The sequence below is a fragment of the Acomys minous genome, assembly GCF_964271855.1.
Source record: "Acomys minous genome assembly, chromosome: 10".
Lineage (NCBI taxonomy): Eukaryota > Metazoa > Chordata > Mammalia > Rodentia > Muridae > Acomys > Acomys minous.
The window spans coordinates 47,156,486-47,278,802 of record NC_140491.1 but is presented as its reverse complement, the minus strand read 5'-3'; the positions used below and the strand labels follow the sequence as shown (position 1 = coordinate 47,278,802).

Genomic DNA, 122,317 nt, shown 5'->3' with positions numbered 1-122,317 from the left:
GGACTCACTTTGTAGACCAGGCTGGCCTCGAACTCACATCGATCCACCAGCCTCTGCCTCCCAAGTGCTGGGATTAAAGGCGTTCACCACCATGCCCAGCTTAAAAAACTGTTTTGAGATAGGATCTCAACTATGTTTTTCTTTCTTTTTTTTTTCTTTTCTTTTTTTTCTTTCTTTTTTCTCGAGACAGGGTTTCTCTGTGTATTCTTGACTGTCCTGGACTAGTTTTTGTAGATCAGGCTGGCCTCAAACTCACAGCCATCCACCTGTCTCTGCCTCCCAGCCTCGACTATGTTTTTCAAGCTGACCAGAACCAACTGTCCCTGGGGTGGCAGGGTGGAAGTGGCAGGCTTGGACGGGAATATTTCAATCCTGTTTCCACCTCTGGACCCTCCCTGTGTCATCCAGGGATTCTCCTAGCTGACTGAGGCAGCACTTTTGAAAGGGCCTCAGGGTCCCCTGCCCTGACCCTACAACTCAGGAGTCCCAGTAGGGCCAGGGAGATAGAGGAAGGGGCAACGGATAGGCCCTGTGCTCTCAGAGGGGAATGGCCTCTACCTGACAACCCCTCCCCGCCCCCCGCCCTTCACCCACTCCCACCACCCCCACCAGCCTAAGGGCACAGGCTGTACCTTGGAGGCGGCCTTCCCCATGTCTCGGGAGTTTGGTACAAGAGACAGAGCTCTCTCCATTTCCCCAACCCTGCTCTACTTCCACTGGACCCCACCCTAGCCCCAAAGGCACCAGGGCTCAAGGGTCTAAGGGAGTCAAAGACAAAGGCCATGTCATGTCTTGGCCCACAGCTACACACAGCATCCATTGAGTGTCTGCATTGAGTTGGACTGAGGTATTAGTCCTTTCTGTGATGCTCTCTGACTGTCCCTCAGTTTCTGGCCCGGCTGGACTTTAGTCACGTACCGGAAATACGAGACTTCCACCGGAGCCTCAGCCTCCAGCCAGTGGGCCCAGACCTCATAGCAGCCAACGTGTGACAGACAACATACCCAGACAGACCCTGACACAGCCACAATTGGGTTAGCATCAGGCCAAGCCACTCCCCATGTCCCCAGAGTCTCCTGTTGCCTGGGGTACAGTGACAGTGACTGTACCTCCTTTAGTTCCTATCACAGTGGCCTTTGCTTTTCATGTGGATCATCAGTGTATTCGTTATGTTCTGTTGCTGTGGAAAGAAAAACACAGCACTAACTGACGGTATCTTGCGGAGGAAAGGTTTTATGCGGTTTATACTTCAACAGCATAGTCCATCACTGAGGGAAGTCAGGACAGGAATGGAAGCAGAGACCGTGGAGGAACACTGGCCTCTTGTTTACTTAAACAATCCAGGGCCATGTGCCCAGGGGTGCCACTGCCCACAGTGGGCTGGACCCTCCCGTATCAGCAATCAATCAATAAAATGCCTTACAGCCGGGAGGTGGTGGGGCACGCTTGTAATCCCAGCACTCGGGAGGCAGAGGCAGGCAGATCTCTGTGAGTTCAAGGCCAGCCTGGTCTACATAGCGAGTCTAAGACAACTAAGGATACACAGAGAAACCCTGTCTTGAAAAACCAAAAAGATAAAATAAAATAAAATGCCTTACAGACTTGCCCATAAAATAACGCATCAGTTGAATTCCCTCTTTCCAGGTGACCCCAGTTTTGTGTCAACACAATCAGCCCCAGGGATCTTTTCAGGGCCTCTCTTTCTTTCTTTCTTACTTTCTTTCTTTCTTTCTTTCTTTTTTGTTATTGTTTTGTTTTGTTTTGAGACAGGGTTTCTCTGTGTAGCCAAGGTGAATTGCTGAGGCAGGCCTAGCAAATGCTCTACCGTACCCCAGAAACTGTATCTGCAATGACTTAACCATTGGGGTCACCAACCATATCAGTATTAGCTGCCCTTTATTGTCCGAGGACTAGAAGGGCTCCAGTTGGACGATATTTTGGAGACGGGGATGCGTTAGCCCAGAGATGTAAGTAGTTGAGAGAAACAGGCAGTGTGGGCCACTCCTGCCTTCCTGGCATGCAGGCAAGAGAGATGAAAAAAACCAAGAATAGAAGAGGCTTGGGATCAATACTAAGTTCTGCTTCGGGGGTGCAGAGGCTACGAGCCTCTCAGACACCCACTCCCACAGGATCAGGTGAAAACAAGGTCTTCCAGAGCATCACAGGATAAGCACGGGAGGAGGGTGGGACTACAGCTAGGAAGGTCACAGGAGGCAGCAAGGGCCATGTGGGTCTCTGACGATGCAGCACCGAGGAGGCAGCCTGAGTAAGAACTAGGTAAAAACACAACGAGAAGCAAATAGAGCCTGAGAGGACAGAGGCAAAGGTGTATCTGGAAAGTCTGTCAAGGAGGTTCAGGACAGTCATGCCAGTGGGGCAGTAGGCCACAGCCAGGTGGGGTGCTGGTCAAGGAGGGCATGGTGCCAGGAAGTAGGGTGTCACCATCTCCCTCAGGAATGACTTTGGTATATTATAGATGGGCTTTTTCCATGGTAGCCTCACTCCCTACAAATAGCCATAAGCCTGGGCAAAATTCGGGAAGCCATTGTTTCAGGCAGGAGACAGCAGCAATAGAAAGATGTGAGTCCCTGACAGACTCATCCTCACAGCCACCCTGCCTCCTCTCAAGGACAGTTTGCATTCCCGTTGTGAGCAGCGTGGAGAAATCCCACACCATTCTACGCCGTCTCCACTGTGCTGTGAGCCATCCCTTTGTTTAGTGTATCACGCTGTGTACATTGCCCGTCCTCCCACTCCCAACTTCCTATATGCTTTGGAGCACACAGTATATACGGTTTGCTACTGTGTATGGTCTTTGGCATCTGCCAGGGGTCTTGCAATACGTCTCTTGTGGATGGAGGGATGGTCTTCTGTACAGCATAAAGCTGTAGTGGTTATCGACAATCTCCCCACCCTAGTCCCAGGGGAACATTTTAAATATTTCATCATTAAAGCAGGTTTTATATATATATATATATATATATATATATATAGCTACTCTTTAACAGAACAAGAAAAGTTCCCTTCTATTCCTGGGACATGATCTGAATAATTCTAATCCTTTAAAATGTGTTGAAACTTATGGCTCAGCCATATGATCAATTCGCGTAATGCACCATATGCCCTGGAAAATAATGTGTATTCTGTCATTACTGGGCATGGTGTTCTGAGCGCGCCACGCACGCCAAGTTGTTAACCACGTTACTCAGACTCTTTACCGAGTTTTGTTGTCTGCCTGTTCTCGAGTACGGGAGGTGAGTTAAAATTGTCTGCTGTGGCTGCCAAAGTTTCTATTCCTCACTTGAAGAGTGTCAACTTTATGCTAGGAAGTTACTAAGTTCATGTGAAATTTTAAAGATTTCTGGTAAGTCCACGCCTTCATCACCACGGTATGTGTGATATCTCTAGTTGTCCTTTTTGTGTGTGTGTGTGTGTGTGTGTTATGCCTATTTTATCGAAGGACAGTTCTGTTGTGGTTCATGGTGTGCAGGAAAGGCTTAGTTGGCTCAAGTGCTGGATGTTCCAAGAAAAAACTTGCCCTGAATAAACTCCTGGGAAGCAACTACTGAGCCCAGGGCGTCCTGCTTCCAATGTGCCATTACATGGCTGAGGCTTTTGGCCATGCTGTAGCAGTGTTAGCTTATAAATGTTTTTCTTCCTGAAAACTCACTGAAATTCTAACCTCGTGCCTTGGAATGTGGTGACCACTGAGGAGATGATTAAGGTAAGAATGAAATCAGTATGGTGGACGCTAATCTAGCAGGTGTCTTAGAAGAAATGGAAATTTGGACAGAGGCACGCAGAGAGATGACCATATGTGGGCCCAGGAAGACACATTTCCCATGCCAAGGAGAGGCCCCAGAGAAACCAGTCCTCCCCACGTGTCTGAGACTTCCAGACACCAGGACTATAAGAAACCCTCCTCTGTTGTTTTAAGATGTGTTGTTTAAGATAAGGGTTTCTCTATGGAAGCCCTAAGTCACAAATGTGAACAGACTGCTTATGCAAAGTGTGGTGTTCAGGGATGACCTATGTAAAAGCTGTGGGAAACTTATGGGCTGTATTTTCCATCCTTTTACTTTCAACCCCTGCATCTTTACTAAGACATACCTCTTGTAGCAATGTAGCTTTTTATTTATTTTTTTTTTCCTTTAGAGTATCATGGCCTTTTGCATTGAAATATTTAGTCTGCTTACATTTAGTGTACTCCCTGGTATGCTTTATTTGCTACCCATTATGTAACTGTTCCTCCTCTTATATCATGTGTGCTTTGTATTATTTTTCTTCTTTGTTGCTTGTGTTTAATTAAGCAAATTCTGTTTTTTATTCTCTTCCACATTGGCCTTTGGTTGTGTGTTTTGGCTATTGTATTTAATACCTTACTTATTACTCACTTAACACTACTCACATGCTTTGTAGTAGATACACACCCAGAGACAAGAAGCCTGATGAGCTCTATGTACTCTTTTAAAATGTTTTCCCTAGAAATTTATCTTCATTTTTTAAAAATGTATTTATTTATTATTTATACTGTGCTCTGACTGCATGTATGCCTACAGGCCAGAAGAGGGCATCGGGTCACATTATAGGTGGTTGTGAGCCACCATGTGGTTGCTGGGAGTTGAACTCAAGACCTCTGGAAAAGCGGTCAGGGCTCTTAACCTCTGAGCCATCTCTCCAGCCCCTTCATTTTTGAAAAATATTTTCACTATAGAATTCTAAGAAATTATAGGTTGGCAGTTATTTTCCCCAACGTTCTAAAAATGTTATTGTCTTCTGAGCATGTGTTGAAAAGTCTGCTGTCTACCTTCGGGTGACGTCTCAGGCTCCTTCAAAGCCGGTGTTTACCCTGCTTGAGTGTATTGGTCACCTTCCACTCGGGGACTGAGGGCATTCTTTTGTTTCTAAATCATTTATAATCTAACATCACTTCCTAGCTCTTGTTTTTCTTGTATCTGAGACTACAATTGTGTCTCTTAGAGATTTTCAATATGCTTCAAACATGCCTTACATTCTTCTCTATTACGCGCCTTTATCTTTTTTTTTTTTTTCTCAAAAAACACTTTTATTGATTCTTTGGGTATTTCACCTCGTGCAACCCCATCATGCTCACTTCCCCAGTTTTAGCATGTCTGCCCCTGCAATTTTGTAACCTCCCTCCCCAACAAAAACTTTTTTTAAAAAATCCATTTCTGTTGTTCATATACTTACAGGAGCATGGTTGAGCTCCCAGTGGTCCACCCATGAAAGAATCCTTTCCACCTGCACCCCTGCCTGAAGCCATCGATTTTGGAGAGCTGCACTTCAGCATCCTTTTCACAATTTTTCAGTGCTCTTTTTGATGGCTTCTGTTTTAGGCTGTTACTTTGAGGGGTGGGGTGGGGGTGAGGACAGAAGTCCTCCATGTCCCTCTTTCTCCATTGTGCATCTGTGGTCATCTACATCACTAGCCGAAGTAGCTTCCTTGCTCTCTTTTTAAATATATTTTATTAATTTATTCATATTACATCTCAATTGTTATCCCATCCTTTGTATCCTCCCATTCCTCCCTCCCTCCCATTTTCCCCTTACTCCCCTCCCCTATGACTGTAACTGAGGAGGACCTCCTCCCCTTGTATATGCTCATAGGGTATCAAGTGTCTTCTTGGTAGCCTGCTATCCTTCCTCTGAGTGCCACCAGGCCTCCCCCATCCAGCACAGATCACGAACATGACCCCAAATGCAGTAGGATCACAGACCTAGACAAGACCTTCGGAGGCAGCCTAGACCAATGGCATCAACATGGATTCAGGCGACAGCATGGACCACAGACATCCTCATGGACTTCAGTGGTAACACAGGCCACAGCTGCCGTAGGACCTTGGCCCCAGCACGGACTGGACGTCACCATGGCCTCAGGTGGTAGCACAGGCTACTCACATCAATATGATCCCTAGCAACAATTGTGTCTCTTTTAGAGAATTTCAATATGTCCCTTACATGTCTTATACTCTTTTGTATTATCCATCTTTAAAAAACAAAAACTTTGTACAGCAGCCTTGGTGTTTTCTACTGTCCTATCCTCTGCTTCCCCAAATCCTACCAGTTCATTTCATTAATCATTTCCTGTTCCACCAACACTTAAATCCATCTATTCTAAATACCACTGTTCACACACACACACACACACACACACACACACACACACTATATATATATGTATATATATACATACATATATACATACATATATACACACACATATAATGTATATTTCTACACACACATATAAAATATATTGTTGGCAGAGGTTGTCCTTGTCTTCTTGAGTAGCTACAGTGTGAGGAAGCCCCTGTAATCAAGGTGACACAAGGTACAGCTGTGGCCCTTGTGAGTTTCATTGTGCAATATCACTGATCAAACCTGCTCCTAAGGTGTTGCTCTCCACAGACCCAACTAAGATCCTGGACTTCAATTATTTATGTATTTATTTATTTACTTATTTATCAGTCTTTGTTTTGCTCTCTGTCTAACTGCCCAGGCTGTGCTCAACTGCAACTTGCTTTGTAGGCCAGGGTGGCCTCAAAATCACAGAGATCCCCCTGCATCTGTCTCCTGGGTTCTGGGATTAAAGGCATGCACCCCCATGCCTGGCTCCTAAACTCCCATTTTTATCTCATCAGAGCCATAGGATCATGAAAACTCTACTCAACTTTTCACCGACTTTATTAGGCATAGCCTCTCACCATGTGGACTGCACACATAGGCAAGTGCTTAAGGGAAACCTTCACATTCAGAGCTCCTGGCCCCTTGGGGTCCTGCCTGACTCATCAATGCTACAATTTAACTTTCTCCCTTCCTCATGAAATTCCCAGGCCGGGTGTAGTGGTGCACGCCTTTAATCCCAGCACTTGGGAGGCAGAGGCAGGTGGATCACTGTGAGTTCGAAGCCAGTCTGGTCTATCAAGCGAGTCCAGGACAACCAAGGCTACACAGAGAGACCTTGTCTCGAAAAACAAACAAACAAAACAAAACAAAACAAGAAAGAAAGAAAAAGAAATTTCCACCAGCTGCCTTACCTTGGCAGTGCTGGCCCCGTGCTTGAATTCCTCATGCCTGTCTCTTTTCTTTTTTGGCTTTTAAACTTATAATCTTATTTTTTGAGATTATAGTATGATACTCACCATCACCCCCTTTTTTGTTGTTATTGTTTATAATCTTATTTTTTGAGATTATAGTATAATAACTCACCACCACCCCCTCTTTTGTTTTGTTTGTTTGTTTGTTTTTTAAAGAGAGGGTTTCTCTGTGTAGCCTTGGCTGTCCTGGACTCACCTTGTAAACCAGGCTGGCCTCGAACTCACAGCGATCCGCCTGCCTCTGCCTCCCGAGTGCTGGGATTAAATGCATGCCAGCTCCTTTTCCCTTCTTATTCCTCCCTCCAAACCCTCCCATGTAGTACTCCTTTGTGCTCTCTCTCAAATTCATGGAGTGTGTGTGTGTGTGTGTGTGTGTGTGTGTGTGTGTGTGTGTGTGTGTTCCTAGATATATAAATACAAACTGCTCAGTCCACACAGTGTTACTTGAATGTGTGTTTTCAGGCCTGATCGTTTGTTACTGAGTAACCCGTTGGTGTGCTTGTTCTGAGGAAGACAAGTTCTCCGCTCTCAGCATTCCTTAGCTGCCTGCAGTCTTTGCATCGGGTCGAGTCTCCGGAACTCCCTCCCCCCCCTCCATGGCAGCATGTCTACTGTTGTTCAGATTAATCTGTCCCATAAGTGAAAAACACCCAGCTGGTAAACAGTATGGAGAGCTCACCCCGCCCAGTTCTTGTCTTTGGAAATGTGGCTTCCTAGGTTTCCGGTTGTCAGCAGCTGTCCAATTCATTCAAACAATTGCTTAACCTGGACTTCCTAGCCATTCTCAATCTTTTCCTTGGGGAACATTACTGTAGCCAAGACTTATTTGAGAAGGAGAGAGAGAGTCTCACCATTTAGCCTTGGATGGCCCGGAACTCTATATAGACCAGGCTGGCCTCAAACTCAAAGAGATCCACCTGCCTCTTGAGTTCTGGGATTGAAAGTGTGTGGCAGGAAATGTACTCTTAGGAAAAGATGGATTGTTTGTATGAGTGTTCTGCCTGCATGTTCTGCACTGTGTACATGCCTACTGGCAGTGGAGGCCAGAGGAAAGCATGGATCCCCCGGGACAGAGCTGTGAGATGCTCTGTGGGCGCTGGAAGAGACCAAGATCCTCTGCAGGAGCAGCGGTGTTCTTAGCCACGGGGCCCTCTCTCAGCACCAGGAAATGCATTTTTACAGATGGTGTCAAACAGGATGTTTCTAGAGAGAGCAGAAATGATCACGCAAAAATGGTTCCCCTTGCTGAACGCTTACTACTGGTCAGACTGTGCCACATGGCCACATGAATTATGTCACTTGATTCTGACAACAATCTCACAGGCTAAGTGGTACATCTAGCCCGCTGTAGAGAGGTAAAACAGTAGACTTGGAAAAAATGATTAACTTTTCTCGGCAGTCTGTCCTCTGGAACCAGCATGCATTCATTTTGCTTGTTTGCATTTTATTTTATTTTTTATTTAATATATTTTATTGTCCTTTGAGACAGTGCCTTTCTGTGCAGCCCAGGCTGCCTGAGACCTTCTTCCTCACACTCCTGAGTCCTGGGGCTGGAGATGTGGGCCACCATGCCCATACACGTTGACACTTTAAAACTGAAGATAAAGTATGCATATAACATAAAAATTTCAACTTTAATCAAAGTATACAATTCCAGGGGCATTAAGTACCAGCTTATCACTAACATATTTCCAAAACCATTCGCTGCCCCACACAGAACTCTTTAGCCATGCATCACTATAACCTACCTTATCTGTCTCTGTGAATTTCCTGAATATTGGAATATTCAAGGAGCAGAGCCCTACCTTACGCTCCCTTCAGCCAGGGGATGGAAACCTCAGGTGGCAGTGAACAAGTGAGATACAGATTTCTCAGGGCGTGGGCTTCAGTGAGGCAGCTTGTTTAATTGGGGGGGCGGGGAAAACAAAGGTTATTTAAGCCTTTGGGGAGTGGGTGGAGACTTTTAGGATGTGTGTACATTACTGGCCGGGGCTGAGTTGCTGGGAACCCCTTATTTGCATGGAGAGGAATTCCAGGTGCTTGCTGGGCATGACCTTATAAAGGGAGAATTTTTACCTGGAACCTGACTCAAGGTTGGCAGAGGTACGGGGGTGGGGAGGTGGGGGTGGAGGGGGGGTAGGGAGGTGGGGGGGGTAGGGAGGTGGGGGGGTAAGGATACATATACCAGGACATGTGCATGTAGGAGTGATCCTACCCCTGCTGGTGTCAAGAAGAGATTTTTGGGGTTGGGCATGCCTTGACTTCACTGCTGCTCCCAGCCAGCTCCCCTGGTAGCCTGGTTCCCTGGCCCCAGGATTGTGCAGGTGGAAGTGTAGGTTATTCTTTACCTTCTTGATAATGTATTTTGATGTACTAAAAGTTGTGGTTTTAATGACGATCACTTGATCCATGCCATATAAAGAAGCTACCGTCAAATCCAAAGTGAAGATACTTGTGTTTTCTTCAGAGTTACATGGGGTCAGCTCTTATATTTAGGTCTGGAATATATTTCAGGTTAATTTCTCTGTGTGGTGTGAGATGGGGGGGTCCAACTTTATTCTATGAGACAGGAAAGCTCCAAGAGGCAGATTCTGTGGGGAAGAGGTGCCAGTGGATGCAGAACTCTTTCTGGGGTGAAGAACATCGTCTAAATTTAGGAAGTGGTACGGGCTGCAGAATGCTGTGAGTACCCTAAAGCACAGGATTGTACACGTTAAACAATAGATTTTATGCTATGTGAATTATACCTCAATAAAGCTGTTATTAAAGGGAACAAAGAGAGCAGCTGGTGGCCCAGATGAGGGAGGACACACTGGCACTCCTGCCTTCTGCATCCAGGCGAGAAGACATGCTACACAAAGCCTTTGTGGCTATGGCCAGACTCCCACTGTGCGAGAGCCATGTTCTAGATTAAACAAACATTCCAGACTCTTCCCCCATCACTCTCCAAGGAATAAAAATCTTTCTTTCCTATGTTTCTTCACCCCTGCCTCAGACTCCAGTGAAGCTGCTGGTTTTTTTAATCCTGTCAAATTAATTCGCAAAAAGAAAAATCATAGCAACACCATCAGCACTTGTGTCTTCTTTTGGGAGTGGATGATTTGAGGGAAGGGCAGGAGCACTGGCAGCCCACAGAGTCCTGGCCATAGGCTAAGGCGAGGCATGGGTCTCCCTTCTGTCTCCTTATGGAGAGTCTTATTTCCTCAGGACAGAAAGAGCTGGTTAAGGAGTGCGATGACTCCTGTTCTGACATCATATTTAGCTAGAGCTCGTTTGCTGGCAAACCCATGTTAGGTTACACCTAGGATTTGAATATGTAGATTGGCTGGTTCAATGGGGCTTCTTTGTGGATGGTAGGAATTGAAAGTGTATTGGGGTCCAATGTTCTCTCTCCGTACAGCATAGCATGATTTTCTGACACCAGGAATCACAGAGGACCACCCTGTTTCTGTCCTGGAGGAGTGAGGGGGTGGGAATAGGCGTAGTGTCCTCCTAAGGGCATTGTGGTGGCCTACCTGCACAGAAGATAGCAACAGCAGGCCACGGTGGAGACTGGGGATCTGCATTTGCGTGTGCAGGGATTTCATAAAGTCTGGCTGATGACACTGTTGTGTAGATCCTCTCTGGGCACAGCCTGGGAAGGTCATACCCCTTCTCAGGCCCCTAACCACAGGAGTGACAGCAGCCCCTAAGGTCTGGTGTACCCCTTCCTGATCCCTCACACAGCTCCCTATCCATTCTTCCTGTCCCCTTGTCCAGCTGCTCAGCTAGAGGGGCCAGAAATCCTCTTTCCAGGCCTCAGGGTAGACACCGCTGACAGAAGTAGAGGGGACAAAGGCACTTTCTCTGAAAGTCCTTTTCCCTGGTGGTGTCCAGAGCCCCATGATGCCTGTCCCACTATTAAGGTCTTCGAAGCTCTCAGAAGGGTCATCACAGTGTCATACTGCTCACGTTCCCCTGCCCCTGCCCCCCGACCCCCCGCCGCCAACCCTGTGACCAGTTCCCTATGTGCTGTGTCTCTTTATAAACTATCTGAAGCACAGCCTCCTTCCCAGATTTCCAGACCATTGAAGGTAGCTCTGCTGGCCCAAGACTAGTCCTTTCCCATAGGCCAGACTTTCCTCTCCATAGCTCAGTGGGATCTGTGCTTTTGTTTCTCATGTCTGTCTGTCTGGAATTAGGGGTGGGAGAGCTGATAATAACCAGGCTATACCCCATAAAGCAACAGCCAAATGCCTGCCTTCTTGCGCCTCCTCCAGGGCCCATAGCTAGCAGGCGCAAAGTCTGGTTCCCAGGAAAAGCTGTTCAGCCAAACTTAGCACAGAATAGCAATTCAGGAGCTCAACTCTACCTAGCAACAAGATTAGCAGCTTATTTTGCAAGCTGGTATTTTTATCCTAGGATGGGAACGGCTGAGAGCGGCTACCTCCTGCTCCTCTCAGTGCTCCTCCTGCTCCTCTCAGTGCTCCTCCCTCCAGTTCCATCCAGGGACCTTGTTCCCTGCAAATCCCTCCCGGCTCCATGGCCATCTGTGTCCTCCCTTCTCGCTAGAGCACTTTTTGACGCCCCTCCCGAGGTTTGGCTCAGAAGGAAGCATCTACCGTGGGTCCATAAGGAAACAGAGTCCAGGGCTCAGAGGCGCTGTTGACCTTTCCTCCTGTCCCCACTGCCCTGCCTTCCCTTTTCCTACCCCTCCCTCCCTGTCCCCAGCATTTGTACCTGCCATGACTTCCAAAAGCCCCTGGCACTCTGTAGCCTCCCAGACAGGGTGCTCTGTAAATGGGGCTCCCTCTCCCCATGCAGCACACAGTGGGCTCCTGGCATCTCGTGTTTTCTGGTCCATGACCTCTGCTTGTACACTCAGCCTGCCCTCTCAACAACCTTCACAATGACAAGATCTTTTGGCAGCCTAAAGCCCAGGAGCTTTCCGTGTGGACTGCCACCCACAACTACCCTCTTGGGGGAGAAAAAGATATCCTGATGAAATGGCGAAATGTGGCAGAACTGGACATCCAGTGTGAGGAGGAGACAGTGCAGACTCACTTTCTCCACATCTTTTCTCCCTTGACATCATTCACCGCGCACGCGCGGGGGGAACCCTGAGAGCTGGAAAGAAGGGGAAAGACCGGCTGCAACCTTGGGTCTTAAGCGCTCCACTGTGGCAAGTCTCCTGGCTTGTAGCCGCAGCTCCCACATGCTCAGGTGAGGCATAGACCTGCACTGCAAAAGCTCTGCAGGAATAGACAGAGAATAAGCAAACCACAGGAAAAGCTACATCTCGTCAAAGGACTAGGAGAGAGAGTCCACCAGAGCTAGGACTCTGTGGTCCACGAGGGCGCTGAAGGGAGGGGAGAATCAATACATCTCTCCTCCAAGTGCCACGAGAGCCCAGGCCCACTGGAAGGACCGTGTACTGGCCAGCAGCACACCACGACAGTGATGCAGGGTCTCTGAAACTTCCATGCCAGTGAAACTGTGTCTCACAAAAGCAGTGCAGACGCTTCCCCAGGTGATACCTCAAAAGGAAAGTGACCTGCTAAAATGACCTAAACAGGAGTGGGCGGTCCCCTGTCCTATCTCCCCCCCCCACCCCACCCCATGTAGCCATCAAAGATCACTCACAACACCAGGACCTGGGAGAGCTACAAGAGAAGCCATCAACTGATGCCCACGCTGGGAGGTTTCAGCACTAGATATCTCAGGGACTTGAAAGCAAATATCATTAACATGCCCTGATAAACAATTATGGGTTATTTTAAATTAAGTGTGATTGATTGATTGATTAGGTTTCGTTTCGTTGGTTTGGCTTGAGACCGGGTCTTCCTATGTAGTCCTTGAACTCACTAGGTAGACTAAGATGATCTGAGATTCCACAGAGATCTGCCTGCCTCTGCCTTCCAAGTGTTGGGATTAAAGGTGTTAAGACACCACACCTGGCTTTTGTAAGCTTATTGGTTTTATATGTACGTCTCTGTGTGAGGTATTTGCATGTGTACACAGGTGCACTAGGAAACTAGATTCCCTGAGCTGGCGGTACAGGTGGTTGGGCACCAGCTGTGCTGCGATCAGAACACCGGAAGAGCATGCTCTTAACTGCTGAGCCATCTCTCCAGTCCCTGAGTTATTCTAAATGAAAAGAACCAAGTGAAAATTACAGAACTGAAAAGGCCTTGCTGCATGGACTCACAAGCACACACTGGTGACAACAGAGTCGGCAGCCCTCAAGGCAGGCCAATGGGGTTTACTCATCAAAACCAAGAACATAGACTGGAAAAGAAATGAACAAGGCCCCAGGAATATGTGGGAAAAGCAGAGTTTACATTCTCATCACTGGAGGTCATGGAGAGGGAAGCGTGTAGGGATAAAGGCATCCAAAGCATGATGCTGGAGAGCATTCCAATTGTTACAAAGAAATCAGAGTCTTTAGAAGTGGATCGAATGCCAAATAACTCAAACCAACTCAACTCAAATCACATTATTAAACTTCTAAACACCCAAGGCAGCTGGGCATAGTGGCACACACCTTTAATACCAGCACTTGGGGGGGCAGAGGCATCAGATCTCTGTGATTTTGAGGCCACCCTGATCTACAAAATGAGTCCAGGACAGCCAAGGCTACACAGAGAAACCCCATCTTGAAAAAACCAACCAAACAACAACAAAAACAAAACAAAACAAAACAAAAAAAACAAAACCCAAGACAAAGGAAAGAAGTTATAGCAGCCCAAAAGAAGGTGAAATATTATCCAAAGAGGAACACTAGCCCCCACGACAGGAAGTCTCCCAGGAATCCATGGCAATCAGAAACTGAAGAGTTTTTCAAGTGCTAGAAAGGAAAAAGAAAAAAAAAAAGAAACCACACAACAATAAAACCTCTTACCTGAATACTCTATAACCCAGCAAAACCAGTTCAGAAGGATGGAGAAAACACGTCCCCGGATGATGACGAAGAAAAGGAAGAATTGGTTGCTAGCATCCTAACCTCAAAGGATAAATGTCCCAGACAAGCAAAAGGTGACCAGAAAAAGGCTAGTACCTTCTACAAGAAAAGGGGAGCAGTGGAAAGAATGCTGGGAGTGAAGAGATGGCCTAGCAGTTGAAAGTACTTGCTGTTTCCCCAAAGGACCCAAATTTACATTCCCAGCACCCTTGTCAGGCAGCTCAAGTACCTAAGACAAGGGGATTTTATGCCATCATGTGGCCTCCGTGAGTGCCTGAATACTTGGACTCTCACATGTAGGCAAACAAACAAACAAATAGATAAATAAATAAAATATTTTTTAACCTAAAGAATAAAAGTAAGGTAAGCAAAGCAGACTGTTCAATTCATGGATTTCTCTAGTCACATTCAATGGCTAAAACAAAAACGGCAATACCATCTGATGTGGTTCTTTGGTGTAGAAGGAATCCTCTGACAATTAAATCTAAGAGGGAAAAGGAACGTTGACGGACTTAAGGTTCAGACACAGTAAACACGATGAGGCGTGGGCACCAGCACTCTAAGTCACTGGTGTCTGTTTACGGTCATGCCAAGAGCAACCGCTAAGTCAGCTATAGAAAGCTCGCTGCTCTTGCACAGGACCTGGATTCAGCTCCCGTCTTACAACTTAGCAGCCTTACAACTGCTTCTAACTCCATTTCCAGAGGATCTAATGCCCTTTTTCTAGTTTCCATGGGCTCCAGGTATGCACATAGAATACATAGTATGTAAACACTTAAACACATAAAGTAAAAATAAATAAGTCTTCCATGGCGTATGTGTGTGTGCATGCACATGTGCATGTGTTTATGAGAGATTTCCATCACTGTGGTGTGACAAACTACCCAAGCATGTCCACCTAAAGCAGGAAGGATTTCTTTTGACCCAAGGTTTCAATTTCAGCTCACCTGGCTTCACTGTATCTGGGACATAGTGAAGCGACATCTTGGTGAGTTGTACTCAGCACAATCAAGCTGCTCAGTTCATGGAGCCATGAAGAGAGAAGCGAGAGAGGGAGACAGAGACAAGGAGAGAGGAGAGCTGCGAAGGAACCTAAGATGCAGCCTTCAACTGCATGGCCTAAAGCCTCTCCTCAGGCTGCAGGACTGTGCTGCCCCTGCACACGGGGTTCCCAGCACCTACAGGGCAGCTCCCACCTGCCTGTGGCTCTGGCTCCAAGGGATCTGATGTGCACCTCTGCCCTCCAAGGGCACCTGGGTCCACGTGTACATAGCCACCACTTACACATAAACCCATATTTTAAAAAGCCCTCTCCTTTTAGTTAGTCTTTTCTTCTGCTTCTATCACCTCCCAGTGGCTCGTTATGACAGTGAATGGATCCACTGACGTAACCAGAGCCTTCATGATCCAACCACATCAAAACTTCTGAAAACACCACTGCCCTGGGGACCACACTTTCACTGCTCGACATCTTGGGCTCAGCAAATAAGAAGAAGTGACCTAGAAGTGACAGACTGATAACTTCCCTCTCAGTTGTAGAGACGTGAAGTAAATGTGCTCTCACCTTCCTTTTCAACATAGTGTTTGAAGTTCTAGCCGTTGCAACAGGAGATCCTAGAACTGGGGGAGGCAGGGGTTCAGAAAGGTCACAGGATCGAAAACCAATACATGCAAGTTTGTTTCACTTCTATAAACTAACAGAAAACACACACACACATACCACATGCATACATACACACACACACACACACACACACACACACACACACACACACACACGCACACACTAACTAATCTAACCCAAGCATCTCGACACACCTCTGGGGATTTTCCTTGATTGGATCCCTTGAGGTCGGGAGAGCTTTGTAAGCCTGGCCCACACCTTCTGGTGGCAGCCTATATAAAACAACACGGGAGAAGGAAGCTTCTGTTCTTGCCTGCTTGCCCTGCCTTTTGAGTTCATCTATCCTGCTGCTGAGGCAGCAGGTTTTAGAACCTGCTTTTTTGGGATCCCAGCACATACTGAAGATCACCTGAGCCACCTAGCCTCACGGACTGAACAACTATGGATTCTTGGCCTTTCCCTCAGGAGACAGCAATTGTTGGACTAGCAAGACCACAACCTGTAAGCTTCTCTGTGAGGTATCCTCTTAAAATCTATAGATTCTTTCTATCAGTTGTTTCTCTAGAGACCTCTGACATACATTACAAACATACAATAAAACAAATGCAGATTATGTGAAGTTATAAAAAATGATTATTATCCTGGTTGAGTTTGTCAACTTGACACAAGTTAGAGTTAGATGAGAAGAGTGACCCTCAATCAAGAAAATGCTTCCTTAAGATTGGCCGGTAGGGTATTTTCTTAGTGATTGACATGGGAAGGTCCAGCCCACTGTGGGTGGTGCCACCTCAGACAGGTGGTCCTAGACGGTATAAGAAAGCAGGCTAAGCAAGCTATGGGGAGCAAGCCACTAAGCCGCAGCCTTCCATGGCCTCTGCATCAGCTCCTGCCTTCGGGTTTTCTTGCTTTGAGTTCCTGTCCTGACTTCCCTCATAAGCTGTAATATGAAATTAATCCTTTCCTCACCAAGTTGCTTTGGGTCACGGTATTTTATCACAGCAAGAAAAGCCCTAAAAACAATAATGAAACAAACCATTGATTTGAACACTTGGAAACATACATGAGTTGGAAGACTCAATATCAGAAAGGAGGTCAAATCTTTCAAATTCACAGGTTTACTCTAATTCACATATTCAAATCTCAACAAGATGCTGGGTATGTCAACCCTGCATGTAGGAGGCTGTCAGATTATGAGTCTGACAACGTATGACCCCATGGCAAGAGTCCACCTGGAAAACACAACCCTCAACAGGGCTCTTTGTAGACACACAAATCTGCTCTAAATTCTAAAATTTATGTAGAAGGAGCTTACAATAAGCAAGGGAGACATGAAGAAATGGTTGAATATGTTGAAACTTACAAAGCAGCTACAGAATTAAAATGGCAGAACTGGTGGAAAGGTAGACACACAGATGAGTAAAAGTGAGTAATTCTCAGGAACAGAACGTCATATGTCTACTGCCCCTTCTCCTCCTCTTGGTTGAGTTTTCACTATGTCTGAGAAGATTCTCTTGGACCCAAGTGATCACGTGAGCCTGCCGTTCCAGATTCCCCAGGAACCAGCCATGGGCACTCACTAGCACTCTGGGACAAGAGGGTAGGTTGGTCATGGGGAAAGGTGTCAATTGTAACATAACAGCCAGTTACCTGAAAGACTGGAAACCGTTCCCCACAAGGACTGCAAGTAAGAGACAGAGCATGCTCTAGAAAACCATAATGTATACAAATATAGGTGGGAGAAGGGGACGTGTCATGACCTATACAAGTCATGGCTGGAGGGGTGGGGCTTTCGGGCCTCAGACCTGTCCCAGTTCATGTCCATTTTGAGAGTTCCTTTCCTTTTTCCTTCCTTCCTTATTTGTGTGTGTGTGTGTGTGTGTGTGTGTGTGTGTGTGTGTGTGTAAGGTTTTCCTATGTAGCTGTGGCTGTTCCAGAACTCAGTGAGTAGATCATGCAGGCTTCAAATGCATAAGAGATCCACCTGCCTCTGCCAACTGAGTGCTGGATTAAAGGTGTGCACTACCATACCCAAACCTTTTCTTAAATTATTTCATCTCTATCACTATCCATACCTCCTTGGTCCAATTCTTTGTTCTGGAACATAAAGTCCTGGGAATCTCAGCGGGTGTCCCTCTGGACTCTGATCCATTCCTATTACAAAACCTCACATGTCAACTTTTTTTAAAATTACATTTATTTGTACGTATGTATATGCATGCACGTATGCACATGTAGAGGTCAGAGAACAGCTTGTCAAGAGTCATTATCTCCTCGACCACGTGGGTTCTGGGACTCAGTGCCAGGCTGGCAGGTTTGGTGGCAAGTACCTTTACTTACTAAGCTGTCTTGCCAGCCTCAGTTCACTCTGAAAAGGATCAAAGCGATGCAACAGAGGGAAGGCCATACTTTTAACAAATATTGCTGAAACAGGAGATGTTATGAAAACAATGAAAGGTCTGCAAAACAAAATTGTCACATTTTATATAAAATTGACTCAAAATGGACTTCAGGAGGATTGAAAGATGGCTCGGCAGGTAAGAGCACTGGCTGCTCTTCCGGAGGACCCGGGTTCAATTCCCAGCACCCACATGACAGCTCATAACTGCAGTTCTGGGGGATCTAACACACTTTCACACAGACATGCACTCAGGCAAAACACCAATGCACATAAAATAAAAATAAATTTAAAAATAAAAAAGGACTTTGAACTTAAATGCAAACTATAACAAAAGATCAAGAAAAATGTAGGAGAATTCTTTGAGCTCTAGGATAAGGAAACGATTTTTTTTTTTTTTTAGACCTGACACCAGAAGCCTGATTCATAAATGGAAATTTTGAAACCCTGGATCTCATCAGCATTAAAAACTTCAGCTCTAAGCAAGACTATGTAAAAGGATGAATTGCTAACTACTATGATGTTTTAGGGTATATATTTGGACTTCTTACAGATTCTAGGCATGCGGATTCCAAAAATCCTTGGAACCTTGGAGTGATAGCATCTTTTGTGTGCTAATGAGATGACTTCGAGGCTGTTGTGTCCTAGGTAACTGAAGGATGGTTGGTTATGGCCGCTACAAAGTTCAAGGCAGGACTAGAGGACTCAACTGCCCGTTCCACCATCCTCCAGGACAAGGAAGGGATGAAAGTGAGGCTGACCACCAGTGAGCCTTCATCAAACCCCACTTGGACAACTGTGCCAGTTTCAGGAGGCTCTGGACAGTTAAAGCCTGTGACACTCTTGGGTTGTGGCTCTAGGAAGGCCCCACCTATTAATTCTTCCTCTGGATATTCTGTTAATATCTGTAGAGCACACGTGGTTTGCCTCAGCTCTATAAGCTGCCCAAGCATTTACCGGAACCTCAGCAGCGAGTCCTAGGAACCCAGTTTATAGCCAGTATAAGTGAGACACCAAGCCTGTGATTGTAACAGAAGAAGAGTAACCATGGAGACCAAGCCCTTAATCTGTGTGATCCAACACTATGGCCAGGTAGACAGCATGAGAACTGAGTCAAATTGTGAGATACGAGCTTGTGTCAGTTGCTGTACACTTTTTGGAGACATAGAAGTCTTGCACATTGATTGTCGTGACATAAAAGCAAACATTATATAATATATGTATTAATTATTCATATATATATGAATTCATGTTAAAATATTAACTTGCATAGCCAGTAAATGACTTTTATCTAAAATATATAAAAATTTACATAATCTGACATTTATTTTTAAAACTGGATTCAAATAGAACTCAGCCAAGACTCAACTGAATTTTCACTATATGTGGCAAAAAGCACGTAAGATGCTCAATGTTCAAAATCACTAACCACTGGAGGCACACAAATTAAGTCAGGAGATGCCTTCTCATGTCCATTAGAAGGGACAAAAAAAATCTTACTGGGATCAGACACAGTGGCATGCCTTTAATCCCAGAACTCAGAGGTAGGCACATCTCTGTGAGTTCCAGGCCAGTCTGGTCTATACAGTAGACTTTGTTTTAAACAACAACAACGAAACAATCCCATTCAAACCTGTATCATTTCCCTTTACTACTGTAGCAAACTGTAAGAAAGTTAGTCTTATGGCAGAACGAAGTATTCCACAACCTAGGAGGCCGGAAGTCCTGAGTTTATGATCCACCTTCCATGTACTGTGGAAGCGCAGGTAGCCATGGCGTGCCTTTCTGACTTTTCTATGGAACTCTTCCACATTTATGGAGCCAGGTGATTATTTTGGGGCCCACCCAAGAATGCAGAATAACCTGTTGTTTGGGATCAACTGTATGGAAACCTAAATTCTACCTGCAACCTTGGTTCCTCTGCGCTCCACCCCAGCACAGGTTCTGTGCACCGGGACAGGACTGTGTGGAGCCATCACGCTGTTTATCACAGCACCAGACGGTCTGGGCACAGATGCAGAGAAACTGACGGTCTGATGTTGCTGGTGGGGATGTAAAACGGCACAGCTGCTCTGCAAACAGTTTGACAGCTTTAATAAAAGTTACACATACACTTAAACATATGACCTAGCAGTTACATTCTGGGGGTATTTATTCCAAAGAAATAAAAAAATGTCTGCTCACCCCAAAGCCTGTATATGAATGTTAATTACAGCTTTATTTGTGATAGGGAAAAAAAGCCCTGCTAACTGTCATTGGCAGCAGAGATGGAGACTCAGCTCCCCTGGCACCCTCAGGCACTTCTGAGTCTTTGGAGACTCAGGTAACACTCGATCCTTGACTTCAGTGCAGAAAAGAACTTCATGGCAAACCAGCACAAGTAGAGCTGAGCTTACTGAAAACAAAAAGGCAACCGCGTGGTGGCGGGAGCCAGAGGCAGGCCCTGACCCTCTGTGAGTTCAAGGCCAGCATATTCTACAGACTGAGTTCTAGCATGGCCAGGGCTACACAGAGAAACCCTGTCTTGAAAACAAAAACAAAACCTAGAAAGGCAGTGAAGAATATGCATACTTTTTAAAGAGGAGTTGCAATGAAAAAATTACTGCATATACATGCATGAACATACATGCATGTGGAGGCAGATGTTGATACATGTATGTATGCACACCATGTATATGCCTTGTACTTGTGGAGGCCAGAAGAGGGCATCGGGCCCCTTGGAGTTGGAGTCACAGATGGTTGTGAGCCACCACATGGGAGCTGGGAGTTGAACTCGGGTCCTTTGGGAAAAAGAGCCAATGTTCTTAACTACTTAGCTATCTTTCCATCTCTCCCTACCTTAATTTTTTGAGACAGCACCTCTAATAGAACCTGAAGCCCTCCACTTGATTTCACTGGCTGGCCTGCAAGCTCCAATGCTTTTCTTGTGTCTGCCTTCCCAGTGCCGGGATTATAGGTGTGTGCTATAACTGGCTTTTAAAGCACATGCCAGGGACTCAAATAGATCTTTGGGCTTGCATGGCAACCACTTCACTGCATTATTGAATGAGCCATATCCCCAACCCCAAGAGTTGCTATGTACTAAAAAGGCTTTTTTTTTTTTTTTTTTTTTTAAGACAAGGTCTCACTATGTATTGTGGACTTGCCTGAACTAGCTACAAGCTGCCTCTGTCTCCTGGGTGCTGGGATTAAAAGCATGAGCTACTATGCTTGGCAAAAGATATTTATTCAAACATAGATTTTCATCAAGGGGGTTAAGAGAAAGAGACATTCAGGGAAAGAATAAAACATACCCAAATGTGGGTATGGGCTTCGCAAGGGACAGCCAGAATTTTGTATCTTGGCAGTGTGTGTGTGTGTGTGTGTGTGTGTGTAATTTTGGTGGCACTCAAGTTATACCAAGAGTTGCTAAGAAATTTATCTCTCCCCAACCCCAGGGTCTATGCAGCCCTGACTGGCCTCAAACATGCTATGTAGAGCAGGCTGGCTTTGAACTCACAGAGATCCACCTGCTTTCCTCTTCTCAGTGCCAGGATTAAAGGCATGGGCCATCATGCCTGGCCCTTCTTTTTTGTATAAGTGGGATTACAGGGTGGCTCTGGAGGTGCCTTGGATTGGATTTAAATATGGCAAAGTAAAACTATGGGCCACTTGGGCTACATGAGGGGTTTAGGGCATCTTTTAATGTAAATGGGTTTCTGGTGAGATTCCTAGAAAACTGCAGGTTTACAAATGGGAAAGAAGGCCTTTAATCCCAGCACGCAGGAGGCAGAGGCAGGCAGATCTCTGTGAGTCCCAGACTAGAGTTCCAGGACAGCCAGGGGCACACAGAGAAACCACCTTGTGAAAACAACCTCCCCCCCCCCCAAAAAAAAACTAGAAAAAGGTGGGGAGGCCTTATGCAAATGTTAAATACGATAGAATTTTTGATTCTCAGCTGGTGAGAGGCCCAAGCAGATTACAGATTTGTTTGTTAGTTTGTTTTGTTTTTGAGGGGTGAAATCTTTTTTTTCCTATGTCTCCATATTTCCCCCTATCTTTCTATGCTGTCTCAGAAACTATACAAGCCAAATGTCCTCCGATGGGTGGATGGTTAAGCTATGGTACATCCACATACTCTGGCATGCTACTCTGCAAGAAAAAGGAATAAACCGCAATACACAGGGCAGCCTGAGTGGGCTTCAGGGAAATTCTGGTGAATGAAAATGGAGCCTCAAGGACCAGGCGTGGTGGCGCACACCTCTAATCCCAGCACTCGGGAGGCAGAGGCAGGGGGATCACTGTGAGTTTGAGGCCAACGTGGTCTATAAAGTGAGTCCAAGACAGCCACGACTACACAGAGAAACCCTGTACGGGGGAAAAAAAAAAAAGAAGGAAATGAAGCTTCAAAAAGATAATAAAGACTGTGTAGTTCCATATAAAGCCACATGAAACAGTGCAACTCTAGTGAAGGATTGATTAGTGCTCTCTAGAGGTTAGGGGCAGGGCACCTATAAAGAAGTACAAAGGAGTCTGGTTATGGCCAAACACTTCCATATTGGTTGTAGCAATGTTCTGTGGAGTCACATGCAGACACACATAGACGTGGTGGAACCTGAATGTAGTCTGTGGCTCTGATCTTGTCTGTTTGCCCTGGGAAGGCTGTAGCACGTGCAGTCATGAAACCCATCTAGGATTATTTTTGGCTGTATAGGAAAGGTAACTATGGGTGAAAGGCAATCATGGTAGGTTATGGCAGCAGGGCCTACGGGACCACTTCATCCTGGCCACCTTTATCCTCATGACCAGCCTTCTGCTAGGCACATCTCTCAGCTGTATCTCAAATCCCAGACACTCCTCCCTAAACAGAGACCAATAACAGGCCAGCCCATTCTCAGTTGGACATTCCAAGTCTTTTTTTTTTTTTTTTTTTTTTTTTTTTGGTTTTTTTGGTGACAGGGTTTCTCTGTGTAACCTTGGTTGTCTTCCTGGATCTCACTCTGTAGTCCAGGCTGGCCTCAAACTCAAGAGATCCGCCTGCCTCTGCCCCCGAAGTGCTGGGATTAAAGGTGTGAGCCACCACACCGGCTTGGACATTCCAAGTCTTATCCTGCAGCTTGCCAGTAGATTCTCCCTGGCTTGGACCGTGTTGTCCCTCCAACTGGAGTCCACCAGTGTAAGACCCCACTTCTATGCAATAATCAGACCAGGTAGACTGGCTGAAGATCCACAGAGGCACCACCCTTGTCCCTGCAGGGGAGCTGTGGTGGGCTGGGGGAAGTGGGTACTGTGGTGGTCAACCCTGCCACTTGCTACAGCTAGCTGCCCCTCCAGTGGGGACCCATTGGCATAACTTGGGTTTTTAACTCTTCCATGTCCCTAGAAAAGGGCCTTCCGTAACATTTCATCTATTACAGTGCCAGCAACAGACTAAAGTGTAATGTTTTAACATGTTCTGGTGGTGGATGGTGGTGACAGCTATGCCACCATGTCAGTGTACTTAATTCCACACGAGGGAATGTTCTCCGTGTCAATGAATTGTACCTTGGTGGACTGGGGCCTTCAAGATGGCTCAGCAGGTATAGATTCTTGCTTGACCGCTTGCGTTCCACCCCTGGGACCCACATGGTAGAATGAGAGAACCAATTTCACATGTATGTTTTTGTTTTGTTTTGTTTTGTTTTCTTCAAGACAAGGTCTCTCTGTGTAGCCTTGGCTGTCCTGGACTTGCTATGTAGAACAGGCTGTCCTTGAACTCACAGCAATCTGCCTGCCTATGCCTCCCGAGTGCTGGGATTAAAGGCGTGCACCACCACCACCCAGCCACATGCATGTACACACACACACACACACACACACACACACACACACACACACACAGAGTTTAATACAAAACATGAAACAATTTTATGTGTATTTTGTCACAATAAAAAATAAAGCACAAGTGCCGGGTGTGGTAGCGCACACCTTTAATCCCAGCACTCAGGAGGCAGAGGCAGGCAGATTGCTGTGAGTTTGAGGCCAGCCTGGTCTACACAGGGAGTCCAGGACAGCCAAGGCTACACAGAGAGACCCTGTCTCAGAAAAAAAAAAAAAAGGCACAAAAGCCTCCTGATGGAGGCGGGGGAGTATGCCAAAGGTGAATGGGGAGGGAAGAAGACTGGTGGTTTGTTTTTCCCAGGTTGGGGCAGGGAACCCTAAAGCAGTATTTGAAGCTTTGTGGTCTACCAAACAGAGAAGCAAAAGTGGGCACAGGGGTAGCAGTTGGACAAATAAGGATGAAAAGAAAAACTTGGACCCTGAGGCATACTAGGTGAGCCCTCTGGTGGGAGAGGCTAGGGGACCATTGGCTTGATCTTCTAATTGTCCTATGGTTTCAATAGGGAGCCACTGGGGCCCCTCAAATGTTCATTCTTTTGTAGTTTAGGTTAGGTACAGGACTAACTCCCTAAGCCCCTGGAGGGACACCTGGCTCTTGACTGTCAGATCATCCAGAAAGTGTATCCCGTCTAGCTGGTGTGGAGGTGATGGAGAAGAATGGGCATGTTGCATCCCAGGTGGCTGCAGGATGTAGATCTGGAGGAGGTGCCTAGTGGCTGGGGTAAACTGTTACTCGTATTATCCCCAGACCTTGTGTGCAAATGGTCCAGGCCTCTAACTCTCCATGTCCTGGGCACAAATGTCCAACCTGGGCATCCTAGGGAGAGAGAGAGAGAGAGAGAACATAACAAGAGGAAACTTGGGGCAGGGAAAGGAGGCAGGGAGGCAATGTGGGCTTTGGGATGCCCAGAGCTGCAGCAAGGGTACCAGGCTCTGTGAGTCTAGCTGGGTTGGGGAGCCTTGTCTGCATCCCACCCCCTTGAGTTTCGCTCCTGCCCACCTGGAGCCCTCGGGAATCTAGATAAACCTGACACAGGACCAGTGCCTTCAAGATACGGTTCCATCCCTCAGAAGGGGCCTAGGAGTCATGCATCTTCAAGTTATAACCTGGGTAGTTTGGGGCTTCAGTGTCTGGCCACCCATATACCCCAGTGCTGTTTGGTGAGCCATGACTGCTTTCATGCCCATTTGCCAGTGGGTCCTGTGTGTTCGCTCACCGAAGGACCACTTAGCACCAGGACTGAAAGGTATGTCATCTCTTAACAAAGAGTCATGACTCTGTGGTCAGATAGGCTGTGGGCAAAGCCTGGGGCTGAGGCCCTGCTGGACCACTGGGCAGCCATCTATTCTGAAGAAGCAGGGCTACTGTGAAGGCACTGATTCTAGGGTGTGGCTGGGTTGGGGTGTTTTGAAGTACCAGCTCTGAGCTCTAATGGGGTTGGAGGGGTTCTCATCCTTCCTAATGAGGTAGCCCTTTAGTTCCTCGTGCTGTGGCGCACCCCAACCATTAAACTATTTTCGCTGCCACTTACCTGTCATTTTGCTATGGTTGTGAATCATAATGTAAACATGCAGGATATCTGATGTGTGACCCCTGTGAAAGGCGGGGGAGGTCGCTGCAACCTACACGCTGAGAACCACTGGGTTAGAGCCTAAGTAACTGAAAACAGCTTTCTCAAGGTAAGGAGCAAGGGAAATGCTGTGGCCATAGCTGAGGTGGCTTTTGTCACTGTGGAACAGACTACCTCTGAAAACCTTAGAGTTTAGAGACGCATGCACACTCTACCACATGTGGCGAAGCGGCCAGGAGACAGGCGGGGGCCTGGCTCTGGACTTCTCAAGGTGTTGGGAAACCATAGGCTAGCAGGTACCAGTCTGTGTGCCCCAACGGGTAAAAGGACACATGGAATTTAAGGGGTGGGGTCTAAAAATTTTTTTTAATGGAGTTAAGGGTGAGGAATAATGAGGAACAGAGCTAGGGGATTTCAGCATAGAGGGGTGAGGTTAACTTTTGTCTATATTGGAGGAGGCTGATACATAAAGTAAAATGGTGGCAGGCAGGCAGGCAGATGGAACAACTACTTTAGGCCCTGTGGCCCAGGTACTCTGCTACCAAAACAAAGTGGACAGGTGTCCTTGGTGCTGCTGGTGGGGTGTGAATCTTTCTTTCCCTGGCTTTATCTACAGTAGGACAATGAGATGGCCATTGTCCAGATGAAGCCTGCGTCACCTCCCTACCCTTACCCTGGGCTTTGGTTGACTGGCCCCTTCTGCCTGATAGACTGAGTAGGCCTGGCAAAGTCAGCTAATGAACTCACCTTGAATTCAACCATGCTCTGCAGAGCCAAGTTTCGAAATGGTATCTTGAAATTAACTAAATCACTTCTCTGCTCTGGTGGCCACTCAGCGCTGCTGGAACCTTCCGATGGCCAAGCTCACAGTCTCTTCTCTAAGGGCCACTGAATATGACTGCTGTCCCATGAGCTGGAGTTTCAAACACAAAGCCACTAGTTCCCACAACTGCTGAGGAGCGCCTATGCTTCCATGCTGGCACCATTGGGTCACGAGATGACCCTAAGCCCAGTTCTCCTTGTGAAGCTTCCACCATGCATCCATAGCTGAGCAGCTTCTCTGCCTGCAGGATGAGCCACCTGAGTCCCAGCTACACCTCTAAGCCCTGCCTTCTATGGCTCTTTCCCACCCTAACCGTGTACAATGCCTCTACCAGGAAGTAGACCCTTCTCAACAAAGGTTTGGGGAGCCACCCATGTCTGGGTTGTCGAGGGTTCAACTGAATGACAACTGTGGCCAAAAGGGAGAAGCTACCTTGTGCTAGTCTTATACCAGGTGATGAGGGTGAACGGAGACAGATGAGGTAACCACAGGCCATTACTTTTAGAGAGTTACTAGGAAATCCCTGAGGCCTTGTCTGGTTCTTTGCAAAACCTAGTATGGAGAAGCGGCAAGAGAAGACTACCTCTCAGTCCAGGCATCTTTAATCTTGACCAATGGGCAAATGCTAACCTACCAGGCAGAAGGCCATGAAGAAATCCAGAGGCTGACCTTGCAGTGATGTCATGAGCCTGGGCTGTGGTGTGACTGTTCCCACTCTGTAGACCATCCCCACAGTCACAAGGTGAGCTGTCCCCGTGATGGGCTCTGCTGCCCCACCCCAGATGGCAGCAAGGAGCCACCAGGCTGCAGGTGGCAAACTATTTTCCCTGGTACAAGTCCTTCTGTATACAAAGTGTGTGTGGGGGGGGTGTCTTAGCCTTGACTGTGAAGAAAAAGACAGTACATCCAACACTGAGAGTTCAGGTGTGTTGGGGCTGTCCTCAATTTGAAGACAAAGCTGTCAATTTTTGAGTCTTAAGAAATAAAATCGGGGCAGGAGAGCTGGTTGCTCTTCAGAGGACTGGCATTCAATTCCTAGCACCCACATGGCAGCTCACAACTGTCTGTAACTCCAGTTCCAAGTGATCTGACTCCTCCACATCAATGCACATAAAAAAAAAAAAAAAAGAAAGAAAGAAAAGTCGTACATGGTGGCACATGCCTCTAACCCCAGCACTTGGGGAGGCAGAGGCAGGCGGATCTCTGAGTTCTAGTCCAGGACAGCCAAGGCTACACAGAGAAACACTGTCTTGAAAAGCCAAAATTAGATAGATAGATAGATAGATAGATAGATAGATAGATAGATAGATAGAAAGAAAGAAAACCAAAAGCTGAGCAGTAGTGGCACAACCCTATAATCTCAGCACTCAGTAGGCAGAGGCACATGGATCTCTGTGAGTTCAAGACCAGCCTAGTCTACAGAGTGAGTTCCAGGGCAGCCAGGGCTACACAGAGAAACCTAGTCTTGAGAACCAAAAACAAAACAACCTCCCCCCCCCCAATGGCGGAGGGGGTGGCGGAGCACACACCCATTATCCCTCCAATCAGAAGGCAGAGATAGGCTGATCTCCTGAGTTTGAGGCCAGCCTAAATACAAGTTCCAGGACAGCCAGAACTACACAGAGAAACCCTATCTTGGAAAGGGGGAAAAAAAAAAAAAAAAAAAAAAAAGCAAAAGCAAAAGAAGAGGAGGAGCAGCAGAAGAAAACAGGCATTTAAACACCACTTAACTGATGGATCTGAAAAGGAAGAATATTACATTTTTTTTCTCTCACCTGAGATAGTAACTATAGAAGCACTAAGCAAGACTAGGAGACACCCCAGGGCTTTCAGACCACATCCATGTAGTATCTTCTGGTGCCCAGTGAACACTCCTGGGCAGTAGCTGTTACAGACATTTAACTCTGGAGACCTTTGGGCGGACCGTAGAGATCAACCTCTCTTGGCCATAGCCAGTCCTCGCTGTGTGAAATGCCCAGCTTTGTACCAGGGAACCGGTGAGCAGGGTCACTAGGCGTCTAACCGAACAGGAGAGCTTCTCGGGGGCTGGCTGGGCTCTTAGTACTAACTCACAGAAGCAGGCCATCCAGTTCCTGGCTTAGCTGGCTGCCAGCTGGCCCGCTAGAGGAGCAGATTTGAGGTGGGGTGAGGGTCTGTTCCCCAAGCACAGTGTTCTGGCCGGTAAGTTCTCTGCACAGCAGCTGACGCCTCCTGGACACATTTCCACACAAAATGCTTGACTGTGCTCACTCCTGTACTCTCGGGGCCAATCACTGAAGTTTTTTTTTTTTTTAAAGGTTATTTCTGGTCCCAGGAATTAGATGGGCAATGCCAGTGTTCTTTATTCATTTAGAAGTTAACTTTCAAGCCCACAGGTCCTGCCTACTGAGAGTAGGGTCAGTGATGGGAAGGAAGTCTGAGATCTAAGTTGATTCAGAGTCAGATACAGGGCTATGTACTGGTGAGAGCTGTGTTCTAAGGGCTTGGGAGCCTAATAACGTGTGTGTGTGTGTGTGTGTGTGTGTGTGTGTGTGTGTGTGTGTGTGTGTGTGTCTGTGTGTGTGTGTGTACTGTCTAGTTTTATGTCAATTAGACACAGCTCTCTAGTCATCACAGAGGAGAGAATCTCAGTTGGAAATATACCTCTATAAGACCTGGCTGTAGACAAGCTTGTAAGGCATTTTCTTAACTCGAGACTGATTGGGGGCGGAGGCTGCCCACGTGGGCGGTGCTATCCTTGGGCTGGTGGTCCTGGGCTCTGTAAGAAAACAGGCTGAATAAGGCATGAGAAGCAAGCCAGTAAGCAGCTCTCCTCTATGGCTTCATCAGCTCCTGCCTCCAGGTTCCTGCCCTGCTTGAGTTCCTGTCTGACTTCCTTCAATGATGCATTATAATGTAGAAATATAACCCAAACAAACAAACCCTTTCCTCCCCAGGTTACTTTTGGTCATGGTGTTTGATCATAGCTATAATAACCCTAAGACAAGGCGGCTTCAGCAGGATGGAGCAGGAATTTGAATGGACCTTTAGGGTAACAACAAAATTCCAGAACCTGTCTGAAATAATCCAACTGATAAATAGCTTATAGGGTTTCTAAAAGTAGTGACAGGCCAGATGAGAATCAACCCAGAGAATTTAGTTTTGGTCTTGACTATGTTCAGGAACTCAGTCAAGGGTAAGTGTCTTAACAGTGAATGGAACAGACAGACTCAGAACTGCTTAAATACAGATTTATTGCAAACCAACACCGAGGAGCCAGAGCAGCTTTGCAGGCTGGATACCCATTCTCCGGGTCTTTGGACACAGGGGACTGAGTCACCCTGCTTTCCTCAGACCTCAGCTGGTGGGACTTAGAGACCAAACTGTGGCTGTCGTGTCTAAAAGAGAAAACAAGGCAATGTCCCAGCTTCAGTGCTGGGCGAGCCAGGGCAGCGCCTCGGGGCGAAGAGCTATCTACTTGACTGGCTGGGCTTGAGCCCCACTGTGATGGAGACGTGTAGACACAGTAGCCACCACCACACCATGCACTACAGCATGCCACAGGGATCAGTCACAGCACAGGCTCCTGCCACATGGCCTACAGCCAATACTATCCCCCAGGCTGCCATTTCTACACAGGCTTGTTTGTTGAAACACGGCAGGGACAAAGGAAAAATGCAACACAAACAAATAAAACCATGCCAAAGGAAGACAAATTGCTGCAGAAGTGAAGCATTGTCCCAACTAAGAAGATGCAGGGCTCTCCCACCTCTTGATTCCTTCTGGAAGACCACCACGGGGTGAGGGTTGAGAGGGAGCCAACTAGGACCACAGAGAAGACTGGAGACACACACACATCATGAGACTTCCTTCATTAGGTGGGACCACTTGCATGGGACAGGGATGTGCACATCCTAGGACCTTGATGGAAACTTCAGAGACAAGAATCAGAGTGACCTGGGGATCTTGTGAATGTGGCTGAGTCTGCCCTCCAAGGGTGACCTCTTCAGAGAGATTTCATCAACCTGGTGACCAATGTCCAATCACAAGTTCAGACTCCAGAGTGGGTATTTGGAGTCCACTGCTCTACCCTCACCACCACAGTGGCTTATCTGGGCCCACAGACTAACTCCCAGTATGGACTCTCAAGAAGAAAAGCAGAGCTCCCTAAAATGACTGCAATGAAACAGCTTCTGTCTACATAGCTGATGGAAAGCTTCTTGCAGTCTGCTCTTCCAACGGCTCCTCCCAGGCATGTGTAAACAGCACTCAGTGCAGGGCCATTCGCAGAGGGCAGGCTGCCTTGGCTTCAGTGGGTCTTAGTTCTTGCTGGTTGTATGGTTGGCTCCCAAAGTACAGAAACCTGTGGTGCGATGTGATGGCCACTCACACTAAGACTGACAGTCAGGCAGACAGAGAGGCCAGGCAGCAACAGGCACAGAGAAAGCCCTGTAAGGGTTGGGACACTTGGATCCCTATCCCTTGGTCAGGTCTTCACACCCTGGCTGGAGGTGGTCCGTGGCCACACAGGCTCTGAGCGCCAGGGAGCAGTCTGGTGGGTAATTTTTCTTCCTGAGGCATCCTTCAAGGTCAAAGCTGCTTAGGAGCGTGGCTGACACCATCTGCCAATGACTACCAAGATGCTGTGATCTCGTCCTCAAGGCATCAATGCAGCACACCAGATGAGGAAGTCTTGTAGGGAGCAGGTAATGGTGGCTCCGCTCAGTCAGCTTCAACAAGAACCGGAGCAAGGCAGCTGCAGCCAGAGGGTAGAGAGGATGCTTGCCGCCACTAGGCCAGAACCCCAGATCTTCTCTCCCAATATCTCCAATAGGCAAACAGACCCCAGTTTCCACTGTTCTGCCCATAAAACTGAGGCGGACCAAGTGTATTCACAGAGAGATGAACAAGACTAAGCACAGGGGCAGAGAGGGAGAGAGAGGAAGAAGAGGTCAACAAGTAAGGGTCTCCTAGCAGCTCCACAGCCACGCCACGTTCGCCCTCATGCAGGTGCCTGGCCCCACAGGCTTCGGCGTCACTTTGAGCCCAGGCACTCCTCATCCCCAATCAGAAGACAAGCAAGCAGAACAGCGCCAAAACAACAGCAAGCAGAGAGAACAGGGAGGAAGGAAATGCTGCCTGCAGTGGCTGGTTGCTGTGGAGACAGAACATGTGCTCCCAGTTTGTTGGGACATGTCCCTCCTGCATTTCAAACACCTTCAACAGAGAGCGCCAGGCAGCAGCTGGCCCTGCACCTTCTCCAGAATAGTCTGAAGGGAGAGAGGCAGCATGGAAGGCCTGCTTCATCATCAAAGGAAAAATGGCTAGGATAATCAGGAGGAGCGGGTCCCTGGCATGCAGGGAGTGAGGGGACAAGGTGTCCACCTCCCCGACGACGAGGGCTTCCTTTACTTCTGGTCATTAAAACTGCACAGCCCCTGGGGAGATGTTGAACATGGCCGGGTCGAATCGCTGGCCTCGGAAGGGAGAACCTTCAGCGTCCCACCCCTTCTTCAGCATCTCATGGACTTTCTACAAACAGAAAATAGAGAGATTAAAGGAGACCACAAAGCACTGCATGCTTTCTCCTAGAACAGGCTGCCTGCAGGCACAGAGACATTCTGCTTCCTCAGGGCTTGAGGCCTTGCCGGCTGGGAGCAACTGGCCAGAGGACTGCAGGCCCTGCTGTAGCTGGTGCCCGAGGAAGGCACCTAGCGACTGCCAATTCCTCTGCAAGGCTGTAAGACCGAATCGCTAGCTCTCCAGCTTCAGCCCCCGGGAAAGCACCAACTGCTCTCTGTGGTTCATCTGCTGTCCCTTTCCCACTAGGTCAGTCCAAATTCCACACAACCCACAGAGCCTACAGGAATCCCCAGGGAGGCGGTTAAGATATGAAGGGGTGGTGCCCAGCCCCTTAGGGACATGACTAAGGGGTGCAGAGGTGTTCTAGCACCTCTTTCCCAAGGAAGGAAGGTTTTGCATCAGACAACACAGGGCTGAGCCAGGATGTGATAACGCAGAGAAGGGTGAAACCTCCAATGTCAGAAAGGCCCCGCTGCCTTTCAGGACATGGTAAGAGCTGGAGGACTGAACTCCTCCCAGCCTCTGGCCGCTGCTGAACAGGCTCTGAAAGTTAGCGGCAGACTGGCGCTGTGTGATATGGGCTGTGCCCCTGGCGGCTGCACCTGGGTCTATGCTCGGGGCTATCCTTCCTGTGAACACCTGCCTTCCTCAGCTGCTACCACAGGCGCACCCAAGGATGAAGGTCTCTCCTTCCTTCCAACGGCGAGAAACCAAAAAGACTAACAAGGCGCACGGCTAGAGACTATGCCCCAGCAGATCCCCTGCTGCAGATGGCCCTGTAGAACAGGTGCAGAGGACAGGTGCTGCTGCCGGATCACGAGGGTGCAGTCTGAGTGCAGACTGAAAGTGGAAAATTCCGAGTGTCAGAAAAGTTATGGGATTATCAGAACTAGGGATTATTAAATAAAACTCAAGCTACACAAGGCAGCAACAAGCGTATCAAAGGCCTCCATCTTTGTCCAAGAGAAGTGTGAAGCTGTGCAGTCTATAACCGATGAGAGAGGAGAGCAGCCAGCTAACCTAGGCAGCAGGCTGCTGAGCCACTCAGCAGAGCCTCAGCCAGCTACAGGGTGAACAAGAACCTGACGGCTGGGTGGAGACCCGCTGTAGCAAGTAAGCCCAGAGTGCAAAAGGCAGGCTGCTAGGCTTGTTCTCACAATTGACGGAGCCCAGGCTGTCAAGATAAATTCTCAGCCCTTTCTCCAGGTAGAGATCAGACCATCATTCTGTGTGCCACCAAATTCACTCACAGGAAATGCTTGCACCTGCCTGTGCAATGTCAGTCACTGTGTGTTCGGAGGAAAGTGCCACAAGGCGGAGGGATCCTAGCCAAACACATCAAAACACAGGCAGAGGAATGGCACCTATGTACTTCCTCATATTCCTTCTAGAAGAACACCTGCTCAAAGAAATCTAACTAGGGAAAAGATGACAAGTATTCCATTTGTTGACTTTGGAAAGAAGTGACCTTATAGCGGCATTACAGAACTCAAAATGACAAAAGAAGTATATTAAAATGCGTTTAAATACAAAGCACTGGTGGCATTAGAAGCACAATTTAAAATTCTGGCAAATTTAGAAGACTTCAAGTTTACACCATAAATGGGCATCAATACAGAGCCCATTGGTAACTGTGACTGCCAATGTGCACGGCAGATGGAGGCTGGCAGAAGAACCTGGCCCCATTTCCATTCTCTCTCTGTTAGTTAGGAGTGGCAATCCTAGAGAAGTGACCTCGGCCACCCACAAAACCCCTACATGTGAGTATCGATTGTGTGCTAACCTGCTATATGAGGAGCAGAAGGCCTCGGACCTACCTTTCTAGTTCTGTTTCTTTGTTTAATGAAAGAAAGCACTAAAATGCTTTATATGGAACCCCAGTGCTGGGCGCTGAAGATGTGTCTCCAAGGCATTTCAGGCCTAGAAAGGAGTGGAGATTTCAGCACTGACACCAAGCAGATAGTGGGACATGCTAGTTAGCACAGCCCTAACAGCTATGCTCACAACTATCCAGAGCCAGAGGCTTCCTTGGCCATTCTGATTAGTTCAGCTCTGGTGAGGGAAGCACACTGGATTCCAATCATGCACTATTAGTCCTAGGCTCCCTGAAGGCCTTGCTGGGGCATCTCGTCTGGGCAAACACACTCGACCCCTCAGTGGTCCTTGCCAGGCCCATGGCGATTCCACAGCAGAATTAGTTTAGACTGAAGACAAAGCTCTTTCCACTGGACCACAGCATCTTCAAGGTTTTCCTTAGGGTCCCTCTTAGCTGGGCTGCTCAATCTCCTCAGTTTCACAGTGTGGGTCATAAACAGCTGTGTGGAAGCTATAGGTCAGCCATGGACAAGTCTTCTATGCAGGTGTAAGGACTTTCTGTTTCTCACTCAGGTTTCTGCAATGTCTTGTGGACAAGGAGGGCGGTCTTCACAGAAAGCAAAACCACAATACCCCCAAAGCCTTGGCTTCGGAGTGAGCCAGCTTCCCAGCAGCAGGTCTCACACAGGATGCTACATTAAGTGCATATGCGCATGGTGCATCCACACGAGGTTTAACCCTATCTTTTGATGCTTTTAGCAGCCTGTTTCAGATTGGCTGGAGGATCCTGGAGGCCAGAACTTGCCGAGAGCTGCCTTGGTTTACTGGGGACAAGCACACTACCCTATTCCCAGTCCTGGATAGCAGGCTAGGAGGCAGCCACCAGAAGAAGGAGCCTAGACCTATAGGGGTGGAAACAAAGCAGCCAGTTCCCGCAGAGGACCACTGCTGAGACTGCAGAACAAGGCTGGACTGTTCTTTGGATAAAATCAGATTAAAGAGACTGGCCTCTTAATTCATTGAAGACAGCTGTGTGCTTGCCCTCACGGATGTAGACTGTCTTCCATTTGTCCTTAAGGAAGGTGACACTAGGCCATGCCAGAGGGCATTAGCACAGGAAGAAAAGAGGGTAGCACAGTGTGGAAACATTGAGTGAAAAGATCAAGGGGGAAGGACACGGAGAGGGGAGAAGGGAGACAGAGAGCATAGAACCTGACATATCATGCAGATTCTGCACTGCTGCTAATTCCCAGGCAGGGGGCACAGAGGCTGCTTTGACTTGTGTCCTGCAAGGAATGCAATACTGGGGACCTTGAGAATCACAGGTGCAGATAACTGTAGGACCTTTGAGATTCTCTTCCGTCTCATTGTTCAAATCTACACAAGACTTCACTGAGGTCTGGCAAATGCACCAAGGCAGTTCAAGCCATGGTCACTATCTATTTCAATATTTCTCTACAACAAAGACTCAGTCATGGCAGCTGGGGAAGGTATGAAGAGCCATCCCTCCTTGGTCTCTCCATTCTGTGGCACAAATTTCTCCGTGGTACCCAGTAACTCCTCCTTTCAACCCTTTAGAGGATGATGGGTGGCATCTGCATTCACTTCTCCAGGCAAAACAGACTCTTCCCTGGCAGTCACCTTATGTATGTATCTCAGTCCTTTTATGGACATAGAAGTGAGCAGATCTGTAAGGTCCTACCCATAAGGCAAGGGTCACAGAAAGGTCTTCTGTCCAGTGGACACTGGCCAACATGACCGATTACACTGTGACCGAGCAGATCTGGCTGTCTCTGCTAAGGTGATGGCTCTAAGCTTCCTCTAAGGGTCCTAAGGACCTCTATATTACGTGGACCTTCTCTCTCCCACACTCAGGGCCAGGGCAGAGAAGGAAAGCCCAGCCCTCGGCTAGAGCTGCTAAGAGGCACAATGCACCCTGAGGCCTCAAAAACTCTACCTCTTCATTGTGAGAAATAGACCACAGCTCGTCAGCCCACCATGCCCACCATAGCTCATGCTTACGACATGTCCAGACAGCCTAGGGGAAGAGGAAGGACACCAGTACTGCCTCTGAAGGCTTCCTGACCTCACTCACAGGGAACACAGCCGTGAGAACAACTACGCTGACCAATGCAGCAACAGAGCATATCAACAACCCTGATCCAAAGTCCAGTGCTACTCTGACAGGAAGGAGGGCACGATCCACACAAACCAGAAAGCAAGGCTCCTTCAGAGACAATAGGGAACACACGTCAACTTTTCTGGGGCCCTGAGGCCCGGCTTTCTGTATGCAGCCTATTCCAGTGGCTGAACTTTCTCTGAACCATTCGTGGTACAAGCACACACGCTTAGGTGCTGTTCAGCTGAGCATCTGACAGTGACAAGAACCTGAGGAACAGCCTTTTCCTCCCTAAGTAGCTACTCTCAGGGTTATTAAGAGAAAGAACAAATGTGTTGCTCTAAGCTACCAGCAGCCTGTCCCTGGGCACTCCATGCGTCAGGCACAGCCTTTTGCTCTCCCAGAAGCCACTGGCCTCATACTCCCCTGTTACAGCGCCAGCACTTCACTTCACTCAGCTACTTATTCGCCGTGCATTAGCCTTTGCAGTGAGAACCTAAGCTGGCCCTGTAGCCTGGCCCTCCCCTCTTCCATCAGCGGGGCTCTCGGGGCTCCAGGGCATAAGGAGCCATCAACATTCAACAGTTCTAGGCTTTGGTGTGTTTAGGGCACGTCGAGAGACACCTCAAGGCTGTGCTACCAGAGCTTGTGGCTCAGGTATGAGACAGGGCTGAACAGCAGTGTGCGTCTGACCTCAGGTAAGGGTTAGGTGACGTGAGCAGTTGGGCTTCCCAGGCAGGACACTGTAGATCTGAAGCAGGGGCCAAGCCAGGACAGTCTATCCTCATGCCCTCTGCCCCACCAGCACGACCCACCCGACTGCTGCTGGGATGAGGAGAGCCGTGGTGCTCATACCAGCTCATGGCTCTGGGGCTTGCCCTGCAGTTTCTGGTGGTAGTCAAAGGTGAGCCTGTCCAGGACTGCCTGCTCCTCCTCATCCACGGTGGCCATGGAACGCTCCTTGTTGATCTTGTCGATGTCGATGGGCTCCTCGCCCTCCAGGATTGCACTCCACCAATACTCGCCAACCTTGCTCAGATTCACCTGGGACAAGCAGGGGGGAAAAAAAACCTGTATCAAGTATGGCAGGAGACAGCCCACGCCGCTGGGAAGAGAAAACTTAGCACTGTGGACAGGGCCTACTAAGGGACTGAGCTTAGGGTCTGCACAGAGGGAAGGTGGCTGTAGCAGTAGGTACATGAAGTCACACACAAGAGCCTCTGAGCCAGAGGTTATGTTGAGGGTGTCTAAGGAGACCTGTATCCTACAGGTCTGTCTTGGTCCTCAGAGGCAGAATGCTGTCTAGCACATGTGCCCACTTCTTAGGCAGGCACTGTTTTCTAAGATCCTCTGATCCAGCAGGACCCGACCCTGGGCCTTCTCCACGCTGCTGTATTCCCACCCTGAAGAGCCCTACTTGGTAGGGCCTTGTTCAACCAAACTCTTCCCTTGGCAATGATCTTTCTGTCTTCCAAGAGCAACACTCAATCTCCTGCTTCCTTTAGGGGAGGTGAGACCTCTGAGACGAAGGGTGCAGCCTAATACAGGACAGAATCCTCCAAGAGTTCCTCCCATGGCTAAGACTCAGGGGCCTCTCCCCTGTCCGCCTCGGTACCTGCAGGAGTCCTCCAGCCCCAGTCCCTGGCTCAGAGAGGCACCCAAGAATAGCTGAACTCAGGCTATAGGACAGTCTAGACGCACTGGGGCCAAGCAAAGCAGCACCCACCCAATACCATGCAGTGCCCTTAGTGTTGGAGTCTGTAAAACTTATCACATGAGTACAGGAACTCAGAAGCCAAGTGGAATTTCAGCAAGAATGGAACAAAGAACATCAGCGGCATCAAAACCATTCCCTGAGGCTACTGGTCACAGGGACAAAAGAAATGGGAGGCATTGGCAGTATCTTTCATGGTCACTGGCTGCACTCATGGGGACACTACTATCAGAGTGGACCAACGTGTAATGTTTGTCCCCCTTGTACGATAACTCTGTGATGGGATAAAACCATTCAGTGCTCACAGAGGGGGTTAAGGGCTGCTAAGCCTGACCTGTAGAACCCTGGGTCAGTTCCCAAGAATACCACCATCTAAGAGGGTCAGCTGACGGTACAAGATATTCAATGGAGGCTTCCAGAAATGGGAGAGATAACACAAAACTTGTAATCATGACATGACATCAGAACCTCAAAGCTTCTGCTCCTCATGACTTAAGTACAAGGGAATAAATCCTGGGACAAGGACCAGAGAGATGGCTCACTGGTTAAGAGCAACGGCTGCTGTTCCAGAGGAGCTGGGTTTCATCCCTAGCCCTCAAAAGTGGTTCCCAACAGCCTGTAACTGAGATCCCACGGGACCTAACACCCTCTTGTGGCCTCTCCAAGCATTGCACACATGTGGTACACAGACACACATGCAAACAAAACACCTATACGCATAAAATAAACGGGGAAAAAAACTCACTTAAAAAAAAAAAATAAGAAAGAGCAGCTGTCCACAGTGGCAGCTCCATCAGTAAATGACTTCTGCTGTTCAGTTCCCAACTTAACCTTAAAACAAAGCGGTTCTACATATTCCAACCCACAGCCCCCAAATAATGTGCAGTTTATGAGGTGGGGACCCCAAACAAGACCCAGAAACCCTAATGTGAGAACTTTGCCCTATGTTTACCAAGCTGGAGGGGTAAAGGACCTTCGAGTAGGAGACACACTTTCTCTACTCCAAAAGTCACTCTGAGGTGCTTACAGAAGAGCTGTAAACTGCAGGAAGAAACGAGCCTGCACTTTATCCACAGTGACCACCTCTGAGGTCTACAGTACTAAGCTATTAGAACTCGCAGGCTCTATCGCATACACAGCATCATGCCTACTTAAGATGAAGACAAACTCTGTAAATCAGGGCTGTATGAGGTGGAGCCTCCTTCAGCTACGAGCCCACCGCTTAGCACTACAGGGAAGAACCAGCAGAAGAATAGCAGATCAGCTACTGCTGCCAGTAGACCTCTATACACTACACAGACCAGACTCCAGTTACCACCAAGTCTACACGGACACTCAGCTCACAGCTCCACAGGTATGGTGAGACATGAAACACAAGACAAGTCACTAGTTTGTCCCACAAGGAAGACTGTATGATAATCATCTGCCAGATGTAAGGGAGAAATCACTTCCAAGTCTATAATGGGGGGATGGATAGGGTTCATCCCATGCCAGATCCACTTGTTTACTTAGCAAACCTAACAAAAATCATGATGAATCCTATCACTTTTATCATTAGAAATATTTTATCTGTATTTAATTTCACAGAAATTCTAATTATAGGAACATGCTTAAATCCTTCCAAAAATTTTCAAAAGTTATTATAGTAGTAAGGACCAAATTAAGGGTGTTGTGCATACCAGAAAAAGTAATCTACTTTTTTTTCAAGACAGGGTTTCTCTGTGTAGCCTTGGTTGTCCTAGACTCACTTTGTAGACCAGGCTGGCCTCAAACTCACAGCAATCCGCCTGCCTCTGCCTCCCAAGTGCTAGGATTACAGGCGTGTGCCACCACGCCTGCTGTAATCTATTAATGAAGTACATTTCAGGCTGTTTGTGCATGTGTGTGGCGCATGCACACGAGTACAAGCGTCTATGCCTGTGGGTACAAATGAAGAGCAGAGGAGGATGTTGGATATTGTCCCCTGTTGCTCTCCACCCTGTGAAGCTAGGCTAGCTGGCCAATGAGCTCCTGGGATCTGTCTCCATTCCTCATTAAAGGCCCAACAACTATGCCTGGTTTTGGCTGTTGTTTGCTAAAACAAACAAAAACCCCCAAACATGGGTACTGAAATTGAAACTCAGGTCCTCATGCTTACCCACTAAGCCATCTCTCAAGCCCTTCCTCCCCCTCCCCCTGCCACATTCTGTTTGTGAGAAAGGGTCTCCTATCTAGTCCAGGCTGGTCTTGAACTCATGGTCTCATGGTTTTTCTGTCTCTGAGAACTAGGATTAAAAGTATGAACCACTACAACCACCAGCTTTAAAAATACCTATAATTGAAACAGTAACATCCCTCAGTGAGGTGTGAATATCAAACATCTAACTGGATGTTACTAGAAGCCGAGGGCTATTGTACCAGACATCATGGTTTCACCCATGCTGCTAACAAGTATCACCCAAATGCAGCACTTATCTATGCAGGTAAAAGATGTCAGCCACCTTGTTTTAAAAACAATTTTTTATTGTGAAATTCACATAAGACCCCCTTTCCCCCAAAAGTGAACAAGTGAATGGCATTTGGTACATCCACAATGGTATGCAAGCAACCACTGCATCCGTATGCCGAAACATTCCCATCACTCTAAAAACAAGCCCTATACCCAGGGGTAGTCACTCTGCATCTTACCATAATAATTTCTCTTAAATGTCTCCCACAGCTCTTGCAGATACTAATGCTTTTGTCTCACTGGCTTTCACACAAATGAAATCTTCTGTTGTTTTGTGTCTGGCTTGTTTCACTTATTGTAAAGGTTTTAAAGCTCATCAGTGCTGTGGCAATGCATCAGAACCTCATTCCTCTCTGCGCTGAGTAACATTCCACTGCATGAACTTGCCACAGTCTATTTGCCCGTTCTCTCTTGATGGACACTTCTCCACCATTTGGCTCTTGTGAATAATGCTGCTATCTGTATTACCAAAGGTAATTACCTAGGAATGGAATTGCTGGGTCACTTGGTATATCTACTTCATGTTTCAAGAAACCACCAGATTATTCCCCATTGGAGCTGTACCACTTCCACATCCTGGCACTGACAAGGAAAGGATCCAGGCCTCTACCTCCTCATGACATTTGTTTTTTGTTTTGTTTGTTTGTTTGTTTGAATTACAACCATTTTCAAGAGTGCAGTAGTTTATCTGCTGTTCCTTTGCTTGACTACATGCAAGCATACATGTTCCAGTGTCTTCCCCAGTGCCCTCCCTCCTGCTAAGGCTCAGGGCAGCAGACAGCACTCAGGGTTCTTAGAAAATGTCTTAGATGTCATTTCCTAAAATTGTGTGAATACGCTTGAGATTGTCTTCTTCTGCTTTGTTTAAGGATGAGCGAGCAGTCATAGATGAAGTAAGGCTGCACTGCTAGCCCATCCTTCACTGGCCTGGCCTCCTTTTCTACAAAGCTTCCTTGAAGCATTTCATGTCCTGTTCTGGCTGGCTCCTTACCCTCACACCCAGGGCCTACTCTTTTCTCTTTGAATAGCTTCATGTCCCAGAAGTCTTAGCTGACAAGTTCTTGGGAGCTCAGGTGAGACACTGGACACCCACCTAGTCTTCCAAACAAACTATGTAATGTGATTAGAATACACAGGTCTCCGGGGATGGGTAGGGTGTTCTCCACGGTGATGACAAGACCAGAGTTGGGTGGGAACAGAGGAGAAAGGCTCACTGAACAGACTTCAAGGTTCCTGCCTAAAGACCACACCCAGGCAAAAGTAGTTCCATGGTTTGCTTAAATTAGCTGTTTTTGTTTTAACATTTTGTTACTTTGTAACAAGTCAGACTTGTGGAGGTGTAGTTTGCACACAGAAAAACTCACCCTGTTGCAGTTTCATCTCAAGCCTCCACTACAACCCACCCACACCCAGGGCCTTCCTCCACGTCAGTCTGCAATGCTCATCTTGCGGTCCAGCTTGTCCATGTCCAGGAAGTCTTCCCCCGCTGAAACCCACGGTGGGTTTGTACATAGACTTCCTTTCTGGAGTTGGTGGGCTACGATGCTTGGCCAGACTCCTCCACGCTGTTGGTGATCGCTACCTGTCCATGGCCATGTAGGGGCTCCTAGGGTTTGGCAGTTAGGCAGGAGGCGGCTGTAAGGATCTGTGTGTTTCCACGTCTTGGGAGTGCAGAGCAGGTCAGAATGTCAAGGCTGGAAGGTGAGCATACTGGCTATGCCCACCACCTGGCTCTGATGGCAGCAGTGAGGATTCAGGGCATCACAGCTCCTCCAAATTGAGCGTGGTGGGCTTCTTAGCAGCCATTCTCTCAGGTATAAACGGCATCTCACTGTAACTTTGACTTATTTCCCTAATGCCACTGAGTTTCCTTGTGGTGTTTACTAGACCACTCATTTCTTATTTGCAAATAACTTCAAATTTACACACAGCTGGAAGTACAGACAGCTACATGGCATTTAGCAGCTGTGTGCCTGCATTGTCCCACTCTGTATGTATGTGTTCACATAAAACACAACAAATAATGTTGTTTTCTCAATCATAAGAGTGAAGAACATCGTCTTGGCCCTTTACCCTGAGTTACTTCCTAAGACTAAGCAAGGCTCCTGAAGTAGCAGCCTGGCCTCAGCTTCCTTGCAGCATAGGACCCTGGTCCTCTCTGCTTTGCTACAGACCCTGTCTAGTGTCGCCTGAGGAACCAGGTGTGCCTGTTTGTTCCCACTTATCCTGGGCCTCCCCACACTGTCATCAATACACAAGTGTCATTCTTCTTAGGACCCTGTGAGGTCCCGTCTCCCCCACAGGCCGGGACACCTGATCTTGCAGCCAGTATCTCCTTACTAAGAGGGCATGGGCACTGCTAAAGTGAGCACCTTCTCTACAAGGAAACTGCTTGCCGCCTCCTGGCCTCCTCCGTTCTCAGTGGCTTAGAAAGTCACTCTGAACCATCCTTCATAGGGTCAGAATTGGGTGGCACCCTACAAGGTCACTGTGACCTCGCCATTTCCTGGATACACTCTCATTTTCAGGCCTTCTTTTATCTACTTGGTCCCAGGACATGATAATTTCCCAAAGGGACCCCAGACTGTCACTGACTTAACAGTGCTCCCAAAATGTCCTCACAGAAACTTCACCCTCAGCGTGAATAAACTTACCTCAGCATCCCCCGATCTGTGCCGATGACTCACCAACATTTATATCCCTTTCCTTCCTTAGTAACGGAACCTCATTTCTATTCAGGGAAGCACTGTGCCCAGTGAGGATGGCTTTACTCCTCGCAGCTGCCCGTGTGATTGAGTTTGGGCCAACGGGAATGTTGTGGGACGTTCCTTCCAGGAAGGCACCTTGGAACAAGGGCAGATAATGGGGTGAGATGACAGCATGGCGGGAGCACCTGCTCAGCTCGACACCCACTGGGGAAGATGTGGGCAGCTTGATTCCTGTGGATATGCTGCAAGCCAGCCCTATACAGGTAGTCTAATTTTCAATGTCAGCTGCCTTTTTGAGCTTAAGAAATTAAAACAAAACTTAAGACACTGCACAGGTCAGACAGGACACAGCCATGGATCTCACCCAGGGAGGCAGAGTACATCTACACTCTATTACTGGGGACAGCACAAGGGCACAAAAGCTGTACCCACTTTTCTTCCTACTCCCCAGGGGAGGGGCTGAGGGCTACCCACTGTTGAGCACTGTCCTGCTTACACTTGGAACAGGCAGCCTTAGGTCACTGCCTTCTGTGAGATCTCCACGCCTCAGCTCTTCCCTATTGGCATCCAGGGACAGGAATGATGCTAAGAATCATGACAAAAACTGGGAACAGGACTCAGCCTAGAGACGGCATTGCACTAAACGTGGAAGGGCTCATACTCCAATCCATACACATCCCAGGTTTGGAGTGCTTGCCAAAATGCTAAAATAACTTTATCTGTAGCTTCCATTCTGGATTAATGATCTGCAAGGACATTTTCACAGGCCAGGAAGTGTTGCTACATCAGAAAAGGCGGCTAGCAACTCAGGCCAACAATGGACCAGTTCACCCTTAAAAGAACAACTGCAGATGTCCAGACAAACTTGCAAGGACAGCTGGGGAGACGTCGAGTGCCGGTGCTAACACAGCCCTGACAGCATTCTAGAACTGCTGAACCCTCCAGGGAGAGCCGCAGTGGCAATCATCCTGGGGTTCCACTCTCTGAGAAATAATAACTTCGGGAAATCATCTCAATATAGGCAGGGAGGTGCAGCTTGCATAAAAATACTCACAGAGCTAAAAAAAAAAAATCATAAATAAACACATTGCAGTAAGTTTTAAACATCTATTTCTTCAGAAAATATTCTAGTGCTATCTAAGCAACATTAAGTAGTTTGTGTGTAAGATGTCAGTACATGAAGACACATATGTAGAATGGCATTCACCATCAGGCAGCTCCAACTACTTTTCCAACAAAGCCATGTCTGAGAGTCCCTGAAGCACAGCAAGCTGCCTGCCTACAGCTACCCACGCAATGCAGAGGGCAGCCAGCTTGCCAGCTCTCCACAGGGAGGAAGAAACGAGGACAATGCACAAGCTCAGTGCCTGGCTTCTGGAACCGAATGAAGAGTCAGGAAAAGTAGCTGGTGCCGTTGCCACGGCTGATTTTACATCTTCGTAACCAGGCAAGGAGCTTGCCTGAGTCAAGAAGTCTCATTTAACATTCTCGAGTGTGGGAGGGAGGGAGGCAAGAACTGTCACACGGTTTTAGCTGCCACCCCTGCCTGCCCTGACTGTCTGGTGTGGGATCCACCGCAAAGGGGAGGAGAAGCAGGACACGTGGAAGATGCTGAGAAGCAAGTGGCATGTCTGCACTCCCTTGCTCGGAGGTGAGAAGGTCAGAACCTCTTACTGCAGAGTCTGGGGGTACCAACAAGCGCTCCGAACACAAGTCCTCTTCATAGATGCTGCAAGAACTCTATGTGAGTATCCCAGGGCTGCTATAACAAAAATAAGACTAGGCCATCCATTTCTTGTACTTCTGGAGACCAGATGTCCAAATCAAGGAGTTGGCATGCTTGTACTCCCCTGCAGGCTTCAAGGAAGGATCCTTTTGGCCTCTTTCAGCTCCTGATGGCTGCTGGCATCCCTTGGATTATGCCCACATCATTCTAGTCTTTGCCTGGTCTTCATGAGGACTTCTCTGTGTCTATGTCTCTTCTTCTGTCTCTATTAAGAGTGTCTTTCACTGAGTTCAGGGGTCACCCAGAAAGTTCAGAATGATCTCGTCCTGAAATTCTTAATTACATTTACAAAGTCCTTTTCTCCAAAAATGGCCATATCCACAGGCCAACTTCCCGGCCTAACAAGCAGCAGTAAGTAGGCAAGTGAACTAAGAGCCAGGTGTTCATCTCAAGAATCATACAAAAGTCACGCACGGCTACAATGATGACCCACAGTCAGGCCCCCAATAGTTAGGTAACCTTTTCTTAATCTTTATGCTAAGTCCACGCAGCCAATGCAAAACAGTAAGTGGGACAAAAACAGGCTCTTCATGAATAAAAACAATCTGCTTAAATAATTTATAGGATTGTCTCATATGTGTAATCAGCAGTAAAAAAATTGGCCCCAACAGATCATCAATAAATAAAGTGAAAACACACCAAACTTTTAGCATCTGTAAGTGGACACATCTCATAATACACAGCACTTTTTTTGGGTGGTGGCAGATCAGCCCTGAACCTCTCATTAAGAAGGGACCCTAAGAACAGGCAAGGACCCAAGCAAATGAGAGAGCCAGGAGAAGTGGTTATAACACCTATAGCTCTCATTGTCAGATGCCCTCCTGTCCACAGGTGATGCTCCCACCCAACAGCAGTACCAGCAACTCTGAGGGACCTCGGGGACTGAGGGTGTGGCAGCTCAGCTCCAAGGGGCTCTCTCTAGAGATGGCGTAACACCCACAGACATGGCGGCATCCCAATGCAGCTGGCTCTGCTTCTTGTCATAAACTCTGCATACAGTAGGCACTTGGGAAAATTAAACTAAAACCCTAACAGCAACTGGTGCAGAGGAACGGCTGGCTGTCTAGCTGTCTCTAGCTAGCCTAACAAGGGTACAGGTACAGTAAATGAATCTTTCCAGCTTAGGGGTGCATTACTCACATCTACCTGACACAAGAGCTTCTCAAAACCACTATGATCATCTCTTTACCCTATTTTTCTCCTCAGCTGGAAAAGGTCACTTTCACCAATACCCTTTAAAGGGGCTAAACCTTTTCAAGAAAGAAAACTCTAGCTAAGCAAGTGAGCTTTGAGGCTCAATTCCACACTTGGGCAAACTATAAGCCCTATCTCAAAGCCTAAAGGTTCGGACTCTGCAAAGAATCAAACAGTATACTGTACTTCATAGAGCACCCAACCCAGCAAAGGTGGTCAAGAAATGTTGGCAATTAGTGTGTCTTGGCTATTAGCTACATCCCATTCCATTTTTTAAATTTTTATACATTTTATTCTCTCTCTCTCTCTCTCTCTCTCTCTCTCTCTCTCTCTCTCTCTCTCTCTCTCTCTCTGTGTGTGTGTGTGTGTGTGTGTGTGTGTGTGTGTGTGTGTGTGTGTATACACATGCATTCATCATGGCACACATACAGAGAGAGATCAAGGGGCAAATTGTGGGTGTCAGTTTTCTCCTTTCACCATGTCAGTGCTAAAGAGCAAATTCAGGTCATCAGGCTTAATGGCAAGCACCCTTACCTACTAAGTCATCTTGCTGGCCCAGTTTTTTGTTTGTTTCCTCTTTTCTTGAGATACTTTCTTGCTATATAGCCCAGGCTGGCCTAAAACTCATGGCAACTCTTCTGCTACAGTCTCTCAAGTATAGAGATTATATGTATGAGTCACTATGTGTGACTCCATCCTATTCCACTTGCATGGACAGCCCCCCACCCCAAAGTAACATGGCTTTGCAATATTTATGAAGTCAGAGTTGGATTTATCAACAAAAGCTCTTAAGTGGTACATTAATAACAATCACATTTTTATAGACATAAAACGAATTACTAGCACACAGATCTATTCCCAGTGGACAGATGGGGTCTGTGAACCCAAAGACCATTCCAATGGGGGAATGCTGCTGGCTTTAGAGTAACAAAGATCACTTGGGAAGGGCTCCCAGAAGGGAGCTGTGCAGGGAGTTGGGATGCTAACTCATCCCATACTCTGTAGAGAGTTTAACCAGCCAGGGCAGAAGACAGGCCTGTCACGGAACTCGCAGTCCTTGAAGGCAGCAGCCCAAGAACCAGGGACCTCTAGGATGGTGGCCAAAGCAGTGCCTACCAAGAACAAGGCTACCAGTCCAGTACTGCCACTGTGTTACTCATGTTCCAGAACTACCTGACCATGCCAAGCTCCACAGAGGCTGAGAGGGCACCTGGAACTTCAACTGGTACACTGAGGAAAGAAGCTGGTACTCACAATCTAGGAAAAAGCTCACTACAGCACTATTAAATACAAGTAAGGGGGAAAGGACCAAGCTGCCAGATTCAAGAAAGCTGAATTAGGGTTCTCCAAAGACAGACAATGAATGAGAGGGGAGATACTATATATACATATAAAATATGTAAAGATATATGATACATATTAAGTTGGCCCACATGATCACAAAGGCCATCTGCAAGTGGCAAAGCTAGGGAAGTCTGAGCCTCAGAGTGAGGGATTCTATGGTGTATAGCCTATGGTGCTGAAGGCCCAAAGGTCACGCATACAAACCCTAAGGCTAAAGGACAAAGAACCTGGAGTCTGATAGCCAAGGCAAAAGGCATGGCTGCTTGGGAGGGGAGAGCCAGAAAGAGGCAAAATGTCTCTCTTCCTCCACGTCCTGTTCAATCTGGGCCTAGCCTGTGGGATGGTTCTGTGCTTCCTCACTCAGATCACTGACACACATGCAAGCCTTCTCTGAACCATCCTTGCAGACACATGCATGTTTTACCAGTTCATTCAGCCCAATCATGCTGACACCCGAAGTCAACCTTCAGGGCAATGGGCGGACTTCACGTAGAACAGTATTATCTTTTCTCTAGTTGTGGAATGCTGCTCTGTGAAGGGATGTGCAAGAGTGAGGAACAGAACAACCACCAGGCAGAAACAGCCTAGAAGAGGCCCAGCCACATCCCTGTGGATTTCATCAGCGCTGGCCATCAGCAAAAGTAGGCCTGGGTGCTAGGAGATTCAGGACACAGGACAGACTAGTTGCAGCCCCGCCTCCAGTAACTCCACTCTGTCACATGGACCTTAGGAAACCGAGGGGGAAATTGGGGCAGGGCAAGGACCTGGCCACGTTTAGGCATATGCCTAGGCAAGAGGGGGCATCGCCACATGAGCTACAATAAGTTCTAGTTTCGGATTTGACAGCCCGATGAGGCAGAAGACACTCCCAATTCCTGCAGGCACTGAGTCCAGTTCACTCAGTCCCTAGCCTGTGCCTTCCTCTGAAACACGAATGTAGCCAAGATAGAGCCACTGTGGGCTTGAGAGCTTTTTTTCTGTATCCACCAGTACTAACCAGGATATCCCAGAAAGGCTGGCCACCACTGAGCACCTCTTGTAGAATCTACCAGATACTTTATTTTATCCATTGCATATATGAAGAATGCCTACAAGGTTTTGTTTTGTTTTGTTTTTTCATCTAGAGACTTACTGGTTTATTATTTTTCATCTCTATTATCTAACTTGTTCCCTCTGTAGGAAGAAAGAGGAAACTAGTCCAAGACATGTTGTGTGACAATTTTCCTCTCAGGGCCAGTATATGGCCAGTCATCACTAATAGAGCTCAGAGCTATCACAGGAGAGTGGGCTGAGGCGCAGACACATCTAGCCAACCATACAGCCCAGTTGTGAGGGATCTGCTGACTGGTAACAAGTGATCTGTTCACTTGGATTCACACTTCACAGCCATACTCTTGAATTTTACCTGTGCCTTGCCAGGTGCTAGGCGAGATGTGTTCGGTGAACTTAGTAAGTCCAGACTGGCATCTAGGCAAACCCACCCTCCATTTCCACTTTAATGTACTTGTTTCTGCCTTTATATGAAGGAAAGTGGGCTCTTGGAAATAACTGGGACCCTGAGGGTGGAGGATACAAAGGGAAGGCTCATGGAGATAGATTTCAAGCAAGAGTGGGGCGCTAACTACTTGAGGGTTTAATTAAGTCGGCTCCAATTACTGTAACTAAAGACCTCACTGCTCATTGGAAAAGACTTGGCCAAGGGGGTGTCACAGCATGTTTGAAACCCACCTGGGAGCTCTGCACACTGGTGACTACACTTACCAGAACACACCTGCCCGGCTCAAGGCTCCAGAGGGAGCATTCGGTGTTGATCTTGTGGGTGAGCTTCCCTTCCATGAGGACGCGCTCTCCATTTTCTTCCAACATGGCCACTCGGATGGAGCCACTGCTAAGGGCCACAGAAACCTGAAAACACAGCAGGAGAAAAATCATCTTGCTTGTAAAGGTGGCAACTGCTGCATTCCAGCTGTGCAGTCACTGTGACACTTGGGCTCGCCAAGCATCTCTGTCAAGAAGCCATTCCAGCCTAGTCAGCATTCCAGGCCACCTGCACTCTATGAGCTCCTTTAGGCAAATGCACCAGAAAGTTTTCCCATTGTTAGTAGAAATGTGAGTATTGTGGTGGAAGCTGCTGACTTTCTACCCAAATCTTTTTCACCTTCTGTAGTTATGGACATTGGCTCTCAGGCTGGAAGGCAAACAAAATAAATAGGCATTGGGTGCTTTCATCTCCCCTGTCACTACCTAGACACTGCAGAAGCCTCCAGAAGGAAATCTCAGTGTTACTCTTATGATGAACTGCCTTTCCATGAAGATCTCTCTGCATTCTCCCCTCGAATGGCCACAGAGACAGCCACAGGCAAGAGCCATATCTCTGATCTCTTAAGACAATTTTGGCTGGCCTCTTCTTTCTCATGGGACTTCAGATCAACCTGCACTGACAGCCCTGTGGACGCTGACTGTTAAAGTCTTTACCTGGATCGTCCTGCTGAATACAGTGTAGGTTCACTGTCCAGCTTATAACTGCCAAAGAAACACAAGCAAATGTGGCAGGGCTCAGCTCATTCCTGATAATTATGACAAATTTTGGACAAATTAATTAACCATGACTTTCTACTTGCAAAGAACACCTGACACAGGTGTTGGTGCTTCCCAAGTACAAGCTCACCTTAACAAACTCCCAGTAGTTTTACACAATATGCTAATTTCCAAATTTGGGCCTGCATGATTCTCACATAACCTAACCAGAGTAACAAAATGAATCCTCAGAGGAGGTAACCGGCAAGGTATACTTCCAGGAGTACCAGCAGAAAGCGCCACTTTGGGAACATCTCTGATTTTCTGAGGCCTGCCCAAAATGACAGTAACAAAGAAAAAAAAGCCCCAAAGACGGAGACAATAGAGGGAAGAACAGAAGAGATGTGAACCCTATCTGTGAAGACAGGAAGAAAGAATGACACATGGCACAGATGCCATAGGCTGGGGGACATCTGGCAGTGGCAGCTAGAGGCTCTGGCTGAAAGAAGCCAGGTACAGAACAGAGGCACATGTGAGAAGCAGTCCGCTTCAGAGGCTGACCATCATTCTGAGGAGCTAGTGTGATAGCCATGCTTTAGGTAAAATACTAATTCTTCAGACACAGAAAACATCAAGGCTTCATACTTCTCAGATGATAAATGGTGAAAAAACAAACAAACAACAACAACAACAACAAAAAACAGACCTTTAACTCAAAGACGACAGAGTTAATCAGGAAAGATGTATTTAAATATTTCCATTTTATAACTTTGCAGAAATCTAAGAAGTTATGAAAACAATTACTGGACCAAAAATTTTAAACTATAAATAAATAAATAAATAAATAAATAAATATCAACAGAAAGGCTAGAAGTAAAATAATTCAGAGATCAAGTTACTAAAACAATAAATATTCCAGAAATTCTAATAAGCTAGTTCTCTAGAATTATAAAACCTATGCCTTTATGTTGAAAAGACTCCCTAAGAGCTGAGCAAAGGAAAACAGGATGACTTATTAGATTCATGTACTCTGATAGCATTGAGTGTTTTAAGATCCTCTGAGTTCTAAAAAGGGAGTGATAAAGTTTACTCACAAAGAACCAGTGTACATAGACATTCAGAATCAATAACAGTGGATATAAGGAAATAGGAGAGAGTCACTGAGATGCTCAACGGGTTAAACAGTCTGCTGTGGAGCCTCATGATCTGAGGTCTATCACAGACACCCACAGGGTGAAAGGAGAGAACAAATCCCTGCAAGTTGTGCTCTGACCTCTACATATCAAGGTATGTGTACATAGATAGATAGATAGATAGATAGATAGATAGATAGATAGACAGATAAAATTATAGCTAGATAGATAATAGATAGATAAAAATTATAATTCAAAAGAAAAAAGAAAAATGCCTTTGGAACACATTAAAACTGTGAAATAAGTAGAAGGTTAAAATAAATTTTAACATTTTAAGACATACAAGATCTCTCTACAATTTGGGGGGTGGGGACCTAAATGAGAAAACTAAAAGGAACAACACTCAGCTGGGATGCAAACACAGGTGTGTTAGTCTCCAAGTGCAAAGTACAGCTAACTGGAAACAAGCACTCAAACTAAAGTCACAGAGGAAAAAGGTGGTCAAGAGGAAAACTGATTTCTGGACAACACACTATATGGCTGAATCTCAGTAATTTGGAGGTCATGAGAAAAGTACATTGTTTTTGACAATATAAAAAGAAAAGCAGTAAGAAACCCAAACAAAAACCAAAACAAATTGTAAGAGAAATTCCTAAGTCAAAGGTATGTCAGTAGAAATGGTAAGTAAGGGCTCCTAAAAAGCTTTCTTCCATATATGTTCCCAGGACATGAGAAAATCTGTCAGCATCAAGAGCAGACTTTGGAAACTAGGCAGGGAAAGCTAGAGAAGAAAACCAGCAAGCTCTGTGGCACCCTGCCTTGCCCTAACCACTCCTGCTCCCTGCCCTGGGCAGATCCAGTTCCCAGTGTACTAGCCACCATCACAGGAAGCGCCTTCAAAGCTCTGTTCTCAGAGAACTACCATTATCTAAGCACTGAAGGGTCTTTAGAAGACTCCACCCACAAGGGGTGTGCACCTACACCTGCATGTATGCTTGTTTTCAAAAAGCATTTTCCCAGGGAAGTGTTTGTTAAAAATAATTTCAGGCAACTGTTTTAACTCTGAGGCAATGGATAACAATGGAGGAAACTAAAGAAAAGACTAGGGAATAAAATGTGCAGAAGAGTTTAAAAGCTCTGGCATGCCTGTAATCCGAGCACTCCGGGAGGGAAAGGCAGGCAGATCTAAGTTCAAGGCCAGCCTGGTCTACAAAGTAAGTCCATAACAACCAAGACAACATAGAAACACAGAGAAATCCTGTCTCAAAAACAACAAAACAAAAAGCTCTGACATACTCCGTATGATCCCGACCTTGCAAACAGACAGCAGAAAGCTAAGGCAGAGTCAGTCATTCTGGTGTTTAAGGAAATCTTTGGCAACATTAGCTGACCTCTAAGTTCACTAGCTCTGCATAACAAAAAATAAAGAACTTACAGAATAAGTTCAGGGAATCACTAAACAACTGTATCAACTACCAACAGAAACCACAGAAAGGAGGAGAAGCCTGATTTCCAGAGCAGCCATGCTGTGTTACTTTCAATATGGACCTTTCTTTTTCTTTTTCTTTTGTAGTTTTTTGAGACAGTGTTTCCCTAGCTGACTTGGAACTTGCTCTGGAGACTAAGCTGGCCTTGAACTCACAGAGATCCACCTGTCTCTGCCTCCCAAGTGCTAGGTAAACCACACTGCTTGGCCAATACTGATCTTTCAATACTAAGATTACAAAACTTATTTTTTTAATTTTAAAGTATTTATTTTATGTGCATGAGTGTTTTGGTTGCATGAACATCTGAGTATCACACACATTCTAGAACTGGAGTTTTGGATAGTTGTGAACCACCATATGGTGCCAGGGATTGAACCCAAGTCCTCTGCCAGAACAGATATTCTCAACCACTGAGCCGTCTTTCCAGTTCCTAACAATATGTATTTTAAACAACAACAGCAACAACAAAAACCAAAAACAACAACAACAACAACATCAAAATAAAGCAGAAAGTGTAACCCAAACAGCAATGTGGTCAGATAGAAAACTATACAAATTATTGGAGAAATCTAGTCTGCCAAAAAAGCTGCTGCCCTACTTTAAACAGAGTTTAATAAATTGGTTAAGTCTTCACTGTACTGAAGCTGGGTTTTGAGGAAGAGGCCCCAGAGAGCCTCATTAATAAACATGTAAAGGAAGCACCAGGGCGTGGAGGGCCAGATTTGCCTGGGTACTGAGGCGGTGAAATCTGACAGGTCACACAATAGAGGCAGGCAGAGTACAGAGAAGAGACTGCTTGAGATCTCAAAAGCAAAAACCAAAATTATCTGGCAGATAATCAGGCAACCTAATCAGAAAGCGTGGGTGACAGCCATATTGTTTAATGGAATGCTTCCACTAGTGTCTCATGCCAGGAGTGGAGAAAAAATACTTGGAAGAAGAAAAGTTAGAATTTAAAGTCCTAGTAATGATAAGACACTCCATCTGGTCATTCTGATCTGCTCGAAAATGGCAAGATATTTTTGCTCTGAACACACCCTCAACATACCAACCCCTTGATTGGGACATTATTCCATTTGTCAAGGCCATAAAAACACTCGTGGCACATGGCTGAATCTATCAGCAATTGATGCAAACATAAAGCAGTATGAGAAATCACTCACTGCTGCTGCCCCGGCGCAAAGGGAAAGCAGAAATAAATCCTTTCTGGAAGAACCTCCAGGTAGAGGAACTGTCCATTACTTCAAGAGTTTCCATGGACTGGTGCATGCTGGGAAAGCCACAGCAGGACAAGTGGCTCTTCTGATGCACTGGATGGAGGAAGGAAGAACATCCTGAAGTGCACTGAGAGGCGACAATAAATGAGGAACCAGATGCATCTGTGTGTCATCTCCAGAGGAGGAGGAAAGTAAGCAAGTGTTGAGAATTGCACTGACATTAAAGAACACGTGTTTTGGAATATTAATACAATAGGAAAGTCACCCATATGGTCATAAAAGAAAGGGTGGGCCGGCCAGATGGCTCAATGGGTAGAAAAGTCTTGCACATAAGCTTGACAACCTGAGTTCCATCTAAGGACACCACAAGGTAGAGGAAAGAAGTGACTACTAAGAGTTGTCATCTGATCTCCACACATGCACACACTTACACTCATACACACACACAACAATCCTTTCTTTAAAGAGGCAACTTATAATTAAAATGTCCTTCTGAAAGTTCTCAATGAAAGCAAAAACCAAAACCAAAAACATAAACTATGGAAGATCCCTAGGTACTGACACTGTGGCTTGGTGATGGATGATCACTGAAAGCAAATGGTTCTGCTTTTGATACAATGTAAATAGCAGCCCAGGGCCACACCTACATACACATGTCACTAATGTGTATAATACACACTTCATTAATCTCATCACACAGAGATTGTATGATCACAAAGGATGATTACAGTGTAAAGATATTTTAAGAGATCATATTCATATAACTATTACAGTATACTTTTTAAATGCTCATATTTTATTACTACATACTGTTGCTCTCCTACTGTGCCTACTTTATACAATAAACAATCATATGAATGTTGCATAAAGAAAACATCATAAATATAGGTTTTGGTGCCACCTCTGGTTTTAAAGAGTCCTTAGGGCTTTAGAAATAAATCCTGAGGATAAGGGGGAAGGCATGTGTGTTTGTGTGTGTGTGTGTGCATGCTCACATCACAAAATGTTGATCTCTCTATCCAAAGGAAGCTCTTGAAAAAAAGAGCAACAACTTAACAGAAATGGGGAAGCAGGGAGAGAACGAATTTAGAGAAATATAAGTTCACACTGGACTCTAGATGTTACTTTTTAAATTTTGATGCTTGAGACAGGGTCCTCCTACATAGTCCAGCTGGCTGCCTCTGCCCCCAGAGCACTGGCCTTACAGGTATGTGCTTTTCACACTCCACTAGATGCTATGATGATAATTTTTCACCTAACCTTCACAAGGCCCACAAGGCTAAGTCAGAGTATTGTCAACAAGTTTGTTAGAAAGAAGGAGCTCCTGTGAAGCGTAGAGGGTTGGCATGTATGTTTAATACATCTCTACAACTACGCTTTATAGAATTTATTCACAAGGAAATGCATAGAGACAAAACAAGATGTTAAGAAGCATTATTGTTTACAAGAATAGCTGGGCTGAGTGGTGGTGGCAGCTGTGGCGGCTGTGGTGGCGCACACCTTTAATCCCAGCACTCTAGAGGCAGAAGCAGATGGAACTCTGACTTCAAGGCTACGGATCAAGTCCAGGACAGCCAGGGCTACCCAGGGAAAATCTGTCTTGAACAAACAAACAAACAACAAGAAGAAGAGCCGAAAAGACTTCAGTATAGTTTAATAATCATCCTGTTGCTTGAAGTGGGCAAAAGCAGAGGATGGGAGCTCTGAGGGGCAGGGGTAGCCACCGGAGTCAGAAGACTAGGGACAGTGAAGTGGATCAAGAAGGGACACTTGAGGACATGGAGATAAACAAAAGTGACCAGAGCTGCCCTGGTGGCTCCAGAGAGATAATGGGTAGAAGTAGTTAAGGACATGTAAGCAGAACTTACCTGTACTAAAGACGGGAACGCAGAGGTAAGAAGTATATTTATACTTGATTCCGCATGCATATCTCCTAAAGTAGACCCCAACCAGGTACAAGCTCTCACAGCACAAGAGGCACAGAGCCAGGTCATTGTGACCATTTAAGTGTGGTGTATTTTCAAAAGCTAGGCAAATTTAAATGAAGCCTAATAGACTTTTCTGTTATAGAAATTTCTTGCAATAAAGTCTTCCTACTTAAAATTATTTGTTTGGTTTTGAGGCAGGGTCTCTCTATGTAGCCCTACTGTCCTCAGATTCACAGAAATCCACTTGCCTCTGACCCTCGAGTGCTGAGAGTCACTATGCCCCACTATCTTCCTTCATTCTTTTCCCAGATCAATTGTAAGAAGAGAACACAGTGTGTTAAAGCTTTCAGAACAGGTTTCACATCTGCATCAAGCTCAGGAGAAAGTAACAAGTCAGAGCCTGGGAGGGAAAGAGCCACGCAAACCTACTCTGGAGACCAAACAGTTATCCCAAGAGGCTCTTTGTGTGAGGACAGACAATTTAGGCACCCAACAGGACCAGAGTCTCTGGGAGAAAATCAGGAGACAGGTTCAGTTATTCAGTAATATTAAAAAATGACTTTGTGATAAAAATCCCAGTATTTTTCACTCAAAAGAAGTCAAAACAAGGTAACTGGAAGCCTGGCTTCAAGCTTTCTCATGTGAAAATAGAAAAAACAAAAAACTGCACCGTCTAACTCTCAAGGGTACTATGAGCTTATGATCCAGTGCAACAGCAGCACGCTGAGCTGCTGTAAGCTATCATGGGCGCCCCGCTCCTTGTCCCTACTCTGAGTGTTTAGACAAGGAAAGAAGAGAAGTATGGTGAAGAAAAGACCAAATCATGTTCTACTGAGGCACATGGGAAGCTTCACATGAGGGATCTTTGAAATTAGCCAAAAGAACCATAACTTAAAATCTTGTATACAAAATAAGAAACTTTGTATTTTTCCCCTGAAGAAAGAACATAATGCACTGAGCACACACTCCATTCACTCTTCAGTACCCTTAAAAGGACAGTACGCTGTGCTCACACTTATTTCATAAGAACGAAGGTGAGTGAAAACAGCCTCGGAGGCAACTTGAAAGGCCAGCAGTGAACTACACCAGAGAACAGAGGGCCTACACTTTGCTCTAACACTCCCTTCTTTAAGCCTAAGTCTCACACCCACGGAGCACCAAAACAAACAGCGCCTACACAGGGCCTCTTCATCACCAACCAGAACCAACTCTGGCTCAGTCTGTCAAAGCTGCTCAGTCATGGCTACCATCATGATTTTACCTGATAGATGCCAGAGACAAACCAAAAATAAAATACTGCTGACAGGAAGCTGTGACAGGTACATTTAGGGAACAACTGGAAGGGAACCAGTCAAGAAAAAGTGCAACTCTGAGGAAAAGCCCTTAGGCCAGTGGAACCCAGGAGGCACAAAAGAAACTTATTTCAAAGTTTTAAGAGAGGCTTAACAGAAACTGGTAGAAATCACTAAGAAACTAACAGGCCACATTTTTAAAGTTTCAAATAAATATGCATTACGTCTTAGGCATGCTGTTCCTTTATACTTCATCCTTCCTTGTCCTTTAGTCTTTGTCCTACTAGAAGTTTCATTTTTACTTTCATGTCATATATGTGTATACACATGATTTTATGTATGGATATAAAATAAACAGACTGCCTTAACTTGCTCAATCTGATGCAGCTGTCTTAGCTACTGTGACACTGCTGCACAGTACTCCATAACATGCTGACTCAGAGCCTGCAGACAAGCACCCAGAAGAGCTATAGTTGAGTCATACGCAAGACCTATTTCCCCGGTCGGTTGGTTGGCCTTTGGTTTTTGAGAAACCACCATATTGATTCCACAGTGTTAAGACTAGGTTGGATTCCTCTTAGCCATGTGTAAGGGTTCCCCTGTACTCCACATCCTCACCAGCATTGGTTGTTTATTTCTTTTTTTTTTTAAGATGTATTTATTTATCTTCTGAGTATGAGTACTCTATTTGTGTGTACACCTGCACGCCAGAAGAAGGCATCATATCACATCATAGATAGTTGTGAGCCACCATGTGGTTGCTGGGAACTGAACTTAGGACCTCTGGAAGAGCAGTCAGTGCTCTTAACCTCTGAGCCATCTCTCCAGCCCTAGTTGTTTATTTGTTTATTTCTTAGTAACAGTCATTCTGGCTGTGATAAAATGCAATCTCAGTGTAGCTTGATATAGACAAGCTCTCACTATGAAGTTATGGCTGGCTTGGAGCTCACAGGGATTTACCCGCCTCTGCTTCTGAGGTACTAGGATTAAAGGTGTGGTCACCATATGTCTCAATGTAGTTTGGGGTTTTTGTTTGTTTGTTTGTTTTGCATTTTTATGATGATTGGTCAAGAACATGTTTTTCATGTTTATTAGCAATGCACGTTTAGTGCCAGTCTCAGGGACTGTCAGTGACTCAGGCTGTTTCATTAGTCCATTTACTGACTGAATTGTTTGATTTCTTGTTATTTGGTTTTGTTTTGTTTTTAATTCTTTTATATTCCAGATATTAGTCTTCTGTCTGGGGCATAGCTAACAATTGCTTCTCATTCTGTAGGCTGTCTCTTTACCCAATTAACTGCTTCCTTTGCTGTGTAGGAAGCTTTTAGTTACATGAGATCCTATTTGTCAATGCTGGCCTTATTTCCAAGTGAAGAGAGTCCATTCAGAAAGTTCTTCTGTGTCTATTTCCAAAAGTGTCTCCCCTACTTTTTCTTCTAACAGTTTCATAGTTTTAGGTCTTACAGTAAACAGACCAGGGATTTATAAAAGAAGTTTATTTTATTATTAAGCATATCATGGAAAAAGAAAATTTCCTACCATTTAGGGGACAAGGATCTATACAGATAAAGCAACATCAGTAGGTGTCAGAAAAAGGCCAACATTTAAAGTTGGCAGCAGATCTTGAAAGCCCCTCACCCCACCTCAGTGCTTTAAAAAAAAAAAAAAAGTCAAGCCTGCTCTGGTGGGGGTAGCTTTGACTATTGGCTGGGCTGCAATGAGTGTATAATGGTCTCTGCATGGCGGGCCAAAGGACTGAGTCACTGAGATGGGCATTCCACCTGTGCTGACATACTTTGATGACCATTACTGCCTATGCAATAAAAGAGACAAATGCTCGATGTCACCAATCTATCTTGGTAACACCATTTGGGCCATATATACAGAGAGAGAGAGAGAGAGAGAGAGAGAGAGAGAGAGAGAGAGAGAGAGATAATTCCAGAAATTGACATTGGTATCTTCCTCTATTTTGCTCCTAATGAGCCTGGAGCTTGTTGATTCAGCTATGCTTGCTAGCTGGTAAATCCTCAAGATCCTTCTGTTTCTGCCACCCTGGCACTGGAATTATAAGCAAACAATATGGCTTATATCTTTTTATATGTTTGCTGGGGATCCGAACTCAGGCCCACATGCTAACAGAGCAAGCACTTTATCAACTGAGAATTGTATAATTGTTTATAATCTATTGGCACTCTTACCACAAGATGAGATAGAAGTCAACACCTGACTCACTAACTCTCAAAAAGATGTTAGTTAGGCAAGCAACTTGAGCGAGGTAGTCAGCACCTGCCCCAAACCATCCCAAACCAACAGGTGTGAACTGAGCTTGGTGAACTGTCACTATGTGGGTGGGATGTAGGGTGACAGGCAAGCTGTCCCCACTGTCATAGCAAAGTGTTCCACAAAAAAACAAGTATAACTTGACTTCCATGTTACATGTTCCACACAATCCCAGCTTCTAGGAAGCCAGGAACTTACAAAGTAAGAGGTTAAGACCCAGAGAGAAATCTAAGCTTAGAGACAGATATATCTGTCAAAGCATAGCTTTGTCCTTTTTTTTGTTTTGTCATTTTGTTTATGCAGCAATTCATCCACTCAAATAAGTATGTAAAAGCCCAGTTTGGGGCTTTGTAACAAGGGAACCAACACAGGATAATTTAGCAATTCCTCATCTATAAAACACGGGATTGCTTTGTATATTTAAGATTCTCTTGAAGTTTAAAATAAGGAAAGTTTCTGTCATATGCCAAACTTTATTATATGAATTCAAATTCTGTAATATCCTATTTAGATTTGTTACCTGAGATTACTTTAAGCAAATCTTGCTTATTTATAACAATCTATAATAATGATATTTCTTCTAAGGTTTCCTAAACAAACATCTCTTTCCCAAGAAAAAGTTAGTCCTAAACAGAAGTTTCAGAGATCAGCCTAAATTGATAATGTCCCAGCTATACATACCTGGCACAGCTACTGCCCCACGGAAGGACCATAGGACACAAGTCAAGACATTTTTCTTCCTTCACTGTGGCCTAGGTTTGTCTGTGCATACGTGTGGTGTGTGCCCATCCATGTACATGGAGGCCCTAGGAAAAGGTCCAGTGTTCTCCTCTGTCATTCTGCCTTCTTCCTCAGAAACAGGACCGCTCATTAAATGCAGGGTAAGCTGGTGGGCTAGCAAGCCCAAGCAATCCTCCTGTCTCCACCCTCCACCGTATCAGGAATGTGTAACCCTCCTAGCTCCTTTAGAGAGCTCAGGTGCTCCTGCTTGCACAGCCAGTGCTCTCATCCAGTGACTCTTCTCCCCACCCCTAGATTTCTTGGCTTTGTCTCAGGACTGACCAGAACTGCAATCGGTATCATGCGACCTGACACAATTGGGGGTAGGGGGCTAGGGTTACAGGAAGTATTTGTGCCTAAAGAGTGAGCTTTGTTTGTCAACAAGGGAAGAAAATGTGTATAGATATAGATATATACACATCACAGAACTTGTGCCTGAGAAGTAGGACTGTCCTTCCATGAGCACCCTGAGGTGACAGGCCCAGCCAATGAACCTAAGCACTGACAAGGTACATCAGGTAACACCAAACCAATGGACCTCACAGAAATGCTATGTGCTCTGGTGACCTCTAGCCAACATGAGCAAAGAGGCACGTAGACAGGAAAGCTTGTTCTCAACACATATCTATGTGACGCCAGTTTCAGTGTCTAAGAACACCCACACAAATCCACATTCTCTTTTCTCTTCCCCTGACCCAAGACTAAATTTCAGTACTTATTTATGTCCAAAGTACACAAAATCTGTGTGAGCACTGGGCCACATCACAATAAACAGACAAGATAAGGCCTGGAGAGATGGCTCAGTGGTTAAGAGCACTTATTCTTCCAAAGGACCAGGGTTCAATTCCCAGCACCCACATGACAGCTCACAACTGTCTGTGACTCCAAGATCTGACACCCTCACACCAATGCACATAAATTAAAATAAAATTATTTTTTAAAAACAGACAAGACAGTCACCTTAGCCCTCACTGTAAGGTCAGCTAACTGGAGTTTTCTTCGGGAAGCTGAAGGTAGACTCTGCTAAGGTAATGTTAGGAAGGTTAGCTGTCTACAGGGAAGCCCAGAGAAGGGCCATGTCCTTATTGAGAGGCTAGGACATCACTCGAAAGCTTTTCTGCACACTATGGCTGCTCAGACTAGGAACTGGGCTTACTGCTCCCAGGGAAACCTGAAGATCAGGAAGAAAAGGCTCACAGGCAGAGAAGCAGAGGCCAAGGACAGCAAAGGCAACCACCCCCTGGGGTACAAGACCTCATACCCAAAAAACAATCTTAACCCTCTTGCAGTCGTGCCAGCTCCCTGCCTGGAGCTCAGACAGACTGCAGTGAAGCCCTGCCCACAGGCTGTTACCTGCTTCCCCTTCACCACATGCTTGGGCACTGGCACTCTGACCTCCAGGTCAGTGTAGTCTTGCGACCAGGTGTAGTTCTCACGGACAGCACCATTGTAACTGTCAGGATTTTTCTGGAATTGCTCCTGCATCCTGAGGGGGGAGGGAAACAAGAAAAGTGAGATACAGACAAACGAATCAAAGCAGAGAAGTCCCAAAGCATCTTCACATGTGTTAATCCTATGTCCTAAGCACGCGTGTGCACACACACACACACACACACACACACACACACACACACAAACACACACAAGTTTACTTGCTTTCTACGTCTGTTAAAGTCCCCTTTAGGGCAATTTCCTTGTGACACTCCTATGAAGTCTCCCAGGGAATCACAGCTCTGTAAGCAAACAGGCACCTTGGTTAAGAAAACCCCTGGTTAGATGGGCACAGTGGCACACGCCTATAATCCCAGCACTCCGGGAGACAGAAGCAGACAGATCTCTGTGAGTTAGAGGCCAGCCTGGTCTACAAAGTGAGTCCAGGACAGGCAAGGCTACACAGAGAAACCCTGCCTTGAAAACCAAAACAAAAGAAAGCAAATCCCTGGCTCATGAGTACCGGGTGTGCCTGAAGAACTGCTGAGCAGAAGAACTTGCCCTTTTCAAAAAGGCAAAAAACCTCCATCCTGCAGGTGCTTGACTCCAATCCTAACACCAGCACTAAGCCTCTCTTTCCTCCTATTAAGTAACTCAAAGCCACAGGGACTGCATTAAAACTGCACCGCATTAGTAAGAGGTAAGCAATCTACTTAGATTGAGATGGCCCCAAAAACCCAGCCAACCAAATCCTATTACATACTTCCATTACAAACCCAGCACAGGTACACAAAGGCCTAGCCAGGAAGCAGATGTTGAAGATAAAATACAAAATCTGCTATAAAATTCCGCAATGTTAATCATATAAAGGCCTTAAAGATGAGTCTAGACTCAAGTCCACTAAATGAGGTGAGGACCTAATTCAGAGACAAAAGCTTTTGTTGTAGAGGAGTCAGCAGAACATTCCGAAGTTGGGGTGGCTCAGCTGTCTGTAGAGTCTGCTCAGACAGCAGCAGACAAACTGAGGCAGGCAGAGCGCCACACTCTAGGTGTGCACATGCCTCCACTCACTCTAGAAAGCACAGCACTGCAGCTCCCTACATTTGTCTTGACACAGAAACAAGACAGGATTGGGGAGGGGGTGATTAAGAGGGCATGGTCTCATCACTCAAGTTTTAAGATAAGACTATCTTCACCCATGGCATGTGCTCTTGTCTCCATATATTCAAGAGACCTGGCCTCCAACACAGTCTGAGCTCTCTGGGCCAGGTAATGAGAGGCTGGTGAGGGGTGATTTATGTCCTACCAAATGATACCCTTGAGTCTTAACCCCTAAGGCCTCCAAAGTGATTCAGTTACAATCAGGTCATTAAGGTAGGCCCTAGCCCACTATGGCTCTTGTTCTTAAAGTAGAGACTTTGGCTACAGACTTAGCCAGGAAAAAGATATAAAGGCAGCAGCCAGGAGGGCCAGGCAGCGATTAGAATGATGGAATGAGAGCTGTGGGCCAGAAGGATCCTTCCCTACAGCCTTCGGGAGAGAGCCAGGCCACGCCTGATCGCAGTACTTTGATGTGGTAACACACAAAGAGTGGCTAAGGAAGTTAGCTTCAGTCTGAGGCCATATGCAAAACCAGCTCTCAGGACTATGAAGACCAGGCACTGCCCAATCAGCATGGACACAACGGTGAGGTGGGTGCCGCACAGAGAAAACACACAAGAGCTGAAAGCAGAGCACACTTGGCTTGATGACTTGACAACACAGAGTAAAAAGAGGGCACTAAAGCAAAGAAAATGTATACAACAGGTTAAGTGTTTTAGACTAGTGACATGAGAAAAGCTTTTAACACAACAACAACAATTGAACGAGGTAAAAAAAAAAAAGATATTCAAAGGATGCAGAGGTACATGTCTGTAATCCCAGTACTCAGGGAGGCTGAGGCAGGGGGATCTCTGTGAGTTCGAGGTTAGCTGGTCTACAAAGCAAGTCTAGGACACCCAAGGCTGCACAGAGAAGCCCTGTCTCAAAAAACAAAACAACAAGAAAAAAAAGATATACAACTTCAATATATGGCATGGCTTCTAGGAAGAGGAAATGAGTACATATTCATAAGCAGGTTTGATTACTGTGATAAGATCTTTGCTTCCTTAGGCAATATCCAAATTCCCTACAATATGCAAATATTTTAGCTAAGAGAAAAACTACTACTTTAACAAATATGGACTGAAGCAATGATGGACCTGTGGCCCATCCCAGAGCCAATGCAGTAGCCTCGGCGTAGCCCCTAAAGCCCCCTGAAATGAAGGACAGAGAAACCAAGCCGGCAAAAAGTACTGCCCAGCTTCCGAGCATCCACAGGGCTCCCCCACATGAGCCCCAGGAGTAGTACTGGGCTCACACCTGACATGGACACACATGAATATGGTGTGGTATCTCTGAAAAACCAAAACCAAACCAAACCAAACCAAACCAAAAAAAGGGTAGCAGTGGCTGCCTCTACATCTGGGATGCAGGGAGAAAGATCCCTCTCCATTGACAGCCGTATCAATGTCACCAGGTTAAAACAGATGAAACTATGAAACGTGGGCTACAGGGATGGGCTAGTGGTTAAAAGTCCTTACTGCACTTGCAAAAGACCTGGTACCTACATGGCGGTTCATAGCCATTTCTGACTAGTTCTAGGGACTCCATGCTCTCCTGACCTCTGTAGGCACTTATGCATTTACACACACAAAGGCAAACCACTAGTACACATAAAATATTTTATAAGACTATGAAAACATAAATAAATCACTTCCCACATAAAATTAAAACCGAGGTGTCCCCAGCACTTGACAGAGACCCAGGAATAAGCACAAAGACTTCTCAAATGGTGGAAAAGCCTGTATAGAAAAAAGGCCTTGGAGAGCAGCTCTAACAGCAGACCCTCATGTGAACTCCAGTATGGCACGTACGCTCGCTTCTGCAGGGAGAGATAGCTGCCAGTCTCAGCCTGACCCTGTGTCAGGCCCCCAAAGCTACGCATTCCCTTAGGGGTGCTCTATTTTTTGCCTGAGACTTGCTGGTCTATCTTCTCACTATTCCATTCCAGCATAGACCCCAGGTCCCCTTGCATGGGCCTCACAGCCTCTGTCTACAGTAGACAGAAAAATTGTTCCTAAAACAGTCATAGCAGGTTGCTAATTGCTTTTTATAGAACTCTGAATCCACGTTCTCTTTAAATAAAGTTGATTATTTCCAGTCGACAGTATGTAAAAATATGTGTCCTGTCAAGTGCAGGTGGCTCTGGGCGCCACCCAGCAAATCCAAGGCCACCCCTGCAGCTGTGGGCCTGGGGAAGCGGGAGGCAGGGGAGGGGGGGATGAGCACTAGTGCTTCAGCACTGGGTAGGAGTGAGACAGTGAGTCAGCAGCCAAGTCTCACTGCAGCTCCCACTCTGTTCCTGATGAGCACGGGACAAGAAGGCTCTTGAAAAAGTAAGAGAGGACCCAGGCTCCACATCCTGCTGGGTACTATGGACCACAAGCTCTAAGTCTTCTTGAAGGCACAGCAGTTTTGCCTAGGCACCACAAAGTGGGGTCAAGCCAGGAAGCCAGAATCACCTTCAGTAAGTAGGCGTGGCTGGTATTGTCACCAGGAACCATAGTCATCTCATGGAATAGCAGCAAGACTCATGCCTGGGCTGCAGCCCAACTTACCCTGTCAGCCTGAAGTCCTGCCTGCCACACAAAACAAAATGACCTCTCTCCTGCTTGCTGGTTTTCAATGCTAGGGGCTGACTCACCCCCATCCCCACCCCCACCCATGCTAGCCAAACAATCACTAAACTGACCTCAAGCTTCTCCTTCAGTTTGTTTTAAAAAACAAAGGTTCAAAGACAATTTGGGGTTTGGACTAGGTAGTAGCACATATGATAAAAGGTAAGTAAAAGGAGACTAAATCCTTAACCTAAAGGTTTTTGTACCAGCCAGAATCCCAAGCTGGAGCTACATTTATAACTCAATGGGTTCTATGCACTGCCCTCATTTCTTTCCCCAGAAAGTGTGAATGCAGTAGGCATTTGCTTCATGATGGCAGGGAGCTGGAGGACTGGCCACCCAAGGTCAAAGCAGAGCTGGGGCAGATCTCAGTGTTGCCATTTCTCTCCCCTAAGTGTGCTGAGCTCTTCTTTTACACTTCTTGCAATCAATACTGTCCACACTATAAGCATTTACCACGATCCTGCATAATGTGATGCAAAGACCATTGACACTATGTGTGGGTGACAGTGTCTCCCATCCTTAACTGACCTCACCACCTTCCTATGGCCTCCGCTATCCATTGGGTCACCAGAAAAGGGATCATACGTGTGTGCTATGATGTGGAAATCTGTGTCCTTCCAAAATTCATGTGTCCAGATCCAGCCTCACCATGACAGTCAGAAAGTGGGGTTTGTAAAGGCTGGTGAAAGGAATGCAGCCGCATGAATGAGATGACTAATGTCCTTATTAAAAGGCCCTTAAAGAGACCCCTTACTTTGTCACCATGTGAAGACATAAAACACACTGTGTGTGAGGAACATGCCCATCAAACACTGAACCTGCCCACCACTGGATACCAAACTCCCAGCATCTGAAGCTGAGAAATAGATGCCTATTGTTGGGAACCACTGTTAGTATCCTGCTTCAGTCTGCCCACCTGTGACGTCACTGCTTGCCTGCATTGGGGCATGGCCCTGCACAGCACTATATAAAAGAGGGACCCTCCATGTGGCATCTCTCTACTCTCTCTCTCCCCCATACCTGCTCTACCCTCTCACTTTCTGTCTCTCTCCCTCTTCTTCTCTCTTTCTCTGGGGTACTCCTCCCCCCTTTCCTTCTCTCCCCATGCTCACTTAATAAACCTCATATAATATCTGTTGCCTGGCATCTTATTATCTTATCATGTTATTTTCTTTTTATTAATCATAACAACCACCCAGTCTATTGAATAGTTACAGCAGCCTGAAGAGGCTGAGACAGTGCATGCGCACACACTGCACCTATGTGGTATGTGGACAGGTGAGCACATGTGTGGCATGGGCATGCCACGGGTGAGGCAGCCTCTTTTTCTCCCTACCCCCTGTCTAACCTCTTTCCCTTCTCTCTCTCCCTTCAAGCCACTGTGACCATCTGGGCCTCAATAACCTTCTGGGCTCTCTGTGGCTTCAGAAAGGTATTCAGGATTTTCAGTTTAGCCACCGGGAGTCATCATTTCCTTTTCCTTCTACTTCTATAAAGGATGCTTCCTTCTCTTGTCAACTCCTCCCTGGCAGTGCTTAGTGTCAACCTAGGATTTATCAAAGTCCTTCCCAACTGGTGGAAATCCAGGAACTTTTATTCTGGGTTCTTCGCTGTTGACACTTTATAAAATACACGATTAGAAAAATGGTGCACTGCCCCGCTCTAGAGTACGCTGACGGCCTGCTAGGCTCTAAGCCTGTGGTTAGGCCCTTCCCTTGCAGAGGACTGTGTTCCACTCCCAGTGCCCCTAACTGTCTGCAACTCTAGTTCCAGGGACTCTGATGCCCTCCTCTGAACTCCAGTGGTGCACAGACAATTTGTAGGCAAAACATGCATACATATAAAATAAAAATAACCTTTAAAAAAGAAGAAAAAGGCCTGTTCTGGGCTCTTTTTCAGACCTTTCAGAACAACGGGCTGTTCTGAACAGTACAGAAGATGATATTTTCAGTTTTGAATAAGTAAATTTATTAAGTATATAGCAAGTCAAAGTAAAGGGGAAAATGCATGGAATGAATGAATAGATAAGTAGACAGTAAAACATATTCAAACATCTAGCAGAAATTAACTGATAAGTTGTCTTGGGCAAAGCACAGTGAGGCTTTCAAGTAAAAGAGCAAATAAGAACAGAAAAGTTGTTAGCATACTGCCCCCAGTCTGCCTAGCAACCCATGATGTCATCATCTGTCCACCACTAGGATAAAAAGGGCAAACCCACCTCATCTCCCTCTCTTACCTCTCTCCTCTCTTCATCTCTCCTTTCTCCTGCTGTCTCTGTCTCTCTTTCTCTCTAGGGTGCCCTCCCCTTTCCCTGCTCTCCCACACTCCTATAATCAACTTCTCCATTCATATCTGTTGCCTGGCATCTTACTTTTCAAATTTAATACAAGTAACGTCATCACGTTTGGGCTTACAAACATCTAGCAGAAACTCACAGAGGAAGCCCCATTAAAGCAGCCTGATGGGGCTCTCCATCAGGAATTCCATGCAGAGAGTAGTGTCTGCTTGGATGAAGTTTCCAAGGAAGAGAACAGAGAGCAATGCTGGGTGCTCACAACATCCAACAGAAACTGCCTGGGGAAGCTGAGGTGCAGTCGGGGGGTGCTCCTAGCTGAGCTCTCTCTCATGGCTGATCTTCCAGCTTCTCTCTCCAGCACTTTTATATCACGGAATAAATCACAGGCACATTGGTGGAAACAGTTCATCTTCTAGCTATTCAAGAGAATATTTTGCTGATTTCTCTGTCTCCAAGTTAGGGGAGCCAGCAAGTAAAGGTCTTAGAGGATTCTTGACATAAAATACTTGGGTCTGAATCGGAGGGTGGCAACACCATCTCCAAAACCAGTTTCTTCTGTGCAAAAAAAAAAAAAAAAGACAATTTACCAATACATTACATTGGCTGAAAGCCATTAAGTCCCCCACCAAAAACAAAAGCAAAAAAACCCTAAACAAACAAACAAACAAACAAAAACGCTGATATCTTAGTGACAGAGTACAATTCATTCTAAAATCATGAAACTGCTCTGTAGGAACTATAATTAAAAGAAGTCTAAATAATAAGGAAGGTAAAGCAAGAACATCATCATCTTGTGATCAGTGATGAAAACAACACATCTGCAACATTCCTCCAGTGCTATGCAGCGGACGGCTGATGAAGAGTCTGCCAATGGACAGACCAGCTCAGAACACCTGCCAAATGTCTGTGAGTTTACGGGATGTCACGTGCTGCCTGAGAGAGCTCCACTTGGCAGGCAGTCTTGCTTCCAAATACAAAACATTAAATGAATTCCAACTTGCACGTTTCAGAAAAGATGAGAAACAGGAAGACTAAGAGGAAGAGAAGCATGGTCACAAAAACCAGGGACACAGCCAGCCAGTCCAGATCTGGAAATTAAACTGAACAATGCTCCATGTTTCTCTGACAGGCATGCAGGGTGGCATAAAAACAGCAAAGGCAAGTTATGAGACTTAGAGGACCTATCAACAGAATTCAATGGATAATGCTAATGTGAAAAAAACCACAAAAAGACATTTTGAGACAACTGGGTATCAATTTTAAAGAAATTATAAATAGTAAAATATAAAAATCATGATCAATTTAAATTATTATTTTTACCAAAATACTTAATGGATGAAATTGAATGATGTCTGGGATCTGTCCTATCAAAAGCAAATGAACAAATATATGTGAGTTGGCAGGTGATGGGAGGAAGATGTTATAGGACCCATGACACACTGTAAAGCGATGAAGCAGGGCCAAAGTGCCCATTATGCTATTCCTTCCTGTCTATATATCTGAAACTCTGAAGAATTTGTCCTGGGGGAGGGGTAAGAGAGAGAATGAAACTAGAGTGTCAAGGCTGCCCGGTCCTTCTTCATCCTCACTAGCAATGTGTGCAATGCTACAAAGCCCACAGCATCCATGTGTCATACTCTCAGACCATAAAGTCTTACAGATCACAATAAATAAAAGCAGCTTCTCAGGATAACCGTAGTTCAAGTTTACCTGCAGAACAGCTCTTCTACTGGCCACCTGCATCTCCAACAAAATTCTAGTTGCACCTCTGCTGGGTTTGTTTGCCATTTCCTTGTTTTACGCATCTCTATATATTTTGATAACGATTCATTGATGGCTTCACAGTTTATAAACACCTTTTCCTGGTCTGTAAGTTACATTCATACTATAAAATGTGTAAACCAACTTTTCATTTTCTTTTTAATTTATTCATTTTTATTTTATGTGCACTGTATGTCTACGGGTGTCAGATCTTGGAGTTACAGACAGTTGTGAGCTGCCATGTGGGTGCTGGGAATTGAACCCAGGTCCTCTGGAGTTCAGTGCTCCCAACCGCTGAGCCATCTTTCCAGCCCCAACTTTTCATTTTTAAATAATCAAATACATCAATCTTTCCTTTCACAGTAACTCTTCTATCCTCAAAGCACCTTCCTTCCTCAAGGACTAAAAGGAGAGACGGCTCAGTGGTTAAGAGCGCCACCTGTTCTTCCAAAGGTCCTGAGTTCAATTCCCAGCAACCACATGGTAGCTCACAACCATCTATATTGAGATCTGGTGCCCTCTTTTGGCCTGCAGGTATACATGTACACAGAACACTGAATACATAATAAATGAGTCTAAAAAAAATCAGCTTCTGCCTTTGTTGACCTGTGATGTACCATCTTTAGTCTGGCAGACTCGTTTTATAGCTAGAGTTAAAAAAGAAAAAAAAAAAAAAAAGCACTACATGAGGCTATATGTACCTAAAATAAATGAAGCAACATACATGCAGTCACTCATAGTGTACTCATGAATAATTCAATAACTTATATGCAAATTTAGAGAATATAGTTCATATTGTACATCAGTTGGTCAGTCAATATCAGCAAAATTAATAGTTACCAGAAAACTAGTTTAATTAGCTAAAAATAGGAACTTTTATAGTAACATTTTTCTTAAATTATGTTAACAAAGGAAAAAGGCTTTTTACTTTTTAAAATGCATATAAATATATACTTTAAGCATTAGGTAATTTGCTCCTAAATACTCACTCTGGATTATATGTGCATGTAGTCTCTGAGTCAACTTTCTTTTCCTATGCATGCAAAATCAGAAACATTTGGGGGGAAATGTCCCAAATGAGAACCGATCAAGCCAAATTACCATCACTATTCAAGCTTATGGAACACCCCAAGTCTGTTTCTCAGAAACAGCCTCAGGGAGCAGCCTTGCCAGGCCACAGGAGAAGAGGATACAGGTAGTACAGATAAGACTTGATAGGCTGAGGTCAGATGTTAGCGGAGGAGGGCTCCCCTTTCTGAGGCTAGAGGTGAGAGGGTTAGGGGATGAGGGAGGACGGTGGGACCAGGGAAGTGACGAGGGATGGGGCTACAATCAGGATGTAAAGTGAACAAATTTTAAAAATTAAAAATCAAAAAATTAAAAAAGAAAGGAAAGAAATAGCCTCAGAAAAGGGCGAAAACGATGGCTCAGTCAGGATGGGTGTTTGCCTTATGAGCCTGATGACATGAGTCCAATCCTTGGAACCCATATAAGGTTATAAAGAATGGACTCCTGTGCCAAGTGTTCCAGGCTCTTCCCCACTTTTTCTTCTAACCAATTTAGTGTCTCGGGTTTTATGTTGAGGTCTTTGATCCACTTGGACTTGAGTTTTATGCATGGCAACAAATATGGGTCTAATTGCATTTTTTTACACGTAGACATCCAGTTAGACCAACACCATTTGTTGAAGATGCTATCCTTTTTCCATTGAATAGATTTGGCTTCTTTGTCAAAAATCAAGTGACCATAGGTGTGGGGATTCATTCTGGGTCTTTGATTCAATTCCACTGATCAACCAGCCTATTGCTGTGCCAGTACCATGCTGTTTTAATTACTGTTGCTTAGTACAGCTTGAGATCAGGTATGGGGATTCCTCCAGAGGATCTTTTATTGTGCAAGACTGTTTTAGCTATTCTGGGTTTTTTGTTTTTCCATATGAAGTTGAGAATTGACCTTTCAATGTCTTTAAAAAATTGTGTAGGTATTTTGATAGGGATTGTATTGAATCTCTACATTGCTTTTGGTAAGATGGCCATTTTTACTATGTTAATTCTCCCGATCCATGAACAAGGAAGATCATTCCATTTTCTCATGTTATCTTCAATCTCTTTCTTCAGAGTTTTGAATTTTTTTTTCAAATACATCCTTCACTTGCTTGGTTAGAGTAACTCCTATATATTTTATATTGTTTGTAGCTAATGTGAAGGGTGTAGTTTTCCTAATTTCTTGTCATTTGTATATAGGAAGGCTACTGACTTTTTTTAGTTAGTTTTGTATCCAGCCAATTTGCTGAAGGTGTTTATCAGCTGTAGGAGTTCTCTGGTAGAATTTTGGGGGTCACTTATGTACACTATCATATCATCTGCAAATAGGGATAATTTGACTTCCTCCTTTCCCATTTGGATTCCCTTGATCCTTTTGTTGTCTTATTGCTCTATCTCAAAAAACAAAAACAACAAAACAAACAAACAGTAAGAATATGATGCTCTATCACAAACCACCAAACCACTGCCACAGCTCCTGGCATATGCATGTTCTACCTTCCTGCCCTGTTCACTGACTGCTGCCAGTTACCTTTATAGCAAACCAGCACATTGTTATAGCCAGGCGGTGGTGGCACATGCCTTTAATCCCAGCACTTGGGAGGCAGAGGCAGGTGAATCTTTGTGAATTCGAGCCCAGCCTGGTCTACAGAGTGAGTTCTAGGACAGTGAAGGCTACACGGAGGAATCCTGTCTCAAAAAACAAACAAACAAACAAAAAACTGCTGGTTACCCCATTTTCTAATGATAAACCCCATTTTGTGAGCATATATTAGGGTCTTCAAGAGTGGAAGTGCATAATGCACCCATCCTGAGCCTCCACTTTGCTCATGCCCTTCCCCCAGCAATACAGGAAGGCTAAGACTCTTCAACACCATTGATACCTTTCATAGCCTATGCCTTCTGACTTAGTACCTGTCCCATCTCAACCTCCAACAATCTCTCTGTTAAAGTTCCTGCAGCTCTTTAAAAATTTTTTTTAGAAAGCACAAGATTGTCTCTTAAGAGGGGAGGAGAGGCTGCTGCACATGCCCACAATGGGAAGCGCAGCTGAGCAGATCAGTACAGCATGGCAGACACACAGCATGGAGACGGGGCACAGCAGCTCTGAGCTGAAGCCCTAAGACATCATAGAATCCCCAAGAAGAAAGGGTAAAGCCAAAGGAGGGGTTATATAAGTCAGCCTGGAAGCAAGTTACCTCTTAGAAGAATTTCAGATAAAAAGAACAGTGATACCACTTAGTGCTTGCAGACACAACTTGAGTCAAAATGTCAGTCCTGCCACTGGCCAGTAGTCTGACCTTGTACCATTTGTCCCTGGCTCACATGCACCTTGCTCTGCACACTTTCCTGAGGTCTACACCAACCCTGCCACTATCAACCTGGCACAAGAGACTAGACGACTCAGATCTACACAGATGTCCTGACCTCTAGTGTTCTTAGTAATACAATGTCGAGGGCTTTCCCTGCAACCATTTTGGAATTTTGATCAGAGAGTTGCTGTTGAAAGCTCAACTTGGGAGGAAACTGGCCACCTCAAGAGTACAGCTTCTGGTGACAAGGCATCACAGGAACATTCAAGTCAGCTAGTGTAAAACTCTGCAAACAGTACTTTTCCATTTCATTAGTTACAGGCTGCCAGGAAATTTTAGCACTGAGCAGAATTGAAGACAGGCTGGAGAGAGAGTCCTACTATTTATAAAGCCCTAAGTTAGCCAATTTGGTTGTCTTCTGCATATAAACTAGGATAAGATCCTCGGCAGCTTATAGCCACAGGACTGGAATGCTGGTGGGAAAGCCCAAAACCCAGACCACAGGCTTCTTCAAACACCTGGGCTGACGCTGTACTTTGTCTTGTTGGTTCACATTTGATATTGTTGATAAATATGCAAATTAGTAGTTTCTGTACTACTACTACCTTTTCACCTAGTAGGACTAGATACTCCACCATACAGCCAGGCAGTGGTGGCACACACCTTTAATCCCAGCACTCGGGAGGCAGAGGCAGGCGGGTCTCTGAGTTCAAGGCCAGCCTGGTCTATAAAGTGAGTCCAGGATAGCTAAGGCTACACAGAGAGACCCTGTCTCAAAAAAAAAAATTAAAATAAACACCAAACCAAACCAAACCACAAACAAATCATACAATTCAACTAAAAATGAAGTAAGTAAATAAACAATGTTTCTGAAACCAGCCCGATATCTGGCAATATTTATTACGTTGTTTGAGAATTCTTTGTAGTGAATTATGCAGAGTCTTTCACTAAACAGCCAGTAATGAAACAAATGTCAGAGAGTCAGCTTTAACAACAGAGTGTTTACTTATGCTGCTGAGAAAAAGCAATTAGTTCTTGGCTTAGAAAGAGCCTTTAACAAGGAGACAGTTTGCTGTAGGGCTATTCCATTCCCTGAGTACAGACCTGTTGTGAGTGGATCTGAAAGTCCATCTGTTAATGCTCCACATGGGATAACAGTCCAGCAAATTCAACAGCCAGGACCAAAAAACTCCAGAAAAAGATACTGATGGGCCTCTTTAAATGGTGGGACGAAGCAGCCGATTTTTAGTGATAGACGAGGCTGCAGTAAGTGCTTTCTCTAGTGTTTCCACACATTTGCATCTGCTATGATTTTGATATCCCCTCCAAAATTCAGAGATTGGCATTTAATAATCAGTGTGATGGTATAAAAGGTGATTGGGCCATTAAGCGCCTCACTAATAAATGACCCTTTTGAAGCATGTTCCTCCTGTGTGTGGCCCAACTGCCTTTCTGTCCTTTCCACCGTGTGGTAGTAACACAGCTTTTCCTCTCCAAAGAGGCATCAGTGAGGTGCCATGCTGGACGTAGGAAACAGCCCTCACCAAATACCCACCTTATTGGTATCTTGGACTTACAGCTTCCAAAATGGTAAGGAAAGAAATTTGCTCTGTATAAATCACCCACTCTCTGGTAACCACAGCAGCCACTGATAATACTACAGTCACAGAGAAAACTGCTGATAGATGACATCAGTGTGAAGAACTAAGAAGGGGGACAAACCTTCAGGAAAGGACACCTTGGCCTCAGCACACACGTCCCACATGAGACTCACTGAACTCTAATCCACTGCCAAATATCATTTGTTTGCCCCAAAACAAAGGCTCCCAGAGCCTAAAGAAAAGCTCAAAGGGCTGGGAGAGGTGGTTCAGTGATTAAGAGCACTTACTACTCCTGTAGAAGACCTGAATTCAGTTCCCAGCACCCGTACTGGGCAGCACAAAATTGCCTCTAGCTCCAGCTCCAGGTGATCCAACTCCCTCTTCTGGCCTCTAGGAGCACCTGCACTCAATTGCATATACATGCACATAATTTAAAAGTAAAACCTTAAAAGGGAGGGGGAGGAAGAGGGAACGAGAGACAGACTCCAACGTCTGAGCCAAACGCTGTTCCCGAAGGCCACAATGAGACTATCAGGTCCTTGTCTGCATCCACCAGACACAAAAGCAGTGCTCCGCCAGGGTACACTTTGACTCACAAATGCTGAATGGCATCTGGGCTCTACTCTACTAGCCTTAATAACAGGCTTTGCTTGTTTCCTACACTATTCTCCTGACTGTCAGTGCCCATTTCAGGAGCCTAGTTCGAAGAAGATAGAAATTGGTGTTAATTCCTAGTTTGTAGCGCACTGTGTACATGAGCAGCAATAAGACCTCTCAGAGCCTGGAGCCACTTTTCACCAATCTTTAGTCACTCCCTAGGACTGGCGACCTTGCCTACACCAGAGAGACACAGAGAACAAATGCCAACCCAACCAGAGGCTCTCCACAGGGCCCTCAATGCCTTCAAAGGCTCTGGAGAAAAGACTGAGTGTGATAGTAACTGCCTTATGCTTTAATTCATAGCTGTCAAGGCCATTTATTTCCTAATGCTGCTGGCACTAGTAAGCACCTTAGCTTCCTTTATACCAACATAGCCAAACCACAGCAGACAAAACTATCAGGGAGAATGCAAATCCCACTGACACTGAGAACTGTCTTTACAACTAAGATGTAGTCATAGACTGACATATGCTGAGTCCGCATTTTACATGAGGCCAGTCATGCAGACCTAGTATCCACAACCTGCACCACACATCTGAGGCCCTGCTTCTGCTTGTCACTTCTTTCTACCAGCCTTGTGCCAGAATAACAAACAAAAAAGTAATCTGTAGGTCTTTCCCTTAAAAAAAAAAAAAAAAAAGAGTTCACTTTCTTCAGAATATCAAGAAGCCACAAAGTCATGGCTCGGATCTGAGCTTGAAAAGGAGAGAGTGGTAGGACCCTCACAGAGAAGAGAGATCAAAGGTTGATACAATCACCTGAAAACCTTCAGGGTGTAAGGACAATTAAGCTGGAGGACTAAAACAGGGAAGAGAGCCAGACTGTGGCAAAATTGTGTGGCTCTCTTAGGAGTAGATGAGTTCTCCAAGAGGAGCACAGCAAAAAGAAAAAGGCTGATTATACACATACCTCCACAGCACCCACATTCACGGGTGGGAAGACGGCACCCACCTTAGACGGCTAAGGAAGAGGCTGAAAATCATCGCTGGCAGGGAGAGAACTGAGTGCACAGAAGCCAAGCACACGTGTCAACAGGCAGCTGACAGCAGACAATTGGGGAAGAACTAAGAAAAGCCACTGGGGACTGAGGAGATGGCTCGGTTCATAAAGTGCTTGCTGTACAGACATGAGCACCTGAGTTCTGGCTAGCCAGTCTAGCTAAATTATTGAGTTCAATGACAAGTCTGTCTCAAAAAGCAAAGCAAAGGGGCACCTGATATTAACCACAGGCCTGAACATTCATGTGTTCATCTCTCTCCTCCCATCCTCCCTCCCTCCCTCCCTCCCTCCCCGCCCCCTCCTCTCTCAATCTGCCCCGCTCCCATTTTCTCTCACACAAAGAAGCTTGAGCACAGCTTGTGAGAGAATCATTCTTTTTACTTAAAACAAACAAACAAACCCTAACAGAGAGACAGCTGTACCCATATTAGAGTAGGAGACCAAGATGTAGCGCTACTGAAGATGTAAAAGGAGGACATAGGCAAAGTCAGGTGACTAGTGAGCATGAAGGGAACAGGGACAGGAGAAGGCACGGGAGAAGGGAGACTGACCAAACAAAGAGACAAAAACAAGGAGATAGTAAAGGGAACACTTAAAAAGTCAGAAAAATAAATACATATATGGTGCATGGGTTTAAGTCATCTGTGCTTAGCCAAGTATGATCCCTGGTTCAGACCCCTTAATGACCTCTTGAAGAACAATGCTGCCACAGCTGGACACCCACATACAGAAGACATGGACTCCTAGCCACATCCTGAACCACATGCTAAACTAAGTCAAAATGTATCACAGACCTAATAGAAATCAAACTATAAAGTTTTCCATAGAAAATATTTTAGAAAGTACTTGTGCTAGGTAAAGATTAGATGTGGCACCAAAAAAAGAAGAAATTGCTAGTCTAGACACCATCAAAATATACGGTTTGGGCCAGAGTTTGGCTAAGAGGTTAAGGGCTTAGCCAAACTACTGGCTGTCTTCCAAAGGACCCAGGTTTGAGTCCCAGCACCCACACGGCAGCTTACAACCATCTGCCAATCCAGTTCCAGGGGATGTGACACCCTCTTTGGCTTTCATGGGCACCAAGCATACACTTGGTGCACAGACATTCATGAAGGCAAAATACCCATACACATAAAAGAAAATAAATACTAAAGTCTTCTATTTTCTAAAAGCAATGTTGTGGCTGAGGATGTTGCATGTTTCACATGTACAAGGTCTGGGGTTTGATTCTCATCTCCCCTAACCTTAAATTTAAAAAGCAACTTTAAGAGATCAAAAAGACAATTCAAAGACTGAAGAACTATCTGCAAATTACATACTTAATAAAGTATACAGGAATACAGAGAACTCTCAAAACTTACTAAGAAAGTGAACAACTCAATTTTTAAAAATAGGCAAGCGATCTGAACTGACACTTCACCAAAGAAGGCATAAAGAACTGCACCGTCATTGCTTATTAGGGAAATGCAATTTCAAACCACAATGACATGCCACTAGATACCTATGAGAATGCCTAATTTTCTCTTAAAAATTGAATATCAAATGCTGGTTAGGAGGAGGAGCCACTGAAACCCTGCACACACATGTGCAGTAGTATGTGGCAACTGCCACAGATAAAACCCTTTCTTCCTAGATTGTAACAAAGTGTGTGTCCCCTGGAACTTATAGACAAATGTTCCCTGGCAGCTTTATTTGTAACAAGTAAACAACACTATGCTAGTCAAACTTTTACCACTTTAGACAAATACCCAAGAGCAATAATTTAAGAAGAAGATATATTTATTTTGGCTTCTGGTTGCAAAGGATGTATATAGTCCATGGTTGACTGCCTGATTTGTTTCTGGCATGTGGTGAGGTAGAAAAACCTGGCTAAAGGGTATGGTAAGGCACAGCTATTTACCTCACAGCAGCCAAGAAGCAAGTGTGCATCAGAAAGGAACTCTGATATCCCCAAAAGCATTCCCAGAGACCCAGTTCCTCCAGTAAGGCCCCATCTTCCAGTTCCACCACCTACACAGACTATTCACGCTGCCAGTCCATCAATAGATTTATATTTCTCTCATGGAAACATACTGGCAGACATACCCACAAGTGGGCTCCACTACTTTTCTAGGTAGCTTTCAACCTAATTAAGCTGAGAATCAAGATTAGCCATTACAAGAAAGAGGGCATTAAGAATGTAACCGGCTGCTCTTGCCTAGGACCTCAGTTGAGTTCTCACATAACTCCACCTCCACGGACCTGATGCACTTTCCTAGTGTCCACAAGTACCTGCACCTACATGTGCATATGCATACATGAAAACATTTCAATAAAAATAAAGGGGCTGGAGAGACAGCTCAGGGATCGGAGCACTTGCTACTTGCTACTCTCAGGGGAAAAAAGCTGGGTTTGGCTCCCAGCCTCTACATGGTGGCTTATAGCTGTCTATAATTCCAATTCCAAAGAATCCATTGCCGCCTTTTGGCCTCCTCAGCTACCAGGCAGTGTGGCATATAAGCTAACACTCATACAGCAGGAGCTGTGTTTTAGTAGATACATGGAGAAATTAAAGAATTCTGGGAACATCATAGTAATGTGAATTTATGTAATGTCAGTGAAGAGTTCATTTAAGTAAATTCAATAGTAAATCTGATGTGATGCGTATCTTGCCACAATTTTTAAAGGATTTTTATTATACATGTATTTCTGCCTGCATGTATGTTATTTGATAGCACAGGTATGTCTGATGACCTCAAAGATCAGAAAAGGGTATTGGATCCCTTGGAACTGGAGAGTTACAGAAGTTTGTGAGCTACCATGTAGGTGTGGGAAGCAAACCCAGGTCTTCTGCAAGAACAGAAAATGCTCCTAACTACTGAGCCATTTCTTCAACCCTCTTACACTTTTTTAAAAATGTGATGGGGTTGGGGGAGGACAGATGAGGCTCCTCCTTTAGCCTCCCAAGTTCTGGGATTACAGGCACATACCACCACATCTGGCATCAATAATTACTTTGAAATGAATTCTATATGATTCCACCCATATAATTCTAGAAAATATAAACTATGCTTCATAAGAGAGAACAGATCAATAGCAGCCTCAGGATAGGTCTCAAGACTGCCACAAAGGGAACATCAACAAAACATCATGGGCATATTCACAAAACAACTCAAGTTACATTCTAAAGGCATGCAGGTTAGTATATAATTACATCATCAGGTGTGGTGGTACACATCTATAATTCTAACACTTGGGAGGTGAACAGGAGTTCAAGGTTATCCTCAGGTACAAAACAACTGGGCTACTTTAGAGCACATCTAAGAAAGGAGAAGAACAGAAAAGAAGGGAGGAGAGGGAGAAGGGCTCAGTTGAAAAGAAAGTGGACAAAGAGACCGGGCAGGAAGAAGAAAGGAAGCCACAGAGTTATCTTTAATAGCCGACAAGAGCTACCCTAAGAGAAGGAACAAACACTATGTACCTCTGGCACAATCACATCAATAGATCAAAGCATGCTATGGAGGAGAAAAGGCTCAAAGGAAAGTATCACCCATGAGGACAGCAATGCCAACCCTGTGCCATGGGCCAGGAGTAAACAAAAGCCAGGGTCAAGGCAGCCTTACAGGACAGTTAAGAAGCCCCTTGAACAAAGAGAAAGAGCTCCCTGAGGTAAATCACAAGAGCAGGATATACAGAGGGCGAATGCACAGCATTCCACGAGGACAGGAGTCTGCTCCAGGTCAGGACAGCTCCACACACGTGTCTGCCTGGAACAGCACGAACCCTAGGAAGACAACAGAGCCCAGAAGCAGTCGGCAGCGGGCAGGACCTTGAGCTCTTGTTTCTGTCCCTCCTTCTCTTAGATGCTTGTGGGGGAGAACAGCAAGGCTGTAGTATCAGTCATTTGCTAGAAAGATCTGACTTAACACAAGTTAGAAGGAGCCAGGAGGGGCCATTGGAACAAAGGGCTGGCACAGCTACAAAACCAGCCCTCTGGCTACCCAAGGACTAAAATGAGAAAGAAGGCACAAAGGGTTGATGTCACTTGGCCCGTGACTGTTGTGTCAATGCATCACTCCTTTAAAACTGCTTTAAAAGTACTTTTCATCCAGGTGGTAGTGGTGCACACCTTTAATCCCAGCACTTGGGAGGCAGAGGCAGGTTGATCTTCATGAGTTCAAGGCCAGCCTGGTCTACAGATCTGAGCTCCAGACAGCCAGGCTACACGGAAAAACCCTGTTTTGGGGAGAGAAAAAAAAAAAGTACTTGTCGCACTCACTTCCTTTACCTCTGTCACTCTGGGTGTCTCTCAGGAAAACCAGCTGTGACGTTTCGGAGACACTCCATTCCCAGGTGAAAAGCCCACTTACTGTTACGGATGTGCAGCACGGCTCATCGCGTCATGTAATTCAGCTACTACGTACACATCATGTAACAGCTGAAATTAATGCAAGAAATGATTTTCAATAATCACGCCTCGGATAAACGTCATGGGCTACGATACCGCCACTGTGCAAAGCTGCAAGAAACGACTTTCAAAATGAACAACGTCTATAGAATCCTACAGCTCTCACTAATGTTCTAAAGAATCCCTGCCTAGGTGGTGCCCCACCCTTATATTTCTAGCACTCAGGGGCAGAAGCAAGAAGATAGTGAGTTCAAAGCCAGTCAGACACGCACACACATTTTTTTTTTAAGGACTTTAATTCTTGTCCCTAAAACTGTAGCCTTGGAGGACTCTGCATCAGAGATCTGAAGGAGTCTTGAGAAAGCCTGCCACTGACCTCCTCAGGAGTCAAGAGGAGGGTGGGGCAGTGTCAGGGGCAGGCTGAGCTTGATGACTGATTGTTTGCCTAATGGAGAACAGAGCAAACGTTAGATCCTCCTTCAACAAGGTGAGCAAATGAGAGGGCAAGACCTAGAATACAAGGAGAGCAGCTCACTGCTGTGCTCTCTGTAAGGCTCTGGGGAGGACTTTTATTCTTTACATTTAAAAGCATTTAGCAGGCTGAGTGTGGTGGGTGCAATGCAATCCCAGCTGAAAGAAGGCAACATGCTTAAGGCCAGCCTGGGCCCCAGAGTGAGACTGGACTTGTCAACCCCAGGTTCCACACATGTAGAAGAACCAATTCCCACAAGTTGTCCTCATGCATGTCATGACACACACCCATATGTATACAAACACATATACACAGAGAGTAAAAAATATAATTTAAAAAATCTATGGCGCTGGCTCAGTGGTCAAGACCACTGCTACTTTTGCAGAGGACCTGAGTCCAACTCCCAGCACCCATGTCAGGCAGCCCACAACCATCTTTAACTTCAGTGCCAGGAGATCTGATCTGATGCTCTCTACTGACCTTCACAGGCACCCACACACATGCGGCATACACTCCACTTGTACAGACACAAACACACAAAAATATTAGTATTAAAAGGAAAAAAATTAAATATTCCATTATTCATGAGGCTACAGAGATGGCTGGGCAGGTAAAGGCTCTTTCAGCCAAGAGCCAATCAATGATCTTCAATGCCTCGGCCCCACATAGTGGGGGAGAACTGACTCGTATAGGTTATCCTCTGGCCTCCACATACTTGCCATGACACACACATCTCTCTCTCTCTCTCTCTCTCTCTCTCTCTCTCTCTCTCTCTCTCTCACACACACACACACACACACACACACACACACACACACACACACACACTCAATAAAAAGGTTTTCCATGAGATCTATTGATTATCCGGAGCTGAGGGGTTTGAGACGGTATGGAGAATAATAGCCACTCGTGTGTGTGAAGTTCTGGAGTAGCAGAAGTGTTCTGCAATTAGTAAAAGCGAGACTTGCACGCCCTTGTACATATGCCCTAAACAGCACATGGGAAAAGGTAAACATTAAGGCATATGAATTATATCTCAAACATGTTTAATACTGTACATGTGTATGCACTTGTGATGAGGGGTGTGTACATGTCTGTAAATCTGCACATAAAGATATATCCCATGATATGTCACCACTCAAGCAAGACTTTATTTTTCACATATCTGTAATTCATTTGTCATAGTAGCCAAGTATTTTCTAATTCTATACTAAAGAAGCAACAAGCTGGGCCTGTAATCCCAGCACTTGGGGAGGCAGAGGCAAATGGATTTCTTTGAGTTCAAGGCCCGTTTGGTCTACAAGTGAGCCCAGGACAGCCAAAGCTACACAGAGAAACCCTGTCTCAAATAAACAAACAAATAATGCGTGCGCGCACACAAGCAAGTGAGCAAGCAACAAGGGGGTTTGAGAGATGACGGTCACTGAGACCCAGGTTTAGCTCCACGCCTTGTCTCACTATCTCCTCTTAACTCAGTTCCAGAGGACCTGACACTTCTGACCCCCACGCACCACAGTACACAGACATACACAAAATTTCAACACGTCAATTTTTAAAGAAATAAATACATTTTAATTAAAGGAAATTCAACAAGATACTAATACCAATGCAACTTGAATTTTTTTCTATATTTTTCATATTTTCTAAAGCCTATTATTTTTATGACATCATGTAGGTATAAAACTTTCTGGGAAAGACAACATTCTTAAAAGCAATACAAACACTAACTACTTGGCTTTTAATGGAACTCAGCACACATGAGATTCACATATAACTCTCCAGAGTAACTTCCGAAGTAACTGAGTTGGATGGAGCTGGGCGGCAGCGGAGGGAAGCCATCAGCAGCACGCTACAGCTGTTTCTAACAGGCACTACTTAATGAGAGTAAAACTAAATGCGTACTTTTCAAGTTAATATGCTGTCTTAACTTAACCAATTTCTTTTTTTTTTTTCTTTAGTTTATTTGTTTGTTTTTCAAGACAGGGTTTCTCTGTGTGGCTCTGGCTGTCCTGGGCTCACTCTGTAGCCCAGGCTGGCCTTGAACTCACAGACATCTGCCTGCCTCTGCCTCCTGGGTGCTGGGATTCCAAGTGTGCGCCACCACGCCTGGCTCTTCTCAATTAGTTTCTAAGGAACATAATCCACAACTTCACTGGGTCAGAATGAAATGCATCTTAAAGAAGTCAAGAAGAGGGGCCGGTTCAGTGTAGAGCAGCCTATCTAAGATGCACACTGTCCTTGGGTCAATCCCCAGCGGAGAGGGAAGCAAAGGGGAAGAAAAAGAGCTACAGAGTTAAGAGCACTTGTTCCTCTTTCAGACAATGCAAGTTTGATTCCCAGGATTTTCTTCTGGCCTCCTCAGGCACTGCACTCATGTGCATATGCACAGACACACAAACGGATACATAATTAAAAATAAAAAGAAATCATTTTTTAAAAATCAACCTTGAAGGACAGTAGTGTAGATAATGGAATGGTACAATTTAGTCACTGAAGGAAAGAGAAATGTCTCAAATCTAACATAAAGTGAATTATTTAAGAAAGGATAGTCAATCAACTGGAAGAAAAGTAGTGAATAAGAAAATACAAAAAGAAAAAAAAAAAGAAAATACTTAAAGTTTTATTTATATAATACCATAGAAGGGTAATATTGAGGTACGCATCAATTTGATAACAAAGGAAATAGTAACAGTAAATAAACCTTGCATAAAATGTAACTTTCCCTGTAAGTAAAGATACACAAATTAAACCATAAATATCATAACGATTTAAAATTTAAAGGCACTCATTACCTATTATGACCTAGACTTGGCTGACTCAGACAAGATCAGAAGGAAGGCAGTCTGCGATGTGTTTCACTGCATTAACAGGAAGCAGCAGCCAGTTACTGTAAGACCCTCTGCTAAAAAGATGCTGGATTACACCGCAGGCCCTCCCTCAAAACCACCAGCATATTTAACTCTTACCACGCCAACGTGCTCTCCTAGCCAAGAAAAGACATCTTTATCTTTCATCATGGACCACATCTGGACTAAGGGTTTTTAATTTTTTTAATTTTTATTTTATGGGCACAGTTGTTTTGCCCCCATGTATTTCTGTGTGCCATGCTTGATGCCCACAGAGGCCAAAAGAAGGCATTCGTTTCTCACGGAACTAGGATTGCCAGCAGCTGAGAGCAGCCATGTGGGTGCTGGGAACTGAACCTGGGTCCTAGCAGCCCATGCTCTTAGCCATCTCTCCATCCCATATCTGGGGTTTTAAACCACATAGGCCTTTAAATGTATCTATGCCTGTTTTTTTCCAGTAGAAAACAGAACCCACTACCTAGAAGAAGAAATAAGATGATGAAGAGAAACATGAAAGTAAATCAAATGCTTTAGTGTGAGGAGGTGAAGTCAGCAAGTTTAAGTCCCGGACTAACTATCAAATCCAAGGCCTTTCTGAATTCTGCAAATACCGTGAAGCACAGCTCCAAGTAAATTAATTATGTCCTACTCACTTTCTTTGCCAGTATGCTTTTTGCAGAATTACATTAAGAAATTTTGGGTTTCCTCCACTAGAAGATCTTTGAGTCACCTTAAAAGCTTAGTAGGCCTGCACCCTAAGTCTTTTCTACTTCGAATGTTTCAGGTGGCCTACAAAAGACTGAAGAACGGGAATGGACCCAATTCTCCTCACCTCCAATGCTCCTTTCCCTTCTTACACGCCCAAGTCATACATATCACAAGTCTCTTCCCCTTCCTTCCGGCTTCCTGAGACCATGAATTCATAAAAAAGGCAGCACAGGCATTTCCTGGTCCAAGAAGAATGACACCTGAGGGACTGGTGCACTCGCACTGGAGCACAGCTGTTTGCCAAAGCTATACCTGAACTATAAGCCAGCAAGCATCTCCTGCTGTGGTGTGTGACTTCTAGATGCCCAGAGGCCAGAAGAGGGCAGTAGTTTCTCCTGGACTTAGAGTTACTTGACAGCTGAGAGCAGCCATGTGGTGCTGGGAATTGAACCTGGGTCCTGTGGAAGAGCAGCCAGTGCTCTAGAATAGGACCTGCACATCGTCAAAGTTCTTCAGCATACAGATGGAGGGGAAGAAGCATGGGAAACCTCAACTGTAAAATATCTTCTCCTAAAAGAGGAGGAGGCAGCTGGGTGCAGTGGCGCACACCTGTAATCCTAGCACTAGGGGAGGCAGAGACCGGTGGATCACTGTGAGGCCAGCCTGGTCTACAAAGTGAGTCCAGGACAGCCAAGGGTGCACAGAGAGACCCAGTCTCAAAAAAAAAAAAAAAAAAAAAAAAAGACAAAATAAAGAAATAAATAAACAAACAGAGGATCCTGCTTCAATTCCTCTCACGCTTCCTGAAGCTGGAGCTATACTGATATAATTTCCCACCCATGAGGGAATGCTGTGGCAAACCAAGGACTAAAAAGCTCCCAGCCCTGTGTAAAATGGCCACAAACAGGCAAGGCAACCCAGGCACTGCTACTGAGATCACAGAGCTTTTGGAAGGGCTCCAAAGGCAAGGAGAAAGGACTCTACCTCTACCTGTGTAACTGTCCGTAGTTCAACCACAGCAGCCATAGAGGGGAGGAAGCAAAGAAGAGAGACGGCTGGGAGCCAGGCTCTGCCCAAGGGCCATGTGAAAGCTGTCCACAGTTGGGATGGACAGGTGGTAATGGAACAGCATCCAAGTGCCTCGCTCCACGGTAAACAAAATCAGAGCTCAGATGAGTCAGCTGTGCAAGCAGATGGTCCCTGAACACAGGTGGTCTCCCCAAGGAGATGTTCTGTGGTATTCTACAAATATAACACATGAGTACCTATATTAAAACGCAGACAGCTTCCACTGCTCTGACAGGGATTATCAGGAACATAGATACACACTTGCCTCTCATACACATGCAAGGGAGATGTCCACTACCGCCCCACATTTGAGTGTATTTAAAATAACTCAGCTAAAGGGCTAGGCATGTTCAACTTAGAAATGACACCTCATGAGATTTCCTTACAAAGCACCCAGTTTCCAGAGTTCTGGTGCCAGTTACTGGAGAAGGGCAACAATTATGAATGTCATCAGCATCTTTATTTATACAACTACCATAACAAATGGCCACATACATACAATGTGTTCTTTAAAAATCTCCCTAATGAATGTCCCCCCAGAAAGATTCTTAAATGAGAAAACACTAAGGCAGATTTGGTGACTCACACAGCTCTAATCCCAGCGCTTAGTGGGCTAAGGTAGAAGGATCACCAAGATTTGAAGCCAGCTTGGATGGCCCAGTAAACTGTAGGCCAGCCTGGGCTATAGCGTAAGACCCTGTCTCATCTCAGGAAAAGAGAGAAGGGAAGGAGAAGGGAGCAATGACAACACAGTAACCATACTTTCCGGCGTATAAGATAACCCCCAACTTTAACTTTAATCTTTCTAGTTAAAGTATAGAGTTTACAGCCCGAGTCTGCTGCACAGGGTGTGTGCTGGAAGAGGGCTAGTCTTATACCATGAGTATATTCCAAATCATAGTTTAGTTTTTCATTGAATTAAGAAATTATAAAGTAGCCAAGCAGTGGTGGCACATGCCTTTAATCCCAGTACTCAGGAGGCAGAGACAGGGAGACCTCTGTGAGTTTGAGGCCAGCCCGGTCTACAAAGCAAGTTCCAGGACAGCCAAGGCTACACAGAGACCTATCTTGGGAGAAACAAAGAAAAGGGGAAAAAGAAAAGGAAAGGAAAGGAAAGGAAAAGGAAATCCTGAAGTAAATTACTCTAACTTTCAAATACAAATGATAACAGAAAACTTCTTTGACTATGGGGATCTTTGGAGCAGTGCTGGATGACCCAGGCGATGGGGACTTGTGTATTGGCATAGATGCCTCATCCACAGTCACTGAGCAGAGCATGGCTAGAAGCCATCTACCCTCACACATCCCCATCACACGTCACATTCAGTGAGGCAGAAACCCAACTCCTTTTTGCATGGCATTATTGTTGTTGTTGTTGTTGTTGTTTGAATTTTACAAGAATCACAACAATTATACAAATCTGTCTGCCTTTAGCTTTTTACTAAAAACTGATCATCCACGCATGCACCACCACCAGTTTGTCTTTCAAGACTCCACCAGACTTCACATGCAGTTCCTCTCTGAGACCAGCAACTACCTCATTCGGGCACCTGGTATTCATACAGTGAAAAGCAGGCTGGATAGCTCTTGAATCTTCTTTATACATGTGTACACACATTACAATATTGTGCTCTAGAAGTATTAGATAAATAATGCCATTTATTTTTGCTTCAGGGCAAATCTATTTCTTGTAAGGATGAAGCAGTAGCAGGGCAGACATGAAAGCTTAGGGTACAAACTAGCTTTACCTTTTACATAAAGGGAAGCTTGGAGTTCTTCACCTCCCTGGAGATAAACTGTCTGAAACTCAAAACAGGATATTGACGTCAAGAAAAATACTCTACCATGGCAACATGGCTTCTCCCCAGTTTTTCTCTGGGAATCCCACTGCACTCTCCATAGCCCACTCACCCACAAAGGTCTGCTAATGCCTCCAAAAATCTTGGGTTCTTGGTAAGGGCAACGGCTGTGGCAATAACCGAGAGAGCCCTGAGGAATGGGTACAAGATATTATCCAAACTCAAACTGTGCAGAACTCCACCACTCCCTGACGCACAAATGTTCTAAACTAATTATCACTTTCACAGAATTAACAAAGGACTTTAGCAATCATAGATGAACAAGTTCTAGAACCGTGGTTCTTACCTTCCTAACGCTGCGACCTTTAATATGGTTTCTCATGTTGCAATGACCCCCAACGATATAATTATTTCAGTGCTTCTTCGATAACTGTAACTTTGCTATTGTTATGAATCGTAATGTAAATACCTAATGTTCAGGATATCTGATATGCAACCCCCACCCAAGAAGTCATAACCCACAAATTGAGAACTGCTGTCCTAGAAGAAAGTTATAAAATAAGAAGCTTTGGGGACTTGCCCTAAGCACAAAGCCCTTCCCAACCTTGTGCCCTGACACAGACTGAGCCCTTTTTTGGAGCAAGCACAGGAGACAGTCACCAGCTGCCTCTAGTGCAGAAACCCGGCATCCCAGCACCAAGTGGGAATGAAAAAGCCCACAGTCTGCACTTACACAGTTGAGAACACAAGGACACAGGAGTGGACCCCATGCCCTCACAGCACCTGAGCCACAGCCCCATAGTCAAGCAGTTTAAGGCCTCAGCTGACACTTAGGAAGGCACTGCCTAAGAGTCCTCTTGTAAATGTAGTCCCTACACTTTATAATAAATGCTGTTAGGATAACTGAGCAGTCATTTAGAAAAGGATAACGCTCTGCTTGGGTGGTGATGGCTCACACCTTTAATCCCAGCACTCAGGAGGCAGAGGCAGATGGATCTCTATGATTTCTAGGCCAGCCTGGTTAAAAAATAAAAAAAGAACAAGTTGGGCTTGGTGACACACACCTTTAATCTCAGCCCTCCAGAGGCAGAGGCAGACAGAATGCTGTGAGTGCGAGGCCAGCCTGGTCTACAAAGGGAGTCAAGACAGCCAAGGCTACACAGGGAAACCTTGTCTCGAAAAACCAAAAAAGAAAAAAGAAAAGAAAAGGAAAAAAAAGGATAAAGCTCAGCTTACACTCCACAAGAAGAGAATAGAATCAAGTGGGTTAGTTATGTAACTACTAAAACTCCAGCTAGGCAAAGGCCATTTCATAGAATTTTACAGAACTATAGGAAAAGCACAAACACTACAGAAAAAATGAGTCAAAACCTTAACTTTGATTCAAATTTTAAGACACCAAGAGGATTCAGTTTTATAATAAACATGTTAACCGTTAAAGAAAATAAAAAGCATTTGGCTAGAAAAAAAAAAGCAAAAGCAAAGTAATAAGATGAAATGGGGAAAACACTGAAATAAGCACTAAAGATAAAGTCTTAATCCTCTCTTATATACTATAAGCTCTTTTTTTAATATTGCTTATTATGTTTCTTTTTAACATATACATTTATATTATTACACATGAGTAAAATAAACTACACACAGCAGGATGTTTACTTCAAGTTTGCCAAATGCAAATAGCCAAATCACTATGAATGTAACATTTATACTATCAGCTCTTAAAAACTAAGGTAAAAAAGTAGCAGAACTCCAACATTAAAAAAAAAAAAATGAGCAAAAGCTGGGTGCAGTGGCACTCGCCTTTAATCCCAGCACTCGTGAGGCAGAGGCAGGCAGATCTCCTGAGTTCGAGGCCAGCCTGGTCTACAAAGTGAGTTCCAGGACAGCCAGGACTACACAGAGAAACCTGTCTCGAAAAACAAAACAAAACAACAACAACAAAAAATGCCTCCCCACTTGTTTCATTTTTGAGACAGTGCATCCCGTAGCCCAGGTAGGCCTAGAAACTACTGTGTACCCAAGGCTGGCCTTGTGCGGCCCTCTCAGGAATGATAGGTGTGTAGCACCATAGCTAGCTATTACCATAAATGTTGAAACATCAGCACGCACCACCTCCCAGATGGATTCAAATCCAGTCCTAGCTGCACACCCACTCACTGGTCAACTCTGGGAACTGAGCCTCTCATACATGCAAACTGGTACAACTGTCAGAAGGGATCTGGGCAGCACTAACCACTCGCCATCAGCACCACACTCCTGGGAAGTTATCTTTAGGGTATACTCCCCCAAAACTAAGACAACATATAGCTATCACTGCTTTGTAACATATGCGCAGCAAATCACTGGAGCCACGTGTAAGGAGCCCTGCACAGAAGCTGGCTGGGCAGCCATGCACACACAGCAACACTACCTGGAGGCCAATGCTGCAATCACAGGCACAGACCTCCAGAGCCCGTGAGCGAAGGATTTCAGAACCCATGGCTAGCTGAAAAATCAAGTGTAAGAATATAATTTAAGAAGCAGAAAAAATTTTAAAGCATGTGCATATATGGAAGCTTTATTATTTACCTTTAAGGGGGGGCAGAAAATCACCAGAAATCCCTAAAAGTTAAAAAAAAGTGTTCTCTAGATGGTAAGAGGTAGAAAGAACAAAAGGCGCAAACGTGAACTTGCTCTGAGATTCTTTCACGTGTGAATTCTGAAAGTGTTTACATCTTCAAAAAGTAAACAGAGGACAACCAACTCGCCCACAGAGGTTACAGATGACAGGAATGAGGCTGACAGTACCGGAACCTGACGACACGACACTGTCATAGACGGACAATTACCTGGGCACACTCAATGTCACTGCTTCAGTCCCTGCGGGCTGTTCAGCTGTGTCTCGTCCCCTAGCTCCATAAGTAAACAGTTCCCATGGAAGCTGGATGACCACAGCCCATTCACAAAAACCTGCAAAACTCCCATTAACACAGAGTCAGGTTTCCCAAAAATCTATAGTACTTCCTCCTCACAGCACTTCACCCCAAAACCCAAGGAGTCTGGCACCAAAATTTGGTAAGCTGAGGAGATTGAAGCCATCAAAACACAAAATAACACGACGCCACAATGGTTATGTTACACACATCATTTACTTTGGAAATTCAATCATTACTGCAAATATCTACATTGAGGAGGGTGCGTGGGCATGGAGAGAAGTACCTGGAGCCAAGCAGGTACAAGGGTGCACTCAGGCAAGGCATGGTAAACAGAAGGCCCCATCACAGGCACCCCATTTCCAGGGGACATTTTAAATTTTTTGTTCTAATTTTCCTGAAACTTACTCACATTCTCATAATCCTTCGTAGCTAGCCACCACTCCCCACAACTCCATTGGAAAAGAGGTTGCAAGACTAGAGATCAAGGTTACGGGAACCAGCTCATCCCACAAAACTATCCCCACCCGCAGGCCCAGCCTGGGGAAGCAGAACACTATGCAGTCATTCTATAAAATGCAGCCAGTACCTACTAAGACTAGTGAGGAGGAGGAAGAGGAGCAGCAGCCGCAGCCGCAGCCGCAGCAGCTGAGAACACTGGCTAACATCGGTAGAAAAATGAAAAATTCCAATACGAGAGACAAAGGAGCTGCAGGATAGAATCCTTTGGCTCTGTGGAGCTCTGGCAACGGTGAATAGGAAGTTCTGGATGAGCCAAGCAGGGGTGGGGGTGGGGAGAACACAGCAAACTGCTGCTACCCAGGAGCACCAGGTTACAAAGCCCCCAAGAGGAGAGCACATGAGCGGCCCCCAGCTGTGTTCCAGACCCCTGCAGGTCATAGGAAGCCAGCACTGGCCTCCCTGGGAGATGACTCTCTTTAAGCTATGGCGGGCTTGGCCACCTACTGAAGCTTAAGGGAGACCTTCCCTGCAATCAATATACCAGCAATGAAAAAAGTTGTTTGAGGCCTTCTCTAGATCCCAAAGAGCAGACAGTACTGCCACTAGGGCCCCGGCACCCTACCCTAGTTAAGAATGGGTCAATTAGAAACAAACACTATGGAGGAACGGAGGAAGGGAGGGAGGAGTCCTTTCCAATGCTGGCACAGCAGCTCCACCCACATATCAGCGGGGCTTGCTTTCAGAGGCAGAATGTGCCCAGGCAGAATCAGAACTGCTCATTTAACTCTGGGACAGCGGAACACCCACTCTAAAACTCCTACTCGTGGGTGGCCAGGAAGAATCCTTCCTTTCTCCCCTCAACTTGAACTGCACAAGAACTCAAATGCCCTGAGCAGAGCGGGTGGAGCCTGGGCAGGCGGCACTCTCAAGCCTTACCGCCTCAAGACCCTGAAACCAGTGTTTACCCATTCCACATTTGCTGAATCCAAGAAGCAAGCCCAACACAGTTGTGCAACGAACACATGTTTATCAGTGATCTCATATGGTTATAGCTGAACTCACATGGCTGGAAACGAAACAAGGAAAAAGGAAGCAGTGATAAGAAAACAAGAAGATCCAAGAAAACTCAGTGTAAGGTGTAGGAAAAGCTGCCACAGGCCTCAACAGCTCCTTAAAAGTCTGAAAACATGGCCCAGCAACCCAGTTTCTCCCCTGATTGAGAGGAGTGTTCATGGCACACCATCTGCTAGAACATATCTACTATGAAAAAGGAAAGGAAGCAGCAACCTCCATGGACAGATCTCTGATCATCGCTCCTCAGTCTGGGGCAGGCAGGAGGATCGCAAAGGAGGCACTGTAGTCAAAGGAGGTGACAGCTCTATGCATGTTACTACCCTGAAGACCTTCCAGGGAACAAGATATGGGGGGAGAACAGCAATGCTGACATCCCAGTCCTATATACGTGGGTGGGTGTTAAGTTTTACACACAAAAGATGCAAACTGAAAAATACATATCAGAAAAAGCTTACATAAAGAAAGGTAACAGTGAGCTAGACATGGTGGTGCATGCCTGTAATCCCAGCACTCAGGGAGGCAGAGGCAGGCCGATCTCTATGCATCCGAGGCCAGCCTAGTCTATAAAGTAAGTCTAGGACAGCCAGGGTTACACAGAAAAACCCTGTCTCTAAAAACGAAAAACCAAAGGGGGGGGGGGGAGATGATAAGATGAGATGAGACGGATAAACAGTGCCTTCTACAGAAAAACAACAAATGGCAGGTGAAGCCAGTGCAGTTGGGAGGGCCCAGAGGTCTCTGGGTGGCTTCTGTGAAGGTTTCTGCAGAGGATTCGGTACCAGTCTTAGGGGCTGAGTCATGGTCATGGTCGAGGCTCAAGGTAAAGCCAAAGACAAGGAGTGGCTGTCCATCGCCAAGCTGGGCCACCTGGTTAAGGACATGAAGATCAAGTCCTTGGAGATCTACCTGTTCTCTCTGCCCAGGATCACTGACTTCTTCCTGGGTGCATCCCTAAAGGATGCAGTTGTCAAGATCATGCCAGCGCAGAAGCAGGCACAGGCTGGCAAGTGGACCACGCTCAAGGTTTCTGTCACTATTGGGGACTTCAATAGTCACGTTGGTCTTGGTGTTAAGTGCTCCAAGGAGGTAGCCACTGCTATCCGAGGGACCATCATCTTGGCCAAGCTTTCCATCTTCCCTGTGCGGAGAGACTACTGAGGGAAGAAGACTGGCAAGCCACACACTGTTCCATGCAAGGTGACAGGCCACTGTGGCTGTTTTGGTGCGTCTCATCCATTCCTGCCCCCAGAGGCACTGGCATTGCCTCTGCTTCTGTGCCTAAGATACTGACGGCCAGTACTGATGACTGCTACACATCAGCCAGTTTCTGCACTGCCACCCTGGGGAACTTTGCCAAGGCAACCTCCAAGACTTACAGCTACCTGACCCCTGCCCTCTGGAAAGAGACTGTGCTCACCAAGTCTCCTTATCAGGATTCACTGATCATCTTGTGAAAACCCACACCAGTCTCTGTTCAGAGACTCCAGCTGTCACTACCACATAAAGAGTTTTTATACAAGAAAAAGAAAGTGAATTAAATCTGGGGGAAAAAAAATAAAAAGATAACAGAAGTGTAAAGTACAGTGATATTAAGTACAATGTGTTCATGTTTTCAACCAAGTGTTACTATTACATGAGTCAAAAGTTTAAAAATTAACAAATTTATGAAATCAAAAAGGCATACTAGCCTTTATCGTGGAAGAAAGAAAACCACTTTTTAGACCGTGTAGCTGAGCCAGTGTTTAATGCTAGAGCAGTAGCCAGTTTAAGCAGGCACCAGTGCTCACTCCCACTCACTCACTGGCTCACACAGAACAATTTCCAATCCTGCACTCTCTTCATGGCAAGTGCCTGCAAGAGGTGTATCATTTCTTCTTTTACACCCTATTTTTTGCTGTCCTTCTATATTTAGACACATAAATATTCACCACTATGCTACAACTGCCTGCAGGATTCAGTGGAGTAACATGATGGGCAGGCTTGTTGCCACAAGCACTAGGCTGTCCTAACCATCTTTGTATGAGCGCACTCTATGAGGTTTGTACACCAGCTAAATCACCTAACTCTGCATTTCTCAGAACTTACCACACTAGTAAGTAATGTGTGACTAGACTTCAAGCTCTACTCATACCGTATCATTTAAAATCCTTAAAACCCTCTTAAGCACTGTCATTCTATTTTATGACAGAAACCAGGCCCAAGGCTCTCGAGCAAGTAGGTGCTGCCAACAAGGTGGACGGTGTCAGTTTAGTCCCCATCCACACTGTGGAAGGAGAGAACTGATTCCTAAAAGCTGTCCTCTGACTTCTACACATGTTGTGGCACCTACATGTTTATGCATATAAACAAAAACATAATGATGGCTGGGATGTGGTTATCTCCCAAAGCCAGAGAGCCAGTAAGGGCGGCAGGCTTTCAGACTCATACTCTGAACCCACACGAAACGATCATCCAAGGAGGAACAGATGATAGACTCAAGAAGGGAGAAATGAATGTGATGGCTCTGGAGTGTAAAAAAGCAAAACCCTGGAGGTTTAAGAGCTCTGCCTACTCTGCTAGAGAATACAGGTCAGTCCTAGCACCCGAACGGTGGCGCACAGCCGTCTGTAACTCCACTTCCGGGGAATCCGAAGCCCACTCTGGCCTCCATAAGGCGCCAGGAGCACATGTGGTGCAGACATACACATATGTAAATACATAAAATAACATCTTAAAAAGCAACAGAAGCAAACCCACGAAAGAGGCAAAACCAGGCATCTTCCTTGCTTGTCTTTAGAGATGGGAACACACCAGTACCAGGTCCTGGTTTTGAATCTGAGCCTCCAATCAAAGCATCAAGGTCTCGTAAGAAAAAATCTCATGTACTTCAGAGCTGAAGTAGGGAAAGAAGAGAAACCTGCAAAGTCTCACAGTTAAAGAATGTACAAAAGTAGAGCAAGGCACACGTCTGGAACCCAGCCCTCGGGAGGCAGAGGCAATGAGGACCCCGCCTGGAGGTCACAGCCATCCCGGTCTACACAGTCAGTTCCAGTGAGGTCTTATCTCAAGTAACTCAAGAAAGAGTGGGGCTGGAGAAATGGCTCAGCGGTTCAGAGACTCCCTGCTCTGGCAGAAGACTCAGGTTCTATCCCCAACATCCACATGGCTTACAACTGTCAGCAACTCTAGCTCCATAGGATCAGGCAGTATCTTCTGGCCTTCTCAGACACCAGGCGCACACATGGTACACACACAAGCAGACAAAACACACACGTAAGTTTTTTGTTTTTCTTTTTAACTCAAGAAACTCATAACTGGTCAAAGTGGGAGGAATAAGAGTTGTTGGGTCCAGTCCTCAGCCACAAATGGGACATTTACAACCACCCCTCAGGAAAAATTGAAGGTGCCCCCACCCCCCCACCCCCCAAAAAAAGAGTCGTGGAGGTTGAGAAAGGGACCCAATAATGTGGAATGCTGACTTCCAGGCATGACATGGCTATTGCATGCCTTAACACATAGCAGCTGTGACTACTTGCACAAGACTGGCCCCAATAACATCCACCACGGAGGAGGAGAGCTCGTGGGGCCCCATGCACCCTGAGGATTTATAGACCTCAGTAACTGCTGGGAGAAGGAAAGGCATGTTTGTCAATGTAGTAGAGTAGGTGAAATCCATTTGGGTTATGAAAATAAAAAATGAGGGCTGGAGAGATGGCTCAGAGGTTAAGAGTGCCACCCGCTCTTCCAGAGGTCCTGAGTTCAATCCCAGCAACCACATGGTGGCTCACAGCCATCTGTAATGTGATCTAACACCTTCTTCTGCAGATAAAGCACTCATATGCAATAAATAAAATAAATAAATCTTTTAAAAAAAAAAGAAAAAGAAAATATAAAATGAAAAAGGCCAGCAAGATGGCTCACAGTTAGAAGCACTTGTACAAATCTGACAACTTGAATTTAAACCTGACAATTTGTCCTCAGACCCCTACATTGCATACATTCATACAGATACTTAAAAAAATAAATTTAGCCAAGCAGTGGTAGCACACATCTTTAATCCCAGCACTCAGAGGGCAAGGGTAGGTAGATCTCTGTGGGTTTAAGGCCAGTCTGGTCTACAAAGTGAGTCCAGGACAGCCAAGGCTACACAGAGAAAGCCTGTACCTAAAAACAAAAAATAAAGAAAGAAAAGGAATTAGGAATAAAAGATGTGGCGGTAGGAGGACTAGTTAGGAAGAAGGAATCAGCAGACGTGGGAAGGATAGTGGGAAGTGAACATGATCGATATGCACGCCACATGTGTGACAATGTCACAATGAAACCCACTGTTTATAATTACTACATGAAGTAATACACAACAAAAAGAAACCCTGTCCAAAAATCAAAAGCAAAAATCAAAACACTCTTCAGTTTCTGGGGGAAAAGCCTGTTTGACAGGACAAGTCAACTGAAAAGAAGCTAGTAAAGGATTCCAAGTGATGAAACAAATGTCACTGAATATAAATACTAAAAATTTATTTTAAAAATTCATTAACAATGAGACAGGTTAACTCCTGGCAACACCCAGCCTACCTCAAAGAAGATGATGACCATCAAAGAACCTCCTTATGGAAATAGTTTCAAACGTGGCTAGCCAGTCACTGGGCAAAATGTTCTCACTTCTGCAACAGACAGAATTCTGCCTAAAAATGGGCAAGCTTGGATGAAGGCAGAGTTGACAGCCAAACTCTGCCAAGACAGGGTAAGCAAGTCCTCAACAGTTCCTGCCTCACTAATATGTCTGTCAGAGATATTGGGCTAGAAGGCCGAAGATGATGCTCCAACGTCATAGTTTTGGGTGACTGTTCAGGCAGCAGCAAACTGTCTCTGTCATCTTCTCATTTGGAAAGCTATTAACATGCACTCCCTTAATACTCAGGTAATTAATTTTATTCCTTCTCAAGTCTCTAATGAGGTTGAAGAGCAGATAGTTTAGTTTTACAGTTAATCTTAGTTGTTTAGAGATTAAAATGTTTTTAGGTCTAGACAGACTTTTTAATATGATAATGACAAGATATGATAGATACTGATTTACATTCAGAATTTTAGATGCACCAAGATAGGAAAGATGTTTTCTTCAAGGCTGCCAAATACTAACAGCCAAAACACTAGGAATTTATATAATTCCTGATTGTTTCATGGTTCTTCTTGCTGTAGGTAGTTTATTGTATATATGTGTTATAATATAAATGTGCATGTTAAAAAAAATTTTAATAAAATAAAATCAGCTGGGTGGTGGTGGTGTACACCTTTAATCCCAGCACTTGGGAGGCAGAGGCAGGAAGATCGCTGTGAGTTCAAGGCCAGCCTGGTCTACAAAGCAAGTCCAGGATAGTCAAGGCTACACAGAGAAACCCTGTCTAGAAAAGCCAAAAACACCAAAAATAAAATAAAATTAAAAATTTTAAATAAAAAAAAGGTTAATAAATGAGTTGGGTGGTGGTAGTGCATGCCTTTAATCCAGCATTTGGGAGATAGAGGCAGGCAGATCTCTGAGTTGGAGGCCAGGCTGATTTACAGAGCAAGTTCCAGGACAGTCAGGGCTACAAAGAGAAACTCTGTCTCAAAAAAATGAAAAGAAAAAAAGGAAGGGAGGGATGGAGAGAGAGAGACAGAGAGACAGAGAGACAGAGACAGACAGAGGGGGGGGGGCCCTAATTCTTATAGTGTTACACGGACATGACAGTTCATTGACTAGAACTAAGCTCCCACACTAGTTGCCAGCAGACCAGATCAAAATGGAGTAACTCATGGTAACTACCACTTCAGCAAAGTAAAAATTTTCCCCCAAGACAGCGTCTCTCTGTATAACACTGAATGTCCTGGACTCACTCTGTAGACCAGGCTGGCCTTGAACTCACAGAGATCCACTTGCCTCTACCTCCCTGAGTGCTGGGGATTACAGGTGTGTGCCACCATGCCCTGCTCAAACTGAATTTTAGAATGGGCCATTTCTGAAAAAACAAGAGCAGGTGATTGTAGTCAAGCAGAATCAGTATAACAGGGAAGTCTCTCCTGTTTTAAGCATGTTCAACACAGCCAATCCACTTTTCCCGGCCTTTGCTTACCTTAATCATTTTATCTATAAAAACAATTTCCTTCTCAGCTCAAGAAAACATTGGTCTTTTTGTAAAATGAAAAAGTGTTGATTCTAAGATGGCAAATAATCCAAATAGATTTTTAAGTTTATTTTATTTTGTGTCTTGATAAGTATATTAACAAATGTAGACTAGGGCTGGCGAGATGGCTTAATAGTTAAGAGCACTTCTTGCAGAGGACTCTGGTTCAACTCCCAGAACCAATACAGCAATTCACAACCATCTATAACTCCAGCCCAAAAGGATCCAACACCCTCTTCTGACCTCCACAGGTACCAGGCATGTATGGAGTGCAGGAAAACAAAGCATCACAAAAATAAATATTTTTTAATGTAGAATGATGGAAAATATGTCTCAATTTATCAAGCACCGTAGTAATAGCTGATTGAGGCAAAAATAATCACGCTATGATAACTGGGCTTGAGTATGTTGAGAAACAAAACATTTACCTAGTGCAAAGTATCTCCCCACAGGATACTTAGCAACTACAAGGAAAAAGAGCAGAACTAGAGAGGAAGGAAGCGTGATGGCTGCTGCCTCAGCCAAGGGGCCCAGTTGGGAGCAAAGGGATGGGACCACAACATTGCAAGCTGCCTAATATGAGGTATCCAGGGTACTCTTGCCCAAAGTATGAACATGAATATAGTCATAAGGAAGCATCAGAAGAAACTATAATAAAGAATATTCTACCAAAAGAGAGGTAGATCCGTAACAGGAAGGAGAGAAGAAGAGAAGGGGGGGGTGATGAGAGGAAGGGAGAAGGAAAGAAGGAAAGAGGGAAGGAAAGGTAAAAAGAGGGAAAATGAAATTGTCTTTAAAGGCCATGAAAAACACCAACTTTAAAACTATCCTAAGAAAGGGAGGCTGAGGAAACAGTCACAAATACAATATCAATAACAGATTAAACCCTGGTCCAAAAAAAAAAATTTTTTTTTTTATTGAGCAAAATTAAACAAGGTCTATGAATGAGCTAATTTGAAGAAACATGAGGATTCTTGGTATGACTTTTGCAATTCTTTTAAAAAGTTGAATTACCTAAAAAGTCAAGAGTTTGTTGGTTTTTTTTTAAAGCAAATAATTAATGTGGTTATAATATACTAGTCCTTGGTTAGCCAAGAACAATCTGGTACTATTCCAAGGCCTTAAGTACACAAATCACATCCCACACACTCACCCTTATTCTATAGAACCAAACCCATGCCCCATGCTACTGTTTAAGGGACCAGATCGCCATGAGCTCCAAGTCTGATGTTGTATCATGGTTCACAGGGATTGTTCCAGGAACAATCAAAGGGGATTCCTCAAGGTAGAGCTATCCACGCATGAAAGTAAGTAAGTATTAAAGCACCGTTTCTAGTTTCTTCTGCCTGATATGTTAAAACTTATGTCACTCAGCCACGCCTTTAATCCCAGCACTTGAGAGGCAGAGGCAGGAGGACCTCTATAAATTCAATGTCAGCCTGGTTGCTGAGTTGCAAGGTCAGCCAAGGCTACATACTAAGTCCCTGTCTCAGTAGGGAAATAGACAGACAGACAGACAGACAGACAGACAGACAGACAGACAGACTGACTAAAATAAACCCTCTCAGGTCACTCACTCCAAGCTCCTCATAGCAGGGCTCAGAACCCCAACTCTCTAATGTGCTCTGCACAGTTCTAAGCTGCCACACAAGTGTTGACAAGTGTTGTGAAACACCAGGGGAAGGGACAGGGCAGGATCACACCAAGGTAAAACTGGAGCAGCTCACTCCCCAAGGCTCAAAACAAAAGAGGTCTCACGACTCTGAGTTTAAAACACAATTCAGAATTGCCCTAAGAAGACAGAATAATATAGTATGAACAAATGCAAAAATGGAAGAAAAGCAAATAATAACTGTTATTAAATGATGGTGTTCACGATATGTTAAAACTCCAAGGTTGATCATTTTTAACTTAACTTTTAACGCCTGTCACCATTCATTCAACTGTTTACCAAGTGCCAAGTTTGCGCCACGTGCTAGGATCAACAGTGACTAGACAAAATGCCCTTTGGTGGGAAAGTCAGGTGCCAACATAGACACAACCACGGAGACATGGATGCAAGAAAGTGGTGGAGCCAGCCCCAGCCCTGCCCCTCTCAGCTGGCTTCCTGGGCTTCCTGCCTCAATACTCTACCAGGAAAAAAAGAGGATTGGGCACAAAGGGTCCATCCAAAGAAGACGTCCAAAGAAGCCAGCATCTAAGGGACAGGCGTGTGGAAAGCTGGGAGTGTACCTGTCCACCACCTGCCAAGGCACACTTTGAGCCAAGCACAGAACAGAGACAGCACAGGATCCTCAGTGAGCACCTCAGTAAGACGGGGAAACAAGGACAACAAAGGCTAGGATCTGAGGTGCTCCAGTTCCTACAGCCACACTGACCACACGAGTACCACAGGGGACACTCTGCTTACAGGCTTGACTTGGACACACCAACTCAGAGGGGCTGAGCTCCTTCCCTGTTCCCTTGACAGAAGTCTTCAGATCACAAAATCCAGGTTCACCAAGTGCCACCTGTGTGCCAAGTGCTCAGATCTCCTGCAAACAGGTAGACAAAGGGCCTTCCTAGGAGAGACTTCTTCTCTCATCTTCAACCGGCCCGAGTGACCCTGAGGCAGCCAGCCTCCACTGTATCTAAATGTGAATGCTTTAAATACAATAGTCCCTGCTCTTCACAAAGCTCCAAACCCATGTCCACAGCTCATTTTGTAAGGCCAGCTAGACCTCTGGTCAGTTTCAGTTCTTTAAGTCAATAAGGCCACAGCCCGTCCTACTCTCCCACAGAAGCAGCCTTCCTTGTGCTTTAGTGATTGTCAGCTCCATCCTCTCAGTTGCCTGGCAACAAAGCTTGACAGGGAGAAAAATACAGTTATATTTAAAATTCTAAGTGAAAAAAATACATGTAATTTACTACTAAAGACTGTCATTATATAGTAATAAAATATAATTTAGTACTAAGCATAATAAATACTAAACAGCCTATATATCTACGAAACCCAACAAAATTAAGTAAGAGATTATTAGATGCCAAGGAGAGACATGTGTCTCATTTCCAGTTTCTCTACTAGAAAAAAAAATTAAAATTCCACAAGCCTTAAAGACACACTCTATTCTTAGATAGATAGAAAAATATAAAGATAGCAACTCACCCTAATCCAAAATATAGATTGAATATATTCCTATGAATTTTCAATCAAATTTCTATAAAGAAAAATTAGTTTGTATAAAGAAAATCTGGGGGAAATTATTAAACATGAATCCTACCAAGTGTTAAAATGTGTTAGAAATCCATGGTAAGGTAAATAGCTTGGTAATGGCAAACAAAAGAACTATATTGTTTAGTATTTGTAAATAGAGAGACTGGGAACGGAGAAAGGCCCATACCACACACAGAGACAAATCAGAACCTAAGGTAGGTCAACAGTGAATGGCACGTCAAAAATAGGTAAGAGCATCCCAGAAATGAGTTTAAGTCACTCCTAGCAGGCAGAAAGGGATCGGGCTCCCTCATGCAAGCTGGCAGTGAGAGAGCAAACGGGTAGACTCTCTTGGGGGCCAATTTGGCAACATCCATCAAAATTAAAAACCCTTCTGACCCAGTAATTCCTGTTCTGGGAATTCATCCAACTGATACGCATACACATGTTCCAAGAAACTCACACAAGCATATTTACTGCAGCATCATTTGTGACACTAGCATACTGTAAACAGCTTAAATGCACCCCGCTCAGGGACCCATTAGATGATAACTCAAAGGATACAACACTCTATGGCAGTCAAGAAAACCTCAGTCACTGGGAAGCTTCAGAAGATGCACAGGATCTACAAACCACCCAAGCCTATCAAATACACCTCTAGTGAAGGGGCCCGGTCATTTTCATTTCAAGCCCCCAGTGAGGGTCAGGTGGGCGGCGGGGAAGAACCTTGGGGCCACCATTCAATGGAAAGAAAGCCCAGGACTCCACTCCTTAGCAGCTCCCTGAGCACAAGCCACTCTTCTGAACCACGAAATGGGACCGTGACGGCCCTGCCCATGTAATTCTAAGGACCATAAAAATTACATGTGTGCTAAGGAGAGCGTACCTGGCAACAGAAAGCACTAAGTCAGACCTAGCCGCTTATCAAGCCTGAGTGATCACAGCACATTTAGGGGATGTGGCAAAGTCAACAGTCACAGATGTGCTGTGTATACACATGTACTGTGTATAATGGCAAAGTATATACACACATGAGTAAATTTTACAAAAGACGCTATGGACGAACTGCCTCCAGGAAGAACAATTTATTTCCATTACATAGTCTTGTAGCTTTAAAAATGCTACTCTTAATCCAACTCTGACTTAAAGGAAATAGGACAGAGGACATGCTAAACCAGCTCACAGTTAACAATCAGTAAAATTCACAGTGGCAAGCCCAGCAAACAGCCTGTTTTTTCTTTGTTTTTGAAATGGTTCTGTGGAATTAACCCTGGGCCCTGTATACTGATTTCTTTTAACAAGGGTGTTCTGGGGTAAGGGGGGAAAATTGTCAGTTATGAGCCATTGGTGTTTGCAGTGTTATTTATAGTCAGACTCAAACAAACCATATTATAGAACATTATAAGGAAACTGAAAAAACATGAAATACTATGAGGCAGAATTTGATCTTTTGGTTTGTTTTGGTTTGGTTTTTTGAGACAAGGTTTCTCTGTGTAGCCTTGGCTGTCCTGGATTCACTTTGTAGACCAGGCTGGTCTGGAACTCATAGCGATCCACCTGCCTCTGCCTCCTGAGTGCTGGGATTAAAGGTGTGCGCCACCACACCTGCTTAGAATTTGCTTCAAAATAACAGAAGCCAGGGGAGAAGTTCAAATAATGAGGTCGTGGGGAGCCCTACACTCTTATGCCTACTGTGGTTTCTACTCCAAGTTCTATCTAATAAAAGTTTATGAATTATCTATATTGTCTTTACTGCAAAAATGGCATAACTTATTATGAAACAATTCAAATACAAGTTGGTTGTCGCAGCACTTCTCTTAGAAAGCCAGCACTAGCCTTGGGCTCTGTAAGAAGCCAAGAAAGACACTGAACTCTGGACTCTCCTGTCTCCTCCCGGGTGCTAGCATCTGTGCATGTGCCACCACACCTGATTTGCGGCATGCTGAGAGCTGAACCCAGAGCCTTGTACATGCTAGGTAACCAGGTTACCAACTGAACTACATCTCCAGCCTAATATCTTAGCTTTAAAAGCATCTTTCAGGTAGCCTGGTTATAGTGGCTTTTTCTTCACAAAGCAAAGCAAATTCATGTTTAGCCTAGTGAAAGAGAGCCACTTTGATCTTAAAGAACTCTAGCTCTTTCCTCTAATTGTAGGATTTTAAGCAAAACTCTTGGCCATGGTAGATCTTAATTTTTCATCTGAAAAAAAGGAAACAGATCAGTGATTATCACTACTTTTAAAAACACATTTTTTTCCAGGTTAGTGTATCATGCTTCTTCCTCTACCCTCAGATCCTCTATAAGCAGAACAGCAGGTCAATGTCTGATACAGCTTCAATATATATAAAAAAAAAACAACCAAAAACAAAAACATAAATTAGTTTCCTAAAAACAAAGCCTATTAAGTCTCACTATGATAGAAAAATCGAATGAACCGTCAAATAAAAAGTAAAAATGCAACGAACATCATACCTGCAATCCTAGTAGTAAGAAAGCTGAGCAGAAGCTTAGGCCAGTGAGGCTAGATAGCAAGGTCCTAGCTCAAGAGTAAATTAGCAAATGAGCAGGTACTTTCTAGACAGCAAACGTCATCCTGACTGTGATTAATCAGGTTCTCCATAGGCCTCTGATGGCTCAGCTTCCTTTAAACAGCAGCAATTTCAAGGTGAAACAGAGGGAAAGCTGAAGCTCAGTGCCCAGGTGAGCCCCACAAAACACTGAATCTAAGTGACAAGTGGAAAACCCCTTCATTCCCAGTTTTCTATTTGTTCCCTCTCAACACATGCTATGCAGCATCCACCCCTGCCCGAGGGCAAGAGTCACTCCAGGCACATTACACCCATCAGTGTGTAGAAGGAATTCAAAGTGCAAAAAGAACGCTGGAAATTCTCAAGATATACTGTTCAACAAAATAGAAAGACATGTTATAAAAGGTTACAAATATATGTTTTTAAATGTATGAATATGCACACATACATATGGAAAACTACAGAAAATATCCCCAAACCAGAGTAAGGGGTAGTGAGATTTTCTTCTTTTACACACTTTTCTATTTTCCAAATATTGTCTGACTATCATCCAAAAGAAAAAGAAGCTTCTCTCTCTCTCTCTCTCTCTCTCTCTCTCTCTCTCTCTCTCTCTCTCTCTCTCTCTCTCTCCAGGGTCTCTCTGTGTAGCCTTGACTATCCTGGACTCACTTTGTAGACCAGCCTGGCTTCGAACTCACAGCAATCTGCCTGCCTCTGCCTCCAAAGAGCTGGGATTAAAGGCGTGTGCCACCACCGCCCAGCCACAAGTTTCTCTTTTGTAACACAAATGATAACACTAATAATAGGTAGCTGCTCAGTGATCGACCACTCTATCAGGAACAAAGCTAAGCAGGTCTTCAGTATTTTTTCAACACTCACAACCTACAGGATGAACATGGGGTGACTTCTGACCAGGCCACCGTGACTTTTCCAAGGGACTGCCTACAACGAGCACCATAGAAAGGTGTTAGCAGATGGAGAGCTGTATAAAACTAAACCAGCCAGGCGGTGGTGGTGCACGCCTTTAATCCCAGCACTCGGGAGGCAGAGGCAGGCGGATCACTGAGTTCGAGGCCAGCCTGGTCTACAAAGCGAATCCAGGGCAGCCAAGGTAACAGAGAAATCCTGTCTCAAAAAACAAAAACAAAAAACTAAACCAAAGGACCCAGAAAGACTCAGGCACAGGCCTTGCTCTGACAGCCTGCCTAAGGAACATCAATGACAAATGCCACCAAGGCATCAGTGCTACAGAACCAGTGTTCACATTCTCCTGAAATTTCTACTGCTGAAGCCCACACATCAAGGTGAGGCTGACTGCTGCTGGGGTCTCTGGGAGATGATCAGGTCATGAGCACTGAGCACTCACTTTAAGGCTAGCAGATTTATCAACAAGGAGACAAGGAGCTCATTGGTTCCTCTGTAACATGATGACTCAGAAAGAAGACGGAGGTCAGCCAGCCACAGTGCAAATGCTATACAACTAAGAGGTAAAGCAAGATGATCAGGAGGAACTCAAGCCAGACTTGGCTAAATAGTGAGTTTGCAGCCAGCCTGGATGCTGCACGACCCTATTTTCAAAGAAAAAGAAAAGGGGTGGGGGTGGGGGTGATGACAAGACAAACCCTGGCGCCAGAGCCGGATGGCGCACTTAGGGAGCACGCCCCAGCATAAGGAGATTTCTTCCAAATGATGCAGTTCTCTTCCCAAGAAGCACCTAGGCCCCTGCAGCACCTAGGCACAAAGGACACACTGCTAGAACCATGACAACACATTAATACTACTGGCTTTGTTATTAGCATGTTCAACTACGTCCAGTGGCTCATATGCCGTGTTGCTCCCTGATGCTCTCCTCACCCTGCTGCTATTCTACCCCCTGCACAGGCAGGAGAGATGGCTGGTTTGGACACCGACCTATAGTAAGGCCTCCTCAACACAACAGCATGTGATCATGCATCCAAGGGACAAAAAGGCACTTGGTCCCAGCACTCAGGTAATTAATTATCTGCAAGTGATAATAACTGATACTCTGCTTGCTCTATTGTAAGTTTGCAGGTGGGGGTGGTCTTGGTTTTGTCCGTCTGGTTATGGTTTTCTCTTTTGTCTTTTTGGAGATGAGGATTTCACTACATAGCCCAGGTAAGATTGGGTGATATCAGTTAGCCCTAGGTGATAACTGAGATTTTTGGGGTGTTTTTTGTTTTTGTTTTGGGTGGTTTTTTTGTTTGTTTGTTTGTTTTGTTTTGTTTTGGTTTGGTTTGGTTTGGTTTGGTTTTGGTTTTTCGAGGCAGGGTTTCTCTGTGCAGCCTTGGCTGTCCTGGACTGGCTTTGTAGACCAGGCTGGCCTGCCACCACACCCGGCTCTGATACTCTTCTTATTGCCACTTTTCCCCTCTCTTCCTTCCTTTATAAAGGATTGATGGTTTATATAAGAAAAACAGAATTGCCACATGCCATCAAGATCCTTCCAGCAGCATTCCCAGACCCAGCCGTAGCTTTTCCACTGCCTGTAGCAACACCTGCAGGTGGAGAGCCTGAACTGCAGGTGCCCTGACAGCTTGGTTGTGAGGGAAATACAACCTAAATCGGGCTATTGGGATGAAGCCAAAAGGTGAACCACAGCAGGCAACTTAAGGAGCTGCCTATGACTAGCATGAGCGATGCTGTGTGTCTCCTCTTTCCACAGTACCAGTCCTGCTCACAGGTGCTGGTCACTGATCAACTACAACAAAGACACTGAGACAAGAAAAACAAAACACTATGGACAACGCCCAAACTATAATGTGCTTACTTTACAGGCTTGCACAACCAGGGAATTTTTTTGTACCCGAATGAGTGGGAATTAAGTGGGTGTTTCAAGCACCCTAGTTTCTTTTGTTTCTTCTTTTCCTCTTTCCTTAAATGAGGTTTTACTGTGTGGCCCAGGCTGAATGGTCTTAAACTTGAAAGCTCAAGCAGTTTTCCCACAACAGCCTCTCATGTAGTTGGAACTAAGGGATGTGCCACCATAGCAAGCTCAGCACTGGGGAATTCTTTCACTTGACAAATCCCAGCAGTGACAAGAGGGTCAAAACAACTGTAGCTTATTAGTGGGGGAGATAGTAACATCAGAGTGACAGCAAAACTAGATCAAACCAACATTACTTTCAAATATTCCCCCTTAATCACCCAAAAAAATACTGTACGTGTAGTATGTGCAAAAACTCTACATTACTATACATAAGTAACAATGTATACTGCAGCCAGGCATGGTGACACACACCTGTAATCCTAGCATTTGGAAGGTGAAGGCAGGAGGATCCCACAAGGTGGAGGACAACCTGGGCTAAGACCCTGTCTCCAAAGCAAAAACAAAATAACAAAAATTTTAAAATAATTCTTAAGAAAGAAATTAGTAAGTACCCACAAGATGGCTCAGTCGGGTAGGGCACTTCCACTAACCCTGATGACCTGAGTTCAATCCCCGGCACCCAGATGATGTAAGGAGAGAGCTAATGCATGTGCACATGCACATACAAGTAAACATAATTCTGTAAGGAGAGAGCTAATGCATGTGCACATGCACATACAAGTAAACATAATTCTGTAAAGCTATGCTATAAAACTTTAAGGCAGAGCACAGCAAGGTCGTGGGGCGAGGACAGGAGCAAGGAAGGACTGTGCAGTCTGGTAATGGAAGCATCTCTAATGTGGCCATGGTGATTACAAGACTATTGGAGGGAAGTATTAACTATATTCCAGAAGAGAGTTCATTGCACTGTTGGGTAAACTGTGTTTCAAAAGACACAAAATGATGGCTTCTCAGCCTTTTGTCTGTGATGAAGGGTTAAACACACACACAAAAACATCAAGCTTAATAGCCAGGCACACAGTGGTGCACACCTTTGATGCCAGTAAAGAGAGGCAGAGGCAGACAGATCTTTGTAAGTTGAGACCAGCCTGGTCTACATAGCAAGTTCTAATCCGGCCAGGGTTACACAGTGAGAACCTGTCTCAAAAGTTAAACAAACCCAGAAACAACAAAAACTCCAAAAGCCACAGTGTATTATATACACTCGTGAACAACTTGTAAGAAGAGTACATATGTAAACATAAATACCCGATTTATCATCCTGTCCCTCTGTCCCCAGCGCCTATGCCAAGCTTAGTTAAATACGCACGTCACAGGCTTCACTGAGGAGTATCTGTCATACTGTGTAGAACCAGCAGCAGATTTTTGTCTAACAAGGCCATCAGAAACAGCAATCAAATGGGAAGAAAGAGGAATCAAAGCCAAGCATGGTGACACACATATCTGTAATGCTAGCACTTGGGAGGTGGGAAAAAAAAAACAAACAAACAGGAGTTCAAGGTCATCCTGCGCCATAAGGCCTGTCTAATAATTAAAGGAAAAAAAAAAAGAAATTGGTACTCAAAGTCTCAGGTCCTGGGAAACTGACTTTGGAAGGAGAGGTGGTTGGGTGTAGTCTGCTGAAGATTCTTCTTCAATCATTCAAATGACAAAAGACAAATCTTCACGTCTACCATGCATAGCTAACTGGTGGAGGAACTTGGGATCCAGGTGGAACAAGGGAAAGAGCAGCATTTGACATTCCATTTTCCGATGTGCAGAAACACTGCTTCTCAGCTACAGCTATGACAAATTAATGCCTCACCTTGTAATTGACTCACTGGCTAAACTACTGAACGGGGAGATGCTTCAGTCCTAAGCACTGAAGGGATGTCAGGACAGTGGAAGTCTAATGTGAACAGCAAGTAAAAACGCTGGTTTCTGAAGCACATGCAAACTTTCACTCTAAACTTACCACTATGGCAGCATTCTGACAGAGCTGTACACCCAGCTATTACCACTATGGCAGCATTCTGACAGAGCTGTAAGCCTGGCTATTACCACTATGGCAGCATTCTGACAGAGCTGTATGCCTGGCTATTACTACTATGGCAGCATTCTGACAGAGCTGTATGCCTGGCTATTACTACTATGGCAGCATTCTGACAGAGCTGTATGCCTGGCTATTACCACTATGGCAGCATTCTGACAGAGCTGTAAGCCTGGCTATTACCACTATGGCAGCATTCTGACAGAGCTGTATGCCTGGCTATTACCACTATGGCAGCATTCTGACAGAGCTGTAAGCCTGGCTATTACTACTATGGTAGCATTCTGACAGAGCTGTAAGCCTGGCTATTACCACTATGGCAGCATTCTGACAGAGCTGTAAGCCTGGCTATTACCACTATGGTAGCGTTCTGACAGAGCTGTAAGCCAGAGGGCAACTCACTGCTTCAGGAAGTTACTGTGGAGTCCCTACAACAAGGTAGCTATTCTAGTCCATTACTCAAATCAAAACCAAATTTCCTTTTTTGCCCCCAGAAATAATAAAATAAACAAGTAAATAAAACAAAAATCCTCATTTGTATTTCTTTTTTAAAAAGATAAATATAAAGATGAGGAATTGAGGGTATGGCTCAGTCAGTAAAGTGCTTGTGGGAGAAGTGTAAAGACCTAAGCTAGGAGCAGTGGCACACACCTTTGACCCCACCACTTGGGAGGCAGACACAGATGGATCTCTGTGAGGCCAACCTGGTCTACAGAGTGAGTTCCAGGTTAGCCAGAGTAAGCTAGAGTAAGTTTTCCCCTTGTCTTGGGGAAAAAATTTTAAATTTATAATCTGAACTTTACCTCCAGAACCCAAGTCAAAACAAAACAAAATAGGGGGACTGGAGAGATGGCTCAGTGGTTAAGAGCACTGACTGCTCTTCAGGAGAACCAGGGTTCAAGTCCCAGCACCCAGATGACAGCTCACAACTGTCTGTAACTCCAAGATCTGACACCCTCCCACAGACAGACAAGCAGGCAGACATGCAGGCAAAAGACCAATGCACATAAACAAAACAAAAACAAACAAACAAAAAAAGTCAGGTACAATGAAGGTTTAAAACCTAGTCTAAGCTGGGTGTGGTAGTGTACGCCTGTAATCCCAGCACTCAGGAGGCAGAGGCAGGCGGATTGCTGTGAGTTTGAGGCCAACCTGGTCTACAAATCAAGTCCTGGACAGCCAAGGCTAACACAGAGAGGCCGTGTCTCAAAAACAAAAAAACAAAGCAAACAAACAAAAAACCTAGTTCAGGAGAGGCAGGCGGGTGGAACCCTTGAAGTCCACTGTCCACCTAGCCTAAGCCTACTTGGCAAAGTTCCAGGGTAATGAGACCCTATCAGAATAAAAATAAATAAGTAAAAGGAAGGCGCCTGAGCTTCAACATCCAGCGTTGCCTCCTGACCTCCACATGCACTCAGATATACAAAGATAATTAAAACACCCCTTACTCCATCACTCGGTGATAGTCACCATTAATAATGCATTTCTTTTCTAGGCTTCTCAAATTTGGCACTCAGCAGTAAGGTATATATCCTCACTCTCACTTAACATTAATTATACCATGAAATATCTGTATCTGTCTGTCAAGAGTTAAGTCAGAGAAACAGAACTAGCAGCAAATACAGAAAAGATTTCTGGGAAGGCTGGTGAGATGGCTTGCTGAGTAGAGCACTTGCCACCAAATCTGACAACCTGAGTCCAATTCCTGGAGCTCAGACAACAGAATGTCAGAACCCAGCCCCAGAATCTGTCTTTTGGCCTCCACACATGCAACCTTGGCATAAGTCTACCCATACATACAGTAAACAACTGTAGAGCCAGAGGCCAGCCTGGGCTACTTAGAGAGGTCCAGAACAGCCTGGGCTACATAGAGAGTCCCTGTCTTGGATGGATGGATGGACAGATGGACGGACAGATGGACAAGCAGACAAAGAAATGAACACAACTATGGGGGATGTCTAAGCCAGTCCAAAATCCACATGGGCCACTTTAAACTCCCCAGAAACTGAGTGCAGATGCTGTCCACAGCAACTCTACTTCAGGGAAGCTGCCCCTGATTGATCAGGTCCACTCACATAGGACAGCCTCCCTGCTTAAAGTCAACTACTACAGACCCTATCTATGCCTACATCTTCCTTCACGGCAATACTAGCACAAATATTTGATACTAGAAACCACAGCCCTACCTAAATGCAGAAAGAGACCGACTCTCAAAATATCCACACTGGCAATCTTCAAGATCCCTTCATAAACACACAAGCAAGCATGTTTTGTTACACTTGCTAACATTGTAATGTGTTCTTTGCTTTGTTTTTGAGACAGGTCTCACTCTGTAGCCCTGGCTGGCCTCATATTCTTCATTAATACTAGGCTGGACTCAAACTTAAGTGACCTTCCTGACTCTACCTCTAAGTGTTGGGATTATAGGTATATGCACATAGAAAGACTTCTCTGAATACCTGAACTCTACAGCATCGAGAAGATAGCCCCAAAGATCAAGAGTTAAGATAAACTAGCCCTAGCGGGGAGGTGGCAGTCCACACCCCTAATCCAGCACTCACAGAAGCAGAGACAGGCGGACAGCTATGAATTCAAGGCCAGCCTGATCTATAGAGAGAGTTCTAGGATAGCCAGGGTTACAAAGAGAAACCCTGTCTAAAAAATTCAAAAATTGAAAAATAAAATAAAGGCAAGCTAGACCTAGAATAAAAGGTCCTAAAGATAGAGCATTTTGTTTCGTTTTGTTTTGGTATTTCCAGATAGGGTCTGGCTGTCCTGGAACTCACTATGTAGACCAGAAGACCAGGCTAGCCTCGAACTAACAGAGATCCACCTGCCTCTGCTTCCAAGTGCTGAAATTAAAAGTGTGCCGCAACATACACAGCATAAAGGTACATCTTAACCCTATACGTACACGTGTATACACACACACACACACACACACACACACACACACACACACCTTCTCAAAATCATGCTAGCCTGAAGGAAAAAAAAAAGCCAAGAACAAAACCCAACACGCTTTAAAAGGAGAAAAGAAAATAGAGAAAACAACACAACACTCATGTCTACTATCCAATCAAAAGTTACCAGACACATAAAGAAGCAGAAAAATATCCAAAAGTAAGCAATATTCAACAGCAGATTACACTACCAGAAATAAGAAAATTCTTAGGCACTGCATATGATGACACTTTAATCCCAGCACTTAGAAGCCTGAGGGACGAAGATCGGGAATTCAAAGCCACCCTAGACTACATTAAGAACTTGAGGTCAGGGCTGGAGAGATGGCTCAGGGGTTAAGAGCACTGACTGTTCTTCCAGAGGTCCTGAGTTCAATTCCCAGCAGCTACAGATGGCTCACACCATCTATACTGGGATCTGACGCCCTCTTCTGGCGGGCAGGCCACATGCAAGCAGAATGTTGTATACATAATAAATAAATCTTAAAAAAAAAAAAAAGAACCTGAGGTCAGTCTAGGCTACAGGAGAGGAAAAGCCAAAACTATTCTTTTTTTTTTTAACTGAAGAAAAGTTTTTCAAACTGAAAGAAAGTATCACTTTTCCTCTCCACCTTTGGACTCCAAAGCTTTATCACAGCCCTTTTCTTTCAGAATTCCATATTCAAGACCAGCTTCCCTTCTCCATCAACTAGGTTCACCTATCCAACAACTGTTTTTCTCTAAACCCCTTATTAGCTGGGCTCTACTGTCTTGCCACACTATCTTTACAAAACTTATTCGTAGTCAGGGATGGTGGCGCACACCTTTAATCCCAGCACTTGGGAGGCAGAGGCAGGTGGATCGCTGTGAGTTTGAGGCCAGCCTGGTCTACAGAGTGAGTCCAGGACAGCCAAGGCTACACAGAGAAACCCTGTCTCAAAAAACCAAAAAAAAGAAAAGAAAGAGCAAAGCAAACAAACAAAACTTATTCTTGCCTGCTCAGTAATAAGCCATTCCAAGTTGTTTACTTTGCTTCATTAAATGGAAACTAAATCCACTCTCCAAAAACAGGCTAGAGAGTTCAAGGAGTAGAAAGAGCAGAGCAGAAGTTGGAAATAAAAGAAGCAAACCTCTCAAAAAAGTAGATTTATCTGGAAACAAAGCATGATTGCAGCTGACTAGCAGACTGCCACACAAGGAGGTTCCAATTCCTCTCACTGGGACTTCAGGGAAGGACTAGATGCACTCAACTTCTGGACAGTGAGGAAAAGGACACCATGAGACTCGATGCAGACTCTGCCGGACTCTTAGCTCACTCAGGACTCACAACAGTTCTGTAAGATAGGCCTGACGGATCTCATAGAGAAGGGAGCTAGAGAGATGTTCAGTAGATAAGAGCATTGGCTGCTCTTCCAGAGGACCTAGGTTTGAATCCCTGCACCCGTGTGGCAATTCACAATTGTCCAGTTTCCATGGGTACCAGAGAAGCATGTGGTACACACGCAAAGCACCCATACACATAAATTTAATAATAATTATAATAGTAATAAGTAATCATGAGACGTGACAGTGCTTGCCCAGATCTTTTTTTTTTTTTTTTTTAAGACAGGGTCTCTCTGTGTAGCCTTGGCTGTCCTGGACTCACTTTGTAGACCAGGCTGGCCTCGAACTAACAGCACCTCGCCTGCCTCTGTCTCCCAAGTGCTGGGACTAAAGGTGTGCGCCACCATGCCCGGCTTCAGCCGTGATCTCGAAGGGAGAAAAACATTAAGAACCAAGAACTAAGGATGCCCTCAGCAGTGAAGCATTTGCCCAGCACGTGTGACCAAAGAATCAAGATGCTGTGGCTCAGCCTCGCCTACACACAGATGCAGTAAGGGCTTGGGGAGGCAACAAGTGCTTTCACTTTGGCCCTCAAATGGTGAAAAAGTAAAAAGACTGAAACTAAATAAGCTCCCAACTATGCAATTACAGGACTGTTGTGCAGGCTTTAAACAGAAAAAGCTAGAGCCGGAGGCAGTGGCACTGGAGCACAATGACTGAGCCGCTGCAGAGGAGCCAGCAGCACTGAGAAGTGTCTCTAAATGACAACTCATGTGGAATCTGCAGCTCTCATAAGTCAGGTGCTAATTTATAAAGTTTTGTCACAGGAATAAAAAAAAACTGTTCTCCCAGAAATTTTCCAAACAAGTCAACTTTTGTTCTAAAAATGCTTCAGATGCTATTAAAATTACATTTTAGGGGGCTGCCAAGATGGCTTAACAGATAAGTTGCCTACCACCTAGCCTGAAAATGTGGGCAATCCCTGGAACCCACACGACGGGAAGAGAGAGCTGACTCTTGTTCTCTCGACTCCCACACATGCAATGTGGCACATGGCCACCAATACATACCCTAACAAGCATGTACAATAAATAAAGATCACACTTTAGCTGACTCAGAGTCCTCTGAGGTAAGGAATTCACGGCTGAGTTCCTGAAGAAGGTCCCTGAACCACCTGGATGGAAGGCAGTCTGGCACACTAATGAGAATAGGAGGTTAAGACACAGGCCAGCACAAAGAAATGTGAAGACCATGTGAAGACACAAGAAGATGGCTGTCTGCAAGCCGCTGATAGAGGCCTTTGACCATATAATCTTGGGTTTCCAGCCTCCAGAGCTATTAGAAAGTAAATTCTGTTATTTAATCACCGCCCACCAAAATGAAACTGGCATTTTACAAACCACACAAAGCAAAAACCAAACCCAGGCAAACTTAACCACAGCAGAGAAATAGCAGTCAGAGGAGATGCCCGTACCTGGGGAGCTCAGGGGGTTCCTTAGGGCCTTCAGCAGCACTGCAAACTGCTCCTGGTGCCTCTGCCTCCTCCAGGCCATGGGTAACCTTGTGCTTGGGGCCCGGGGGGCCTGGGGGCTCCGCGTTTTCTACTTCCTGAGGCCCACTCAACTCTGCAGTAGCATCGATCTCTACCTCCTGCACTGGGGCTGGCACGGCTTCTTTCTCAGCTGTAGCAGCTGCCGCAGCCCTGGCCTCTTCTTCCTTTTTTCTGATTTTCTCTTCAAGTTCCTTCTTCCGTTTCTCATCGTCCTGGCGAGCCATGTGATCAAAGGCTTTAAAGACCTAAAAATAAAACATCAACCCAACAATAAGTTTATCTGCCCCCCATTTGACCACACATCATAGAAATAGAACAAAACCTACTAAATACAAAATTAAATAGCAGTCAAACAAAGCAAAGTGGTTCTAGAACATCACCAAAAGTCAGTAGGAGTTGTTCTTCTTCGAGAAAATTCCAAAATTAACAAACTCAAAACCAAGTCAAAGCTAACAGTCCTTACAAATCTAGAGGATGCAAAGCTAGGCAGCTTTAGTTGTCATTAGTTTGGGGAAGGGGGTGGGGCTGCAAGACAAGGTTTCTCCGTGTAGCCTCATCTGTCCTGGAACTCGCTGTTTCCCAGGCTGCCCTGGAACTCACATAGACGTATCTGCCTGCCTCTGCCTCCCCACTGCTGGGATGAGAGGCATGAGCCACGGTCGTCATCACTTTTACCAGGCTTGCCGGCAGTGTGAAGAAAGGGCACACTTGGGGTACGGATTCATGGAGGGCAGCACTCAGAGGTAGCTTATCATGGTCTGTCAGCAAAGAGGCAGGGAGAAATTACACGAGATCACAACAAACTTAAAAGGCAGTGTAACCAGAAGAAAATAAACAAAATCTTCAAAGGTTCCAAACTGGAAACAAAGGCCGAACATAATGGCAAACAACTTTAATCCCAGCACCCACAAGGCAGAGAGCTCCAGACTAGCCTGGTATAAATCGTGATTGATACAGTTTCCAGCCCAGCCAGGGGTACATAGTCAGAACCACTCCCCCTGTTTCCAAAAAGCAAAGCCAAAACCAAAAAACTAAACAAAGCACCTACAGACAAAGCCAGAACCATTTCCCCTCTGCAGGTGACCTGAAGGTTTGACCAGCCTCTCTCCAGGATCCACGCTACCAACATGTCTGAGCCCTTTGTGCTCAAACCCGCTCTCTCTCTAACGCCTCGGATCTTCAACTTCACTACAGAGGGTCAGGCAATAAATAACGACTCGCTCCCGTAACTTCAGACTGCTAGCACAGGCTGCTCCGGATCGGGGGCTGATAGTCCTCAGCCTTCCTGAGGCTCCTGTGGCTCTGCATGCTGGCCCTCCCACCTGCCCATCTGCACCGCCCAGCTCTCAGGCCACTCCACAGCTCCAGCGGCCATATGCTCACAGGACTCACCCTAAACACTCAGAGTCCTAGGCTGGAATAGATGTCTGGGATCTTCAGTAAGCCATCTGGGAGGCCAAGGGGTGAACTGACTTGCCTGAAACTTCCAACAAGTTACACAAGGAATAAGAAACAAGCGGCTTCCGGATTCTCCTGATGAAGCCTCACTAAGCAGTGCTTTTCACATGGGCCTCCTACTGACTGTCAGGGTTTCTCTTGTCGTCCTGGCTGTCCTGGACTCACTTTGTAGACCAGGCTGTAAACTGCTTCTTTTCTTAACATTTTCTAATATACAGCGGAACAGAAAAAGGCTTTCACACACTTCATTCCTGCTATAAGACCTTAGAAGGAAAAAGTGAGATGCCTCACACCAGCAGCACTGCATCTGTCAGCTTCCTGTTGCTGCAATAAAACACAACGCGGAGAAGGAAGAGTTCATTTGCCTTAGAGGTTGCAGTCCCTCGGCAGGTGAAGCCAAGGCAGGAACCGGAGCAGAGACAATGGAGAAGTGACACTACTCACTCCCTTAGCCTGCTCTCTTCCACCCCTCAGAAGCACCCGGGGTGGATGGCACTGCCCACAGCAAACCCTCCCACATCAGTTATGAATCAAGAAAATGCCCCACAGACTCGCCTACAGATCAAAGACCTGGACCCAGCACAGCACTAAGCTGCCACTATCTTTGTGTACTAGAAGGAGAATTAATGTTAGGCACATTGTCATCACCCACCAAAAAAAAAAAAAAAAAAGGGTGGCAGTGTTTTCAAAGCTATTCCCAAATGCTTGGGAAGACAGAATTCTTCCCTTTTAACAGCTTGAAGCTCTTGGGTGTTTAAGAATTTTAAAAATCATTTTGATTTTCTTTTAATCCTGGGAAATGATGGAGGAGCGAGTCCCGGTGCTGCTGAAAGCATTTTATAGTAGGGCCTGCAAAACCCATCTTCACAGGCCTAGCTAGGAAACACCTGCGGGTTATTTATTTATTATGTATACAGGTGTTTCACCTGAACACCAGAAGAGGGCACCAGATCTCAGTATAGATGGCTGTGAGCCACCATGTGGTTGCTGGGAATTGAACTCAGTACCTTTGGAAGAGCAGACAGTGCTCTTAACCTCTGAGCCATCTCTCCAGCCCGAACACCTGCGCTTTTATGGACCAGCTTCTCTGGTTGCTACCTCTGAGTTCTGTCACTCAGAAACAGCCTTACATAATGCACAGACAAGTATGTGCATGGCCATGTATGTAAATGAGTAAAACTGTGTGTGTACTGACAGAGCTTTATCAGGGACAATAACATTTTTTATGGATAATAAAATTTGCATTTTTGGAAAAAAACAAAAAACAAAGATCAATCTGATGAAGGCAACTCCTCAATTGAGATTACCCCTTTCTAACATCTCAGTTTCTATCAAGTTGACAAAACAACAACAACAACAACAAAACGGTCCACTCCCCAAAATATCAGTGGGAAGCCCTCAAGTTCTACAAAAACATAGCCAAACCATCTCTGCCTATGTTCCCAGAGACCAGGGTATCACACTTGGCAAGAAGAAGTCACAGGAGGGAACCTTGGGATCACTGAATCAGGAACAGAAAACCAAGCAGATGAGTGGGAATGCTAGAATGCTGTGTGTCCACTGAGCTGGTCCATCTGACTGACATTACAGCACTCCACAACAAAACCCTTTCCGATGCTGAAGCCACGTTACAAGCCTCTTGCCAAAGGCTTCCTGTAAATCAAGGAAGGGAGGGAGAGAAAGGCAGGTCTTTGGGGACTCACTATGATCTATCTAATGGAAATATTCAAGAATATATACATTTTAAAAGTTTCTTGGTTGGCCGGGCATGGTGATGCGCACCTGGGACCTGTAATCCCAGCACTCAGGAGGCAGAGGCAGACGGATCTCTTTGAGTTTGAGGCCAGCCTGGTCTACAGAGTGAGTTCCAGAGTGGCCAGGGCTCAATGGAGAAACATTGTTTCTGAAAAAACTGGAAAGGAAAAAAAACAAGTCTCTTGTTCAATGCTGATGGTTGAGAAGCACCTGGGGGTGGGGAAAGGGGGCGAAGTCAAACAAAACACTCTAACCCTGGGCTTGGCTTCAGAGACTGAGGCTGTTCCCCAGCTCTGCTCTACTTCGGGCTCTTCCCTTCTTCAGCCCTCACCAGTCCCTCCATCTCCTGCAGGATCCAATTCCCCAATTCCAACAGCTTAGAGGCCAGAACTCATCTGCAGTCTCAGACTCAACTTCTCTAAAACTAACACACACACACACACACACATACACACACACACACACACACAAATCCAAGTGATTTGGGACCTTGGAATATCTGAGTTGCCCTTCTCCTTCCTGTGCTCCCGCTCCCTACTCCAGCAACATGCTCACCACGCCGTAACCTCTGACCCTTTCAGAGGGGGCTGTTTTATAAAGTTACAGGATAAATGACGGCATTGCCTCTATCAGCTCATCAGAGGAACCAGGCCCAACAGCTCAGGTTGTGCTAAAGCTAAAATAGGCTGCAATGCACCAGAAAGCCAACTCCTGGGACATACTCTTTCCTGCTCCAAACCTTCCTACAACCAAAACAAAGCTTTTCCCCGACTAGGGGATGGTTAAATGACAGAGCAGAAAGACCTGGAACAGGAGAACTGGAGCACTGAGTCCCAGTTATGAGGGAAGAGCTGAGTGAAGTTCCTGCCCTGTCATTTAACCTTGCTGAACTGAGACGTCCAATTCAGAGAGAGTGTGAAGATCGAGTGGGACGACCTCATTCGGAAGTGACACGCGGCTCCACTCCAGCGGCCTCTGCCACTCTCCGGTTACTCAGACGGCACCTGGGCCGCTAAGGATGAGTTACTACAGACCTCAGCAGTTTCCATTCTGAAACTGAACCTCAGGAGGAACCATCCCACCTGACCGCCATTATGTTCACAGTGCCTAGAACATTCTAGGCTTTGGTTTCTTCCACGGAGAAACTCAGGCAAGTAACACCTGAGAAGCCAAGAGACTTCAGAAGGTAACATACAGCACTTTATAAGTGCTGGAGAATCAGAGTCTAACAGGCAAGTTTGCTGCTCTCCCTCCCACGCCCCCGCAAAGTTCTAATCTCATTAAAATCTAACCTCTCCTACAAAACTTCCTCAATTTCATCCCTGCCGTTCCTACCACTCCCTTCCAAACAGCCCTACCACACAGAGAACCAGCCGAGTCCTCTATTTCCTTCTGTGCTTTATTTTCGGACTGTGTCATGAATAGACGGACCAACTGTTTAAATATCCACACACCGTCAGAGCCTATACTGAAGCTGAGAGTGTTAAATATAGTAATTAAATGTTTGCTTATTACTAACTCAACAATGTCAACAATTCCAGTGCTGGACAGTAAGAGGAAGGCGGACCATAAGGTGGAAAAAATACTAATCTGTCTACCTGGCAAGTTCCAAGCCAACCAGGAGCCACAAAGCAAAACCCTGTCTCAAAGCAATTTTTAAAAAAGGAGTTCAAACAACTTCAGTCAGTAATTAGTAATGCTTCAAAAACAATAAATTTAACCTGGGACGTAGAGATGTAAGCCCAGGTGTAAAGTTCATAATCATTTCAATTGCCCACGACCCTACTAAGTCACTGGCAAGCGGCCCCACCCACCAATCAATAAATCCCAGTCATCCTTGCCACTTCCTGAGCCCGGGAGTTCTGAAATATTCAAGTTTCTGCTGCCGTAAAAGTCCCTCCCCTCCCGCCTGCGCTGTCTGAACACAGCCTAGCAAACCCCTTGCATCCTTCTGGGGGTGCCCACAGGGCGCTCAGAGGCCCTCAACGCTGGCAGCTTCAAACACCTAAGAAGGTCCCTCACAAACCCAGGCTAAGCAGTGCATCCCTGACAAACGATCTGTGCTGCAGATGACGCCTGGCCATGCACACAAAATCAGCTTCGGCACCCCAGGGAGAACCGCAAATCCTGATGGGTTGGGATAAGGAGTGGCGGCTAGTCCCAGGTGAGGGACGCGAGCCGGGGCCACGGCTAGCGCCGGAAGGTAGACAACTGGGGAAAGGACCAGCAGGATCCCAACGACCCTCCCACTCCCCACTCCACCTGCAACACCAGGGCCTGCGCGGCCCCGGGCGGGAAGCCCATACGGTCCGAGGGGTGGCGCAGCAGGCGGTAGAAGTCGGTCTTGCGGTAGAGAAAGCCGAAGAGCACGCGCAGAAAGTCCTGGACATTGCCCACGTGCTGCAGGATGCCCAGGAGGGCCTGGTCATAAAGCTCAGCAGCCCCGGGCTCCATAGCTCTGCTGCCCGAGGGACGCGAACACAGTGGGCACCGCCTCACACCGCCGATTGGCCACTTCCGGCGTGCGCGCCTAACGGCTCCCCCGGACAACGAGGGTACGGAACTTCCGGTCCGGTCCGCGCTGGTCACTACTGGCGGTCACTGATTGTCTTCCTTGCTGCACTGTATCTCCTCCGCCGTGATCCCTGCCTAAAGGAGATTGGTATGTACTCAGTATGGCTCCTACACTCAAGAACGGCCATAGTTGCGGTGCGGAGAGCGCTTGCCAACCATTTTTGAAGAGGGCGGAAGCACTATGGTGATGGCAACATGACGTGTTTGCTGGAGATGTTGTCACGTGGTCTGGGAGCCTTTCTTCTTTCTTGATTGAATTCCTGCCTAGTTATCCGGAGTGCTTTTTTAAAGCCAGGGCAATCACCTTTTGTCTGTGAGCCAGAGAAAGCAAAAGGAATGTTGTAGGGCTTTATAGAATTCATATTAATAACAGAGCTGTGAGTGAAACTCAGAAGGTTGCACCAGAAGAAATTCAAGGTGACTTGAAAGGACAAGAAAAGTATGAAAATCTCAATAAAGGAAAAAAGATGTGTGATATTGTAAAATGTGTATAACTGTTTCTGCATATGTAGTACATGTACGTGTGTGCATACATATGTAATAAGTAATAAATGTTTGTCAAAGTAGTATAAAGCTGGTTCAAAGATCATTTTGAGGTTCTGAATATAGACATTTTTAAAAAAACCATTTGTGTAAGATTGTCATAGGCCTGGTGGTTCATACCTGTAATCCTGATATCCAAATCTAGGCCAACCTGGGCTACAGAATAAAGCCCTGTCGAAAGAAAGAAAAAGAGAGAGATAGAGTGTGTGTGTGTCAGTTGCCAGGTGGTGGTGGCGCACACCTTTAATCCCAGCACTTGGGAGGCAGAGGCAGGCAGAGCTCTGTGAGTTCGAGGCCAGCCTGGTCTACAAAGCGAGTCCAGGATAGCAAGGGCTGCACAGAGAAACCCTGTCTCGAAATCCAAAAAGAAGAAGAAGAAGAAAAAGTATCGAGAGTCGAGGGAAGGAAGAACCTCAAAGAGATGAATATCGAGATTTTACGGGTGCTTTGTTAGTCGCACACTCAGACACCCCAGTACCTCTCCTAGTCTGCTGAGCACAGCTGTGGGCTGTTGATGGCTTTGCAGGTAAGGCTTGTAATCTGTCTCTGAGTGATCTGCAATGGGCTTCCTTCTCTAGGTCTGGACCCTGGTCTGGTCTGGCTTCTGACAAGTCTTTGGACTTGGGGACGCGTGTCCAGCTTGATCCGCACGATGGCATGGTCTTAGCTGGTAAACATCATGGCCAACCTGAAGTGGTCTTGTACTCAGCGTATATACCCTACCTATGTTGGGAGGAGTTGCACCCCTTTTAGCCAATGAGGTATTGGGTTATGGCATTCATTTTACATTATGTTTATCATTGTGTTGAAGTGGACAACCTGTGTCATTTCTTATGATAGCAAGCACACTGTTTCACTTCTCACTACCAGATATTTTTTACTTACTATACTTTCTTTTTTGTTTGTTTGTTTGTTTGTTTTTGTTTTTGTTTTTCGAGACAGGGTTTCTCTGTGTAGCCTTGGCTGACCTAGACTCGCTTTTGTAGTCCAGGCTGGCCTCGAACTCACAGCGATCCGCCTGCCTCTGCCTCCTGAGTGCTGGGATTAAAGGCATGTGCCACCACGCCCAGCCTACTTACTATACTTTCAACCCCTTTGTTTTACATGTTCAAGAAAGAAAGAATGAATGAATGAATGAATGAATGAATGAACGACGAACTAGGGGACATATGTTAGGTCACAAACCCCAGACAAATGGCTGAGGTACCTATTAACATATCCAAACAGACTTTGGCCACCAGCCTCCCTCAGCCAGTGCCTGTTACCGGGTTCTTCTCACTGGCATGCTCTGCCCCCTCCCTAAACGTCTCCAGCCCAGAGACTGGGCTTTCCTTACACCCAGCTTCTCTGCTTCCTGTATTAACACAGCCCTTTTGGTTACGGGACCCTTCTTGCCCTTTGGTCTCTTGGCTCAAGGTTACAGTCTTCCTGTCTCTTCTCCCCTCTCCTCTCATGGCCCAGCTCAGCCCTCCCAATCTTTGGTCCACTCCGGACTCTCCCAGATGCCTCTGGCTCTGGCTGTGCTCTCCCTCCCATCTACAGTAACCCTCCTCCACCACACCCAGGAGCAGTCATGTCCTCCCTCTCACAGCTTATTTTCATTTGATGTAGCTAAATTAGTAGAGTGTGTGACTCAAAGACAGGAGACGCTGAGCAGCATCCTGAGTGCTGCATCCACTGTCTGTAGTGACTCACACCCGTAAACCCAGCACTAGGAAGGTGGAGGCAGAACCAGAAACGAAAGCTTTACTTGTCCACATAGCCAGTTCAAGGCCAACTTGGCCTCTATGAGATCCTGTCTAGAAAAAAAATTCAATAAATAAATTTTTTAAATGTATTGCATCTCCAATAGATGACCATCTACAAATTAACTTTTTTTTTTTTTTGGTTTTTCGAGACAGGGTTTCTCTGTGTAGCCTTGGCTGTCCTGGACTCGCTTTGTAGACCAGGCTGGCCTCGAACTCACAGTGATCCGCCCGCCTCTGCCTCCCGAGTGCTGGGATTAAAGGCGTGTGTCACCACGCCCGGCTCAAATTAACATTTTTTTGTTCATTTGTTTAAGACAGTGTCTCACCATGCAGCCTTGACTGGCCTGAAACGTGCTGTATAGAACAAACTGTACTCAAATTCACAGAAATCTGACTGCTTC

General features: G+C 45.4%; 1 protein-coding gene across 2 annotated transcripts; it reads right to left on the bottom strand.

Annotated features, from left to right (window-relative positions):
- Nucleotides 1-29,546: 29,546 nt before the first annotated feature.
- On the bottom strand, nt 29,547-119,505 carry NUDCD3 (NudC domain containing 3; the record flags this gene model as incomplete). 2 transcript variants are annotated; one of them, XM_084798760.1, is made up of 6 exons in its annotated part: nt 29,547-31,841; nt 36,682-36,870; nt 48,822-48,965; nt 61,048-61,180; nt 113,761-114,083; nt 119,314-119,505. In XM_084798760.1, the coding sequence occupies 6 exons, from the start codon at nt 119,503-119,505 to the stop codon at nt 31,731-31,733; spliced, it is 1,092 nt and encodes a 363-aa protein (XP_084654886.1). In that variant the 3' UTR covers nt 29,547-31,730. The 2 variants fall into 2 exon arrangements, with proteins under 2 accessions (XP_084654886.1, XP_084654887.1); XM_084798761.1 differs by lacking the exons at nt 29,547-31,841; nt 36,682-36,870 and adding an exon at nt 42,101-42,871.
- Nucleotides 119,506-122,317: the final 2,812 nt, after the last annotated feature.